The sequence below is a fragment of the Danio rerio genome, chromosome 3 (genome assembly GCF_052040795.2).
Source record: "Danio rerio strain M-AB ecotype USA chromosome 3, GRCz13ab, whole genome shotgun sequence".
NCBI classification, from domain to species: domain Eukaryota; kingdom Metazoa; phylum Chordata; class Actinopteri; order Cypriniformes; family Danionidae; genus Danio; species Danio rerio.
In genome coordinates, this window is record NC_141023.1 from 1,843,700 (window position 1) to 1,960,000 (window position 116,301).

The 116,301-nt window shown below is 36.0% G+C and overlaps 7 protein-coding genes and 1 long non-coding RNA gene across 9 annotated transcripts; 3 read left to right on the forward strand and 5 right to left on the reverse strand.

The window, feature by feature from the left end:
• Positions 1 to 11,253: 11,253 nt before the first annotated feature.
• LOC147845376 (GTPase IMAP family member 5-like) lies at positions 11,254 to 18,260 on the forward strand. 2 transcript variants are annotated; one of them, XM_087243831.1, is made up of 3 exons: positions 11,254 to 11,331; positions 11,768 to 11,819; positions 17,032 to 18,260. In XM_087243831.1, exon 3 carries the CDS (start codon positions 17,041 to 17,043, stop codon positions 17,941 to 17,943), a length of 903 nt encoding a protein of 300 aa, XP_087099957.1. In that variant the 5' UTR covers positions 11,254 to 11,331; positions 11,768 to 11,819; positions 17,032 to 17,040; the 3' UTR covers positions 17,944 to 18,260. The 2 variants fall into 2 exon arrangements, with proteins under 2 accessions (XP_087099957.1, XP_087099958.1); XM_087243832.1 differs by lacking the exon at positions 11,254 to 11,331 and having other exon boundaries at positions 11,681 to 11,819.
• Positions 18,261 to 23,051: 4,791 nt separating this feature from the next.
• LOC147845377 (uncharacterized) lies at positions 23,052 to 34,214 on the forward strand. Its single transcript, XM_087243709.1, has 3 exons — positions 23,052 to 23,128; positions 31,303 to 31,352; positions 32,885 to 34,214. Exons 2-3 carry the CDS (start codon positions 31,341 to 31,343, stop codon positions 34,076 to 34,078), a joined length of 1,206 nt encoding a protein of 401 aa, XP_087099835.1. The 5' UTR covers positions 23,052 to 23,128; positions 31,303 to 31,340; the 3' UTR covers positions 34,079 to 34,214.
• Positions 34,215 to 37,068: 2,854 nt separating this feature from the next.
• LOC147845378 (GTPase IMAP family member 8-like) lies at positions 37,069 to 59,869 on the reverse strand. Its single transcript, XM_087243605.1, has 3 exons — positions 59,775 to 59,869; positions 48,108 to 48,699; positions 37,069 to 38,407 (listed from the first exon to the last, which is right to left on the reverse strand). The coding sequence occupies exons 2-3, from the start codon at positions 48,685 to 48,687 to the stop codon at positions 37,314 to 37,316; spliced, it is 1,674 nt and encodes a 557-aa protein (XP_087099731.1). The 5' UTR covers positions 48,688 to 48,699; positions 59,775 to 59,869; the 3' UTR covers positions 37,069 to 37,313.
• Positions 59,870 to 62,042: 2,173 nt separating this feature from the next.
• On the reverse strand, positions 62,043 to 63,665 carry LOC147845379 (uncharacterized). Its single transcript, XR_015480306.1, has 3 exons — positions 63,528 to 63,665; positions 62,919 to 63,014; positions 62,043 to 62,183 (listed from the first exon to the last, which is right to left on the reverse strand). It is a non-coding gene; the product is annotated as an uncharacterized LOC147845379 (long non-coding RNA).
• A 4,677-nt stretch (positions 63,666 to 68,342) lies between these two features.
• On the forward strand, positions 68,343 to 69,426 carry zgc:165583 (the record flags this gene model as incomplete). The annotated part of the gene is given in 1 exon segment (NM_001098774.2): positions 68,343 to 69,426. A coding segment is annotated over 1 exon segment (984 nt). The 3' UTR covers positions 69,329 to 69,426.
• A 2,968-nt stretch (positions 69,427 to 72,394) lies between these two features.
• On the reverse strand, positions 72,395 to 80,552 carry LOC147845380 (GTPase IMAP family member 8). Its single transcript, XM_087243708.1, has 3 exons — positions 80,421 to 80,552; positions 77,167 to 77,789; positions 72,395 to 74,239 (listed from the first exon to the last, which is right to left on the reverse strand). The coding sequence occupies exons 2-3, from the start codon at positions 77,765 to 77,767 to the stop codon at positions 73,395 to 73,397; spliced, it is 1,446 nt and encodes a 481-aa protein (XP_087099834.1). The 5' UTR covers positions 77,768 to 77,789; positions 80,421 to 80,552; the 3' UTR covers positions 72,395 to 73,394.
• A 1,273-nt stretch (positions 80,553 to 81,825) lies between these two features.
• On the reverse strand, positions 81,826 to 85,631 carry LOC147845381 (GTPase IMAP family member 7). The gene is made up of 3 exons (XM_087243793.1): positions 84,991 to 85,631; positions 83,425 to 83,484; positions 81,826 to 83,251 (listed from the first exon to the last, which is right to left on the reverse strand). The coding sequence occupies exons 1-3, from the start codon at positions 85,025 to 85,027 to the stop codon at positions 82,347 to 82,349; spliced, it is 1,002 nt and encodes a 333-aa protein (XP_087099919.1). The 5' UTR covers positions 85,028 to 85,631; the 3' UTR covers positions 81,826 to 82,346.
• Positions 85,632 to 96,834: 11,203 nt separating this feature from the next.
• On the reverse strand, positions 96,835 to 102,362 carry LOC147845382 (GTPase IMAP family member 8). The gene is made up of 3 exons (XM_087243623.1): positions 101,719 to 102,362; positions 101,021 to 101,506; positions 96,835 to 97,806 (listed from the first exon to the last, which is right to left on the reverse strand). The coding sequence occupies exons 1-3, from the start codon at positions 101,900 to 101,902 to the stop codon at positions 96,944 to 96,946; spliced, it is 1,533 nt and encodes a 510-aa protein (XP_087099749.1). The 5' UTR covers positions 101,903 to 102,362; the 3' UTR covers positions 96,835 to 96,943.
• Positions 102,363 to 116,301: the final 13,939 nt, after the last annotated feature.

Sequence of the window (116,301 nt, forward strand, 5' to 3'; positions counted from 1 at the left end):
GACGACGTTGGCCAGGGGGTTTGCGCCACCAATCGCTGGTAGGTGTAGCGTTTAAAAGTCGAGCCCAAACTACTATGGCGATCTCTTTCTCTATCTTTTCCCTTCTCTCGCTACTTCTTGCTCTTATAGGAGTTCTGGCAAGTTGGCGAACTGAGCACATGCTCTTATCGTGACTCTACTCATCGTTAGTCCCAAATCTTTGCATGGCTTGTCCTTCTTGATATTTTTTTAATACGAAAGGTTTGAAAGGTGCATAGATACATAGTAGTCTAAAATTTAAGAGATTTTCTGTTTAAAAATGCCAAAGTTGAAAACGAGTGTAGCAAACGACGCTGGTCTTGGGGTACACCCATTAACATACGCAACCACTGCAAGTGAAGAGATGAAAACTATGTCGGTGAGTGTAAGAAGACCATTAGAATCTACACCAACCAAAATTACGGTGCCACAGAAGAAAATAAAAGGGGATACTCAGTCTGAGGTCTCCAACGGCGCCATTATCGACGCAGTTAATAATCTAAGAGATGATGGAATGTTTTAGGTCTCAGATAAAACAGAATTCGATCATGATCGCCGAACTGTCCAAAGGGATTGAGTTTAACGCAAAGGAGATCAAAGACGGGAAAGCTCCAGTGTCCAGTGCACTTGCAAAAGAGATATCCAAAATGATGAGAGAATACGTGGAGATGAAGGAGCGTGTATAGGAGCTGGAACATTATAAATGACGTTGGAATCTCAAACTTCGTGGCCTAAAGGAGGAAATGGAAAAAAACAAGGGATGTTGTGCTCGAGATCATGACAAAGATCATTGCACAATGGTCCAGAAAAAATTGGAGAGTATAGTGGACTCAGTACATCGTTTAGGAAAGAAAGAGATGGGGCGAAACCGACAGGTGATTATCCAGTTCACCATGAGGCATTACATGGATGAATTCTGGCGTTTTACCAAGAATTCTACAGTGTGCAAGGATTTGAATATTTTGGCCGCAGACAGGGATGCAAGAGCATTACTTTGGCCCCAGATTACCAAATACCTGGTCACCAAATACCTCCCATAGCTAAAGAAGTACATTTTAAAATTTTAATGATATTTATCCATCATCAGAGTTTCTTAGACGTAGATTTAATTTTGATTACAACAATTGTACATTCTGTGAGGTTGACATTAAATCGACTGCACATTTATTTTTTTGAATGTTTATATAGCAGAACCTTTTGGTCCGATTCATTCGAGTGGTTAAAGATTTCTCTCAAGTTGTCCTTCCAATTTTCAAAAAATAATATTTTCTTTGGTTTATTATGGAAAGATATATATTATTTATATTTATTATTATTATTATTATTAATATAATATATTATTATTATTACATATTATTTATATTTATAACAATATATATATATATATATATATATATATATATATATATATATATATATATATATTGTTAATCTTTAAAGTTGATACAATCAAAATGTAAAAAAATTAATTAATAGAAGACCCGATGTAAATGTTTTTTACCTTCTTTTTTTTTTTTTTTGTGTCTTTTCTTTAGTTTAAGTATCTTTTTTCTTTTTGATTTACTATGTTATTGACTTTATTATTTGTGCTCTGTTCTATAAATTTAGATAATAGTTGTTATTTGTTTGAATTTTGCCTTATTGTAATTGTGTTATGATGCAAAAAAAAAAAAAAGAAAAGAAAAACTTCTCGCTCTTATTCTTTCTGTGGGTCTCTATGAGGACAGTCTCTCTTGCGAGGGCTAGTCTGAGAGAATGTGTTTTGCTTGTTTAATGCTCTTGTCTAAAGTTTGAGATTTGATAATGCAATGTGTTTGCTTGTGAACTTTTCCAGTTAACTGACATGTGAGTAAGTCGCGCGATATACATATACAACACTGAGATGCATATTTTGTATTAGTCCACTAGGTTCAGGAGAATGTGCTGTTTTCTGTATGTTTTGTTTTTAGTTAGAGCAGTTTAGTTAAGACATTTGGTACGTTGAAGATGTTTCTTTTCATATTTAGTTTAGTTTGTTGAAAACATTTACTGAGCTTTGTTATATTTATTTATTTGATTTAAGCACATTCAACTACTTCCTCTCCCCCAGGTAATTCATCATTTAATCATTGTAAATATTTTTCTTTTACTGTATAATATTTTCACTGGTTTCACTAGAAGTATGGGCAATAAATAATTGTATATTGTATGTCATGTCATCTACTCCTAGTTTAATATTAACATCCAAAAGGACGTACCAGGTACGATTTCTCAGGTCAGAGATCATCAAGCTTGAACTTTGCACCGCAGCAACTTGCGAAACTTTACACATAACCCTGCGTTTCTGGTCTGACACATTCGGGTGCTTTTGAATTGAAGTCTACGGGAGGAAAAGCCCAGTGTGACCGCAGCTTAATCAATGTATCTCAGTTTTACAACAAGAACGTGCACAAGCAGTTATCTAGATTATTTAAACAGAACTCAGATTATTTGGATCAAATGATCTTCAACTTGCTGTTACAGAATCAATTTAAGCGTAGACGATGAGTTCGGCTCAGTGAAGTCAGGCTTTTGACTTTAATCCCCGCTTTTCTAAATGCAGACAGTATTTATTCAATTTTACTGAACTGAAATATGAACTAATACAGCCCTTTTAGTTTTAGCCCTTTGTAATGTCTATATGTCTGCAGCTCCCAAGTACACCACATGAGGGCACTCTTGCAAAATGAAATAACAGCTGCAACAAAATGTAAATCATATCATTTTTACACATATAATAGATAAATAATATAGAAATCTTAATTTTAGACTTTTGAAGGAATCAAACAACCCACAGCTAATATTTTCAGGCGCTCTGTTTAATGCTCTATACTTGTTATTTAGACTAAATTGAGCAAATGGCATAATAAAAAAAGAACAAATTCATACAATTAAACAGAAAGCTTGGTTAAACTAGCCTATATATTTCCTTTTATTGGATGGATGGGTGGATGGATGGATGGATGGATAGATGGATGGATAGATGGATGGATAGATAGATGACAGACAGACAGACAGACAGACTGACAGATAGATGATAGATAGACAGACAGACGGATAGATAGATAGATAGATAGATAGATAGATAGATAGATAGATAGATAGATAGATAGATAGATAGATAGATAGATAGATAGATAGATAGATAGATAGATAGATGACAGACAGACAGACAGATAGATAGACAGAGAGACAGACAGACAGATGACAGATAGATGATAGATAGACAGACAGACAGACGGACGGACGGATAGATAGATAGATAGATAGATAGATAGATAGATAGATAGATAGATAGATAGATAGATAGATAGATAGATAGATAGATAGATAGATAGATAGATAGATGATAGATAGATGACAGACAGACAGATGACAGATAGATGATAGATAGACAGACAGACGGACGGATAGATAGATAGATAGATAGATAGATAGATAGATAGATAGATAGATAGATAGATAGATAGATAGATAGATAGATAGATAGATAGATAGACAGAGAGACAGACAGACAGATGACAGACAGACGGACGGACAGACAGACAGACAGACAGATAGATAATTTTTTTTTAAACAGTGGCGGGAACGGGCATCCATAATATGGCTCAACGCAATTCTTTTATTAAAATCTTCTCAAGTGATTTAATGACATTTGATGTTAGGGCTAGTCATTATTATATTGTGGATATACATGTAATTACAACATTAATTGGATTACAACATGGTAATTTTATTTATTTATTTTTTATTTTTTTTGTAGCATAATCCTAATCATTCACACCTGCCAGCCCGCCAAATTTAAGAAATATTTTGTTAATTTGTCATGACAGCTAACAACATTAGGAAAAAATTGATTTAAATAAACATTTGCATGGTGTAGTGTTCTTTGTGATTCTGCTTGGTGTTTCTTTGGTGCTATTACAATCACCACATCAGACCCTCACAGGGGCGGACTGGCCATCTGGCGGACCGGGCACTTTCCCGCTGGGCCGACGTACTTTTTGGGCAGTCCTGATCATCGTCTTATGATCTGATCGGCCCATAAAAGGCTTAGCAGCCTATCGTTTCTTTCTGCCTTATTAATTGACGCTGCTGTGATCTGTGACTCTCTGAAAGTAGATGCTTTTTTCCCGGACAGACAGACCAGGCCGGCCCATGTGACACTCTGCAGCCCATTGGCTCTTTTTGGTATTGACATTGGGCTGGCCCAATCACAAACTCCTATTTTGGGCTTGTGTGAGCGTGCATCGTCTGTGTGTATGTCAAAATAGTCGAGAGTCAGAGAGAAGAAACGCAAGGGAGGCGCAGAGAAATCGCGGGAAATACACCGGAGTTTCATTTAGCGATTCTGAAAAGTTTTCTGTTCATTCTAGTACACGGCTAAAAGCGCAAATCACGTGACCACACACATGCACACTCTCTGCCAAGAGCTGCAGTCAGTGGTTCAGCGGGTGAGCATAAACCCCAGGTGAGAGTATAGTGCATGTCAGACAGTTCATCTGCTGGATCTCATCTCACTATATTTGTTAAACGTGATATTAAATTCATCTTGTTGTCTCTATCTAACAACTCTTATGTCTTTTGAATCACTTGTTCTCAGTTAACCGTTTTGGCTGAGTGCAAAGATAAGCTAATATATTCATTTATGTAAAGATCTGATTCTGCACATTGACTGATTGCTTACCTTTATTGTTTAAATGTAATGTACGTTATACTGTTATAATGAAAGGAGGCAGTTATATTTAAGCCCTGTTTTGTTATAAATATGCAGAGTGAAGATGACGCTCATATAAATATGCAGCTACACGAGGCTGTTTGGTGTCTGTTAATCATAATATCAAAATGAAACAAATTTGACTTATATTATGTCTTCATTGTTTAGATGGTGAAACAGCAAGCAGGATGAGGTGAAAGAGGTTAAAATGTAATACTGTTCCCTTTGGAGATTTAGCCATGCATTAGCAGGCAGTTTTTGTGATGTTTATTATTGAATATAGGCTGAGTGAATAGTGTATTGAATAAGCTAAATTGGCTGTAGTGTATGAGTGTGTGTGAATGAGTGTGTATGGGTGATTTCCAATATTGGGTTGTGGCTGGAAAGGCATCTGCTGCATAAAACATGCTGGAATAGTTGGCAGTTCATTCCACTGCGGCAACCCCTGATAAATAAGGGACTTATGCGAAGAAAAATAAATGAATGAACAGTGTATTTTTTAGAACTCAACAAAAATCTTTATGGACAGTATACAGAAATTAAATTGAGATTAAAGTTTGTATTTATTTATTTATTTCATATATATGGCTTTTGTGTTTTATAGAATATGAGTTGATAAAAATATTGGACGTGCATAGATAGATAGCATTTTGATTGAATTTAGTGAGCCGCTCTGGCCCAAAATGCCAGGGCCGATTTTTTGCCCCAGTCCAGCCCTGGAACCTCAGCTTCTTTATCAAATTATAGTAAATCACAATTTAAATCGCGATTTTGATCAGATAAATCTAAATAAGATTTTTTCTCCCAATAGTGCAGCCCTACTTCGCAGCTTGTTGCATTATATCCTCTATATTTAACAGAACAACGAATAATACCAAATTAATCTAACAAACGTGGAAATATAAACAGAAACACAGACAAAAGAGAAATCTTAAAGCTATTTGAGTAAATAAACATTACTTTATGTAGTTCGTTAAAATCGAAAGTGAAACAGTATCAAAAGTCCAAATAAAATAGAGGAATAGTGTGCTTAATTACACAAATTATAGACTCCTAAATGACTATTAAATGCAGATGTTACCTTCAGCCGCTGGTGTGGCGCCCGGGGAGGCCATGATTGAGATTATTTACTGCAAATCCGCGCCGCTCCGGAAAAGAATGGTTAACCTCGATACTGCCTCCACCGCAATAAGGAAACAGGTAACAAATTAGGTAATAAATACCACATGTACAGAGGGTTTTCACTGCTCATGTTTCAGAGTAATACGATACGATAATCAACAGGCTATGTACTGTAGGAACTGTTGTGTTTCTCAAATAAACACGCTGCTCAGCCTAAATACGCCCATGTTTTGCCAGTTGCCACCCGTAACCACTTAATTCACAGTGCGATTCTTCTTCTTCTTGAGTTTTTATTGGCGTTAGACAAACTACAAAATAGTGTATTTCCGCCTCCAACTGGTTGGGAGTGCGGAACGTTATGATTCAACCTGAAATTTAATGAAAACCCTGAAATTAAAAAGCTAAGTAATGACGTACACTGCAATACAACCACTGCTCCTATGAAATAAGATGTCGACTGGATGGATTTAGTGGATCTCCAATCTGTGAAACTTTCAGGCTGATTTTATAATGGTGTGAGGTAATCTGAATTTTGTTTTCCAAACATCTGACTCTTTTTATTATCTGTGTGTACTGAGATATTTGCATATTTAAAGTATGACATGTAAATAACAATTACTTTTCAACAAAGCTCCAGATTTTGTGCCAAACATGAACTAATTCGCCCTATTTTGACTGCTATGCATGCCATCACAAATTGTGAAACTAACCATTCAGAAAAGGTTTTAAGACCAAGTGGAATCCTTCATTGGTTGCCACTTTAGCTTACATTAATCAGTTTTGACCAATGCAAACAATTAATTTTCTTCATGAGTCCAATATTAACTGTGCAAGAAAACACACAATCTAATGTAAGTGACATCATCTTTCATTACTGACCTACTGTATGATAGCACATTTTACAGGTGACACCAATAAAAAGCTGTGAGTCGCCAAAAAGTTGCCCATATTAAAATTAATGTTAATACTAATAGATATTGTTGTTATCCATGAATTTTACACTGTTAAAAAAATCTTATGTGCTACTTACTTTTAAAAAAGTGGTAACACTAGACTTGCTTATTTGAGCAAAAACCACTGGAATCATACATGTGAAAACTACTTTTTTTATGATAGGTAATGTTTTTAATAATATTAGTGGAATGTGCTTTTTGATTTAAGCAAATACAACACAATCTACTCATATTTATTCATCAAAATTACTCATTCATAAAATGTCAAATATATAATTTAGAATGAAATACATACACAATGCATTTTTTACATGTTCCACTGATAACAAAATTATACGTAAAATATGTTTAACAAATCGATTTAACATTAACAGCAGTTTTAAGTTCTGAACAGGTGCTTCATCCATGTCATGGAAAAAATGTTCAGGCATTTTTATTCTGTGCATACACAAACTTTATTTTGTAGAATATAGAAATAGTCATATTTTAGACAAAATCTGACAGAATTTGTGTATTGCATAGCATATAGAACCAGTGCATTTATAAAAGCTGTATCTGATAATATTAGCAACAAATCAAATCAATCAGTGCACTGAACATTCACCAAGAGGTTGCAGCAATTGTGTCAGAACCTTAATATAAGTTTGTTTTTGTTGAAAAAGATTTTCTTACCTGGGGGCTGTTCCAGAAAGCAGGTTATGTGACATACACGGGTAAGTTTGAGAGTAAGTAGGTGGAGTAAGTCCAAAATCGGAGGTAACTTCTGGGTATGTTAAGTAGCCATAGCAACTCCGGAGCAGGTTATGTTCAGAGAGTAAGTTGCTATGTTCCAGAGTTTGTCTGTTTCAGAGAGTTTACTGAGTATTGCGTGCTCTTTTGATGAGAATATTTATGGATGTGGACACACAGATACCTAACAAATAGATACATAACCAAATTTATAATGTTAATGTATTTAACAAACCTTTTTGAAATCAAACGTGACAAACCGCGGGTCTGCGCTTACCATAAAAAACATTCAGTGCAGCTCTTTGTATTCGGGTCAGGGCATTTTAGGCAACTGTACAATGTGGCACAGTGGCAGTATTACCACCTGTACAGTACGCCTGGCACTGAACTGTTTTTTACACTTTTGTACAGTTACTTGGTCATAAATCACTGCATATCTATGCACAGATGATTCAGAGCACGGCAATAGTGTAGTGGACAGTGCGTCAATAATGATCAATGGAGCTCACAGCGGAGCGAGTTTGAATCTAGTAGGAAAATTTATCTATAATTTAGGATGTAGGACATCCTTCATATATATACATTCGTGCACATACACCTACATTTTTTAATATAATATTTTTTTCAGGGTTTCCAAATGCTTGTGTGCATTAATTGCAGCCGGTTTTAAAGCTCTATCAGTCACTAAAGGACACTGATAATATAAAATCTGTCCGTAGTATAAATGTGCAGGTACAACTTAATTTTCTATCCTTAATCTTTTGGTGTTTTAACTATTAAACTCATTACTGCTTCCACTTACCAGCTCATATGTGATGACCCCACCTCATTACTATATGTTGAGGCTAAATGGCTGATTTTCAGGATGTAATGATTCAAGTGTATAACACAAATATAGTAGAAAAAAAAACGAAAACAAAAAACAAAAAAACAAAGCAAATGTTGCTTAACACAATGTTTATTTTTATTATATTTGTATTATAAAATAGAATCATTACTGGGCACTACATTGTTACTTGCTGGAGGACAAAAGATACCCTTTTCTGCCTTATACGATGACACGTACCTGCAGCCTGACCCAGAGGAAATCTCAGTGACCCAAGCAGACAAAACAGATAGAAGCAGGCCCGGCACCAGAATCTCAGAACTGAGGGGGCATTTTAAATCCATAGGGGGGCACTAGACCTGGTGGCTGATTTTGGTCTCTCTTGTTCCTTTCATTTAGGCTATTTATTCACATTTATTATTACTTTACTTTGTTACTGACCTAAAGCAGTAATATACGTTTTAATAGTAATAATAACAGTTTCGCTATTACTGATTTTATTAATGATGGTAATGCAACGATACCGCTTATTAATGCAGACAGATCATGGCTTTAGTGCCAAACGAGTGCTTTAAATGTTATTCCCCTTATTTATTTCCGTTTTATTTCAAATAACCGGCCTATGAATGTTAAAAGTTTTAGGTAAAGACGTCAAATTATGCCCACACATGCAAGCTGACCCAAGATCAGACTTTTCGACTTTTCGTATAACAGGTAAATAAATATAGTGAAATCAGCTTAACCGAGTCGCTTCACGTAGCCTATTACCCAACCAACATCAGTGTTAGGGAAAAGCTAAATTTTACAATTTAATGTCATTGAAAACAATTACTTAGTTACATTTTAAGGCATTAGTGTAGCCAGAAAAATACCTAAAAAAGATACCAAAATTCACAGTTATTACCGTGAAAATTTGTTTGGCACGGATAACACGCAACTCAGGCTATAGGCCTATAACTTTTTTCATCATTTTAAATGTAAAAATAAAGATTCATCTGCTATCATAACTGTGTCTTTTTCGTGATATTGTCTGGTTGTCATTTGTAAACCATCATAAACCATGGTTACTAGGCCTATCTGTCATTTTCTATCTCTATCTGGCCATGAGCTACAAGTCAAAACAAACTCGATATGCTGACTGTATTTTAGCTCTTAAAATAGGTTTACAATATTTTTTATGTTGTTTAATTTTGCAAGAACAAATAGCAGTATAGCCTAAATTACATATTTTTAAAAGATTATTCAGCCTACTTGCAGCATGTAGGAGATTTCTCGGTTGATCCACGGTAAATCCACTTAAGCCCTATTCCATTTATAACACTGTAAACTTGACTTCGCAGGCCGATCATCTTTAAACGCAAAATAAGGCATTTATTATGTGTTATACCTTGACTGCTGCTGCATAATGGGATGTTTCTCTACACAACTATAAAAGTGCGCTTTTTAGCGTGTCAAAATGAAAGCAAACATTCAAAGGGTTCTGCGTTTTGTCAATTTTAGCTTAATTGGAATCATATTAATAACAATATTAATAAATTAAAATATTATTTATAGTGTAGCCTACTGTGGGAAAACACTGCCAACTGTTTTTATTAAAACATTTGATTAGGCTACATCTTCCCGAATAACAAATTTTAGCAGAGACGCAACTGCCAATCATTTTCACATTAATTTAACAGCAAATATCTTCTGCGTTTCTTCCTTTTAGCACTCAAGAGAGTTGTGTTTAAAGAATTAGTTAACCATAACATGTAATGAATTAAGCTGCTCGTATCATGTCACCCACTTTTCTCCCTTGTGAGTTGAGTGCGCCTCCATCGCCTGTGCGCGTTTTATTTACGGGCGCACCTGACCTGACGCGGGGACCGGATCTCTGGACTGTAGGACTAGCTTTAATCTCACAATTTTTATAATTTATGTGCTATGTCAAATATTTTTTAATATTTAAATGTGTGTTCTAAAGGTTGCAACGACAGGAGTGTTAGTAATTAATGACAGAAAGAATTTTCAGTTTTGAGTGAACAATCCTTAATGTAAACTGGGGGGGCACAAATTATTTCTGGAGGGGCAATGCCCCCCTTCCCCCCCGCCCCGAAAATATATATATATATATATATAAGATTTTGTGATCCAAGAGTAATATTCAAATATGGAAAAGTGCAGAAAATTCTTACACTGCTTGCTACTTGAGGCAGAAGGAACTTCGTCTATATGCAAAATAAAAAGCATAAAAAGAACCTAAAGCTACCTGACAACAATCACTTAACAGTGACAGATTGTGTGCTTTAAGTCAAAAACTCAACCACTGATGAGCCTTTAGTAAAGGACAGAGCAGCTCCTCTAACTGGTGGCCCACAGCAGTTAGACAGGCCACTTTCTATTAGCTGCAAGACAGAAAGAACATTCTAGAGTGTTAAATAAAGAGCTCCAGTAATTAAATTTTACCTTTTATAATAATGTTTCTTTGTTTAATGACTTTGGACAGAGTTCTAGCTCCAGAAAGATTACAATTTCTATAAGCCTCATTAGTCAATACACATATTGTGTTTTTATAATTAAAAACTGTGTGTGTGTGTGTGTGTGTAAGCGAGGGTGTGAAAAATATAGGAAGTCGATGTCATCACTTCGATATGTACATAATCAGTGTTCTAAATATTTGTATAAATCGAGAACTAAAAGCGTGCCAAACGTTTAGACGAAAAGAAAGAAAAAATAAAGAAAGAAAGAAAGAAAGAAAGAAAGAAAGAAAGAAAGAAAGAAAGAAAGAAAGAAAGATTTTTTATCACCGTCTATCAATGGGCGTCGCTGATTCGCTGGTGTTGTTGATGTCGTCACTGCGCCCTTTTCTGAAGACAGCGTCACGTGATCCAGAAACGAAAGTGAACAAACAATCCGACATTTTACTGAATACGGAGGACATTTTACTCCGAGTGTTTTTGTGTTTCTAGGTAAGTTTATCTTTTATTGTAAAAAAAGAATGATCAAATCAGCTAGAAGAAGACAGGAAAAAACAATTATTTCGATGTGCGCAATAAAGTTTAGACGTTTGGGCAAAACCTTTTAAAACTTCACAAGGTTGCTCTTTTGGTTAACGTTGCGTGCTGATGGAGTCGTGTGATTCAATGCATCAAATACTACATGCAAAAGGAAATTTGTTTTCGGCAGCATTTGTGTTTTCCATTGTGTTTCAGTTTTTTTGAAGAACCAACAAAATTTGCTAATGACACATTTTTTTAATAGTGTTTTGCTTATTACCATCATGTACAGATACACATATCAAGATGCAGATTTGGTATAATTCAAGCACAGCTTATGATTTACCTTTTCCCTGATGGACCAAGTTTATCAGCGCTCACCCACCATCTAAACACATCTGTTTTGTAGTCTGCAGGAGGTGAAAGTGCTGATCAACGGAAACATATCTTCAGAACCTCTGGTGAGCAGCTCTTTTCATTTGATTGAAAATTGGGTCAAGTTACTTCCAAATAAGTTACATTATAACTGTCTCTGAAATAATGAATTATTTTTTTACATTTCTTTCACTAAAATATGTTAAATATGTAAGATAATATTTAATTAATAATTCTTTATTACATGATTCAATGTTATTTGTACAAGGAGTCTGACAGCAGCCAGTGCTCCACACAGGGATCTGATCACATGACAGTTTCTGTTTTAAACATTAAAATTATATATATATAAAAGATCAAACTTTTTCTTCTTAATAATAAATGCAAACTTTATTCAGTTTTAGGACACCAGAAAGCAGACAGAGTGTTATGTTGTCATGGCATCCATATACAGTGCACATTATGGGATATGCACTACTGAAAGAGTAGGAAATATGTGAACATAAGATTATTTGTATTGTACATTATTAGACTTTAGCGTTAGTTGTCAATTATTTGTACATTTTGGTATGACAGTTTCTTTAAGTATTGGATTTATAGTAAGTTTAGACAACAGATTACAGACTCCATGTGTGTGGCGAGGTTAAATGTCCAATAACGAGCTCAAACATATTTTAAAACATATCACATGAACAAATTTAATTATAATAAACAAAGGATTGGAGATAATTTACTTAGCAGCATTCCTAACTTTTACTAATTATTATAATTTTTTTCAGAAGCAAAACACGGTCAATTACACAGCGCACAGACATGACTAAATCTATAATACTAATTTCAACCATGTAGCTTATCTCATTTATCTCATGATGTCAACAAAGTTGTTTTCTAGTGATCACATCGTACCTTTTTCTTTGCATTTATTTATTTATTTATTTAACTGTTATTATTAATAATATTATAATTATTGTTATAATTAGGGTATTTATACATGTCCAATGTATGACTGGGCCTCTAAAAACATATAGATGTACACTCCGGCCTTTAAAATAGAATCTTCCACATGTAACTGTATTGAGTATGATAAGGGGCAGCATGAGTGTTAAGCCTAGAGCAGCAGTGAGTTCGAATTCATGCAACACCAAGGGTGTTCAAAACAGTCATATTAGTATGAGCACAAATGCGATCAATTGAAAATTAATCATGAGTCATGCTCACAAAAAAACAACTTTTGATATGTTGAGATCATGAGAAAACAAGGAATAAATAATATAATACTGCATCACCTCTAAGGGCTTTCATAAATTAGTAATAATATTACAACAAATATTATTAGTAATGAGATATATTACTGCTTAACTAGGGAAGCTCAAAATAATCGATTAACTGTTAAACAAACATGTGCGTTTGTAACCGATTAATGGTATCAATTAAACGATTAAAAATATTATTTTATATATTTTTAGTTTGGCTCCATAAGGGGCCGATTAAATGCACTTTTTTTGCGTTAAGAGGGGCATCTTTAGAATGGTTTACTTAAAGCTGCAATTGCTTTGCACACGGCTCAACCCAGAGCAGCAGTTTGTGTTGTCAAGACAACTACAGAAAGCTTTTAAAGAGCATGGTTTCCGCTACATTCATTCTTCCATGGTGAAGCGCCACACCTAAATCCATCCCTCCACAGCTAAATTACAGCTTTTCATTTAAAACATTCAGTAGTGCTGTGTTATTTGTTAAACCCTTTGAGGTGAAGTGCTGACTGACTGGCGCGTGATGTGTGAAGACAGCAAACACGATGTAGCTTTCAGTTAAGATGAACACAGTTTCCATAATTATACTTTATTTATAGATAAAGGTCTGTAATTCTGCATACAGTGACTTTGTCTTGCTGGAGTTTGCCGCTCTGTAGGTCTAATTGGAGACATTCTTAAATATTCCTAGCAAATCTAATAAATGTTGGAGACATACTCACTACATAAACGCGCTAAATCACACTTCAGCAGCGTTTATTTGAGAGCGCACAAGCAGTGGAAATCGGCGCAAGCAAAGAGTATTGCACGTAAATGCGATTTGACTTGTAAAACTGCGCTCACGACATTTCTGTCATGAATCTGGTTTGTTGATTTGCAACCTTTTCCCCTCTGTGTTCTCCTGCCAGCTGTCAGCACTTGCAATCAGCGCGAGCGCTGATCAGCAGTCACCTGTTCACGCTTTGTCATTATTAACACTCCTATATCTACCTCCCTATTTTCTCTCTCTGTTGTCAGATTATTGTTACTCTGTGCGTTTGTTCTCCGTGTTGTTTGTTCATCATTTGTCTCGTCTCGTGAAGTCACCTCGTAAATCACCCTCTCGTGTTCCTCGTTGTATGTTAAGATTGCCGCAGCTTGTTGCTCACCTGTTGGCTTTGCTCTGACCATCAACACCCGGAGGTCAGGAGTTCCCGCATCGCAGTGGTGGACACGGACCGATCGGCTCTCCCTCTCTCTCTCTCGCTCCCGGCCGTGGGTGGCCCCTTTTGAGTTTTGTTTTTAAAGATCCTGTTCTTTTTATTTCCTCTGAATTAATGACTGACTGCCTTTGTTGAATTTAACTATTAAAAGACTGAGTTGAACTGCACAAACCTCTCTTTGATTCTGTTCCATGACAATTTCTCCATTTGTCATTGAAATAACGCCATAGGTAGTTAGATTTGTGTAAATCAGGGGTTTCAAACTCGCGGCCCGCGGGCCATTTGCGGCCCTCAGTGCAATATTTTGTGGCCCGCGCCGACCGCTGTACACTGACAGAATCAGCGGAGAGAGAGCGCTCCCCGCTCCGCTGATTCTATCCGTACACAGCGGTCACTGGCATTCCCCGCTTGCCGTGTAAACAAAGGGGCGGGGATGCCGGTGATGTCACCACGCACCCCGCCCCTTTGTTAGACGCTGTGACGGGCGGGAACTCGCGCCGGCCAGAACCAAGGTAAGCTGTGCCCGCCCCTGCCTGCCACTTAGCTACCTATCTGCAGCCTGCCACCTACCTAGCTACAGCCTGCATCTTATATATATATATTATAGGTAGATACAGACTGGTACAGACTGATGTGACTGGAGTGGGGTGGGGGTGTTTTATTTATACATATATACGCCTTTTTTTAGGTGAGGGCAGGCACGTGCACACATAGGGCTCAACCTGTGCAGAGCACATGCCCTTTTTAGTCTTGGATAGAAAGTGCCCTTCCAAAATGATCAAAAGTGCCCCCGCGACGCGGCACACCGTCGGTCCCGCCCTTCAGTAGTCGCGCGACAACACCGCTCTTGAGTAGTCGCGCGACAACACAGCTGATCAGTACGCGCGCGACAACACAGCTGATCAGTACGCGCGCGACAACACAGCTGATCAGTACGCGCGCGACAACACAGCTGATCAGTACGCGCGCGACAACACAGCTGATCAGTACGCGCGCGACAACACAGCTGATCAGTACGCGCGCGACAACACAGCTGATCAGTACGCGCGCGACAACACAGCTGATCAGTACGCGCGCGACAACACAGCTGATCAGTACGCGCACGATAACACCGCTCTTCAGTACGCCCGCGTCCACTCTGCAGTGGGTGAGGGAATGGAAGTTTTGAGTGAGTTCCCCCAAGCCATACTGAGGGTCTCAACTGCTTCCGCTCTAAAGCCAAATGTGGTTCAGATTTGTGAGAAGAAGCGCTGTCAAGTCTCTGGCAGCAAGAAGTAGGCAAAAGATGCCATGTTCAGAAGAACTGTTCATAATGTTCACTCAATGTTTTATTAATGTTCAGGACACTTCATGTTCAGAAGAAATAATTAAAACTGTTAATAATGACATTTGAGGACTTTTTTTTTGTAAAATCCCTTATGCGGCCCAGCCTCACCCAGACTTTGCCTCCTGCAGCCCCCAGGTAAATTGAGTTTGAGACCCCTGGTGTAAAAGGTCCACCGCCACAGCTGGAAAAAATCCTCGAGGAAACACTGAAGATGTACGGGGACTAGTGCGTGCTGTTTGAAGTTATCCAGAGCTGTATGACTTTACAAATCTTGAATATCACAATATTATTAAATATTACAATTATAACAACATTGACAGCAACTCTCTTGCACAATCAATACCCAGTCGTTTCATAGTTGTATAAAAAAAGCACCGCGCTTCTTTTTTCCTTGTCAACATAAAAGGCAGTGTGGTGCGCCTCACATTTTGGAATGTAAAAGCATGTTTGCTGTGATCGGCTCCTTGTTCAACTGCAGCACATTTGTTAACTCGCGGCCGCAGGACAGTAACGAGTAAGCACACGAACCTACAGAAATATTTACCAAAGAAGCAAAATGGAAAAAGAATATTGCTGTTTGAAACAGACGAGTTGATGCAGCGCTGATGCTGATCGCCTCCTGAATTTGCGTCATAAACACAACAAATAGGCTTTAGCTTTCATTTTACAGCTTAATTATTGCAATAGCAATAATAGCTCAAAATAGAGCCCATATTGTTTCTCAAAATAGCAACGCACCAGCAGTGCACCTCAGAACGCCTTCCTTTTCGGACCAGAATGCCTATGGGCGCACATATGAGTGCAAAGAGAGTAGCGCAACGCCTCAAAATGACTCTTGTGCCAAGCTGAAACTAGCAAACAAGTATTTCGCCGCGTCTTGCCCCACATTGCGCTGGGTTTATGATAGGGCCCATAATCTTTAAAATGATGATTTCTATTAAATATGTAAAATGGTTTTGTAATATAATAATAACAGCAGGGCATTAAATAAATGCAGATATTTCATGGAGCGAGCGATTTGAAGAAGTCTGCTATTTTTATTTGACAGAAGACAAAAACATATGATTGAAAAAACAGCCTTTGCTGGTTCTTGAAAATGACCAGTCTATTAATTAAATTAAATTAATTATTTAATTGCAAAATATTTTAGAGCAGGCCTATTTATTTTATTCATTTTCTTTAGTTTATTCTGGTTTTCTATGCCGTTCAAAACACTGCAGGTGCGTGAAGATGCTCTTTTGTCATGTTCTGTTAATATTATGTTTGCATGTTAAATTAAATTAGTATTTTAAAATGCAATATTTATGTGTCAGACACAAAAAACACACGTCAGTTTTACTTTTTAATTATTAATAATTTAATATTAATCTCACCATTAACGTTAATATCCGATTAACCGAAATGAGCATCCCTATGTGTAACAGTGAAAAATAATTTACTACTCTAATCAAATTACTTTTATAATGCTTTACTACCAACGCACTGGTTATTTTAACAGCTGTTTTTTATTCCTTTTTAGTGAAAGCAGATGTTGAGGGTAATGAAAATGAAGAATGAGGATAATTCTAACAATCCTAATATCGTGTTGATTGGTAAGACTGGAAGTGGGAAAAGCGCAACAGTAAACACCATCCTCGATGATCCAGGGTTGTGTGAGTCAAAAATAAGCTCTTCTCCAGTGACCAGAGTCAGTCAAACACACACTGGATCTGTGAATAACCGCAGAGTGACGCTCACCGATACTCCAGGCATCTCTGCTGACTCACGGTCTGAGCTGAAGACAGCTCTTCAGTTATGTGCAGGAGGAGCTCACGTCATTCTCTTCATTCTGTCTTTAAGCACCTTCACTGAACAGGAGATGAAGATCGTGAGTCTGTTTGAGCAGATCTTTGGTGCAGAAGCTCTCAGATTCACTCTGGTGCTCTTCACTCATGCAGACCGTATAAACAACAGCCAGTTAAGAGCTCTGATCAGGAGAAACCGTCAGTTGTCTGACTTCATTAATCAATGTCGAGGAGGAGTCTGTGGAATAAATAATAAAGATCCGGCAAACAGACGACAGCAGGTGACTGAACTGATGGAGAAAGTAGAGAGACTGGTGTCTGAGAACAGGAACTCCTGCTACACACTGAAGATGATGGAGGAGGAGGAGAAGAGGAGAGAAGCGGAGGAGAGACGAGAAGAGAAGAGGAGAAGAGAAGAGAAGGAGCAGAAAGAGAGACAACATCAGATTACATTAGAGAGAGTCAAACAAGAGACGGAGATACGAGTCAGGAGAGAATGTGAAGATGAAAGAGCCAGAATACTGGAGGAAGAGAACGCTAGGAAGAGGAGGAAACAGCTGATCTTTTTACAGAAATATAAATTTTTGTTAGTGTTGGTTGTCTTGATTTGTTTTGGGGTGATGGTAATGATCTTAATGATTTTTTAAATACTGTAACAAACAAAATTATCATCATTATACAATTACACATTTAGTATGATTCACAATCACAGTTTCTACTTGTATGTATTTATATGTATCATTTACATTTTAAAGTGCATAAAAGAATTACATTGAAACATAAATATGCAGCTAACATGATTCAATGTGATGACTGAGCCTGTTTCTGTGTGGACAACATGGTCAGATTCCTGACACGACTAGCCGTAAATCATCTTCCACTGACAATAAGTGTGAGCCATAGCATACTTGCTTTTGATGTATGTATAAACAGAAAAATGCTGCTTCACAGATTCAAGTTCGCAGAGCCCTGACGATGCAGTTGAGTCGAACATTAAGTATGTTTACATAGGCAACAACAATAGTTTAATATGATTAAGACAACACTCTGATTAAGAGTCACCATGTAAACATTCATTTTTGATTATTTTAATATGAGTAAAGTCATAAATGAACTGAATAGAGATGGACTTAAGACATGTGGAGTATGCAGATATTAGTGGCATTATTGATGTAAACACTGTCATGTAGGACTTCTCGCTAGATTTTTTTTGCGACAAAATCCACAAACGCTGCTGTCAGTAAAGGACCGCAGAGACACACATCATGAAATGCAGAAGTTTTTTCTTTCCATTGGGTGTGCGGCATCAAATTCCATTAATACAACATTCTTCCACCAGTACTTACTCCTTATTTGTGTCTAATACTACAGTTTGTCACGGGTACATGAATGAAATGTTAATGAATTAATGTGAAACTGACGAACTGCAGTTAAAGTCGAAATTTTTAAAATGAAACACTCAAAATTACATTAAACTTTGCAGGAAACTTGGATAACCTGGTGACGAAACATTCAAAAAGCACTTCACGTAAACATAACTTAATTAAATTATTGTCTATTAAGGCAAATTACCAGATTACTGATGTCCATTTGAGCGTAGTCAGTAGTGTCTTCAAAGTAAGGGCCTGCTCACACTATGCCATCCGTACCGTGCCCAGGCCCGTTTCCTGGATCGTTTGAGAAGTGTGAGTGCGCTGAATCGGGCTCAAGCACGGTTCACTTGGCCGGCCCTGGCCCAGTTGGAAGAAGTGTGCCTGGGCGTGGATCACTTGGGCTACGGCGCGGTACACTTGTGTGTGAGTGCAAAACACGCCAAAGCCCGAAACTGAAAGCGAGACGTGACTTTTAAGGGACTGTTTCATATGGATTTATTAATAATTCTTACTGTTCAGTGAACGCAAACTGCCGTAGTTTATTAAAGATGCAAACTCCTCACTGCACGTCAGCTGCACCTTCAGCAGACCTCCTCATTCCTGCAGCACGAGAGCTTCATGATTGTTTATGAGCGCCAAAAGTGGCGGATCTGTTCAGTGAAATATCTGACTGCGTGTCCCCGCATCCCTAAGGACTGTTTAGTGAAATATTTGACTGTATGTCACTGCATGTCAAACGACTGAAAGGATATAACTAGAGAAACCTCCACTGTGCTGAGCGAGAGCGCTTACTGAACAGCGCAGCAGCGATGACGTAAGCGTGCCGAGGCCCGATTGTAAAGTGCGTGCGGGCCATCGAGGGAGATGGGAGGGGGGACAAGCGTGCTTTGGCCCAGTTCGAGGCAACTGTACCTAGTATAAGTACGGCCTTAGGGAGAGATCCAGAAAGGCATCCTGCTGATTTGATTAAGAAGGGCACTTTTTTTTCGTCAGACTCTCACAGGCAAAGCACCCGGTCCATTTTATTTGTATATATTTTACTGGAACACATTAACTCTACAGGTGCCTGATAGTTACCTTCACATTGCACCTTCACATTTATCAAATATATTTTTATACATATTTAATATTCTTAATGATTGCATCTATCTCTCTCTAAGTCAGATTCAGCTCAGAAAAGGACATATTTTCCCAACTTATAAGGTGTGAATAATTTGACTTTATAAAAAATTGGTCCGCACAGTATAAATGACGTGGACTTGCTGTTCTTAAGGAGCGCTTGGCTCATAGCACAACTCCTCAATTGTGTCGGTCGGCCTGTTCATCTGTGTTTGTATAGTTTGATTGCTGTGTTATAGTTTTCTCTCGATTAAGTGATTTATCAGATAAACGTGTACAGCTCAGTTTATTATCTAGTGAGAAGTTGAATTATATGAGATCTTGTTTTGCTAATGGCTAACAGTATGTACTTTACGAGAACTAGGAATTTAAGCATCTTTAGTATATCTATTTGTTAGTCAAAGGAGGCGTTGCCACATGTGTAATTATGTTTTGGAGTAGTTATGAAGTTTAGTTAAGCGACGTGCTGAAGATTACGGTTTTGTTTCTGCATTTTTCTTTGATCAGTTAGTTTTGTGGATTGGGGTTTAGTTATATTGTTTTGTTATATTTATTTCTGTGTTTTAGCAACACTCCTGTTTTCTTTATTTAATTTGATTATTTAAATAGCATTTCCTAAATTCATTATTTGACTTTCTTTGTTTAATAAATATTTTTTGTTTTGCTTAACCAGCGGTTGTGTCTTCTCCTTGTTCATCCAGCATCATTAGAGACTCCCTGATTGTTACGTTTCATCCATTTAATATCTTAGTTACTTTAAACACGTAACTATGTTATCAGATTTTTCTTATTTCTTATTTGTCGGCTTAGTCCCTTAATTATTCTGTGGTCGCCACAGTGGAATGAACCGACAACTTATCCAGCACATTTTTTTTACGCAGTGGATGACCTTCCAGCTGCATATATTATATTATATTATATTATATTATATTATATTATATTATATTATATTATATTATATTATATTATATCATGATGTTATATTATATTATATTTATTATATTATATGATGTTATATTATAAATTATTATTATTATATTATGTGATGTTATATTATATTATATTATATTTTATTATATTATATTATATTACATTATATTATATTTATTATATTGTATTATAGTATATTATATGATGTTATATTATATTATATTACATTATATTATATTATATTATATTATATGATGTTATATTATAAATTATTATTATTATTATATTATATTATGTTATATTATATTATATTATATTACATTATATTATATTATATTTTATTATGTTAAATATATTATATTTATTATATTATATTATATTATATTATATTATATTATATTATATTATATTATATTATATTATATGATGTTATATTATATTATATTATATTTTATTATATTATATTGTATTATATGATGTTATATTATAAATTATTATTATTATATTATATTATATTATATGATGTTATATTATATTATATTATATTACATTATATTATATTTATTATATTATATTATAATATATTATATTATATTATATTATAATATATTATATTATATTTATTATACTATATGAATTTATATTATATTATATTATATTACATTATATAATATTTATTATATTATATTATAATATATTATATTATATTATAATATATTATATTATATTTATTATATTATATGAATTTATATTATATTATATTATATTATATTATATTATATTACATTATATTATATGATGTTATATTATATTATATTATATTATATTATATTACATTATATTATATTTATTATATTATATTATATTATATTATAATATATTATATTATATTATATTATATTATATTATATTATACTATAATATATTATATTATATTTATTATATTATATGAATTTATATTATATTATATTATATTACATTATATTATATTTATTATATTATATTATAATATATTATATTATATGATATTATAATATATTATATTATATTTATTATATTATATGAATTTATATTATATTATATTATATTATATTATATTATATTATATTATATTATATTACATTATATTATATGATGTTATATTATATTATATTATATTATATTATATTATATTACATTATATTATATTATAATTTATTATGTTAAATATATTATATTACATTATATTATATGATGTTATATTATATTATATTATATTATATTTTATTATATTATGTTTATTCATTCATTCATTTTGGCTTAGTTCCTTTATTAATCCGGGGTGGCCACAGTGGAATGAACCGCCACCCATCTCTTGGAAACATCTATACACACTCATTCACATTTATACCCAATTCACATGCCTATCCAATTCACCTGCACAGCATGTGTTTAACCTGTGGGGGGAAATCGAAGCATGCAGAGGAAACCGCTGCGAATGCAGGGAGAACATGCATACTCCACACAGAAATATCTACTGACCCAGCCAAGGCTTGAACCAGCGACCTTCTTGCTGTGAGGCGACAGCACTACCTTCTGTGCCACTGCCACTGATGTTATATTATATGATGTAATATTATATTATATTACATTATCTACAATATTAGTTAATCAAAAAAAGCAGAAAAAATTCAAACAAGGTGCAAAAAAAAAAAAAAAAAAAAAAAAAAAAAAAAAATATATATATATATATATATATATATATACACACACACACACACACACACACACACACATATATATATATATATATATATATATATATTTTTTCTTTTAGACCTAAAATTAGTTTTTAGAAAATGGATGAGAACCACAACTTTAAATAGCTTATATAAGAAACAATACAATTTTGGAGAATATTTATTTATTATTATTGTCACTCCACAGTACAATTCAGTTAGTGGCATAATGCACTAAGATTTAGCTGTCCCACGGTAATGACACAGTTATTTATACAGTTATAAGTCATAAAAGTGTAAACAATTAAAGTTGTAACAACTGTGTAATTAAAGATAATGCTGAGCATGATATTTTGCATGCAAAATGCAAAACCCATGAGAAGGAAAAATAATAATAAAAGCTAAAGTCCAGGAGGCAAGAAACAGTTGGAATTTAAGGGGGATTTTGGGTATAAAAGTGGAATGGAGAAAATAAGGAATAATAAACTCTAGGAATAATATCTTAATGAAACTAAATTAACAGAATGTTTAAAACTACATGACGTTACTGACTCTTGTACAGTAGGTGGCGGTAAGCACCTCAAAGTTGTTTGCAATCCGTCATTAACCAAGAGAAGAAGACGGCAGAAAGCGAAACCTTTTTTTTGCTGTACACGGGGGACATTTTACTCCGAGCGTGTTTGAGTTTCCAGGTAAGTTGAACGTTTATTTTTAGTTTAACAAGGTGATAAATCTTGACGTGGATAAAAAGGATTTGGTTTGAGCAAAACTAAACTTCTTAAATGTGATAGCCGCTAGCTGCTAGGGTTATCTGGTAGTTGTTGGGTTACGTGTCGATGTATTGACCTTAAGCAATCGGCCTTTGTCTTTTCTTTTTTTAAATGGACTCAACAAACATACAAATTACACAAAAAAAGAAAATGATTATAACAACGACAATGACAGATCTGGTTAAACAATATTATACTAACACATAAAAAGGAAAGAAAAGATTTTTAAAAAATAAAAAAAAATAAACAGATACAAAAATAACACAAATACAGCAAGAGGAAAGAAGGACTTGAGTATCTGTGATATTTCCAAAATATTTATCATAATAATCCAAAAGTCTGTCACTTTTCTTGTTATTAACTAGTCCAAGGGATTTAATAAAACATCAATTTCTATTAAAACATGTGGAAAAGAAGGCTGCAAATTGGAGAATTTTTGTTTGTGAATAAAATATTTTCCAAGCAAAGTAAAAAGTTAATAATGTAATTCTCTGAAATATCAGTTTTACCTTTATAGTAACAGATAATATCTTGTAGTTGAAAGGGTCTGGAGAAAACAATGTATACCTATATGAAGATAAGCTATTCCAAAAGCTTCTTGTGTTATTACCCTGAAAAAAACATGTGAATCAGCGTTTCGTCTTCAGTTTTACAAAATATGCATGAACTTTCAACCTCCAAATACTTCGCCAAAGTACAATTCACTGGATATATTTTATGAAGAATTTTAAAATGAAGCTCTTTTATTTTTGGGGGTTGAGGCAGTTGCTCAGTAGGTAGTGATGTCGCATCACAGCAAGAAGGTCGCTGGTTTGAGCCCCGGTTGGGTAAGTTGGCGTTTCTGTGTGGAGTTTGCATGTTCTTCCTGCGATCATGTGCGTGCTCCGGTTTCCCCCACAGTCCAAACACATTTGGTATAGGTGAATTGGGTGGGCTAAATAGTATTGTATGAGTGTATGGAGGTTTCCCAGAGATGGGTTGCAGCTGGAAGGGCATCCGCTGCGTAAAAACTTGCTGGATAAGTTGGTGATTCATTCTGCTGTGGCGACCCCGGATTAATAAAGGGACTAAGATGAAAAAAAATGACTGAATGTTTTATTGGGATTGCAGTACTTATGAGGTAATAGCAATCGGTGTTTCTCAGTCACGTTCGATTTTTGTGTGATGTCACACATGCACCATTTTTGGGGTATCGCTTCCAGAGACAACTTGAGAGAAACAAATAACATAAGAGATATATATGCCTCAGAAAATGTCAAGCTGGAGAAGCACAATAAAATCTAGAGTACACTGCACCACTGCAACTAAACAAAGATGCTAGGAATCAGACTGCCAACCCCTCATTTCCGATAATAATAATAATGACATGACATACTGTATACCATCTATGTCTTAATTTACATTGTTTTAGTTTGAACACCATTAAACGACAGTAAGTATTTCTAAATATGTATTGCAGCTTTTCGTTTCATAGTTACATCTAATATTTACATTTACAAACTATTGGACTGATGTTTGTATCTAAAGAATTACAAATATGAACAATAAATGTAATGAAAGCAACAGAACAAAAAAATGCAAATGCTATTATAATTTTAATTAGTCAAATACATTATAGAGTACACAGAGAACAAGAAAAAACATAAAAAAAACAATAAATCCAACTTTTTAATTGTTTAATACAAAATAAGATATTATGAAGAAAGCTGGAAACCTGTAACCATTGACTTACATAATGTTTAGCTTTAAGCAAAAGCACTTGACTGAGTTTTTTTAAAGAATTATTTAATTCAGTAAATACTTACCCTGTGTTTGGTTTTGAAATATCAGTTTTGTTTTTGAAAAGAACATAAACAATAAATGAGTTAACAACAAATCTTATGTCATTCTCCATTTACTTACATTAAAATATATTTATACATATTGTATTTTTATTCAGGCATTGAGGAAGAAGTCATTTCTGGAGCAATACATCATATTGTTTGCATAAGACTATTTAAGTAGGAATAAACATCAGCAAAACACACTCATACACATAGTGGAAAAAGAAACAAATTTACAAACATGTAGAGGAATTTGCAAAGACTGTATCAAATTAGCAAAGAATGCATTTATACACCAGTATTTTTCAAGTTCACACAACAGGTGTCAGTTCTCCTCCAACAGGCAGTTTACTTCTACACATCTGTCCATGCACAATTCACATTAATTAGTCTCTCAACTACTTCCTTAAGCAGGTCGCACACCAGAAGCGCAACACAGCGCGCACATGACAGTTTAAAGTATCACACACCAGACGCGCACATTCGAATGATATTTAACATGAAACTAATCAGATGGCGCTCTGTGGCGCGGCTGAAAAATGAACTGCGTCCTGAGCTGTGGACGGGCGCCGCCGATTTGCGGCGCCGGTGTGTGTATCCTGATAGAAACCTATGTTTAGAATTCTAAAATGCATGGCGCGGCGCTTCTGGTGTGCGACCTGCTTTAGTGTTGTGCCTCTCCTTCAACCTCACGTGTCTCCGCTGCATGTTGTTCGTCCACATCTTCAGCTGACTGCAGAGTTGGTTGTCTTTCCCTCCTCTTAGTTTATCTTGCAGAGTGTATAGTGTCTGTCTGTATAGTTTCTGTGTGGCCCAGATGTAGAGATGGTCCTCAGTCTGGGTCAGTCTCCATCTCATGTGCAGTTTGGCTGGCAATGACAAAATTAAAAACATACAGTGCATCTGGATAGTATTGACAGCACTTCTCTTTTTTTCCACATTTGATTGTTACAGCCTTAATCGAAAATGGTTTAAAATGATTGATTTCCTCAACATTCTACACACAATCTCCCATAATGACAATGTGAACAAGAGCTTTTGAAATTGTTGCAAAGTTCTTAAAGTAAAAAAAAAGCTTAAAGATCACATGTGCATCAGTATTCACAGCCTTTGTGAAGCTCTAAACTGTGCTCAGGTACATTCTGTTTCCATCATTCTGGAGATGTTTCAGCAGCTTCATTGTTCACATGTGGTCAATTCAGCTGATTGGACATGATTTGAAAAGGCCACACCTGTCTATATAAGGGCCCAGGGTTGACAGTGCATGTCAAAGCACAAACCAAGCATGAAGACAAAGGATTTGTCTGTAGACCTTGGAGACAGGATTGTCTAGAGGCACAAGGCTGGGGAAGGTTACAGAAACATTTCTGCTGCTCTGAAAGTTCCAATGAGCACAGCGGCCTCCATCATCCGTAAGGGGAAGATGTTTAACCACCAGGACTCTTCCTAGAGCTGGCCAGCCATCTAAGCTGAGTGATCAAGGGTGGAGGGCCTTAGTCAGGGAGGTGATCAATAACCCGATGGTCACTCTGTCTGAGCTCCAGCTTTTTTCTGTGGTGAGAGGAGAAGCTTACAGAAGGACAACCATCTGTGCAGCAATCCACCAATCAGGCCTGTATGGTAGAGCGGCCAGACGAAAAGACACTCCCCGCTGGAGTTTGCCAAAAGGCATCTGAAGGACTCTCAGAGCATCAGAAACTAAACTTTCTGCTCTGATGAGACTCAAACTGAACTCTTTTGGAGTGAACGCCAGGCGTTACGTGTGGAGAACAGCAGGCGGCGCTCATCAGCAGGCTAACAGCATCCCTACAGTGAAGCATGGTGGTGTTGGCATCATGCTGTGGGGATGTGTTTCAGCAGCAGGAACTGGAAGACTAGTCAGGATAGAGGGAAAGATGAATGCAGCGATGTACAGAGACATCCTGAATGAAGACCTGCACAAGAGTGCTCTCCACCTCAGACTGGGGCGACGCTTCATCTTCCAGCAGGACAATGACCCAAACCACACTGCCAAAATATCAATGGAGCGGCTTCACAACAACTCTGTGAATGTCCTTGAGTGGCCCAGCCAGAGTCCAGACCTAAATCCTGTTGAACATCTCTGGAAAGATCAGAAAATGGCTGTACACCGTTGCTCCCCATCCAACCTGATAGAGCTTGTGGCGTCATATTCAAAAAGACTTGAGGCTGTAATTGCTGCCGAAGGTGAATCAAAAAAGTATTGAGCAAAGGCTGTGAATGTACTGATGTACATGTGACTTTTCATCTTTTTTTATTTTTATTAGGGCACCTATGGTGAAAAATCTACTTTTCCAGCTGTTTGGATAGACATGTGTGTAGGTATAGTGTATAGACCAGGGATGGGCAAACTTGATCCTTGAGGGCCGGTGTCTCTGCAGAGTTTTGTTACAACACCAGTCAAACACACCTGAACATGCTAATCAGTGTCTTTAAGATCACTAGAAATCTATAAGCAGGTGTGTTTGATTAGGGTTGGAGCTAAACTGTGCAGGACACCTGCCCTCCAGGACCGAGTTTGCCCAGCCCTGATATAGACCGTCATATTGGGCTGATATAAACACACACACCATTTTTTTCAATTTAACAACATAAAAAGGTGGACCAATTGGAGCGGTTTTCACAGGGACCGCAACTTGAAGTAGAGTACCATCCCCCCGCCCACCAACATTGACAGGATTGACAGGCGCATCCCCATATCCTCAGTTTGTTATTTCACGTCTGCCATTTTCAGCATGTGAGTCAAAGCGATGTCATTAAAGGAACACCCTTACTCTATTTTAGATGTAAGGCTCATTGGGCTCAACACAAGTTCAATATTCTCCACATTATCGCTCTAATCTGAATTATTGTTTGTACCCTTTGGGTAGTTTTGCAAACATGTGTATTTTTCATTGCATTTACAGAAGCTCCCTGTGATCTTAACTAGGTGCAGCTGTAAAGTGTGACCGGGTTGCCTCATTTGCGTATCTCTCTATTGGAAATAAAATAACGAACTTGCCTGCAGGTCGCACACCAGAAGCGCCCCTCGGCAATGTGCAGCGCCATGCATTTTAGAATTGTAAACATTGGTTTCTATCAGGGTACACACAACGGCGATTATTTTCATGTGAAGCAACACACCCCTAAAACAGCAAGCTGTGTACACACCCCCAACATGACACTTTTAACACATTATAATAAAAACCTCTGAACTGTGTGTATAACTGGACCTAAACTGGCACACTCAGAACAACCATAATAATATTAAATCTTAAAAAACAGGTAAACTATGTGCCCTTTATATCTGCAACAATTTCAAAAACTCTTTCATCATATTGTTATTATGGAGGATTGTTTGTGGAATGTTGAGAAAATCTATCAATTTAAATCATTTTGGAATAAGACTAACATAATTAATTTTGAAAAAGTGAAGCGCTTTCAATACTTTAAGGATAAACTGTATATGCAGGACAAATATTACAAATAGAAAAAGTAAAAATATTGTACAATAATGCTACATGTTTATGAGAATATGAGACTTGAGCATAAGATACCTGAATAGAATTTTTTTTTTACGTGTAAAGTCTAAAGTATTAATTAACTCCCAGAAAGCATTATTTGCTATCTACTAAATCAAAAGTTTAGAGATGAAGGTCTCTCCTCTTAGATAGCCCTTTACATTCTAAGTATACATGAATTAATGCCAATGTGTTAGTCGGAGCTCTAAGAACATCGTATAGTGTGCCACACTGCTCTGTCTTGTTTTAGTCCGTTACTAACCTGTACAGAGGCTTGTGGTGTTATGGACTTTAACATACTCTACTAGAGATAATAACACAAACTCTGTTTGAATAATTCAAAACATGATTTATTTGTCAGGTAAATGTATTATGCCAATTCATTCAGTCAATTCATAAACGATCAATACAACACATCAAATTCTCAAAGACAAATCCAAGATTAAAAGATGCAGACCTGACTTCAAAATATAACATGGAGCATTAGGCCTCCATGCTATGGGCTGATCTGGGTACAGAATTGCCCCGAACATTTAGAAACTTTCCCTTAAGTAGTCAAACCTAGAATCTTGAGGAAAGGTGTGTGTGAATAACAAAAGACATTTGCATTTATTGGAAGAGTTTATGCCTATTGGGGACAAATGGTCATTTAAATAGATCCCCCTAGGTAAAGGGGCAGTGGTTCAAAAGAGACCTGAAGTTATATATTTATTGCTTTGGTTATGTCTGTTTCTGAGGGAATGAGACCATTGTACCGGTCACACTGAGACATTTCAAAATATATTAAAAATGATAGATAAAGTCACTTGGATTGATATAGACTTTGAAATGACCATTCTGTGTGAGTACAGTATGTAGAGAGTGTGAGTGAACAGGGAGTTGTGGGGATGCTTCAAATGTAAATGAAGGAGAGGAGAAAAGCTGGCTTGCCCGCATTCCCACCTGGTGGGGTGGATCCAATTGTTTCTGTGTTTCCAGCTCATATTTGAATTGTCAAAGACATCAAAATGTTTGTGGTATCTCAAGTCTTTCGGAGGATAATCTAAAACATTTATTGGCATTTAAGGGCATGTTCATGTCAATGTGCTTAGAAAAAAAGAACTATATATACATAATACTTTATATATATATATATATATATATAAAGGTTAGTGTAGCATGCACATTAATTGTAGGCAGGACAGGTGTATTTGCCAGCTGTGGGGGGTCTGTCCACCTTCCACAATCAGTACATTCAGTCTAATCTAATTCAACCAAATGTCCTGATTCAGATGTATGCAGATGATACAGTTATTTATACACATGGTAAAAACACAAGTCAAGTAGCAGATAAACCTACACAAGCTATGGCTCATGTCTCAGAATGGTTAAATCAGTCTTGTTTAAAACTGAATGTAAGCAAAACTGTTGCAATGTACTTTTCTAAAACAAACATAGTAAGTAATTAAACAGATGTCTACGTGGATGGGGACAAAATACAAATTGTATCTGATTTTAAATATCTTGGGGTCCAAATTGACTCCAAATTAATTTTTAAATCACAAATTAAAAAGGTATGTAAGCATGTTAAATTCAATATAACTAATTTCCGGTTCATAAAGTCACATTTATCATTGCAGGCAGCTAAAATATTCATGCATTCAATTATTTTTTTCACATATAACCTACTGTCTAACAACCTGGTCACAGGCAAACAAAACAACACTAAAACCTGTAGAGTCACTTTACAAACAGACAATGAAAATACTGGATAAAAAGCCTCTATGACTGGGGTGTCCAAACTCAGTCCTGGAGATTTGGTGTCCTGCAGATTTTAGCTCCAACTTGCCTCAACACACCTGCAGGGATGTTTCTAGAAAGCCTAGTAAGAGCTTGATAAGCCAGCCCAGGTGTGTCTGATTGGGGTTAGAACTAAACTTTGCAGGACACCAGCCCTTCAGGACCGAGTTTGGACATGCCTGATCTAAGACATCATCATTGTAGCATTTTACAAAAACATAAACTGTTAAGCTGGGAAAATGTCATTAAGTACTCAAACATTTGCCTGTTGTATAAAATCATTCATGGTCTGTCATCCCCACCTCTTAGTCAGTTTGTAAACATCAGGAACAGCACACACAGAGCAACACGAGGGGCAGCCCGAGGAGACTGTATTGTCCCACTCCGGAAAAGTACCTTAGGTCAGGGTGCCTTTTCAGTTACAGCTGCACAGTAGTGGAATTCTGTCCCTGGCAGCATCAGAGATATAACCTCATTTAATATATTCAAAAAACATTTAAAAACCTGGATTATAGAGAATCAGACGTGTCATCATTCCTTTTAGAATGAACCTAGCATGTTTTCATTTGTGCCCACCATCTTAATGATCTATTGTTTAAATGTGTTTCAACTAGCTTTATCTTTATTACAAATTGTTGGTGATTTAGTTTAACCAGTTAAACTCTGCGTGCCTGGTCCTGGGGACAAAATTAAGTCATTGGGAGAATAACTATAGATTTAAGAGGTCTGTCAACACTTATATGCATGCGCACATCTTAAGTTAACATAAACCACAGTTGATCCATAGCACTGAAATAAAAGTAAAATTTATGTAATATTTAGCATCTATATTCAATAGTCATGCATGGATTTTCATATCTGATTTTTTAACACATCAAGACTTTATAACTAAAGCACAGCCGATCACTTACATTTTTAATGATTGGCCAGGTTTTTATGTTTGTAGGTAAATGCCTTTGTCCTTGGTGGTTTGCAGGTGGTGAAAGTGTTGACCAAGGAAAGCAGATCTTCATTATGGACCATCTGGTGAGCAACTCTGTTCATTTCTTTGAAAAGCATACATTTATATAGGGCTGGGCAATAAAGTTGGTAGCGGTATTTATTGACCAAACACCATTGTCAATATGAAGAGAATGGTATGTAGTTTTGGTATGAAGCACTATCCGCTTGTTAAGTGTGACGTCTCGCGGAGCGGCTTCCGGGTCCAAGCGCTCTATTCAACTGAATGGGAAGACTCATGAAATGGTAATAATAAACATTTACAAAGCGATTTAATGCTTTAGAAAATCATGATCGCAATATATATGTCCATGCCTAATATCCGATGGCCAGAAAGTGATTCATTTTATAAATTGTTAACATTTTGGTATTTGTTATGCAGCAAACTCAGAGATTGTTCTGTAAACAATTACTTTATATAAAATTAACTTTAATGTGTGATAGGAATAAAACGTGATCAGAAACGAATGATTTCTCCACTCAAATGAATGGCGGCTTGGACTCGGAAACAGTATTACATACATCACAAACACGTCACCACTTAACAAGCGGATAGTTTTATTAAAGGGCACCTATGGTGAAAAATCTACTTTTTAAGCTGTTTGGACAGACATGTGTGTAAGTATTATGTATATACTGTCATATCGGGCTGATATAAACACACACAGTTCTTTTTTTTTTCAAATTTAACAACATATAAACGGTGGACCAATTGGAGCGGTTTTCAGACCGACCGCAACTTTACGTAGGAGTGCGGTCCCCCCACCCACCAAAATTGATTGACAGCTGCGCGCATCAACATGTCTCTGTAGTAATGTATAAAATCATATCGACAAGACAGGACGAGCGCAAAGCAAGCGGGAATAAATGGTCTGTTCAGTTTGCTAGAATCATCAGTTATCATCAGACGTGATCAAGAGTGAGTTTTAGAAGTTTAACATGTTTTAAAACGTGTGCACGTGTGTATTCACTTCAGATTCACTTCATCAGCACAGCTGCGTGTCTCTCTCACTGTCTCTCTGTGTGTTTGTGTCTGCGCTATGTATGTATGTGTGTGTCTGTTTATGACTGTTTACGCTATGTATGTGTGTGTGTGTGTGTGTGTGTTTGTGCTATTTGTGTGTGTGTGTGTCAGTGTGTGTGGCAGCCGAGAATGGGGATTGAGGCATGCTGCTGACAGGCACGTGGAAACGGTGGGCGGGGATTACTCGCCTTAGAGGCCCAGTGCAAAAATACAGCAACAACTTTTTCCCAGCTATAATACAGACATTTCAAACAGCTATAACAAATACTCTGATGGGTGTTTTGAGCTGAAACTTTATAGACACATTCTGGGGACACAAAATGTTTTTTTTTATTTGCCTTAATAATGCTAGTAAATTAAAATAAAGTGGTTAAATGAAAAAAACCCTAATATTCACAATTATATTGTTAAAAAAGTACTCACTAATTATGGATAATGAATTATATAAAACATGACATCATGAGCTTTTTTTGTAATATTGCTCAGCCCTAAATGTATAGTTGTTTTAATTGACAGCTGATTTTGTGCATTTTAGAGAATGCAGGTGCAAGATGCTCCTAATATCGTGTTGATTGGTAAGACTGGAAGTGGGAAAAGCGCAACAGTAAACACCATCCTCGATGATCCAGGGTTGTGTGAGTCAAAAATAAGCTCTTCTCCAGTGACCAGAGTCAGTCAAACACACACTGGATCTGTGAATAACCGCAGAGTGACGCTCACCGATACTCCAGGCATCTCTGCTGACTCACGGTCTGAGCTGAAGACAGCTCTTCAGTTATGTGCAGGAGGAGCTCACGTCATTCTCTTCATTCTGTCTTTAAGCACCTTCACTGAGCAGGAGATGAAGATCGTGAGTCTGTTTGAGCAGATCTTTGGTGCAGAAGCTTTCAGATTCACTCTGGTGCTCTTCACTCATGCAGACCGTATAAACAACAGCCAGTTAAGAGCTCTGATCAGGAGAAACCGTCAGTTGTCTGACTTCATTAATCAATGTCGAGGAGGAGTCTGTGGAATAAATAATAAAGATCCGGCAAACAGACGACAGCAGGTGACTGAACTGATGGAGAAAGTAGAGAGACTGGTGTCTGAGAACAGGAACTCCTGCTACACACTGAAGATGATGGAGGAGGAGGAGAAGAGGAGAGAAGCGGAGGAGAGACGAGAAGAGAAGAGGAGAAGAGAAGAGAAGGAGCAGAAAGAGAGACAACATCAAATTACATTAGAGAGAGTCAGACAAGAGACGGAGATACGAGTCAGGAGAGAATGTGAAGATGACAGAGCCAGAATACTGGAGGAGGAGGAGAACGCTAGGAAGAGGAGGAAAGAGCTGATCCATCATCAAATGAAAAGCTGCTTCTCTGTAGTGATGCTTTGTGCTTTAACAGCAGGAGGAGTTTCAGTGTGGAAGAAAGACCTCTCGTATACACAGGCATTATTCAGGGGACTCATGACTGGAGGATCAGCAGCAGGTGTAGGAGTTTTCACAGGACTTTTCGGAAGATTAATAATGACGAATCAGTTTCTGAGGGGTCGCTGTTCTCCTCGTGAGCGTCCCGCTGAAATTAGACAGTTTTTTCTGAAGACAGCAGGTGTTGGGTTTGGTGGTGTACTTGCTGGAGCTGTGATGCATCAGCTTGTAAAACAAAATCTGCTTCCTATTTCTGTGCTTTCTGGAGCTGCTGGAGCGTATACAGTATTGAGATATTGCAACCCAGACTGGAGCTCTTGATCAGTTGTGTGATTAACAGTTTTTGTTAGCCATATTGGGGAATTTTTTTTATTTTTTATTTTTTGCCAAGTGATGTTTAGAAGTGTGTGTTTGTGTGTGTGTGTGTGTGTGTGTGTGTGTGTGTGTGTATATATATATATATATATATATATATATATATATATATATATATATATATATATTATTTACATACCATAATAATAAATACATTGCAAAATGTTTATGCTGTCAAACAGCACCTGGGAAATATTTGAAGATTTTCACAGGAGGGTGAATCATTTCTTCTTCAACTGTATATATTTCACTGGTGTATTGCCCAAACTGTTCTCTTTTGAGAGTGTATAATGTGACTTATCTATTACATCCACTACTGTTGAATGGCAAAATAAAGTAAGTCAGGTATGAGTGAAGGTTTTTCTTTCTTCTGACTATCACAATGCTTTGCTCGTTCACAAACTGAAAACAGTTTTGGACAAGAAAAAAAAATAAAAGTAAAGATATAAGACATAATCTTGTGCTTTAACTGTGCTGACAAAATATCTTTAGTCCTCCTATGATGAGAGATCTATTTAACCCAAATTTGAGATAAAACTTTTTGTTGTAAAGACTACGTTAGCAGAAAGGACTCTTGCTTTGTGTCTTTACACTCAAAAAAATCTCAGAATCTGCAAACTAATTCTCTAATGGTCAAATGCAGTGGTTTTCAGCCATCTTCATGAAGCCCTCCCTGGAGTGCACATTTTGCATCTCTTCATTTTGAATTTGCTCTTCAGTGTTTGGACTCTCAGTAATGAATTTAAACCACGCTAAACTGAACTGAACTTAAACACTAAAACCTGAACTACCCTGATCCAGTTTCTTGACCGTTTATGTGAAGCTGCTTTGACACAATCTACATTGTAAAAGCGCTATACAAATAAAGCTGAATTGAATTGAATTGAATCTCTCCAATCAAACACAACCATTTCAGGTCATGAGGTCTGTTTTTCATATGTGCATTACTCAATTAGCTGGATTTGATTGTTGATTACTGATTTGGCATGAGGTCTGGTAGCTCAAACCTGCTCGGGAGCAGCAGCAGCTTATTTCATATAAACAGGATTAGATCGGGTTTTTTCAAGGAAAGGTGATACTGAAAGTATGAACCGAATGCTAATATTGTATTACAAAATCACTGCATAAAATTGGAGAAATAGGAATGTAGTACAAATATTTTTTTACGTCTGAATTTAACAGTAAATAAATAAATTTAAAGGGCGAGGCAGTGGTGCAGTAGGTAGCGCTGTCGCCTCACAGCAAGAAGGTCGCTGGGTCGAACCTCGGCTCAGTTGGCGTTTCTATGTGGAGTTTGCATGTTCTCCCTGCCTTCGCGTGGGTTTTCTCCGGGTGCTCTGGTTTCCCCCACAGTCCAAACACATGCGGTACAGGTGAACTGGGTAGGCTAAATTGTCCGTAGTGTATTAGTGTGTGTGTGGATGTTTCCCAGACATGGGTTGCGGCATGAAGGGCATCCACTGCGTAAAAACTTGTTGGATAAGTTGGCGGTTCACTCCGCTGTGGCGACCCCGGATTAATATGAAAAACAAGAAAATGAATGAATGAATGAAATCAATTTAAAACATGTAATATACTGTGGACTAACAAACAATGGCACAAAAACTGTTATAGCAGTGGTACCTCCAAGGGGTTCAAAAAGGAGATTATTTACTATTCTTAGTGAATACTATGTAAGTTTTAGGTATGAACTTAAAGTGCAGTCATATGTACTAATAATATACTAATATATTAATAGTTTTAAGATACCAATTAGGACCTTTTTAAAAAAAAAAACAAAAAAAAAAAAACAAATGTGTACTTTGAAAAGGTATTGCTCTAGTATTCTGGTTCTGAATAAAAGACATGGACAATATTCTCGTATTTCTTCTTCTTTTAAATATCAAAATGCTTCTTTTAATGCAAAATTAATTTAAATAATCAGCTATGCTTGACACCACAGGATTAAAAAACCTGAATACTGATGCAAATGAAAAGTTATTGCGTATCATATTTAACAAACCTTTCATTTACTACAAATTTCATGCAACTGCACTAGATTGCAGAAGACAACAGAATATAATCACAATGGACCAGTTTTGAGAGTAAATTGAGTGTTTATTTGTTATATGCAAATGTTTGGTACATTGAGAGAAAAGTGTTTTCCTGCAAGTCTGCTTAATAATACAAACACACACAGACTGTAAAATATCATCTGAATTAATATTGAACACAGTTTGCATACATATTAAAGATGGATCAATTAGATAGTAGATATTGAATATAGATTTTAGTAGGATTTTTTTTTTCAAAGGGAATTTTTAAATTAAGAATTTCACATGCAATTTGTTTATAAAAGCTCAACAATTAATCTAAATACCAAACAATCAAAATGACCCTGATCCACTCAGCACAAAAAGAATAAGAAAAGTCATTCTATAAACTGTGAACAAAACAAATCAAGATAAATGCTGTTAACCAATGCACAGATTACAATCTGCCAGCCAGGGCTGAATATACAGAACATTAACTTTACCCAATTTATCATTAACATGACCCAGTCTATCACATATTCAGTTGTTACAAAACAAACTGAATATCCATATTTCCATAAATAGTATACAATTTTTCAGTTGTTTTATACATATTACTATCCTTTAATGTTAAAGATTATGCTTTATTCGTAAAGAAAGAGACGAGTTTAATTCAGACATTGAAAATACAATAACTAGCAAACATTCATTGAGTTGAGTTCATTCCAGGTAGGGCTGCATGGTATTGTAAAAATCTGATAATGCAATAATTTATTTTTCTGTGATTAAATTTTTTTATACTTCGCTTTTGTCTCATTTCTAGTCCAACTAAAAAAAAGAGAACAATTAAGATTTTTTTTCCCCTTAAAACAAGCAAAATTATCTGCCAGTGGAGTAAAATAATCTTGTGTTTGCTTTGAAATGTATTTGGACTAGAAACAAGACAAAAGTTCTCATTAAGAAAAACTTGTTGAATGTATTCCATATAACTAGAGTAAATAAAAATTAAAATAAACCAATATATTTTAATTTACATATAATAATTTAACTAATTTTAAACAGTAAGCATCCAAACAATGTACATTATAATTCCTTTAATCATTATAGTCTCTGTAGTATAGTATCTAGTTTAGATTCAAAACTTCATGAAACAGAACTGTGATTTCTGATTAACCTGCTGAATTTAATGAAGGATCTGCTGGATTTCCATCAACACTTGTATCAGCAGGTCCTTTATTATCCGCGCCATCAGCAACCTCCCCACTAAAATATGAACTCACAGCGGCGTTAATAACACCAACACCTGCACCAACACCTGCACCAACAACTGCACCAACACCTGCACCAACACCAACACCTGCACCAACACCTGCACCAACACCTGCACCAATTAAAACACAAACTATAAAAAAATGCTTTTTATACTTGGAAAGAAATGCCCCAAAACTGTTTGTTTTGTTTTGTTGTTCTGCTTGAGTTTTATACTCTGCTCTGACTTTCTCATCTGCTTCCTTCTCCACACTCTCAATCTCCTCTTGTCTTTGTTTCTCCTTTTGTTGTTTTCTCTCCTCTTCTTCCTCTTGTCTGAATCTCTGAGCGTCTTCATACATCTGGTTAGTGTAGTGTCCTCCTCCATTCTGCTGTATCATTGAGTCAATCTTCTGCAGTAGATCCTCCACCTGCTCTCTGTTATTCACATCTCTGTTGTTGAACACATGATATCTGCCTCCACACTGCTGGACTACAGATCTTAATCTACTGTTCTCCTCTATCAGCTTCTCTACAGACTCTCCATCCAGCAGATCTCCATGAGTGAAGAGAATGATGGAGTATTTCAACACTTCTTTACCAAACATCAGCTCAATCTGCTGAGGAATCTGCTGCTCATGTTCAGTGAATCTCATGTTCACAGGAAACACAATGAGGAAAGCGTGAGGTCCAGGACTGGAGAAATACACACTTCTGGCCATCGCCATCATTAACTCTTCAGGTTTCATCTGTGTGTCAAAGAATCCAGGAGTGTCGACTACAGACACAGATCTGCCTGAAACTGTGGCCTGAGCTGCTGAACAGTCACGGGTTACTGAATTCATACTCATCACAGATCTGAACTCTTTCTGTCCCAGGATTGTGTTTCCAGCTGCACTTTTACCAACGCCAGATTTACCCACAAGAACAATCCGTCTGGATGGGACACTGGACACTGGAGTTAGTCTTGGCTTTGGTTTTTTCACAACATTCTTTCTTTGCATTGCTCCATTTGCTGTAAAAGAAAAGCAAGATGTAATTGTGATGAGTGAAAAACTTTTTCAACAGTCTTTTATCTTTAACACAGAAACAATAGGGGCTCTACAGTCACTTGAAGATTTCCCTCCTTTTGGCTGTTACAGTTTGTAATTTTGTTTGGTAAATGTTAACACAAATTTTACAATGTGAAAAAATGCACTTCCTCCACTAGTAATTTCTAATAATAGTTTTAATGGTAACTGTGCTAATTTAAAAGTTTTTAAACAACAGATAAGAAAACTATATTTGTAACTCACATCTTTCTTGCAAGATGCCATTTAGAGAGATGATTTGTTGTCAGGACATGACTTTAGATTACATCACAGTCAAATTAATTTACAAAATTACTACAGATTTTGCAAGCAAACTGCATTGTTGTAAAGTTTGTTTTATTGATATTGTTCATATTATTATTTGTCACAGAGGAGAGAGAGAAAGAGAGAGAGAGAGGACCGATGAATATTACTAACTGATTATGTTGTTTTCCACTGTGAGCGTTTTATATATTAATTCATGTAACATTTGAGGCTCATAGACAACATTTTCTTTTAAAAAGTGCAAATTATTCTAAAACAGCAAGAATTAACAATGAATTTTAAAGGTAGTTTACCTAAAACTGACAATTCTGTCATCATTTACTCATTCTCTGCTGTGTACAGAAGGAAGAAAAGTTTGGAACAAGTAAAAGATATTCTGAAGAATGTTAGAAAGCCGGTGTTACGGTTTAACTGGTGACCGTGTTAACTGATGTCCCTTTCCAGATGTAAGCTATTCACGTTTGAAGATTTGTCACTTTTTCACAGCAATAAATCATGCCTATACCAAATAAAGATTCTTATTACTTTGGTCAGTGTAAACATTACTGATTTTAATATCTGTGTAGCAGAACAGTATAAAACAAAATTAATCTAAAAATAAATATAATTTACATGTCATCAACGGAATCGAACTCGTGTAGTCAAAAGACTGAGTACTGTGGTATTTTTCAGTTTAAATAAAACTTTGACATGTTTTTCATGCATAAGAAGTCTTTAATGATTGACCCATAGGGTGTTGGTTACTATGAAATCGTCTGAAGGGTTAACAGCCATATTGTGAGCACGGTATAGACCAGTATTGCAGACTGCTGAGACAAGCACATCCTGTTATTGAATATAGGTGCGAGTTCTAAGAACGACAGGATGTATGAGCCATGTGTGTGCTAAGAGGAGACATTTGCCTTAAAAGGTTAACTCTTAAGAGAAGATGCACGGAAGACAACTGTGGTATAAAAGGATGTGTCTCTGAAGGACAGTTCAGAGAACTGTACCTCTCCTGCGCAGATTGTATGATTGCTTTTGGTTTGTTTCCTGCTTGAGCAAATAAAACTTATAATTTCTGACAGATTGACTCCGAACCCATTTTTGAACATGCACTGGACCCTTTGAAGTCCAACAATTTTGGTGACCCACGACGTGATGGGAAAAGGAGGAATTTTGCTGAACAGAGGGATGAACTGAATTCAACACAAAGGCGCGCCTAAAAAATAAGGTAAGCAGAAACCTTTTAAATAAATTCTGCGATTGAATACTGCAAATTAAGTGTTGAATTCAGCATAATCCTGATGTAAGTAAAATACAGAGAAACCAAAAGTAATATTTTACATTTTTTTAAATTTTTTGAAGAGTTATTGTGAGACGTCTGAGAAAGGATATCAGGGTAAATTGTTAGAATTTAAAGGAAAGGCCTTGTCCCTGCAGGGTAATTTTAGGGTGAATTACTAGAATTCAAATAAAATCCTTGTCCCTACAAGGTATAAGGGCGAATTTTCGCGCAAGAGAATTCGAAGGAAATCCTCTTCCCTTAGGAGGTAAAAAATTAAAAGTGACCCTACTCTTGACGAAGGTAGAAAGCTTTTAATACCAGGGACAAAGACAGAAAGTCATGTCTTTGTAAGGAAGTCCCCCTCCCTGGGGAGGCATTTTTGAGAGTCACTCTTGTTCTGACGAGAACCAGATACTTTCAAAATAAAAATTGAGAAGAGAAAATAATTTCCTGAGAAAGACTGATTGCAGTATCAGGAATAGATAGAGTAGGGAACATAAAATATATATATATTAAAAAAAAAAAAAAAAGAGAAAAGACGTAGGGACAGCTTAGGTAGCCCCGGGCGTGGGTGACGCCGTATACTGAGGGTCAGAGTAGGGAAAAGAGCTCAAAACATCTAACGCGCGAATACAGGAAAGACGTTGTGGAAGAAGAATACGAGAGGGAGTGTTAAAGGAAAAAATAAATGAGAGAAAAAGTTAATATTACAATTTGAGGAACATAAAGAAAATATGAGATATACTGTATATATATGAAATACTATAGAAAATATGAAATATACTGTAGAACAGGGACTAGAAGAAAAGGTTCTAGAGAACCAGGATTAGGACAGTGTAGGGAAAAGCACTGACCTGACGAGGTCATGTGTTGGTATGAATGAGATAAATGGTAAAGAAGTGTGAGGATGAGTGACACCACACCCTGAAAACAATGTTAATGTGAAGGTTAAAAGTATATGTGTAGTTGTGTCTTGAACAGGAACTAGCTGAGTCTCTCGGGTCCAAGAGAGGGAGGCAACCAGGAAGGAGACCACTGCAGAAGGAGGTGACACACTAACACATACACATATAGGAAAAGACCAAAAGAAATTTTCCATTAATCACAAAGCAAGCTTTGCAATTGGTCGACAAAACTGGGGATTTATTCACAGAAAGATACAGGGTTGACAAAGTAAAAGCAGACAGACTTTGACAGACACGAAAAAAGGAAGTTAACTGCAGCCATGCCTTTTCATGAGGAAAAAACAGTTAGGCTGAATATAGTAAAAGAAAATATAAAAAATAAATATATATATTTGATCAAATACTGATAAATGTTCACATAATAATTAGAGATTTAGTATAAGTTACTAATTAAACGGATCTATTATATTGCAGGATAAAAAGACAAGTGAAATAAAAAATAATGGGAGATATACTTAATATAGTTATAATAGTTTAAACAGACCTTGAAGCTATATGAATAAATAAATAAAATAAATAATTATAATAATAAATAATAAAGAGAAATTAAAATACAACATAAAGACCAGCTACTAAAGAAACACTAGAAGAGATACATTGGAAGAAAGATGAAGAACTGAAATAAAAGATAGCAAATCAGCTGTTAAACAGCAAAGGGATAAAATTGAGGAGTCTTCGGTCGATGGAGAGGAAAATTAGAAAAGAAAATTTGATTGGTTGAAAATGGTTAACTGAAGTGTTACTGGCCAAATATGTAAGGAAGATAATAATAATAAAAAAAAGGAAAAATTAAAAGCTAAGAAAAAAAGACTCCTAATTATGGTTTAATAGAAAGAAATGTCAAAAAGATTATAGTTTAAAATATGTCTAAAATATATATATAAAAAAAGAGAGATATTAAACAGATGAGATAGAAACTAGAAAAAGCAATAACTCTTTAAGGAAGTAACCATTTGAGGAACTAAGACTTGATATTAGAGGATGAAATTGTGTTTAGGTGCAAAATAATAATAATAATAATAATTAAAGAAGATTATAATAATAATAATAAAAGTTTGTTGTTATTCTAAGATTACTAATGGAGAATTGAGACAATTTTAATAGGTAGCTAATACAAATGAATGTCAATCAGACACTCCTTTTGGCAAAGTAGCAACTGCGTGGGGCACAGTAATAAGGTGAAAATTTTCTGCACCACCTGGTGCTATTCATAACATAAAGTCCACCCCTAAGGCAGATGAAACATCAGCAGCATATGTATTGAGATGTAAACTGGAGTGAGAAGCCCAGACTGGGACACATATTCATGCTAACCAATTTATGAAGGAGTGGTTGAGGATACTTCAAGCTGTGTTAAATGACTAAAAAAAAAACAAAAAAACCTGACATACCAGGAAGTGCTTCGGCCACCTGGGAGAGACACTTGCTCCATCACATCAATAGAGCTAAAGATAAAGCTGATGAGAGTCAGTCTGAGATTGAGGAACTGAAAAACCAGTTAGTGAAATTACAAGTGAACAAAGCCAGACAAGAAGTCAATGATCAAATGAGAAATATAAAGGCAAACAATTGGTGCAGTTGCCTGACCCTGAACAATCTTACATGGCACCTGTGTACAAACAGCCATCAAACCAAACACTTAAACGCCAACCTCAATTTAGAAGACAGAATAGGGGAGGCATTAGGGTCAAGGGGGTCCCGGGGGCTTACAGAGGGTGTGGATTTGGAGAGGGTTGTTTCAGGTGTGGCCGCCTATGTCAGCTACATCGCAACTGCCAGGCTAGTCAATGCTACACGTGCAATCAGCTAGGACGCATTTCGACAAGATATCCCAACGGACAAAATCCGTATGCTGAGAAAGGGGGTGTGCAAGGAGGCAAAGGCTTTGTGGCACCACTTGCAGGGCAAGCTCCAAACCCTGGAGGACAGAACCCAGGGCAGAGTGGAACACAATATCCACTCTGGGGAAGATGGGACTATTTCTGAGGAGGCCCACAGGGAGACCCAAGCGAGGCTAAGGTGGAGCAACTGTTATCTATGAAGGGTCAACAAAGACTGTCTGGACTTTTTTGGTCAACACGGGTGCGACTTATTCAACATTGATTAACCCTGTCAATCAGGACTTGATTTCACAAAAAAAAAAAACTGTGGAAGTAATGGGTTTCACTGAGGAATGTGAAAGACTGTCTTTAACTGAGCTAATACCGGTGTCTGTTGATGGACAACTACTGAAACATCACTTTCTGTTGTCAGACAGAGCCCACACGAACTTATGGGGCAGAGACTTGCTGATAAAGCTTGATGCATCATTCTATGGTGTGCTGATGGTGTTATGGTGAGATTTCCTACAGGGACGACTAAGAACTGTTCACTGGGTACACCTCACCTGCGAGGACAATGGTTGCTGTCATCGATGCGAGAGCCTGTAGGAGCTGACATTTACTGGGGCAAACTGTAGCCAGAAACCTTGCCGGGAGACGGCCTTCTCTCACTTTATGCTCAATGGAGACCTTGGGTAACTCTTATTGCACCATACATGCCTCCCACCAACCCACCTCACATGACTTTAATCTGTGACCAAAACTAAACTGAAAGAAAAAAATTTATAAGAGTGTGGTAGGCAGATTAACTAAACATATATGGGTCACAAGGTGGCCTGGAAGAGAAAGAACGGATAATGAGGTGACGGCACCAATGCTAAACAGTTTACCAAGCCAATTATGGTCTACAGGACCAGCAGATGTGGGTTTTTGCTCCTCACTCTCAGACATAAATTAAAGTTTAATAATGGAGTTAAAAAATGAAAGGCCGATATGGCAGCTACAGTATCCTCACAAACCCCAAGCTAAAGCCGGCATTGCAGACACATTTAAAGAATTGTTGACTATAGTTTTGTTAGAGCCTTCGACCTCACACCTAAACACTCCAATTTTACCTGTAGAAAAACAAAATACAGGAAAATACAGAATGGCTCATGATTTAAGTTAATGCGGTAGTGAAAACCGCCACAATGCCAGTTCTAAATTAATATACTGCATTACCAGCTTTACACCAAGAGAATAAGTGATTTTAATGTCTAGACTTAGCCAATGAATTTTTCTGTTTAACACTGGCACCAAATTTGAAGGATGTGTTTTCATTTACCTTTAGGGGGCAGCAATACAGGTACACAAGAGTACCACAAGAATTAATATTGTCTCCAGGGTTGTTAAATCACGCCATGCGAGGCCCGCTGAGTGATTGCCACTTGACTGAGGGAGTGTTACTCTATATGATGTTGATATTTTACTAGCTGAAAAATAGTGGACACCTGATTGATTGGAAGTAAGCAGGTGTTATGACACTTATAGGGAACCAGATTTAAAGAAAGTAAATTAAAATTATAGTTGAGTAGATGACACGCCACAATATTGGGACGAGTGGTGTCTGGGATAGGTGGAGTGATTAAGTGTTTAATGAATAACAATCTAGAAACAAATAGATGTTGTGGGAAAATTAGATTAGATAATGATAAACACTGGAAAAAGGAATATTTTAAATCAGTGGAGTGGGCACTGGGCCTGAAACATGATTTTAGAAATGGTGTAAAAAATAATAATTACAGGGAAATGTCAAGAGAATTAATAGAAATTTTAAAACAAAACTGGCAAAAATCTGTGCACAGACCAAAAGGAAATAAAATAAAAATCATATTAAGGGATATTAGTTTATTATGGAAAAAAAATGGAATTAATGACTTTTAAATTGTTTAAAGGACTGCAGTTTCGGGGACCTGGTGAAGCTTTGATGTGCAGTGGATCACTTATGTAGAGATTATATTATGACAAATTAACAACTTTATTCACAATTTTTTCTAAACAGGTTGCTGAAGGTGTGAGGCTGTCTGGACTAACTTGACAGTCAACGTAGGGGTGTAAAAGCGACCTGGAAGGGGGAGATTAATGAACAGATGACTAATTGGGGACAATTGACTAATTGGAGTGTGTAAGCATGTATTGGTGTAGGAGATGAATATGCTGCAACACCAATGCATGAGGCCAACTGTATATTAGATACAGGCCAACACAAAAAGGGGAAACAAATACAATGTTAAATTTTAAAATAGAAAGAAAAAAAAAAAGACTGACTTACTAACACAAGACAATCTGACAGAAAGTGTGTGAGTGACAATTGTAAGGAAAACAACATCAAAAGCATCTTGATGCCAAAAATTGTAAAGAAAGAATAAAAAAAAAAGGGAAATGAATGGGACAGGGTGTCAATAAATTGGACAGTGTTCTTCCAGATACTCCTGTTTCCCCCACAAATCCAAAAATTTGGTATGCTAAATTTGGCGTAGTGTATGTGTATGATTGAGTGTGTATGGATGTTTCCCACTGATAGGTTGCAGCTGGAAGGGCATCCGCTGTGTAAAAATATGTTGGATAAGTTGGCGATTAATTCCACTGGGGCAACCCCAGATTAATAAAGGGACTAAGCCTTAAAGAAAATGAATGAATGAATAAGACAAATTAGATTGAAGGAAATCTAGAAAAAAAATAAAATAATGACGGGTCTATAACCAGGGCCCTAGAAGGATTAAAATACTCTCAAAAGGGATGGCAGAACACTTTGGTATAGATAACCCCTTTGATGAATGGATGACCCGTGTGTTTGGAAAATATAAAACTATGATAACTTCAGTTTTCATCTCAATTGCTACCTTTGTAGCTATAATGGTGACATGTGGATATTGTTGTGTCCCATGCATCAGGTCATTGTGTAATAGGGTGATAGTAACAGCAATTGAAAAGAAAGATGGGCCACCACCCCCTTACACAATGCCATTATTAATATCTGCTGAGGGGGAGGAAGAGGAGGAAAGCCGTGTGTAAATGTCTCTCTACTAACTGTTTTTTCCGCAGATGCTGATTCATCATATATTTTGTGTTATAAGAAATGTTAAGTAGATATTTTGAGTCTAAAAGGAATCTATCGAAAAGTTTAGCTTAGATATATTTTTTGTTGTTTTGTTTTGTTTTTTGTTTTGTGTGATTGACTCAGCTGACTTGTTGTGGTCGCCCACATGTCAATTAGGGGACCGACTGGGTGTCTTTCCCCACGGTTTTCGGCCCAGTCCTGTCTGAGCACACTGGTTTAAAAGGCATTTATAGGGATTTTTATTTCTGAATTTTATGAGTGTACAATGTAGACTAGGGTGAAATGTTGATCTACAATAGCAGTCTGATATGATGCCTCAGATGAACATGTGGTGGCTGCCCATACGTCGACCAAGGTTCATCAGGACATATTGGGCTGAAAAGATTTTTTTTTTTCCCTTTATTTTTATTTTAACAAATAGATTTAGTTATAGTAGTTTGAAGATTTATTGGATATAATAAAGTGTGGCCTCTTTCAGAGGCCAAGAGAGGGATTTGTGGTATTTTTCAGTTTAAATAAAACTTTGACATGTTTTTCATGCATAAGAAGTCTTTAATGATTGACCCATAGGGTGTTGGTTACTATGAAATCGTCTGAAGGGTTAACAGCCATATTGTGAGCACGGTATAGACCAGTATTGCAGACTGCTGAGACAAGCACATCCTGTTATTGAATATAGGTGCGAGTTCTAAGAACGACAGGATGTATGAGCCATGTGTGTGCTAAGAAGAGACATTTGCCTTAAAAGGTTAACTCTTAAGAGAAGATGCACGGAAGACAACTGTGGTATAAAAGGATGTGTCTCTGAAGGACAGTTCAGAGAACTGTACCTCTCCTGCGCAGATTGTATGATTGCTTTTGGTTTGTTTCCTGCTTGAGCAAATAAAACTTATAATTTCTGACAGATTGACTCCGAACCCATTTTTGAACATGCACTGGACCCTTTGAAGTCCAACAGTACACGCATCAATCACCTTATCTAACTGAGCTACTCAGGACTACAATATGATAAGGTCTGTTTTAATATCTTTATAAGTCAAACATGTTGTGGTTGTGGACTTGTGTTGACTTGTCTTTATAGACTTATGTTAACTTGTTTCTTTGTACTCGCATTAATATGTTTCTACAAACTCTTGCGCTGATATTTTCTCAGAATAGCTCTGAATGACAAAACAGTGTTTCATTAGTTGGTCAAACCATGTTTTTTCATAGTTGTAGACTTGTGTGTACTGTGCCTTTGGACTGTTTGTATTGTATTTTTTTATTACAGATTTCCAACTTTCTTTGAAATATCTTATTTAGTGTTCAACAGAAGAGAGAAACTCATAAAAATTTGGAAACATTTGAGGAAGCGTAAATAGTGAGTAAATTGTAATTTTTAGGCAAAGTATTAAATCACAGATGCCTAAAAATGGTTTCCACAAGTTTTCTTGATCAGACCTGACATCTGTATTCATTCACTCCTTGGTCATTCTACACATATGTCCATTTTCTCTTCTTAGCCTTTACAGAAAAAAATACACTGAAAAACTCTTTAGGTTTACTTTTTTCTTTTCTTTTTTAAATAAAACAATGTGTTATTTGAACGATTAAATCCTTTTGAGTCATCAGTGTGTCAATAACTGTTGTTTAATTACTAGTATAAATGTACTAATGTAAGAAGTATGTTGCTTTATTTTGAGCTAAAAAACTGAAAATGCCAATTAGTTTTTGAAATGCAGAATCAGTTATTATCATTCATTCATTCATTCATTCATTTAACATTCATTCATTTTCTTTTTGTCTTAGTCCCTTTATTAATCTGGGGTCGCCACAGTGGAATGAACCACTAACTTTTCCAGCATATGTTTCATGCAGTGGATGCCTTTCCAGCTGCAACCCATCACTGGGAAACACCCATACACACATACTATTGACAATTTACATGCAACATGCAAACTCCACACAGAAATGGCTATGGACCAAGCCAAGGCTCGTGCTACCCACTGCGCCACCATGTCACCCACCAGTTATTATTATTAGCGTGCTTTTTTAAACACTTTTTTCTTTTGAATCTTTACATTCTGTTTCTTCCATGGCAAATGGATTTTTCATTCAATCAACAACTAAGGTTCTAAAGCATAAAAGTCATATCAAACGCAAAGAACCTACAGCATGAAAGGTGATGAAAGTTTTTTATATTATATTTAGTAAATTAAATATACTCACCCACTTTCTTTAGACATGTCTTGAGGATTTTTATAAGCAGGTCATTAACTTGTCCAGTACATCCCTTCTTCTTGTTGTTGAACAGATGGTATCGTTGGTCATATTTCTGAACGAGTGTCTTCAGTTCTTCAGTCTCACTGATGAATTGTTTTAAGGTTTTCTTTTCTTCCTCCAGTTCATCTCCTCTGGTGAAGAGAATCCAGGTTTTCTCCAAGCGGTTTTGTCCCAGTATTTTCTCAATCTTCTCCACAGTTCTTCTCTCTTCTGCTGTAAATCTGTCAACTTTGATCACAAGAATAAAAGCACAAAGTTCTGGATCACATTTCTGAAAAACACTCTGATATTTCTGCTGTATCTCTTGCTCTTCCAGCTCAGTGTTGTATAATCCTGGTGTATCATAAACAGTGACTGGAAACCCGCAGACCATTCCAGATTTCTTCTGCACATCTTTTGTGACAGAAGATCCACTCTTCTCTGATTTGAAAGCTCGTCGTCCAAGTATTGTGTTTCCAGTTGCACTTTTTCCCACTCCAGTTTTCCCCAGCAGCACCAAACTCAGACCTTTATTCACTTCCTCCATATTTAAGATGTTCTGCAAGACAAAAACATTTACATTAGTACCTGCCAAACAGATGTTTACATTACTGAAGAACTAAACAGAAAAAGATTCACAAATATGAGAAACAAAACTAATCCGTTTACATACATAAATGTTTAGTTTATATAGTATAGTATATATATACAACTAGTAGTACAGTTTGTGTGGGCCACATATGAAAAAAAGGTTTGAAAAGGGACATCAATCAGTTAATAATAATATTGATAATAACAATACATTTACTAAAGTATTTTTTCGTCTTGGTTTTTGGTTAACCTTAGTTAACCCTTGGTAAGGGAAAACACTGCCCATCCCTGATAGCAGACAATACAAGAAACACGATTTAATGTGTTCCTCTTGATTATTAATATAGTTTTTTTTTTTCCAAAATAAACATTTTCCATTTCTGGTTCTTGTAACACATTCCAAAACAAGATGTGACAGGAGCAGTTTAAGGCAGTAATCAGGTAAACTGGTGAAATAATTATGTGATGTGAAGCAGGGGATATCAACAGGTGATTGTAACTATGATTTGGTACAAAAGCAGCATTCAAGAAAAGTCTAGTCCTTTAGGAGCAAATATTATTATTGTAACCTTTATTTTACCAGGACAAACACATTGAGATTAAAAAATCTCTTTTACAAGAGCGTCCTGGCCAAGATAGGCAGTATACAGTTCACATGGCTTTAACAAACAAACAAACAGAAATCCATCTAAACACACATACAATGACAGTTAAAGACTATGTAAAACATCTACAGGCCACTGATTCAGACTCCAAATCATTTCATATCTTTTCAAAAGCATTTAGTGAAACCAGCTCTTTAAACTGCAAATTTGTTTGGAAGTTATTCAATGCAGAAGTGATGCACATTTAAAAGCCTTTTCCCCATTTCAGTACGCTCCACTGGTACTGTAAATCCTCTTTTAAATACTAGTTTGTTTGGTTTGCTACAGGTTGCATGTCAAGATAACAGTTTCACTCCAGAGAATGATCCAGATCTTCATTTATTTATTTGCATCAACTTGAGTGTGTGGTTTAAGCGATGCACACACACAGATGCACAATCCATCTACTAATTTAGGACTTTTTACACCTGTTTTTCAACTTTACGCTCATTGCAACCACTTCTAGATATCGTTCTTCCCGCTACACCAGGGGCAGAGATGTATAAAGTACTAGAGACCGAGACTTAAGTAAAAGTACAAGTGCTTTATCAAAAAGTGACTTGAGTGGAAGTAGAAGTGCTCTTTAAGCACCGTACTGAAGTGGAAGTACTAAAGTATTCAACATTTTTTGTACTTAAGTATTGCAAACAGTTTATTTCAAAATGTACTACTCAAGTACTGAAAGTAAAAGTACAAGTATTGTGTAATGTAGTTATTAAAGCAAGCAGTCAAAAGACATCATATTGTTTTGTTTATTTTAAATATCTTTTTTGGGGGCACATGATTAAGCAGAATGAAAAGAAACATGGCTTACCATACTGTTTTTCTCTCGCGCTTGAACCACAAATCTGACAGATTATAACAGCTTTTCAAAGTTGTGTGTCACAAAAACACTCCGTAATCTACTCAAAACACTATTGAAACCCATTTTCGGATCGCAAATTACCAGTTGTAAATGCTGTGAACGGAAGTTCTAAACATTCTACTGGAAGACGCCGGTCACTATGGCGCCCTCCATGCAGCAGCCAAGAAAAAGGTCTATAATTGTAGCGAGTAGGGGTGTGAGACTACACTGGTCTCACAGTGTGGTTCGGATACGATTATCACACCATCGATTCGTTTCAATTCGATATCTCGGTGCATTGACTATGCTTTCCATACATAATTATATTTTTTTCTTCACAACACAATTTTTTTTAAATTAAAATCTACATATAAATTAATATTTATATATTATTTGTAATGCAATTTTGCTCTTTAATACAGCAGTAAGATATATGAACTGTACCCTTAATTTGACCTGCTCAAAGAAAACTCTCTTTCTGAATGTTTTAAACAAAACTCAAATACATACACAGAAGACAACATAAGCATTTACTGCCAATAAACTAATGTAAATATTCTCCCGCTTGCTTTTTGAGTGCTGACAGGCGAGATCTTACACCCCTATGATTGATTATTCTTCACCTGCTCAACAGTAAGGGCTGCGATCGGCTTTAGAAATGAAAGCGCTGTTCACCAATGGCGGGAAGTACAGCCGCGGTTACAGTCTGTATGTGTATAATACGCGGTTATAACAGGTAATCAGGACTTGACATTAACTTTTCTGATCCCCAGCCACTGTGGCTAGTAGATTTCCAACATTACTAGCCACTCGCCATTTTCACTAGCCACACTTTTCTCGTTGGGTAAATATATTTTGCTTAAATATGACTTTGACATGCTAAGATGACTTGATTTAGATGTTGTGTTAATTCCAAATGTCTACTTATTCATTTAATTTCTTGTGTGTATTGGCTTGCTCATTGTGCATGAGCAAATGGGTTGTGTTGCAATGCAATCAGTTTTTATTTCACGACTTTTCAGGGCTCAAAATTAAGAATTTACCGAATTCATCTCTGACCGCAACAAATAAGTATGTTTAGCCACAATTTTTTATGTGTAAAATCAAGGAAAATAAAGCTGTATAGGTGCACTTTTTAATTCAACAAAACTTTCCTTTAAAAACAACATTACATTTAAAAAAAAAATTATTGTCATGAATCTAAAATATGCACGGTAATCTGTTCTGGCCAAAGGTCCCAGATCAGCAGTTAACTACACACAAACGGGGAGTAATCTACCATTAAAACAATGTTGTTGTAAAAAACTGATAATTAAACCATATTAACAATAATAACTGTAAGCAAATGAAAGCAGGTGAAACATAGCCTACCGTGTACATGGTTAATGTTAGGCCTGTTAATAATCTGTTCAAAGAATAATTCAGATGAAAGCAGTGACCGCTGCTGGTTAGAAAAGAAAATGTGTATTTTTTTTATTTTTTATCTTGAGCTCTTGAAAACAGCAGGACTGTGGGTGCACGATCATCGCTCTTTGTGCAGTCTATTTCAAAAGGAACCAATTGAACACGTTGCACTACTTCTAGGCATGGTTGCTTTGCGCAAGTAAATGGGAAAGCGCACGTGCTTTTTAAGTCGCGCGCATCACATCAGCTGTAAAAAAATTAATAAAAATAAATAAATAAAAAAGCTACTATGAAAGAAAGTCAATAGTTACAGGTATTCAACTTTCTTTAAAATATCTTGTATTCAACAGAATAAACTCAAAGGCTATTATTTCTGCTTTACATGGACTCAATATTATTCTTGTAGCTTAAAAATATTCTGATTGAACAACGGAAAGCATGTGGTCTGTTTTGAGGATGTTTTAGACATTTCTCTGGACTTTAAACAAGTTGGGACCATTGCTGTCTATAGAGAATGAGAGAGCTCTCAGATTTCACCTGAAGTATCTAAATTTGAACTTCTAAGACAAATCAATGTTTGGTACAACATTAATAATTAAGCGTTTTCATTTCTGGTTAAACAAACCCTTTAAGTTTACATGAACTGAAAAAGTCCATTCAATCTATAAGTGACACTCAGCAGGTTCTGCAGAACTTTTACACCAGCATCTGTAGGTCTGTCCCCAGCAACAGCATCCGTAGCCCAAATGATAAAGATCTCCACTGCTGTATGTGCATTTTGAGATTCAGCCACTGCACTTTCAGTCCTGGAGAGAAAGGAAGAAAAAAAAATACTCAGATGTGTTCCAAACTCAGTCCTGTGACCCTGTGAGTTTTACAAATACGTTTATGAAAGGAAGATGGGTCGACACACTCACCACATATTCTTTCACAAGTCTTCATTGAGGTAGATGCACAGACTGTAAATGAGGTACAAGATTTCAGGACACAATCATGCTTGATGGTTACGAATTAAAACTAAAAGTAAAAAAAAAACTCCTATCAGCATAAAAAATAATTAGCCCAGGTTTACAGCTTGAAGCTTATTACTTATTTACACATTAAATTCAATTATTCATTCACTTTTTAAAAACTTTTTAGTATAAATGTGTTATATTCAATGTTTCAACAGCAGTTATATGGATAATGCATGTTTAATATTCATTCTGTGTTTTATGTGATTTAAAAGCTTCATCCAGCTTATTAATGCACATGGGCAATCTGCATATGGACAGGGAAACCAGCAAATGTAATCATGGTGTAAATGTATTAGTCTAAAGTGTATAAGCAACTCATACCTGCTAGACTGCTCATTTTACAAAGACACACTCAAATATCTGTGGAGAAAAACAATAAGTTACAAATATTAGAGGAGCATTTTAATAAGAACAATAATAATAATAATAATAATAATAATAATAATAATAATAACTAGAATTATACATTTCCTAAAGGAAATGTGAATGGGGTTTGCGTGGTAAATCGATGGGGTAAAATGCATCACCGTACTGGCCAAAAAGCAACAACATGCTAATCAAGGTTTTAGCAACATGCTAATATGATTAGCATGTAGCTAGCATGATACTTATAGTGTTAGCATCATGCTAGCTACATGCTAATCGAGTTGCAAGCATCATGCTAACATGATTAGCATGTAGCTAGCATGATGCTAATCGTGTTAACATCATGCTAGCGACATGCTAATCGTGTTGCTAGCATGATGCTAACATGATTAGCATGTAGCTAGCATGATGCTAATCGTGTTAGCATCATGCTAGCAACATGCTAATCGACTTGCTAACATCATGCTAACATAATTAGCATGTAGCTAGCATGATGCTAATCGTGTTAACATCATGCTAGCGACATGCTAATCGTGTTGCTAGCATGATGCTAACATGATTAGCATGTAGCTAGCATGATGCTAATCTTGTTAACATCATGCTAATAGAGTTGCTAGCATCATGCTAGCAACAGTGCTAGGGTGCCCTGAGTGGTTGCTAGGTGGTTGTTAAGGTGTTGCTAGGGTATTCTGAGTGGTTGCTAAGGTGTTGCTAGGTGGTTGCTAGGGTGTTCTGAGTGGTTGCTAGGTGGTTGCTATGGTGTTGCTAGGCAGTTGCTAGGGTGTTCTAAGTGGTTGCTAGGTGGTTGCTAAGGTGTTGCTAGGCGGTTGCTAGGGTGTTCTGAGTGGTTGCTAAGGTGTTGCTTGGTGGTTGCTAGGGTGTCCTGAGTGGTCGCTAGGCCCTTACTAAGGTGTTACTAGGCGGTTGCTAGGTGGTTGCTAGGCGGTTGCTAGGGTAATTTGGGTGGTTGCTAGGCAGTTGCTAGGGTACCCTGGGTGGTTACTAGGCAAGCCTCACATACATGCCTGATGAAATATTTATACTTAGTGAGCATTTCTAGCAAGTTACAGTACATGGCTAGTCAATATTAGCATGTAGCTAGTCACTGCTAGCATGTGTAGCATATAGGAAGTTCCGTTTGCTAGCATGAGTCAAACGAGCCAATCCCCAAGTCTCTACGATGTTCTGATGCCGAGATATAGCTGTTGATGAATGGTTGCTAGGGTACTCTGTTTTGTTGCTATGGGCGAGGTTACAGAGTGAACTTGAATGTGGTTGGCTGTCCAAGTCAACTGAGCCAACCCCCAAGTCAATAGGACACTGCCAAGCAAAGATATACATGTAGGCCAGTTATAATGGCAGTCTATGGGATCAATTTGGGGGCGTGGCTTGTGAGCTTCATTATCATATTGAGATGCTCATTGGTTGTCTGAGTCAGATGAGCCATCCCCCAAGCCAATAGGACACTGCTAAGCAAAGATATGCATGTAGGCCAGTTATAATGGCAGTCTATGGGACCAGTTTGGGGGCGTGGCTTGTGAGCTTCATTATCATACTGAGATGCTCATTGGTTGTCTGAGTCAAATGAGCCCACCCCCGTGTCTCTATGACACTCCTATGTAATGTTATAGATGTGTGACCTTTATAATGGAAGTCAATGGGATCTGCAATGGGACATCCCACCCCATGTTAAGTCAATGGGGCACTTATTAGGGGTCTTTAAGTGGTTTGGGGGGGCGTGGCTTGTGAGGTTCAAAATCATATTGAGATGCTGATTGGTTGCCTCAGTCAAGTAAGCCAACCCCCAAGTCTGTATGACACTGCTATGTAATGTGATTGACATGTGAGTCAAGAAATGAATAGGAGTCAATGGGCCATGTAAAGTCAATGGGGACCCCTTTGGGACGTCCTAGCACCCGAGGGGTACAACTTATACCCCCTTTTGGGGTATGTTCTCATACAGGCTGCAACCCCCTACAGATGTTGCGAATCCCATATTTCTACGAATTTCACACTTGGCGCTATAACGCTTTAAAGGTCGTCCCATTTCGCGGGGGCGTTAGTGCTCTTCTAGAAAAATGAATGGGAGTCAATGGGGCCAATGTAAGTCAATGGGAGCACTTTGGGACGTCCTAGAGCCCTAGGGGTACAACTTATACCCCCTTGCGGGGTATGTTCTCACTTAGGCTGCAACCCCCTACAGATGCTGTGAATCCCATATTTCTGTGATTTTCACACTTGGCGCTATAATCTGTCAAAGTTGGGCGTAATGTTGAGTCAATGCGTTTTGGGGGGTGGTTTTGGGGCCCCTGCGGGGCCCCAAAACCACCCACCCCTTATAAAAGTCATAGCACACCATTCCCGATAAGGCCGCACGATTTGAGCCCACTTTCAAGGGTCTGGGACGAAAGCTGCGGGACTAGTTACGCGCCGAAAAAGTGTACGGAAGAAGAAGAAGAAGAAGAAGACAGAATAATAAACCAGGCACAATAGTAAGAATGGACTTTGCCTATGGCAAACCCCATTAATAAACCACAATAGTAAGAATGGACGTTGCCTATGGCAAACCCCATTAATAACTATCAGCTTACTTTATACTGGATTTTACTGTGACGAGTCAAAATACAGTTATTCATATTACTAAAAAATTACATTCTCCATAACAGTAAAATTTATTTGTCACATATATATCAATTAAAAAACAGAAATTAACTTGAATTGATTCTCTAAAAACAGAATTAACTTGGTGTTTGTGTCTAAAAGTCTCTTGTTATGAAATCACAAGCAAACGGGATTTAAAAGCTAAAACTGCAGTAGTTTCATTCCATGACTGACTTTTTAATTGACTTCATGGGGCAATTTAATTCAGACGACTCGTAATGTACACAATAAATGCACTTAATCAGCGATATTTGCTTAATAAGTGTTTAATTTTGTGTGTTTAAAAGATTATAACACTCCCTCACACCGTTTTTATGTTTGTCTAAGATGTTTGGAATAAAGGGTGCCTGTGCATTGATATTAGCGTAATACTATATTAAAACATGCACATATAATAAAAAAAAAACATTGCCAAATAACATGAGCAGATTACACTTACCTTGCAGGCCACTCACGCTCGCAATCCTTAGTGCTACAAATTTCAAACCACAACAGCTTCTTCCTCCTGATTTGTTGGTCCATTTCAGCTGAGCTGATTCGAAAAATGTGCAATTCCGCCATCTATCGTGTGAAGAATGGAACTGTGTCGATTTTTCTTAACTGATTAGATTTGGCTTGTTTTACCCAAGCGGCAACCTCCCAATACGAAAGTAACTAAAACTGCAATTCATCTGAAGTTCCGCTAGTCCTGGCCGCTCCTGGCTCCATAATAGAGCAAATTTCAATTGAGCCCACTGTTAGAATGGCCAACTTTACAGCAGAAAAAAAGGTGTTTACAGCCTGCTACAAAAAAGATTTTGGTTAATACAGCTAATATTACCCTTCATGACAACTGTGAGGGGGGTGAATTTTTTTTTATAACTCATCCGTTTCCTGTATATTAAGTTATATTAAGTTTGCATAATTAAGGGCGTGGCCACTTGAGTGACAGCTAGATCTCGCTGGTCGCCATCACGTCACCTCAGCTGACTCTGGCTAATTAGCCACTAATTTTGGCATATTCATCGTATTTCTGTGTTGTTTTTATGAGGCACCGAGTGCGCCGCGACACGTTACACCAGACACCCTCAGTTATGAGGCAGAAACATGAAGTGTCTCGAATCTTCTCGCCACGCATTCCAGAACTCCAAACACAGGCCTCCACCAGGGAAAACACAACGGTGCTGCGACCGCCAAGCCGCCGACCCGAAGCTCTGCCGCGTGCACCCTGACAGAAAACCACGCCCAGAACTCCGAAATGCACTGTTCTGCGCCACAAAAAGGTACAAGCAATAATTCAGATTAGAGCGATCATGTGGTGAATGCTGATCTTGTGTTGAGCCCAATAAGCCTTACATTTAAAAATAGAGCAAGGGTGTTCCTTTAGTGATATCGCTTTGACTCACACGCTGAAAATGGCGGACGTGCAACAAGAAACTGAGGATATGATGAGGCGGGCCTGTCAGTCAATATTGGTGGGCGGGGGGACCGCACACCTACATAAAGTTGCGGTCGATCTGAAAACCGCTCCAATTGGTCCACCGTTTTTGTTGTTAAATTTGAAAAAAAAAGGACTGTTTGTGTTTGTCACCCCAATATGACGGTCTATACACTATACTTACACACATGTCTGATTTTTTTTGCCATAGATGCCCTTTAACACTTACTGATAATGTGTGTGTGATGCATGCGGTGCGCGGCCAAATACTGCAGGATCAAATGGGCTAACTATTGAGTTTTATGCATGCTTTTTGGATCTGATCAAGTCACCTTTATTTAGAACGTATAATGAATGTATTAGTAAAGAACTAATGGTAATATAACTTTAATACCTAGGTAAATATCTTCTATCCCTTGATAACTGGAGACCAATCACTTTACCAAGTCTAAATTACAAAATGTAATCGTTAGCTCTCGCAAAAAGATTGAAATCAGGATTAGCGGCAATTATAAAACTCAAACTGGATTTGCTTAAAAGACATATAAGTTGTAATATGCGGCTAATTTTGGAAGTCAGATTATGCACCACATTAAATCTGATGCCATTATATTATTTTTCGATTTCTACAAAGCATTTGACACTATCAAACACATTTTTTTATTTTCTGCCCTAGAATTGTTTGGGTTTGGAGAGAAATTCATAAAAATGGTAAAAATGATATATAAGGATATCAACAGTTCAGTTCTTTAAAAATTTAACACTTCTAACAGATTTTCTATAAATAATGGAGTTATAGGCAAGGCTGTGGAACCTCAGACTTTTTGTTTTTACTAGTGGAATTACTTTCTTTGAAGATTAGAAATGATCCTGATATCAACAATTGACAATCCTTGACAATATTTGATCGTCAGATTAGAATCTCTCAACTCGTGGACGATATAACCCTGTTTTTAGAAAACACAAATCAGGTTACTAGAATCCTTAAAATCATTAATACCTTTTCAGTGGCCTTTAAACTAAGATTAAATGTTCCTAAATGTGAAATTCTTTGTTTATATGATAATCATACAATGGCAGTAAATGATATTCCTATTAAAGAAAATATTAAATATCTTGGTATTCATATTTCTAAAAGCAGTTCTTCACGACAAGAGCTAAATTTCCTTCCTAAAATTAAAAAAGCAAAACAAATATTTAGCAATTGGCTTCAGAGAGAATTAACCTGCCTTGGCAGAGTTCTTTTATTAAAAGCTGAAGGGTTCTCTCATATTATTTATCCTTCTTTTTCTTTATTTGTTCATGACAATACATGCAAACAAATGTATAGTTTACTGTTTAATTTGTTTGTTTGTTTTTTATTTAGTTTTTTTTTTTGAAAAAACAAACACTAGCATCTGAAGAAACCAACAGGTTTGAAGAAACACGTTCTCTGTTGTAAGAAAGCTGATTTTGGTTTTGACATGATTTATTTTTTTTACATCAAAGTAAATTGTATTAAAAACTGTGTTAATTCTCCAGATTCGATTTGGTACTTTATCCCACATAATATTTATAAAAAAATTGGAGGTTTCAAATTTTTGTTAACTTGTAGTTTTTCTCCACCCAAACTCCCTATAAAACTCTCTTAATTTCATAAAGAGGCTCTTTTGGCATGGAAATTTTGTTCTGTTCACAATTTTTCCCTGCACAAAGTAAAACTATGGAACAACGAAAGCATCTTAGTAAAGAATAAATAGATTTTTTTAATGAGAACTGACATGAAAAACATAATTATCTTTGTGATTTACTTAATCCACAAGGGAACTTCTATTCATATGGTGATATTATTATGGTTAAATAAAATTTCCCTGTTGTTCATAAAGAATTTTATACTGTGATTAAAGCCATACGTAGTGGCCTTGCTCATTTAATGAACTTGTCATTTCCAGTAATTGTTAAAAAAGAACCAAAGTTTTTAGTTGAAGACAAATGCATTTACGACCTAAAATGTAGTAATAAAAATATAAGAAATGTTTTCAGTCAAAGAAAAGAATCACTCTTAGGGGAAAATTTCTTTGGAATTATTTAATTGATAAAATTAATTGAAAAAAAAAAAAGCTTGGCTCTTGCCTTAAAAATTGTGTGTTTCCAACAAAGTAAAATAATTACATTTAAAAGTGTTACACAATATCTACCCCAGATTTATCCATCTACTTCTCATCAAAATGTACTGTAAGTTTAACATTAATTTTTCTATGTGTGATATAATTTGTTACTTGTTCTCATGACAAACATAACAGAATTTATAGGCAATTTAGTGTAAAAAAGTGTAAATAGCCTGCCTTTTTTTATTGGGTAAATGTTATATTCACAAATGTAAGTTTTTTTTTTATCATTGCTTAAGTTGCAGAATTTTCTTTGTGACTTAAATTGTTTAATTACTACTTTACAAAATGTTTACAAGTGTTGAAACTGTGAAATTTTATAAGAACTTTGTAAATATTATTTAATTTGATAATTTGCCCCTGTACTCAGTTTTTTATATTCTTATTTTATTATTATTTTACTTGTTTACTACTGTACTTGATGTCATGCATTGTTATGATTAATGTTTGTATTGTTAAAATACAATATATTTTTTAAAAAGTTAAAGCCTTCTAAAACACAATATCATTACATCTGAGATCATGTATGTGTCTTTAAACTTACCTCACATCAAATTAACTTTTAACAGGTTCTGGATTTGTCCTCGAGGCTCGAACGTCAGTTTGCACTAAACACAATACAGTACTTTTGTTTTTGTTCTTTCTTTGAATGATTGCCGAAGGGCGGAGCAATAGAACAAAATGGGGTGGAAAGCTGAGAGAAAGCATCAGGAATACAGCGCACAAAAATAGTTTAAGACTGCCATAATAGTGGACATAGTGTTCGACTGTAATTATGTGATTTAACTTTACATTAAAGCCCAAGTTTACACTAATAAAAATCATCAAGGCTCCACTGCAAGTGTTTGCTTTTAACATACAAGCATCAGAATATAATGTAAAATAAGGTAAACTGGCCTGTATTTATGCTAGATGCTAAGTTCTGGATATAAAGTAATCAAAATATTAAACAAAATTGGGCGTCACTTTATATTTTTTTAATACATTACAATGCATGACTTATACACATGTTGTACAATGTAATAAATGTTCATAACAGCGAGTGACAATATATTATATGATACTTACCTATTTGTGGTCATAGCATTTAGAAATATGGTGCATAATGACAATGTATTTAACATCTAAGTTGCATAATCCCTTAAAGATCTGATACTGTATTGTATCATTATATTGACAACAATAACAATACTTAAGTGTTTGTGGTTTTACTTATTTTGCTCACTTTTTACTACATATAAATTAATTATTGTAAAGTAAGCATTTAAGCATCTTTATTATGTGGTCATAATATTTATAGGTGTTTTAAAAATACTGAGCTTTGTTCCTTTACTTAAAGATAACAGAAAGAGGTTATAAGGAACTAACTTTAAGGTAAAGTTCAGAGTTGTATGAAAAAGTACAAAGGTTGATAGAGTACAATACTGTGCGGATCATAAATGACCAATCTGGTTTTATAATGCATCAAACTCTTAAATAGTCATTTACAAGGAAATGTTGACTAATCATAAATAAAAGCAAACATTTCCCACAATGCATTATAAATACACTGTAAAAAAAAAAGTTGAGTAAACTTAAAATAATTAGGCAACCTATCACACATAGCTTTTTGAGTTAACTCAACAAACAGGGTTTGAAGACCAGTGAACTCAAAATATTTTGTTGAATTCTTTAGTTCTCTGAACAAAAAGTATCATGTTCACCCAACAAGATATTTTTGTTTGCTGAACAAAAAATATCATGTTCACCCAACAAGATATTTTTGTTTGCTGAACAAAAAATATCATGTTCATTCAACAAGACATTTTGTTTGCTGAACAAAAAATATCATGTTAACCCAACAAGACATTTTTGTTTGCTGAACCAAAAATATCATGTTCAACCAACAGGATATTTTTGTTTGCTGAACAAAAAATGTCATGTTCACCCAACAAGATATTTTTGTTTGCTGAACAAATATTATCATGTTTACTCAACAAGATCTTTTGTTTGCTGAACAAAAATTTTCACGTTTATTCAACAAGATCTTTTGTTTACTGAACAAAAATGATTATGTTTACCCAACAAGATTTTTTTAGTTTACTGAACAAAATAAAACAAACTGATTCATTATGCATTTACTATTAATTTTTAGGATTCAAATTAAATACACAAGAATAGTCAATTCACTTTTTTTTATTTTTAACTGTGTTCAAATCACAATCCAAAACATTTGCATACAAAATCAGCATTTGACATTAGCCGTGTTCAGCATTGGGCTAGTTTGTACACAACTAGTACTGAATGTTTCCAGATTTGAAAAGATTGTACACTGCCTCAACATAAAATAACTGGCAACCTTACTAAAACCAAGCTGGTCATGGGTCAGGAAGTGGTCATGGGTCAGTTGCCGTTACTGTGTGGAGTTTGAATGTTCTCCCTGCGTTCACGTGGGTTTCCTTTGGGTTCTCCGGTTTCCCCCACAGTCCAAAGACGTGTGGCACAGGTGAATTGGGTAGGCTAAAATTGTCCGTAGTGTATGTGTGAATGAGTGTGTATGGATGTTTTCCAGAGATGGGTTGCAGCCGGAAGGGCATACGCTGCGTAAAACAAGTTCATTGCGCTGTGGCGACCCCAGATTAATAAAGGGACTAAGCCGAAAAGAAAATGAATGAATGAATGAACTGAACTCTCGCAGATCATGTGCCACCAACCTCCATAAAACATGCTGAATCACTTAAAAAGTATATTTGAGTTCTTTTGGGTGTTCCATATTCAGTCTATACAAGAGGCTGAAAAAGTAAGCGAAGGCTGCAAGCAGATGTGTGATATCCTGAAGTACTATGGCCTCCTCCAAGATTTTAGCGAGGTTCATCACATATTGCAGGGATGCAGAAGTGCCATTATCATCTTCCACCACAGTGAAGATTCCAATCCTTTAATCTCTGGTGCTGTGGTCTTCAGGGTCCGTGTCCTTATAGGAGATTAAGTAATGGGAAAATTAATTGATGTGTAATATTAATTACTACTTATTAATGTTATTACTATTATGCAAAGAAAATAAAAACATGTAATACTTTCGTACATACAAACAGTAACACTTTGAATAGTCTATAATATATAATAATTGAACAATATATTGACAACTTTTTAATATTTAGCAATTTTTTAAACTTTTATTTTACATAAAATTGCAAAGATTTACTTTTATTTGATACAGTTTCAATTGTGAAAGTTGTTTATTGTCCTGTTTAGAATATAACTGAGCCTTTAATTGTCATTCATAAGGGATTGATAAAGCATAAATAGTCCTCACTTTAGATTAGGTCACAACTGGATGAAGTTAAGCTCATAAAGCATATACTAACATACAAAGTAACTATTATTACATACCTTAATATTAGGATATTTAAATGTTAATTTGAATAGTTTATTAATCGTGTACTTAAGCATTCTGAATGATCTTAAAAACACCAAGTATTCTTAAATAACTGGTTTGTAAACAATGCAATACTTAAATTAGTAATACAAATGAATCATTAAAGTTAAAAAAATACAATCATTGAGCACTTCATGTAGAGTTATGCTTAACAGAAAATAAATTAACTATTCGCTAATACTAAATAAATTATTTATAGCGTGCAGCTATTATAAGTGTTACCAAGCAGACTAATAAATGTAGAATAGGGTATGAAAATGGGTAACTTACCAGACATATCTTGAGAAAGCAAGCAGAATTTTTACGAAGAAAAATTGGCAATCCCTCAAGAGCTGCTCTTTCTCGATCGGTGACAATATCAGTGACCTAAAGGAAAGTCAATTACAAAGGGTGTTTTACAATCTTATTGTTTTGTAAGTAAAAATGTACTTAGTACATTTAAATGAGCATAGTATTTTATTCATGCTGTTGAAAAAACACATGGCTTTATTTTTAAAAAAGAATTTTGTGGTTTCCATACAATGGAATTTGATAATGGTTGTGTTGGCAAATTTAGAAAAATGTTTAGTTTCATGTGACAATTACTTTGAGTTAAAAACTACAGCTATTATTTTCTATTTTCCTCTTTAAATGTATTCATTTGAAATGGTCACTCAAAACAAGTGAAACATCTGTTATTTATCTTACTTCCATCTCACAATCAAAACACAACTTGACACAATTAAAATTAATGCAAAAGGGCTGGACAATTAAATTGTTGCAATTACGTTTTATTAGACTGTATTACCTGAGCATGAAATTCTTGACAGGACAAAATATGTTGCACATGTTAAAAACATCAGACGGGTGTATAAGTAAAAAAAAAATCTTAATGAGTACCTGCTCATCCATCTTGTTTAAAGTTGTATCCATCTCTGGACCCATTGAATCCCTTATTTTTCTGTAGAGTTTCAGGAGAGGTGCTGTATATTTATCAAGTCACTCGATTAACTGTCTCAGGAGATTTACATTACAGATCTGAGAAAACTCTTTGCAGATCTACAATATACAAAAAAAAAAACATACATATTAATATTTACACATAATATATATATATATATATATATATATATATATATATATATATATATATATATATATATATATATATATTTGTAAATGTAAATATTTAAATGTTCAAATGCTGAATACAGATGTATTTTGAATTACCTATAATAATAATGTTGTTTGCTATTTTTAGCATTATCATTACTACCTTGAATGAAACCAAAGCAATTGCAATATAGTGACTTACCTCTTCCTTAAAGTCCAGGTTATCTCTCTCTAATTTCTTCCTGGCTAAATCTCAACAACTTCTTTTGGACAAAGAGAAAAGGTTTCTTGCATCTGCTGGTGAATGACCGTCAAATTTCACTGATGATAGCAAGTCTCACCTCCTCAAGGAAATCTTGCATTGAATTATGTCATTGTCAATATTTCAGTCCTTTTGAGCAAAAAGAAAGAAAAATATATATTTAGCCCTTTATATTTTTTATGTAAATAAAAGCTAGCTGACTGTTAAAGCAAGTTGGTCTGAATATGATAGACATTTAGTCGAGCTAACTAATATACAAGCAAATCAAGCAATGAATTACATGAAAATCACACGATTTTCACACAAATTACACAGTTAAACACATCACCGTTTGTTCCACTGGCTCTGGTTCGAAGGGAAAAAAGGTTATGATGTTCGCAATGCTGACAGCAATCTAAATAAACAGGACATAATGTTATATTCGTTTTAGCAAGGAAATTTGACTTGGATACCTGATCTGGTATGTTATATGATACTCATTGTATTAATCGTGAGTTATTAAAGCAAATGACTCGATTGAAATCGCTATTTGTTTCAAATACATTCACTCTAAACTTTTATTGATGTAAATAGCCAAAACCAAGTGCACGAAACAAGTAACTCACGGCTAAATTATAACAAATAGTTCCGTATTAGGATACACGCGCACATCAAAGCCAACATATCAAATAATATAACGTTGGATGACAACAAAAAAGACATACATACCTATGATTTAGTGATGTGATGTTGTGCGCCGAGGCTTCGACGCATGTATCAAAAAAACGATACATCTCGCAGTGAAGCAGTGTACCGGAGCTTGATTCGTTTTGCCATCATCACGTGATCAGTGACGTCCGAAGCTTCATTTTCGCCTTTACCCACGTGACTGCTTCGAATTTTGATTCGAAGGTTTAAACACCCTCATAGTAAAGTGATAGCTAGAGAATTGGCGTCTATTACATACATTTGTTTCAAAGCACTGCACCAGTCTCAAACACCAGTAATTAAACTAAACTACAATAGTATTTTTTAAAAAGGTTTTGAACAATACTAAAGTGTATTAGCGTATTTTTTTAATGACTATCTTTAAAGAAAACCATATTCACCAAAGCATCTGGTGAATTCAATCCTGAAGCATCGTTCATATAGCGTCCTCCTAGAGCACTCGCCTCCCATTCAGGAATCGCTGGTTCGTTCCCTGCTTGGAGCGGGACTAATTGTATTATGATAAACTTTTGAATACCTTTTTGAATACCAATCGATTATGAAAACGATTGACACGTAGCTCCGCAGAAAGAAAGATGGTTTGTTTTGTCGCGCGCACGAGACAGGTACCCCCTGCAGTGAGCTATGGAAGTAAATTGCGCATGCGCCAGAAGCTTATAAGGCGCATGCGCCAACAAGAAGGGCACGCATCAACGCAAAACTAAGAGTTTTGTATTATTTCAACGAAATATTTTAAGTTTTTCACATTGAAGCACCATATACTAACTATTATTTGTCAGCATTTCAAATGAAAATATTTAAATTCAGTTCACTTATTAATCTTTGTTCAGAGGACTTTTTGAAAGTTGGCGTTTTTACTGTGTGTGGAATTTGGTACTCAAATCTAACCACTTGGTTGTGTAATTTATACATGGATATAAATCATACAATTTAATATTACAACATTATTCCAGAAGCTTACTTGTTTGTGTTCATAAAATGAGGCTTTTGGTTCACTTTAACAATTATTATAACGACAGTAAAAACATGGTCAACTGTTTGGTAGAGCAGCAGTGTTTTTTGCAGAGTTAAAGTAATTTAAAGAATGACTGTTTTAAATATTAGTTTACACACAGTATTGTTGGTTTACAAAGAAAATCAAACAAACATAATACTGTTGCACTACACGTGATTTTGGTTTTACATAATGTTAATGAGAATCTGAAATATTTTATGGCACACTTCAAAAAATAATGGTGATTTAGTGTTAAAACATAATTTGTTTTAAGTAAAAGTTTTTTTTTTTAAATAAATTGCTCATTGTGGAGGATAGTAGCATATGTGTGCAAGTCCATTATGAACTAAGGATAGCTGATGCTGTGCTGCATCTTCTTTTGTTTAAAGGTAACTATGTAGTCACTACTGCAGTGAAAATCTGTTTGCTAATTGTACACACATGAAAACATAAGTGCACTGAATGACTTTATGTTTTTGTGAACCAAACTAGGTTTTTGTGAAGTGAGCATTGTATCAGTTAATGAAATACGGTTATTTCATGTACATTTTAAACAGTCCTATAAAACTTACGTATTTTTACAGAAAATTCCTGGCAACCACTGCCGGTATTTTTCAGTAAATGTAACAAATTTTTTTTAACAGCGTGAATAAATTAAAGCTAAATTTTAAATGTTGTGTTGATTGAACTAAACAGCATTACATTACCTTTATGTAACTAACTTAAGTTCATTCAAATAAATATATTTTTTTATGATAACCTAACTCGGTTACGTGGAACCTGTTGACATAAAAAAGTTAATTAAAGCCAAAATATAATTTCTTTTTGAGGGTACACTTGGTATTTTCAGATTTTTCATAGTATATGTATTAACTCTGGTACTATGAATGAATGAATGAATGAATGAATTTATTTATTTAACAGGGAAAATGCACAAAGATTACATTAACCTCAAAGAGGACAGATGCATTGTGCCAGGTTGTAGTAGGATTGCTAATTTCCACCTGCAGTCCCTGGACAGGTTAAAATTAAAACAATAAAATACAATTAATTAAAAAGTTAGTTTAAAACATTCAAGCATAATCACATTTAAACTCAAAAACATCTCACGCAGTGTGTACAAAATTGATTTGACAAAAACCACCTCCTAGTCAGGCCTGAAAACATCTTGTAGTTTGTACATGTGATTATTTCTGTTGGGAGAGAATTCCATTGATTTGAGGCTTTATAAATAAAAGAGGATTGACCAAAAGAGGTCTTGCTCTAGGGACAATACATTCCCCTCTTACTATAGAATGCTTCACTTGCGATGTTTTCTCTGATTTGGAATTTAATTATTATTTTTTTAATGATGGAGCAGAAAGATGAATAATTTTAAAAACAAAAAATATATTGAAATATTTAATAATATTATCAAAACTTAAGATACTATTTTTTAAGATGTTGCAGTGATGGTACAACCGAGGGTTTTTATCATGAATTTTAAATGCTCTCTTGTATAATGATTCCAACGGTGTTAAAGAGGATTTACATGTCTAAGACCAGCTCGTTATACAGTACAACAAATATGAAACAATCATAGTATTTAAATACATACCAGAGGCCTCACGCGTCAGAGAATCTCTGATACGTTTAAAATTTCTTAGATTGAATCTCAGTATGGTAGCAAGTTTTTTTAATATGAGTTTTAAAATTAAGGTTTGAGTCCAACATGATGCCTAAATATTTGAATTCAGTGACATTTTTAATACATTTATAAAATAATTCTAAAACATTTCCAACTTTGCACATATTTGAGAAACACATGGATGCTGTCTTTTCAACATTTAAGCTAAGATTTTAATTTTGTAACCATTTAACAACATTTTGCATTTCATTTGTTAATTTCTGTTGGATTTTTCCATAAGTGTAAAGCACAGCATCATCAGCATACATTAATAAATCAGCATCAGAGCATATAGCTGGTAAATCATTTATATAAATACTAAAAAGTAAAGATCCTAAAATAGATCACTGAGGCACTTTAATTGGTTTAAAGGTAGACTTAAAATTAAATTTTATATATATATATATATATATATATATATATATATATATATATATATATATATATATATATATATATATATATATAAATAATACTATTACCATAAACCGACATATCGACCATTTGGTAGATGCTGATATTTAAGAAATTATGGGATGTGTTAATGTATTGATTGAGTTAACTAGTGACATTAGGAGATAAAAAATGCAATCCAAAACTTTTTTATTCTTGGTGGGGCAATTAAAGGGTTAAGAAGGGCAATGCGCTTCAGAGCGAGTGAAACGAAAGTGAAAGTATATTTACAGAAGCCATTTTAAAAAAGTATCTGTCAACCATTTTACAAAGCCATTCTGCATTTCACTCCGTGCTGTGAACACACACCCGAGCACATTTCAATCTATCAATATCTATCTATACCAAGACTTAACCGACGGTAAGAAAGACGATTTCAAGACTACACATTAGGCTAGTCATAGTTTTAGTCACTTAATCTTTTTAGCTAAACGATAGCTCTTTACAGCTATAGACACTTTAGGAAAATTTAGAAGTTCATTATATCAACAACTTTACTAATAATCCTCTGTTTTTCAGAGATGCAAACATTCGACAGTCTTCATCTTCAGCTGATCGGTAAAACCGGTTCAGGAGTGAGTGCCTCTGCAAACACTATCCTGGGGGAAAACAGGTTTAAATCCGAGCGGAGTTTGACCTCCATCACCGACAGATGCCAGAAACACACGGCTAAAGTGTGGAACAGAACAGTGACAGTGACTGACTCTGTTAACTTCTTCAACTCAAATGACATTGATCTGCGCGTGGAGTTAGAGAGAGAACTGCGCACGCGCGCTGAGGGAATACACGCGATCCTGCTGGTGCTCCGTTTACACACATTCACTGCACAAGACGCAAAGCTCCTGTCATTATATAAGCAGATGTTCGGCGAGAGTGCAATGAAACACACAATAGTGCTGTTCACACACGGAGATGAGCTTCAGCATACATCTCTCTCTCAGCTGATCAGAGAAAACTCAGAGCTGTCCAAACTAATTGAGGAGTGTGGGGGGAGATTTCACCTGCTGAACAACAAAGATATGAACAATAAAGATCAGGTCACCAAACTCCTGATGAAGATTGAACGAATGCTGTCTGAAAATGAGAACAGATGCTACACTTTACAGATGTTTATGCAGGCTCAGGCGATCAGAATACAGCATCTGTGTGCAGTCAGTGTTGTCATTGTGTTGGCATTGGGTTATGTGAATATGAGGAATGAAGATTATTGGGGGTTTAATTCATTTCTTCATGGTTGTTTTGGGGGGGTCTTATCAGCATTGGTAGGGTATGCTTCAGGACACATTTGTGCAAATATGTGGAAAAATGAGATCAGGAAGTGTGGGAAATGTACCAAAAGACACCTAAGAAATGTTGAACTGCTGTCAGTAGCATGGGGTTGTGGTGCTGGAGGAATCAGTGTGTTTTTGACAGGTCCAGTGTGTTTATTTACTGCATTATTGAGAGGGACACAGGGGAGTCTTATGGCTTATATCACAATGATGAAGCACTGCAGATTGATATGATGCATTCCTCACTATCCTATTATCACTTCTTTCTTTTTACGTGTCATTAACATTGTTAGTGTGCAAAATCTCAATAAAATTGATCTAATTGGATCTAATGTATTGATGTTCAAGTGAATTATTACAATATAAAAAAAATGTTTTCAGAGATTTATAAAAAAAAAAGTGTGCACATATTCAGCCGACAAACTTCCACACAGAAATTTAAAGGTGAAAATGCCTCTAAAATGCAGTATTTACGTAATTATGGAGTAAATACTGAACCTGTCTAACACTGTGTCCTGCTCTCCTCTATAGAATATCCAAGTAACACTTTATGGTTTTGGTCAAATAATGAACAAAGTAATAGGGTTAGACAAACCATATATATATATATATATATATATATATATATATATATATATATATATATATATATATATATATATATATATATATATTTACCAACAACACACAATCCTCTCCTGCAAATGAGCACTGGTTGTAAGATCGGCAAACATTTGGTTTCTGTGCAGTATTGCCAAAAGTGCCAGGAATAAAAATGTTACTATTTACCCCACCTGCTGAAACAAACAGAGGGTTAGTTATAACACACAGATTTCACGTAGTTAATTTAAATTCTGTTTACTTTAAATAGTAGCTATATTTCCTCAGTGCTTAGCTCAATTAATTTTTTTATTCTACGTAGTACAGCATCTTTATTTATTTATCTATTGTATAAACACATTTGAATCTATTTGCATTATTATGCATTATTTTACAATCCATTTATTTGCATTAGCAATAATTTTTTTTTTTTTTTTGTCTATTGAAAATATTTTTTTATTAAAAAAACATTTTATTAAAAAAATTCCCAGGGTTACTACACTCGTTTCTTTTTTGTTTCTGGATAGTCTCTTTAGTCTAGAAATAGCTTAGTCAAATAGTCAAAAAATAGCTTAAAGGGGCTAATAATTTTGTCCCAAAAAATGGTGTTTAAAAATTTAATCTGCTTTTATTCTAACCGAAATAAAACAAATAAGACTTTCTCCAGAAGAAAAATATTATCAGACATACTGTGAACATTTCATTGCTCTTTTAAAAATCATTTGGGAAATATTTAAAAAAGAAAATAAAAATCAAAAGGGGGCTAATAATTCTGACTTTAACTGTATATATATATATATATATATATATATATATATATATATATATATATATATACATATATATATATATTTCTTTATTTATTTTTTTGACTATAATAAAGAATACTTTATTAAAATGCTTTCTCCTGTGTTTCTCATGCAAGTTTCATTTAACTTTTTCTGTAATTGGCAGAGGATGTCTGCTGAAACTGTGATAAAACCTCGGAAAATGCCATGGTTAACCCTGAGCAAATACCTTAAAACTCTGTTACATTTTACCCCACGTCACTTTGTACCCTATGTCCTCTAGAGCGGTGGACTGAGGGGGTCCTTATCCTCATATTGGATATTTCATTATGATCTAATGAAAGTCTGATGGAGACTCAACAAATTTAATAAAAATGATACTTAAATGCAAAAAGATGGGAATAACTGCAAAGAAGTCCACTTTTTTGAAGAAAAGAAACACCACTTGCCTTGCCTGACCAGTATTATAATTTCTGAATTGATCACGATCAAATCCTCACAGAAGTACTGGGATAGTTCAGAAAACTCTTTGGTGATTTTAAGTTTACCATACACATTAAAGCAACGTGACTTTCCAAGTTAAGGTTGTAGTAATTGTAGCACTGTTAATCCAATAGGTGGTGACAACTAATCATCAAAAATGTGTTTGTCACTGATAATCATTTTTGAAAAATGTATCAATGACACATGACGTTTTTAAAAGTTATAGAATGACTAGCTGAAAATAACATAAATTTAACTATTTGTTTTTTTGTTGACTATACTATCATGTTAAATTTACACATTTCTACAAGACCAACAATTATTAAACAAATATAAAACAGCTAAATTAATTATAAAATATACAAATTTTAGTGATTAAAGGTTGATAAAACCCTGAGTTTGTAGTATTTTTAATAATTAAACTCACTGAATACATAAATTATTGTAACTTGATTCAGGAAAAATAAACATTAAAAAATGTATAATAAATTATGAATAATTTTTTAGAATTAAATTAAAAAATAATTTCCTTAGAAATTTACATGGTTTACATGGTTGAGACAGGATATTTTACCTTCCATGTTTAAAATATTCTAAAATAAAAAAATGTCCCTGAGCCTGTCTGACCATTGATATTCTATGTAGAGGTGGACTGGGGGGATCCTTATCCTCATATTAGATATTTTATTACAATTTTATTATTTTTATTATGGAGAAACAACTTTGAAATTTAATAAAATTGTCTCTAACATGAGTCTGTGTTGTGAAATGTTAAAAACATCTTGATTGTTGTTTAATATCTGATGGTGTTGACAATAAGTAAAGAAAAAATGAAAAGAATGTTTCAACCCCTTAACTGTTGGCCTTTTTAATCATAGACATGAACATGACATGTTCAACAATTGAATGCCAGTGCTTTGGTGCACACATTTAAGCTTGGTCTCATAAGTCTCAACTCTGGGAGTTGTAAATGAATAAATGACTGTTGTTCAGTAATATCAAAGACCAGATTTGGAAACTAGGACTTTTCAGCTTCTGAAACAAGCACATCAGAGTGAGAACTGAGTGGTATAATGCTGATCAGCAGGTATTTTGTGGATACAGTAAGTTTATTAACTCCATTAGGGGGAACACTGAGCTTGAGTTTGCGCAATAAAACATTGTACAAACATTGCATATCTTTGAAAATCATTAAATATAGAATAATTATTCATCAAATAGGAGAATATTATATATACAAATAAATTATTAACTGTGATCACAGCATGGAGAGAAATGCAGAATGGCCTTGTAAACTGGGTCACGGAAGCTTCATTAAAATGTCTTCTGTAAACAAGATTGGACAGGCTTGTAGGGCTTCTCAGCCAGTCAATTTCAGAACATTCCAGTATGTATTATTGCTGCATATTAAATAAACTGCAAACAGAGTGGTTATCCAGTTATCATTATTATTTATTTTTTAACATACATATTCAAGGTGCTCAACAGTGTGACATAAATGCAAATATTTCAGAAGTCGAACAATGAATACATTTAATATAATAAAAACATGAACACAAAACATACCACAATGCAAAAGTGTTTTTCAACACTGAGATGAGTAACGTGCGGCCCAGGACCAAGTAGTTTAGCTATAAATGCTTTAAAACATGCAGCACCACACTCAAAAAAATTATATGTCAGCTTTAATTAACTTTATGTCAACAGGTTCCACGTAACCAAGTTAAGTTACCTTAAAGAAAGAATATTTATTTGAGTGAACTTAAGTTAGTTACATAAAGGTAAGGTAATGTTGTTTAGTTCAATCAACACAACATTTATAATTTAGCTTTAATTTATTGACACTGCTAAAAAAATCCGTTAAATTTACTGAAAAATACCGGCAGTGGTTGCCAGGAATTTTCTGTAAAAATCCGTAAGTTTTATAGGACTGTTTAAATTTACAGAAAATAACCATATTATTAATAAAATAATAACCATATTATACTGATACAATGCTCACTTCACAAAAACCTGGTTTAGCCCCCAAAAATGTAAAGTTATTCAGTGCACTAATGTGTACATGCTGAACAATGTATCTACATTGTAAAAGCGCTATACAAATAAAGCTGATTGTACAATTAGCAAACAGATTTTCACTCTATTTGTAACTACACAGTTACTTTTAAACAAAAGAAGATGCAGCACAACATCAGCAATCCTTAGTTTATATTAGACCTGCACACATATGCTACAATCCTCCACAATACTGTTGTCCTCTGTAATCACTGAACAACATCTGCAGAATTGTCATTAGAAAACCTTAAGGGGACATGCTGTCAGTGAGTTCAGCTGGAAAAAAAAAAATTAAATAAAATGAAACAAGGTACTGTAACTAATACCAGCTGGCAAAAACCATTCAATTTTAACATGATAAAAATATGGTAAACTTATATCACAGAGGTTTGTAGTGTCACACCAAACCCCTTTGCCAATGAGACTGCTATTGGTAACCCACATATTCCAGAATGAAGTAGTCCCAGCAGGACAATGGGTACAAACATTAATGCTACAATTAGCAGAAATAAACCTATGGCAATGAAAACTCCTTTGTACTTAATAAAAAAGACCTTGATTTTGAGTCTCAAGCCATCTGAAAACATCTTATTGGAGTAGCAGCTTCCTTCATTCTCATCTATTATTCTGTCAATCTTCTGCAGCAGATCGTTCACCTGCTTTCTGTTTCTTGGATCTTTATTATTCATGATGTGGTACACTCCTCCACACCGCTGAACAATCTTGCTGAGTGTTTCATTCTGTGTAATGAGATCTTCCACACTCTTTCCCTCTAACTGATCTCCATGGGTGAACACAGGGATTGTGTACTTTAACATACCTTTTCCGTACAGCTTTTCAATGTTATTAACAAGAGATTCATCTGCTTTTGTGAATCTCTCTGAAAGAGAAACCACATACAGGAATGCGTGCGGGCCTGGACTGCACAGATGGATACTCCTCCCAATTTCTTTTGATATTATACCTGGTTTTACACTTAGATCAAAAAATCCAGGTGTGTCAATAACTGACACGTCTCTCCCTGCAACAACTGACGACAACTTTTCAGACTGTTTTGTTACAGAGTTGAAGTTTTGCTCAGATTTAAAGGCATTTCTCCCCAGGATGGTGTTCCCCGTGGCACTTTTCCCAACACCCGTCTTCCCCAGCAGAATCAGCCTTCTCTCTCTGTTGTTTTCAGCAATTATTTGTCTTTCCAGAAATGCTTCTGTTTCGTTTCCTGATGGAATATGAGAAAAAGAAAAGAAATAAACTAATATAATCATGCTAATACAACATTTGTGAAATAGGTGTATTAACTCTACATTTTAGCATACTATAAATTAGGTTGTTTTTTGTATGTATGTTCATTCATTAATAAATTCATTCATTCATAAAAAAAAAAAATATATATATATATATATATATATATAAATATGTATATATATATATATATATATATATATATATATATATATATATATATATATATATATATATATATATATATATATATGTATGTATTAGGGCTTGCATAGATTTGCTCTGAAGCAATCGACTACTCGAGCTGCATTTATCCTTAAATGACATCAAAAAGACAAACGTATCCAACAAACCCAAGGTTAAATCCAAGATTAAAGCTTCCAACTACAACTGATGATTAAATTCAAGAATATTTACATTACCAACATTAACACCATAGGGAATTCACTTGAATGGTAGTTACATGGTCTCCGCCACATTAATTCTTCCGTGTTGGGGCGCCACACCGAAAAACATTACAGCTTCCTATTCAGAACATTCAGTCGTGTTTTTTTAATAGCTGGTTATAATCGCACCAAAACGTATTAAAAGGTAGGTGAATTATAACAGCGCAAACTTTACTGTGTGTGCGTCATTTGTTTAACCCTTAAAGGTTACGTGCTGACTGACTGACAGGTGCCTGATGCTTGAGGCCAGCAAACACGACGTAGCTTTCAGTTAGATTAACAGTTTCCATAAGTATACTTTATAGGTAAAGATCTATTGCCCTGCATATTATGATTTTATCTTAATAATTTTGTGCGCAAGCAAAGAGATTGAAATAACGCTATAGGTGTTTGGTAGATCTGAATAAAAAAAGCCTGCCGCCACAGCTGGAAAAATTCTATAGGAAACACAGAGTAATGTAATGAATATCAGTTTCCTCTACTATCCAAGCTAGCGAAATCATTTGCTATCTCTGCCACCAGCACATGAAGTGAAAGAACTTTTCTTTGGCCGGCAACACTGTAACAAGACAAAGAGCAACTCGCATCACTCTCACGTGGATGCGCTAGTATTTCTAATGTAAACCAACGATCCATGAGCTTGACCAAAGACTGACTAAAGGATGAGAGGAGGGATGACTTGTGTTCTGTATAAAGTCGGATGAAGTAAGATTCTATTCTGTCGAAAACAGGGTAGATATAAAATGATTAAACTGCAAGACGGGCTTTTCATTCATAGTTGCGTTGCTGTTTTTTTCTCTATGACTTTTAAATATGAAATACATTTTCTCATACAATATATCTACATGTTAAAATATCATGCAGTCACTTGTTATTTTACTGTCTCCATATATTTTATTTAATATTTAACATATATATTTTTTATTTATTTAAATAATTTATTTATAAATATTTTATTTATTATTTATTTTCTGTTTGGCTGTATAGACTATTGTCGCTTGTTTAACTATTTATTTTCTGAACCAAAATAATTTTCATTCTTGTTATCACTGCTGGAAACTAAATATTAGAGTTATTTTTTTAAAATCAGACTACTTGTTGTATAACAGACTATTACTTGCGCGCACATGATCGTTTGCATAATCTTCATGCCGGTTGAAGTATATTTATTTGTTAATTTTGTTATTTTAGTAACTGTTGAAACGTAGCAGAAATTAAATGATTGAATGAGATTTAGCCTAGCTCAGAATAATTTTATGAATCTTTTGATTAGTTTTATGAATACTGCGTTATGAATATTTATAGTTTTCAGGACGCATTTTAGGTTTTGGGTGTGGCTACTTTTACTTTCTATAGCCCACATTAAATGTATAATTAAAATGCAATAATTAGCAGAGCTTTTTTTCTTCTTTTTTTTCGTTTGTATTATAAATATTTAATTTAAGTATTTTCAATTTAAAATTTTTATTTATGCATTATTTATTAATTTAGGCTATTTATTTTTTTTTGCGGGTCAGCTGTATTGTTGACGAGAACTATTTTTATTTTTTACTAAGTTTCACTTAGTTCTCATTACGGCTGAAAAATAAAGTTACTTTAATAACTTAAAGTATTATACAATGAACATGAGTTTGTTTCACATATACAGCAAGCTTATGATGCAGATGTTAAAAAACAATGTTGCGTGCAGATTTTAATTTTTATATTACTCTGTAACAGTAACAAAAAAGAAATATAATGCTTTGACAATTTATGTTAGCGCTATGAAATCAATCCATTCAGCTATGAATTAATAAAACATATTGAAAATGATTTCTTTGTGTCTAGCCCGAACCACGGGTAGTGGAGTAACTCGAGTATTGTTTTGAAAAGAAATCGATTAGCAGAAACCAGTAGTCGTGCAAGTACATATATATATATATATATATATGAGCAATATCACAAGAGTAGTACTGCGATATGGCTGTATATCCGCACTGGTGGGAGGCATGTGTTATATACAGCCATATGGCACTGCTACTCGTGTGATATTGCATTTATACAACAGTTTGATGGCATAATTGTGTATATAAAAACAAAATCAAACAACGAGAGTTTCATAAACCCTTTCAAACATCATCAAATCATAAGCTTAGTTAAACAGTTAAACAGAGTTAAACAGCTGTTAAAACAGTTAGAAGCATCTTTTAAACTTTAGACCTGTAGTGTCTGCTTTTTGCTGGCTGTATGTGGGCGGAGTAATACACAAAGGGTAAAAAGGCTGTTGGAGTTCTGATATTGCAGAATATCGCACGGCTATCAGCCAATCAGATTTGAGAACCAGACAGAACTGTTGTATAATATATATATATATATATATATATATATATATATATATATATATATATATATATATATATATATATATACACATATATATGAGTACATGCATGCATACATACATACCAAGCATACTTACGTCTCTCTGGCTTTATGAGTTTAATCTTCTCTATTAAATTATGAACTTGTTCTGGAGATTGTGTGATGTTGTTGAAGATAAAGTATCTGTAGTCAAATCTCTCAACAACCTCTTTGAGGTCTTCAGCTTCTTCAATAAATTCTTCAATGGTGAGATCTTCTCTCTCCAGCTCATCTCCTCTGGTGAAAATAATCCAGGTGTTTTTTTTGAGAAAGTCTGGCAAGAACTCTTCAATCGACTCTACAGTGTTTTTCTCTTCTGCAGTGAATCTGTCTGACTTGATCACCAGTAAATACACAAGTGGATCCTGCGTATTAAACTCTGGAAGCCCAATAAATTGTCTAAGGATCTCTTCAGGACTCATTTTTAGTGTTTCTGGGTCAAATAATCCAGGAGTATCATAGACTGTAAGATTCACTCCATCTCTGGTAATACTTTTACTCTGAACTTCTTGTGTCACAGACTTAAAACTTTTCTTTGAAAGGAAAGCTTTTGTTCCCAAGATGCTGTTAGCTGTTGCACTTTTACCAACTCCTGTTCTTCCCAGTAGGACAACATGATAATGCAGCACAGACGGTGACGTTTCAGCAGTTCCCTCCATAGCTAGACAATGATCATCAGAGCTGTGCAGAGGTGCAGTTAACACAATCAGTGCTTTGATCATTTGTTACTTGATTGATTTGTTACTCTAAACAATAATCAACCTACTGTAAATTACACACAAACTGTAAAAAATTATTAATCAATAAGTCATGACATGTTTTTATTTTAATATTAACTTACTATAGAGGGAATAATTTTTCAAATTTGCATCACACTAAAGTGGCTTCAAAATATTTTATATAAATTTACTTAAAATGTGCAACTTAAATTAAGCTAAAGTGACTAAATTATAAGGTTTATTCAATTCAAATGATTTTTTTTATTGGTGGCACGTTATACTGCACAGTACAAAATACAGGGTGCCTTGAATTTTTATGGTATACGCCTTATTGTAACATCATGTTCTAATGCTTATTTACATACTTTCCTTTTTCTAAAGAGAAGAGAAAAAAAATATGAAGATGATATATTTTGCCATCTCACCCCTAACTAGTATCATTGACAGTTTTAATTTACAATAATCTTCTATGTTAGGCTGCTTTGACTCAATCTACATAGTAAAAGCGCTATAAAAATAAAGATGAATTGAGTTTAATTGAATCATAAATCTCTAGTTGAGCCTTTGCGTCTGGCCTGGCTGTTTTTTCCCCAAACCAAGGCTGCGATATCTGTGACCCTAGAGGCAAACTGCTGTACATTGTGCCCATTAAACCAATGACGGCAAATTCTATGTAAAACTCGTGTTTAGAATAGCTGTTTATTGGTATTCAGATCATGAATGCTTTCTTGCTCGCCCAGAATATGTGTTGTTTACATGTGCGTCAAATATACAGTATGTGTGAGAGCATTACACTCTATCAAAATGGTATATAGCAATTTATGCATTATATATTAATCACGTACATATTAATACATATTATTATTATTATAATATTGATCACGTGTTGGCTACATGTACAGAAAATGTACTTCATAGCTTCATATTGTAAATTATATTCATATTTTCTACAATAAGTAATAAGTAAATAAATATTTTGGAGTAAATACAGCAGGGTCACCAAATATGATAAAGGCTATTTTTAAAGTCAAAGTATTCTCCACATCTTTATATAGCCCTATAAATATATGAATAGTCTTGCCATATTTGGTGACCCTGCTTTTTTAAAAAGACGTTGCTACAATACAAAGCTGAGGAGATTAAACACTTCCAGAGTGAATTTGGACAACTAAACAGTGGTTTTAGGGAATTAAAAGAGAGTACAAGAATTTGGTAAACATAAAAAAACTGTGATATTTAGTGACATTGCTGTATTTACGGCAAAATATTTGTCTACTTATTAATTATTGTAAATTATACTTTTTACACTATGAAGCTCATATAAATATATAAATATAAATATATAATTATAATAATAATATTCAATGATTCATTTTCATGTCAGCTTAGTCCCTTTGTTAATCTGAGGTCGCCACAGCGGAATGGACCGCCAACTTATCCAGCATGTTTTTCGCAGCGTATGCCCTTCTAGCTGCAACCCATCTCTGAGAAACATCCACACACACACATACACTATAGACAATTTAGCCTACCCAATTCACCTGTACTGCATGTCTTTGGACTGTGGGGGAAACCAGAGCACCCGGAGAAAACCCACGTGAAAGCAGGGAGATCATGCAAACTTCACACAGATACGCCAACTGAGCTGAGGTTCAAACCAGCGACGTTCTTGCTGTGAGGCGACAGCACTACCAACTGTGCCACTGCTTCGCTGGGCTAATAATATTGACCTTAAAATAGTGTTTGGCAAATTACAAACTGCTTTTATTCTAGCCGAAATAAAACAAGACTCTCTAGAAGAAAAAAATATTATCAGACATACTGTGAAAATGAGTCTTTTCATAGTACTGAAAATGTCCTTGCTCTGTTAAAGATTATTTAGGAAAAAGAAAAAAAAACAGGGGGGGGCTAATAATTCTGACTTCAACTGTATATATATATATATATATATATATATATATATATATATATATATATATATATATATATATATATATATATAATATTTACATATGCATAAATTGCTATATACCATTTTGATAGCGTGTAATGCTCTCACACATACTGTATATTTGACGCACATGTAAACAACACATATTCTGGGCGAGCAAGAAAGCATTCATGATCTGAATACCAATAAACAGCTATTCTAAACACGAGTTTTACATAGAATTTGCCCTTATTGGTTTAATGCGCACAATGTACAGCAGTTTGTGTAATCACGCAGCAGACGGATAACCTCACCCGTCACAGATTTCGGTGGTCAGATGTGATGCGCTAGACTAGATGCCATCGCAGTGTCATAACCTTAAATGTACAACAAAAATCGACGCCATTAACGAGAAATATAAGGTCTTATTTACTAGCGTTCAATAATGTGGGTTTTATAGCGCATCTAGGCTAATAATGTGCAGTAAGTAAACATTTGAATAGCGAGTGTTTTTAAAATTCACACCAAATCCAGTCCAGACATTTATCCGAGATCCGAGAACAAAAGATTATATATTATATAAAAAGAGTAGTCATGGCCATTTTCCACATGAAAGATTAGATTAGGCTACAGTAATTTTAGAAAGGACGAACATATACTCACCATAAAGAATATCATGTGTAGGAAAGACATTTAAAAACAAATATATAAAACAAAAATCAACTCAGAGCAATTCCGCGGTTACTTTCGCTTCCGCATTTAATGTGCCATAACGCCTGTTCACCTGTTTAAGGCGGTCCTAATCTGCCCTAACACGTAGCCTAGAGCATATTTAGTTGTGGGAGAATGCATCTAAAACCATCTTTAATTGATGAAACAAATAAAAAATGCGAGACACAAATAAATATATAGCCTACCAAACTATAAAAAACCCCCAAAACAAATAAACTGATGGGAAAGTGGCGTTTAGTCTAATTTTATATCGGGATACAGTTTAAATTAAGCCTATAAACTGGATGCCAATAAAATATTGCCCAGTGTTATAATGCTAACTATGTATTATATTACCTTATATTACCTTTAGTGTGCCATAATGTTACCTTAATATGTATTAAAATGTTTGAAAATCCCAAATATCCCACAATAATCAGAATATTTGAAAAAAAAATGTGTCAACACCCATTACAGCATTACATTGCAACACAATTTATCAGTGATTTAAATTCCGAATTTTAAACAAATACTAAGACACACAATTATAGCTATTATCGTGATAGTGGGTGTGTGGACGAATACCAGCACACAAAACAATAGAATAATAATGTTATGAACATTAATGTTTTGAAAGGTTGAGAACTCCAAATCCATCAGTAGATGCTGCTGAATTAACCCAAAGTGATGATTACACCTTTTTCAGCAGATAGTCCAGTCAAATAAAATACTTATGCTACTGCTATTATACAATACTTCTGAACAGTTTGTTAAGGATTGCTTAGAGATTCATAATTTTTAGCCTAGAATTGGAAACATTTCAATAAATGTATTCTAAATGTATTCTTAACTTTAACATATGCTGGAATAGTTGACGGTTCTTTCCGCTGTGGCGGCCCCAGAATAATAAAGGGACTAAGCAGAAAACAAAATGAATGTAACATGAAACCATACACTGCAAAAAATGCTTTTCTAACTTAGATTTTTTTGTCTTGTTTCTAGTCCAAATATCTACAAATTCTTAAGTCAAGAAGCATTTATTTTTAGACAAGCAAAACCTATTGTCTTGTTTTAAAAAATAATATGCCAAAATGAAGTGAGTTTTTCCTCAAATTAAGCAAAATAATCTGCCAATGGGATAAACAAATGGGGTTACCAAAATAATCTTATCACAAATCGAAAAACAAGATTATTTTGTTTATGCCATTGGCAGATTATTTTGCTTAATTTGAGGAAAAACTCACTTCATTTTGGCATATTATTTCTTAAAACAAGACAATATGTTTTGCTGTCTAGAAAATGCTTCTTGCTTTAAGAATTTGTCGATATTTGGACTAGAAACAAGACAAAACATCTAAGTAAGAAAAGCATTTTTTTGCAGTGTGAGAAAGATGTATCAATAAATGAGAATTTTTGAAAAAAATTTCCAGTTACAAATTCGGAAATTAATGACAATTGTAAACAAATGTAAACTTTCACAATCCATATGGTAATGCTTTTTTTTTTTTAGATCTTTTAATATTATTTATTTTGAACTTATATCATTGCACCCATATCCCAACAAAGAACACTTTCCCTTACTGTTTATAGTATTTATACAAGTTCTATTAGGAAATATCTTTGATCTTAAAGATTAAGGATAACCTTAAGGATTAAACAATCACTAAATTACCAACCATTTAGTGCACACTCTTACAAAAAGAAAAAAAAGAAGAAAATAGACACATTTCTTCTGTTAAATTGTGTTCCTGGCACCACCATAAGCACATTTGGGGTTTTCTATTGTGGACAAAAGATCAAACGGGGAGTTACAATGGCAAAACATGGTGAGTAATTAATGATGCAATTTTCTAAACTTTAGCAAATATCACATTTATCTTAAATACGAAACATTGCACAAATTCTTCTGGAAATGTTTTCATTCACTTGAGTCTCTTCCACCTCCTGTCTCACATTCCTGCATTTCTGCTTATAAAAGCGCTTAAACTCTTTAAACTGCCTGTCCTTCTTTTTCACTAGCTCATTTAACTCTTTAATTTTCTGCTCTTTTTCTTGCCCGGACTCTTTCATCTGTCTGATCGTCTCCTCCAGTTTTGTCTTCTCTTCATGAAATCCGTCTGTTAACTCTAATATCTTCTGATCATACAGCTTTCTGAACTCTTCTTCTTTGTCCTTCAGCATTTTCTCCACATGCTGAAACATGTCACTGGTGTAATATCTATCCTCATTCTTGAGCAGCATCTCATCAACCTTATCCAGAAACTCTAAAACCTGTGTGCGATCGTCAACTTTAGTGTTGTCGAACACATGATATCGTCCTCCACATGACTCTATAAGGTCTTTTAAATCACGTCCTGCTTCTTTAAGTGTTTTTTCAATCCCCTCAGTCAGTTCATCTCCGTGTGTGAAGAGGATGATGGTGTGTTTTTCTGCTGCTTCTCCAAACACAGCTCTGATTTTCTTCACTGCATCTTTCTCTTCTTTTGTGAATGGTCCAGGCTGGATGACCAGGATGATGGCGTGAGGTCCAGGAGCTGTCATATTCACACATTTACTCATCTCCCTTATGGTTTCGGCTTCTGATAGTGTGGTGTCAAAGATGCCCGGACAATCCACCAGCACCAGCTGACGCTCGTCCACTTCTCCAGTCTCCTTCCAGCACTCTTTGGTCACAGATGAAGCACTTTTAGCGGCTCTAAAGGCTTTTCTGCCCAGCATTGTGTTTCCAGAAGAGCTTTTACCTGCTCCTGTCCTCCCCACTAGAACCATTCGTCTTAAAGACACTGAAGGATAAAGAGTAATAAAGAAATATATATATATATATAAAAGTAAATAAATCAAAATGCAATAGTTAACTGATTAAAAGCATAATACAATTCTTCATGAAGGTTTACCAAAAATTAAATTCAGATTGAGTCAAACAGACAAAAATAACACCCTGTGTTGACATACTTACTATTAGGAGGCTCAAATTCATAACTGTCCCTTCTTTTTCTTGTCTGACCATCGTCAGGATCTTTAAAAAATGCAAAAATGTGTTGAAATGATTAATAAGAATACCAAAATTTAACATATCAATAGCGTATAGATTTTAATGACTCAACCAGTGACAAATTAAATGCCACAATATTATAAATGTACAAACGTGCCCCATTTGAAATAAATACCATAGTCATTTTTACTAACCACTAGTGTTTTTTTTTTTTTTAAACTAGGCATGGGCTGGTATATATTTCTGATGGCATGATAACCTTGGATAAAAATATCACGGTTTCAGTGTCATGGTATTGTGATTACTGCTCTAAGATATGTCCTATTTTAATATCTGGGTAAAAAAAAAAAAAAAAAAAAAACTTCCACCCATTGAACAAAAAACATTTTATTTTAGGAAACATAATTTTGTGAAGCAGTAAACATGTCGGGCTTGAAAAATGTAAATAAATCATTGACTTTTGGTCTCTTCATTAGTTTTAAAATTACAGATTTCTTTACAACACATTTAAAAAAAACAAATAGGCTACAAATACCTTGGGAATGGTATAACAGAAAATTATTGCGGTTTTAAAAAGCTGACTTTGAAATTTGGATGAGAAACACAGGAGAAAACATTTTTGAAGCATAAAAGTATTTTTATTATTCTCTCTCTCTCTCTCTCTATATATAGACATTTTTCGTGAAGTACTGAGGAAATATACTATTTAAAGTAAACAGAAGTTATTTAACTACGCGAAATCTGCCTTTTTATGCATTTGTTACAACTAACCCTCTGTCTGTTACAGCTTGCCCCGCAGGTTGAGTTAATAGTAATGTTTATACTCCTGGCACTGTTGGCAATACTGCACATAAACCACAGGTCCGGCGATCATACAACCAGTGGTCATTTTTAGAAGAGGCTTGTGTGTTGTTGGTAAAAAATATGGTTTGTCTAACCCTATTACTTTGTTCATTATTTGACCAAAACCAAAAAGTGTTGCTTTGTGCCCCGCTCTCCCCTACTTCCCGAACTCTCATGGTACGTGCGCCACCCTTACGGCGGCAGGCGCTGATTAATATAGATACAGCAACCAGGACTTTATAACAGCAGGTTGACTACGTGTGCACCTACTGTCCATCGGTCACCTCTATACACAACTTTCCTGATTTTGAATGCAATATATTAATATGCACTTTTTGTAAAGCTGCTTTGAAATGATACTCAGAAAAATGCTAATCAAATGAACTTGCATGAAACTGTATAAATATAAAACTTCCACAACTCATTAAAGTTCGTAAATAACATGGTTCAAAAACACTACAATAAATTACTATGATGGTGGTGTTTTTTCGTGTGTGTCCTTTTTTCAAAATACATACGCGCGTATACACAGATAACATTTTAAAACTGACTACATTTTGTAATCAACAGAATCACGAAACTAAATATAAAACAATCAAAACGAAAGTACAAGAAACGAGAAAACTGCGAGGTAGTAACATATCAAGTTTAAGCCAAATATCTGTAGTACATTTATATTGTTGTTACCTTTTGGATCTGCTGTTTCTGTTTTAGAAGACGACATAATTCAGGTTTGGTGTAGATTACAGGAACATCCACGCAGGTAATGGCGGATCTCCTCGATGTAGGCGGATGAATGTTTAATGTTGACGTGATGAGGCCCTCTGCTGGAGGAACAACTGCAACTTCAGGCTACACATAAAATAATGTACATAAAGGGCTCAGATGCAACAAAACACTGTTGAAGCCCATCATATCAGGGGGAAATGGTTTAAAAAGTCGAAATTATGATAATCTTAAGCTGTAATTATTCATCTTTAAATAATCGTAATAGTAATCAACTGTAGATGATTAGTAGGCCTACACCCTCTACTAGTTCAGCTGAATCTGACATGGCTTCAATAGGGTGAATATTTTAAAGACTAAAAATGGAAAAGGAATCAAAATGTATGTAAAATAACCAGACAATCAAAAGTAAGTTCCTTGACAAGTGTCTTTTTATTTTTTATTAATGCTTAAAGAACAACATTTGGAACAATACCAAAAGAAATGGGAAATAAAAAATAAATAAATAAATAAAAAATGTCAAGAGTGCACATAACAAAACATATATGAGGTAATGTGTAAGTATACCGGGCCTTGTGAAATTAAATGATTTTAAAGGTTTCAAGTAAAAAAGAGTTTTGATGGCTTTTTATTAGTGCTTTGCTTTATGTTGTTTGTATAATGTTTTTATCCAATTACTATAGCAGGATAAAGTGTTTTTTCTTGTGTTTTCTTGCGGTTTTCGTTGGTGTTTCTGATGACTTCACAGCGCCCCCTCCTGGAAAATAGTGGAAGCGCTTGCTTCAAAAGTGAAAGTGAAAGCAAAGCTGCAGAAGATGCGCCATTGAGAGTCTCTGTTGTGATTAAAGGGATTTAATGTAAAATTCAATTTGAGTAATTATTGAGTAATTAAAAGTCATTATTAATTTGTAATTAATCACTATTTTGTAAGCAAATTACAGTATATACCTGGGTCATGGTTTGACTTTTACAAAATGTGAAAAGTTTACTTCCTGTAGTCGTTACCCAGTTTATTTATGATAAGCACAGACGTACACTGACTTAATCTAATCATAAATGGTGCAAATGGCCACAAGAGGTCCCTATAGTTAGGTATTTTGAATAGTGTCTGGATGCAGCCTTTATGATACAAGCTGATATTGCATCACTCAGCGATGCAATAGGCTCGTTTGAGGTGCGCCTCGCCTTGGCTGCATTGTAAACGAGAGCAGGCGTGTGCAGTAAGAGGACTCAAAAGGGCTCAAAAATTACACCAGAAGTCGGACACCTGCTGAATCTCGCTGTTTAGCAACCTGGAAACGTCACCAGTGGCGGAGATCTCGTTCGCGTTTTTTATCGCAGACGAATGACCTCATGAAAAAATACTATGGTGATTTATAGTAAATATTATTGCATTTTAAACATGCTTTTTCAGTATTGGGTTGTGTTTATAGTTGTTGTGATACCAGAGCAACTATACAATTTAAATAGGCTATTTTATAACATGGTTCAAAAGCACTACAGTATACATTACTATAGTATTTTTAATATGGGAGTGGATGCAATAGAAATATCACTGTTTTTACAAAAAAAATGGTTCAGAATTACAGAAGATGAACAGCTCATTAACTAAAAGGGTGTATTAAAAATATAATTCTGTATATTCAACACACGTTAAAAGAATAACAAAATAAACAGCTTATACAGCAAGAAAACTTTCAAGAAACCTAATTTGGCTACATTATAAATGAAGTAGCCATAGCAAGATGCTTTTGAGTGACGGGTCATGACAAATGTTTGTTTGACAAATAAATTCTTAGGGGGTTAATTATATTGACATGCTTATTAGGTCTATATAAACTGATATTACTCCAGCCAGACTAAAATAAATAGCCCCAGACTTTTCCAGAATAAAAACTATTAGACTGTAGGAAAAACTGTGGAAATGTTCTTGGTCTATTAAACATGACTTTTGAGTTCATATACATATACATATGTGTGTGTGTCTTGTTTACTACACCCTTTTCACTTCTCATCTGAAACCACACAAAGATGAGGCATAATGACAAAACAGTCTGATTACCTTTGTATGTCTGAATATATGTATATATTGGATTGACTTTAATGGAATAATGCTGCATAAAAATTACTATACAAAATTCACACAAACATACAAAAAGTGAAAATGACAACAAACACGACTTTAAACTGAGAGAGAAATACACACACAAATCCTAATGATTTATTAGTAACATTTAGTTATATTGGATAGGTCACGTTATGTTTTACAAAGATGTGTTTTGTTTTTGTTTGTGTGTAAATCTAAATAAATAACCATATGTAATTCTCTTTATGACTTTTTTTAATTATCAACGAAAATACAAAAAAAAAAGGTATTCAACAAATCCAGGTATAAACCTTAGTAAAACAAGATAATAAAGTGTAATGTGTCAGTCTCATCCAATCAGCATTCAGCTGTGTCGTCAGCCAGTCGTTTCCCATCATGCTTTTGGTAACGCAGTCTTTTGAGAGCAACTGTGGCCGACTGCTCTGTCCGAGGTACCCGTCTCGCGATCGCGAGAGTTTTTTGGCGCACGTCAGCGTGACATCAGAGCGAGGCGAAGGCAAGGCGGACACATTTCTAACCGGCATGCATCTTGCGGTGATCACCGGTGATCGATTCTGCGCAGATTTGGCCAAATCAAACGAGCCTATTGTCAGACAGAATGCACTCAATGGAGTGAGTGATGTCACTGTGAGTAGGATTAGGGGTGGGGTTTGGTGAGCATATTAAAAGCATTGGATACAGCTCAGACTGCACTGCACCAGGTCTGCATCCAGACCCCTCTTGGTATTTAAAGGTATTTTAATTCTCAGTCAGTAAATTTAGGTTAATGGCTTTCATAATGATGTAAATGGTCTATTTCTGCAAACTGTTGTGTTTGAAATTGTTAACCGAGCGAATTGTTGTTGATATGTTGCTTTTCACAGCTCATTTACTGTGCACTGCATACAAATACATGATAATGCCCTGTTAATGTTTAATAATTTATAGTAAATTTGCTTTGTGTTGTATTTTTTTACTTCTAGTTTTCACTGTGTTTATGCTGGTTTCAGAATAAAACACATTATACTCATCAGAGACTCTCTGCCTCATTTAAATGAAACCAAGGACTGCTACTAATGGCTTCTGCAAAAGCTGTTTTTCTCCATATAAGATGCTGGCATTTGTGGATTATTGTTAGCTAGTTGAGTAAAATACTGTACATTATTATTATTATTGATTAATGACTCATATCTGTTTAACTATTGGATCATTGTAAATTAGTTCTATATCTGTTTTCCTTCCATGAAATAGGTTAAAAACATACAAAAGAAACAAAGTAAGGAGTAAAGTATAGGAATACACTAATAAATGCAAAGAGCTGAAAAAACAGCAGGAGTGAGAGACTAAATGTGTTTGATTCAGCTTTCTATCGCATTCTGTGTATGTTTATTTTTTATTTTGTTACAAACAGTTTCTTTTCTTTAAGTTTATAAGATATGCTGTAGATACTCAGAGAGTTTTTTTTAAACATTTACAGATATATCCATTCATTTTCTTGTCTTCTTATTCCCTTTATTAATCTGGGGTCACCACAGCGGAATGAACCACCAACTTATCCAGCACGTTTTTACGCAGCGGACGCCCTTCCAGCTGCAACTGTAATAGTGGTAATACAGATTCATTAAGATGAATGACATGATATTAAGAGTTTGCATGATTGATGCTTTGGTGCCCCTAGTGGTTAAGAAAATGCAGGCGTTTTTCTTTAAGATGTCCTTGCGCAGCTACCTTAGTTCAGCAGACGATTGCTGATGCTGCTACTGGTAAGCGTGCTCTGAACATAGGAGTGAAAATATTATGATTAAAGTGTGTAACATGATTATTTTTGGATATAAAAGAGTGATTAAGTTGTAAACAAATTAATAATGCTTCTGATCGATTTAAACAATGAATATGTATTTAGAAATGCAACATTATTGAGCTTTGTGTTTCTCATAGTAAAAACCGCATGTTGATATCATAGCATTGTATTAGAGAAGGACGCAAGACCACACTTAAAGTGACAGTGTTGTTTATTCTACATCTTTTGTTTGTTTCAGTTTTGCCTGCAGTATATTGCCATTACATGTGATGTTATGTAATTTGATTTGTTTCTCAGAATAAAAAGACACTGAGAATCAATTTTGGAGGGTTTATTACTTTAAGTGGGTGACGATTGCAGCACAACACAACGCAGAGGTCAACAATCGTTACACAACCCATCTCTGGGAAACATCCACACACACACACACATTCACACACACTTGACTCATACACTACGGACAATTTAGCCTACCCAATTCACCTGTACCGCATGTCTTTGGACTGTGGGGGAAACTGGAGCACCCGGAGGAAACCCACGCGAATGCAGAGAGAACATGCAAACTCCACACAGAAACACCAACTGAGCCGAGGTTCGAATCAGCGACCTTCTTGCTGTAAGGCGACAGCACTACCTACTGCGCCACTGCGTCGCCTACAGATAAGTCTCACAAGGATTAAATTTTTTATTAATTTTATTGTATGACGATATGATCTACAGAATACTTTTCTCACCAGGATAATCTTGTCTGCCAGCAGGTCATCAATATAGTTGGTATGAATTTAAATCATTGTCTTTAAAGTTATAGCCCAGAATCTGCTTCTTATGTCAGAATTAAAGAGGAGGAATTAATTTTAGCAGATGAGGTTTGGCTAAAGCTCAGATAAAGTTTTCAATGAAATCCCAGGAGATATTATGAAATAAACTATTTTAGCTATTTTATACCTCTTATCTGAAACAAAAAGTGTAATATTTACTATCAGATATAGTGCTATGGTGCAGATGTTTATTGATGGTAAACAAAGTGCAAGATAGATCCCAGAAAATGATTTTTTACTTAGTTACTAACTTAGAGTTTCCAACTTGTTTCTAGTCTAAATTTAGACACAAATAGACTAAGAGTGCATCTGCTAAATGGCAATGCAAATAAATACACATTCATAAATGAATGAGGATTTCTAGGGCAAGAAAACATTTTGTTTTCAGAAATAGTAAATATATATAAAAAATCCTTAAAACAGGCAAATAATTAGCCAGTGGGTTAAGAAAAGAAAAGTATTATATATATATATATATATATATATATATATATATATATATATATATATATATATATATATATATATATATATATATATATTATTTTTTTTCATTTTCTTTCTTTAATATGTAATTGCTCTACTGGCTGTTTATTTAGTTAGTTTAAGGACAACCCACTTAATCTTGACTTATTTCTGAAAACTGCTCAGTCTGATCTCTGAACATACACTGATCTGTTTCTGTGTTGAATTTGTTTTCAATAACCCCAGTCTATACAAATGTTTCATCAACATCATTTATAATACATTTGACTAAATTATTGCCAAACTAATATAAACGCCAGAAGGATTGCGACTCCTTGCTTTAGATTTAAACACCATTTTTTTTTCCTTGAATCTCTCAACACAATTGGTTTCTGTGTGAAACAGATTTATAATGTGTGCAACAAATGTACAGTATCTGTCACGTCTAGTTGCGTTGTGTTAAATGAGTGAAAAGGTGGAGAATCTAAATGCAGCTGAATGATATTTATTGCACGTCAAATGGAAAACATAATTGGAAAACATTGATTAAAACAAGCAAGCAAACGCAAAGAACACACTGCTGACATGTGAAAAGTAACTAAAAAACAACTGACAATGAAGGCTAAAAGAAAAGGGCATATAGGGAATGAGAAAGCCAAGGAAACTAACAAGGGTTAGCAAAGAAACTAGATAAAACCTACAGTGATGAGGAATGGCATGAATAAACATAAGGGCATAACAGAAATAAACAATAGGACAGTACAGGGACTGTAACAGTATGCAGCAGGGTAGAATGACATTTTACTTAAAAAAAAAGAAACCAACACACAACAGGTTTACATTAAACTATCGAGACAATAATAGATTAGTGAGATGTTATGTTGAATGATAAATCTAAAGTGTCTCCTATTTTCCTATTCTCCTAATCTAAATCTCCTTATCAACAATTAAAAAAATGTACATGGATGATCTAGTTTTTGGAGGACAAATATAACAGAAGAAAAATAGATCTGAAGAAGTGTTGAGTAGAAACCGAGTCAGCAGAAGAAGAAGAATGACAAATTAAAAACCTTTGAAAATGACTGTTAGCAACAGGAAACAGTCGACAATTGTAGCCTGAGTAAAAGGAGAAATAAAACAAATCAATGAGATTGATAAGCCACCAAAAGAGGGAGATGAACTCAGTAATAATGAAGCTAATGAGATGTAGAATAAGAATATAGCTTTAGACCTTTAGTATTTAATGTGGTTGAAGTGTTGAAATGTTACTTGCTGTTTGACACAAAAGGGGAGGTGAAAGCTTGATTATGGTTGTGTGAAAAAACAGGATGTTTTGTCTATGCAACTGTATTTTTATGTTTTTGTAAACCGCTACCATTTTTTAATGGTTTTATTTTTCTGAACTTGTTTGTTATTAGAATGTTTCATTTAATTTATTTAAGTACAATTTTAAGAGATGGCCTTTCAATACTCTACATTTGGAACACTAGTTTTTGGCCATTGTTGTTGAGGTTGTTTTCTGTTGTTCATTTAGATTCTGTCTATAATTTTAATTTGTATTTTATTGCTATAAGCCTTGTAGGATAAACTATAAATTAAGAGAGAACCCAGTCCAGGAGACTCGAAAAAGCAGAATTGATTTATTGAGACATGTTGGTTAATCTGCAGTCATATAGATTGTTGTTTGTTGTTCTTTTGTTCTCTCCAAACTGGACTATTGCAACTCTCTACTAGCCGGGCTCCCAGCTAACTCTTTCAAACCTCTTCAGCTGCTCCAGAACGCAGCAGCACGAGTGGTCTTTAATGAACCTAAAAGAGCACGTCACTCCGCTGCTCATCCGTTTGCACTGGCTGAGTTGCTGCTCGCATCAAATTCAAAGCTCTGATGTTTGTTTACAAAGCGACTTCTGGCTTTGCTCCTTCTTATTTGCTCTCACTTCCGCAGATGTATGTGCCCTCCAGAAACTTGCGTTCTGTGAATGAACGTCGCCTCGTGGTTCCATCCCAAAGAGGGAAGAAATCACTTTCCCGAACTCTCGCATTCAATCTGCCCAGTTGGTGGAATGAACTCCCTAACTGCATCAGAACGGCAGAGTCACTCGCTGTCTTCAAGAAACAACTAAAAACTCAACTATTTAGTCTCCACTTCACTTCCTAATCAGCAATTGCCATTCTGACTCCTCCACTAACTACAAAAAAAAAAAAAAAATACTAATGCTTTCCTTCTTAGACTTTACACATCTGAAACTTGCCTACAGCACTTATTCATTGTTGCTCTTATAGTTGTGTAAATTGCTTCCTTGTCCTCATTTATAAGTCGCTTTGGATAAAAGCGTCAGCTAAATGACTAAATGTAAATGTAAATACAGTGTCTTCAAGAGGTCCACAAGTCTGCAAGAGCCTACTGGAGGCTCTTACAGGTCCACAGTCTGCGAGTTTAATCACAAGTGTGAACGCAAGTCTAAAATGAGTCTGTAATATGTTTTTAGGAGGAGGTGAGTGGCTAGGTGGAAATGGCTAAACAAAACATGTAAATTAAGTATTGGAGTCAGCAAGATAAACAACATTTCCCCTCCCCTTATCTCATTAACATAAAAAAGTAGCATGTGTAGCTCCGCCGGGCCAACCAAAAAGACCATGGCCTCTACCATCTGTCGCTAGAGCACCTTTTGAGGTAAGAGGAGTGTGGTTTGTTCAGAGATCGATCAGGGATTTATTAGCTCATTTCAATGAACCAGATCTTGAAGATTTGAATAATTGATTCAACTCAACTGAGTCAGACTGAATCAGATAAAAAGATTCACACTTTATCTACTATTTGTCCAGCAAAAAGATGACATTGTATCTTACCAATCTTGTTTATATTTAATTTCTATAGCCAACAATAATAGCATAACATAACACAGTATTAGGTCAACTAGCAAGGTAACAAGATCTACAGCTCAAGCTGAGGCATTGACTTAGAAGCACATAAACAACAACACAGTTCTTACAAAATGAGAGCAAAGATGTATTGAGCTACACAACGATACATGAAACTAACTACGTAATAAACAAATGCACACACATTCACACATACACACAGAGGCAGCTGAGAGGATGTACAATGAGTTACCAAACCGTCCCAAATTAATTCTAAAACTTCTTACTAGATCTTAGAATAACACCTGAGAAACCACAAAAGCAGAGGTTTGGCTTATCTTGAACTGCTTACGATCAATATGCACCAGATCAGCAAGGGACAACATTAGTTTGTTACTTGCGTCCTTTGCTGAAGTTGAGTTTCCCTCACCGGGCTGACCTTGGGGAAGCACAGTGCTCCTGATTGGTTGGTGGCTTCAGTGACGTCCTTGGATTCCCTCGCTCATGAAAGGAGGTTGTCCTGTGTTACCGAGGTGACGGACCGCTGAGAGTCGGTTTGCGGAAGTTTGTGTGGTTTCGGCGGTTCCGAAACTTAAAAGGTTTGCATGAAAAGTTTGTGAGTGTTTTTAAGTGGCCTGGTTTGGTCCATCCCAATGGCAGTGTCTTAATATAAGCGTTTGCCATGAAGGGCGGAGACATGCCCCATACCATCAAAGTAAGGGTCAATCATTAACAGACTGCATGTTGATTTAGAATACTGGGTATCAGATTTGCACAATCCATATGCACTACGCTTCGGCTTATTTCCCTAGCTAAAAAGACCTCCTGCGCATAGCTACAGTTCCTAAGCTACGATCGGTGTGTGGCGGTTTACAGGTGTGGCTTAGCGAAGGGTCAATTCTCAGCCTGATCTCACGAGGAAACATAACTTTTATGTTTTGTCAGTTTAGTGGCTAATTCTTACAAATTTGTAATTTAAAAAAAAAAGAGGCGTGACACCAAACCCCACCCCTAAACCCAATCATCATTGGAAGATGAGCAAGTCACTAAATTTTATGATTGAGATTGTACAATTTCATCCAAATTATCCACTAAATCAAAAAGTTAAGAATTGCCGTGGAAAACACTGAAATTCTCACCACTAATCTGATTTCACCACAGACAATTCAATACTACCAGTTTTTTAGTTTTGCATTTCTCAGCTACAAAAAAAAAACACTCACAAGTTGCATTTTGCAGGAATTGATGTTCTTGAAAAACCAAAAAACACACAAGACCCCTAAACAGAAGAACACACACACGCGCACACACACACTCAAAAACAAAGTGCAGATATACAGCCATACCTCACTGCTACGAGTGTGATATTGCGTTACAGCTCGACGGCACAATCGTGTTTATAAAAAAGAAAATCAAACATGGTGAGTCCACAACCCTTTTGTATTAAAAACTACTTTTTTTCCGCCATTCATTCACATCTCCAGCTGATGTCAGAACAGCAGAAACCTCTACTAATTCACCAACATCACTTTAGAGCTAGTGTTTGAATGACTCTTTATATCGTAATGTCTAAAGTGATGATAAAACTGCTGATTTTGCTCACACTTTAAGATTATAAGGCTGAACGTGACATGAAATGCCATCCGTCTACAGAGATATCTCCCTCTAAAGTCTATTACAGTCTACAGTTTTTCTCTGTTGCAATCAGTATATTGTGTTTACCCAGAGACTTTTAGGATTGACAAAAAGGAGACAAACTGTTTTGCTCTTCCTATTGGCCTTTATGTATTTTTCCCAATTGCTGTTGACTACTTACAGATATGTTGCAAAATAAAATGTTACATTATTGAAATAAAAGAATGATACAGTGGAAGAGCGAACATCATACACTTCTCAGAGCTGGCTGAGCTCCCATACATACGTGCTTACATCTCAAAGGTAAAACAACCACAGTAGAAGCCCTCTTAAAGGCGACAAGACATTTATATACAATGCATATCAAACATTAAGCGACCGTTACAATATTACAATAATTAACCCTGAAAAAATCAGCGCAATCACTTTCAGACTGCTGTTGTGTTCGCGAGAAGGAAAAATGCTAAACAGATGCGGTCATTTCTTCTTTCTTTCTGCCAACACATCACACATTCAGATGTGTAATGCTGTGTTCACACCAGACGCAAAACGCGCAAATAAATCGTGCTATTCGCGCATAAATAGCCGTGTGAACATTTGAGTTTACTCGCTTCATACACGCGTCAAACCCCGCTTCATTCGCGTGTCAAATTCACATCAGAACAGGTTTTGCGTGATGGGCAGGGCTTCTGTCTGCCCCGTGACTCTAGCTTCATAGCTAATTGGCTAACATGGATTTTATGAAGAAAATAACAGTGTTTATTTGCTCTATGAAGACTGACGTCTGAGTCCACTAGATCCTTTCAGAGGTGCATCCAGCTCTGTGAGCTCATAAACTCCTCCAGAAACTGAAGCTGGATGACGGAGGCTTTCAGTGGTGCTTCTGACTGAGCCAAGCCCAGTTTGATGAACTGTTGTCGGTGAAGGCTGGAGGATTTCCCTCGGAACACCGACAACAGGTTCTACGTCACAATCACGCCCCCACAAGAGCAAGCTTCTGATTGGTTAACGCGACGCGAATGTACGCTGAAGTTCAGATTTTTCAAAATCGAGAGATTCGCGCGAAACACACGTTTAGCGCGTCTAACGCGCAAAACGCTCAATTTGCCCGTGCCATTCGTGCAATTTGCGTCATTCGCGACGTGCCATTCGCGTGTATCGTGCCGCAGGATGTCTATTTGTGCGTTTGCATTGACTTAACATGTAAATCACTCGCGATTGACGCACGTTCCGCGTCTGGTGTGAACGCAGCATTAGTCCCCTATCTCACACTCAATGCACTACATTTACTATGGTAACATTATAAATACAGCAATACAACATACAAAAGAGAAAGATTGACTTGGAATATCACTTACCAGTTTAATGATTTGATCAGCTGTGGTTACGTTGTTTTGTCTTCTAAGGGCTCATAATCAAATCTCTTTTAAAGTGTATTTTATAGTCTTTATTATTATGCGGTTCTGTTGCCATCTTGTGGATCAAAACATCAACCGTTTTTGGTCTACTAAGTATGACAGGCTAATGGTAGCCGATGAGCTCTCTCAGAAATTGTAAATATTTTAAAATAAGCACTTTTCTTATAAATAAACTGCATAGTTGCAATCTAAACAACTATATACTCACCTAAAAAGCTTCAAATGTACAATATGTTGTCTAACAGCAGTGATATTTGTCAAACTGTTGACCGTCCTCTTAAGAGTAATACACAAAGGGTAAAGAGGATGTATGGGTGCTGATATTACCTAAATATCTCTCAGCTATCAGCCAATCAGATTCGAGAACCATAAAAAACTGTTGTGTATATATATATATATATATATATATATATATATATATATATATATATATATATATATATATATGAATATATATATACGAACACATATGTAAATGAGTAAAATTCAATGTTAATGAACATGATTGATAGAAATTAATTAGCAGACATTTTTCTATGAATAGTGTAAAACACTCTAGAATGACCTGTAGAAACACTCTCAATTAATTGCCTCCTCAATTGTAAGTCACTTTGACAAAAAGAGTCTGATAAACGAGTAAATGTACATGTCAGTGAATAATGATTGAACAAAAGCTTGGGGTGATTATATTAGCTATTGTAATTTATCCCTCATATTTTATCTCTGAATTCTCTCTTTTCATCTTCTTTGTCGACCTTCTTGCTACATTTTTCTATACTCAAGCTCCTGTTCCTGATAGAATCTTTTCTTTTTATTGTTGTTTTCTTTACTACCTTCTCTGGTCGACAGCATTCCTAGCAGAATGTATTGCTGTAATAGCAGCTCCTATAACAGCAACTAAAGCGACTTTAGCAGGTCCACCACCAATAACACCAAGCCCAATAGAAAATGCTGCTGTAGCAAAATAACCCCAGTTATTGCTGAAAAATGCAATAAATCCCCCACCATCTCCACCATCTCCATTTCTCCTTTCTGCATTCTCTATTTGTCTTAATCTCTGAATTTCTTCATACATCTGATTGCTGTAGTGTCCTCCTCCATTCTGTTGTATCATTGACTCAATCTTCTGCAGTAGATCCTCCACCTGCTCTCTGTTATTCACATCTCTGTTGTTGAACACATGATATCTGCCTCCACACTGCTGGACTACAGATCTTAATCTACTGTTCTGCTTTATCAGCTCCTCTACAGACTCTCCATCCAGCAGATCTCCATGAGTGAAGAGAATGATGGAGTAATTCAACACATCCTGACCAAATATCCTCTCAATCATCTGAGGAGTCTGCTGCTCTTGTTCATTGAATCTCATGTTCACAGGAAACACAATGAGGAAAGCGTGAGGTCCAGGACTGGAGAAATCTACACCTCTGGCAATCTCCTCTATGAACTCTTCCCGATTCATCTGAGTGTCAAATAATGCAGGAGTGTCGATTACAGACACAAATCTGCTTTGATATCTGGTGTGAGCAACTGAACATTGACGGGTTACTGGTCTCATTCTTAATTCAGCTCTGAACTCTTTTCGTCTCAGGATTGTGTTTCCAGCTGCACTTTTACCAACACCAGATTGACCCAGAAGAACAATCCGTCTGAATGTACGAGGGATATCAGGAATCCATCCACTTGATAGAGCTTCAAAGATTAAGAAAAAACAACAACAAATAAGTAGAAATTCAAATGCATATGATTTGTCATGCAGAGTAAAAACAATCACCAAATAGCTGTAAAAAAAAATAAAATTAAAATTATATATATATATATATATATATATATATATATATATATATATATATATATATATATATATATATATATATATTTTTTTTTTTTTTTTTTGATGAATCAACCTTCATAAATACATCTGAATAAGTACTTAAGGTGTCTTATAAGTTAAATATAGATCCTGCTATGGTTGTGTATAGTTCAAATAGCCATTCATGATCAGTATTACACCATGTCTTAACAACATGACATGACAAGATTCCAACAACAAGCAGTTTGTCTGTCCACACCACATGTGACATGACAGAAATTTAAATGCAGCCATTAAGAAACACAGAATAGTGCACTCACTGCACTCCTAATTACATGAGTTTTATAATCCAATTAATACATATTAAATCTCTTTAACATTATTAAAAGTAAATGCTGCATGACTGATGTTGTTGGCTTGCACTAAGTCACAGTTCACAGACTATAGCCTATGTTTATTTTACTCTCAAGGTCTGAGATGAAATATCTGCTGCTGCTTTTAGCATGGCTGTAAATGTCACTTATAAAGACATTTCACATGGATAAAAGCAAAGAAACAGCAGCTGAGGCGATCATTGCCAGTAGTTTAAGCTGTTGTTCAGATGTAACGTTGCCGAAATAGAAATTTCAAGAGTTCCCACTTAGATATGCTTGGCACTTATAGCAGGTTTGGCATGCTGTCCCGGGAGAGAACCCTGAGCTCGGAGATATTTGAGCCCAGGGCTCCCGCCCGGTCTAGAGGCATATCAGGAGAACCGAGATCAGGTAGGTCTCGATCGCTCCCCCTTTAGAAGGGGAGAAAAAGGAGGAGATGGGGTGGAAGGGGGGATTCTTCCAAAATGAAGATAGTGCAATGAGGAGAAAGTGATCCATTTATACTAAGCTAGGATCATTCTGATTGGATTATTACTGATTACGGATGAGTGGCCAGCGGTGCACAATCATATCACGTGCTCCTCTCGAAATTAGTTTATGAAACTTCACTTAAGAACAAAATGCACAAAGCTTCTATTTTAGTTTCTGAGTTATTACATCTTCATTAAAATCTTGTTTCTGTGAAACTCTACAGTGATACATGAATATATGATTGAAATTAATAAAAAAAATTAATAATAAACATTTAAGCCTATGAGTGCTTTGCTTTGAAATTAATCTAGTTCAATCAGTTAACTATGCTAAATAATTGGAGAAATGTTTAACACTGGCCTATTTAAGCCCAATATTAATCACATTTATTATAATTTACTGATTGAAGTTCATTTATTCATTTTCTTTTCGGCTTAGTCCCCTTATTAATCTGGGGAAAGAACCGCCAACTTATCCAGCTTATGTTTTACACAGCAGATGCCCTTCCAGTTGCAACCCATCATTGGGAAACACCCATACAAGCAATCACACTCATAGACTACAGACAATTTAGCCTACCCAATTCACCTGTACCGCATGTGTTTGGACTGTTGAGGAAACCGGAGCACCCGGAGGAAACCCATGCGAACGCGGGGAGAACATACAAACTCCACACAGAAACACCAACTGACCCAGTCGAGGCTTGAACCAGCGACCTTCTTGCTGTGAGGCTACAGCACTACCTATACTGCGTCAGCCAGACTGAAGTTATGCTACACTAATTATACTGGTTCCCACAGCTGAAACCAGAGTTGAGATATTTGTCAGGTTTATTACTCAAACTACTCCTGTGTTACCGTTCAACTTCATCAGTTCATCTGTGGTGTATTTGTGTCCTTGTTTTTGTGTGCACAAATGCATATCTTGTAACTTTTTGCTGTGACAGTCTAATAAGCGAATCAAACACAAAGGCTGTCATTCACCCATAATTATTGAGTTTGATTTTTCTCATCTCTTGCAGCAGCTGGGGGCCCACGGGTGAAGGAACCTTTTTGGTGGTGGTGCTGCTGTGCCAGTGTGTGCTCTGGGACACTTTTGATGCATCAGGGTGTGTGACTGGAGTTTGCTGTGGTGTGATGAGTGTATGGTGAATAACTTTCCCCGGTGATCACTTATCACACCACAGCACACTCCAGTCACACACCCTGATGCATCAAAAGTGTCCCAGAGCACACACCGGCACAGCAGCAGATCTGAGAGTACGACATTATGTGTTTAATATAAGTGTGGACTGAATATTAACCACTTTCAGTGCCTTTCATGAGTAAGCCACCTAGAGGTGGCATCCATTTTGGTGCTTTTGAGTCTTTTAAAAATAATTATTGTGAACTTTTGTATTTTTGTATATCCTCATGTCTCCTGCCTGCTCCTTAAACAGTAAAAAAGACAAATCCGAGTGGCCTTTTGATATTTAAATTCCTGGGTTTGTATCCCAGGTGGCGTAGTCGGTTGTTTCATCAAATTAAGCAGCTTGGAGGTAATTTCCGGTTGCCCACCCATCTCCATCTAAGAAAAAGGCGTATAACAGTCTACAGAAGGTTAACTTAACAACTTAGCTTTGATCCTCTGCCCTCCTTCACAGCCCATGCTCCAACACATAATCTTGGAAATAAACATTACAGAGCCGATCCTCCCTAAAAGCAACCCATACCGCCAAACCATTAGGGAACGTCTCTTGCTCTTGAATGTGAATCTGTTCTGTGCTTTCGTTTTGTTTAGGCATCAAAACACTTTGAAATAAATATAAGAATGACGGGATTCCCTTCCTTATCTTTACAGGCACTGTTGCCCCTCCTTTACAGTCCTCAAAACAGTCGGTTCATGTAGCGGTGTGTAACTCTCAGACGCGCTATATAGTGCTGTTTCCCAAATGGATGTACACGCACTTTGGAAGTGGAGCAAAAGTGGACACTCTGGTACCCCTTTTTTTATCTCAATGTTGACAGGTATGCTGTAGAGCAGGGGTCAATAATCTTGGTCCTGGAGGGCCGGATACCCTGCAGTGTTTGAACTTGCCTCAGCACACCTCCCTGGGTGTTTCAAGTATACCTAAGACCTTGATTAGCTGGTTCAGGTGTGTTTGATTAGGGTTGGAGCTAAAATCTGCAGGACAGCGGGCCTCCAGGAACAAGTTTTGTGATCCCTGCTGTAGAGTATGTAACAATAGGCTAGGTAGAAATAGACTTACTATCAACTTTCTGAAGTATTTGAGAGCGCTGTGTGTGTAGTAGTTGAAGGCGTCCTCCTCCACACCTTGCAGATAACTGCTGAATAAGCTTATTTTCTTTTACAGACTGATAACTACTGTCTTTGTCGTCAGTAGTCAGAATCGTTGTGTGCTTCATTGCCTGCTCACCAAAGTACATCAGCACTATAGATGATTGATCTTTATGAAAGTGCGTGAATTCATTGTGCTGCAGCACCAAAATGATCACATGAAAATTATATTTAGACAGCTCAACTGCTTTCTGCTTTACTGCTTCTTGTGTAAGATTTGATCTGAGCAGGTCAGTGCTGATGACTGTTATATTTCTGTCCTCCACTCTTTCACTGTGCTCCTCCACCTCAGGTATTGGTGTTATCTTTCCAAACACATCATTGTTTAAGATTAGGTTTCCCACTCTGCTGTTTTCTGACATACTCGTGCCCAGCAGGCCAATCCTCTGATCACTCACTGAAACACATTAAAAACAAACACAGCATGTTGCCAAACAGATTTGAAATCTGTGTATAAAATGGTGTATATTACTGAATCAATGTATTTTAAAAGCAAATACCCATATTACATGTAGCTAAAGGTATCCATGAAGTAAGCTCATAATATTATAGAGTAGCACTTCAATATAACTAACTAATAAAGTTATTACGCAAATCATTTTGACTTACTGTTGGGACGATTATGAGAAGGACTTTGACTTCTATTGATTTCTAAACAAACACACAAAACAAGTAACAGTAAGTAAGTATACATCATGTTCCCTATAGGCCGGAGGAGGAAAATGAGACTAAGGACAAGACACGTATTACAAAGTGGTTTAAAGGTGCAGTAGGTGATTGTCTTCAGAAACATGTGCTGTTGTGCTGGTTGAAAGTCTCTTCACAGTCCAATAGTAATGATGACAGTAAATGATCTAAATGTGTTTATATGTATTTTTATATTCTGGGTAAAGCATAAAACTAAAAAATGTTCATCCAATTAAATAGAGTCGGACCGTCATCTCCCTTAATTCCGATAGGCAGGTCAGACTGTCAGTCAGCAAATGTAGATTCCGACTTCTGCGCATGTGTTCACGCAGATCCGCCATTAGCGCATGCCCGTCTGCATCACAAACGCATGCGCTCCGAGAGAGCTGCCGAGTCGGAGTCAGAGGCGTTGAAGGACAGCCGAGCTCGGGCCAATTACTGTAAAGCCAGGCGCGGGTATAATTCGCCCTTAAAGCGGCCGCGCGGTCACGAGACGGACCGGGAGAAATCAAATGCTGAATTGAAACTTTCAAAAACCTGAATCAGTATTGGAGTTACTTTAGCACGCTGGAGGAAGGACGACACCATGGCTGAAGTATTACTGTTAGACAGGTCATGTTCTGTTTTGAAACTATTTTATGTTAAATTGTGTTGTTATGAATGACTTATATGCACAGACGTGTTGTTCAGCCACTGAAATCTCCCGGTTAAAGATTGATGTGATTATTTTCAGTTTCATAAGGTCCTTTGACAGCATCTATAATGTAGATTTATATTTAGTTTAACAACAAAACATCAGTAAATAGCGCTATTCTGCCTAACCTGCTTTACTGAGCTGAAGTTGCTTTTATATTCACATTGGGTCATTTTTGAGCAATGACAGCCTTCCTATACTGTTTACCATACTCTGAATATTTGCTCTGAAATAGTATGTAAGTGTGGCAAAGTAATACATGTAATTCCTGCACGGCGCTGGCACTAGCTAACTGGCGAATGACATGAACTAGTGGGTTGTGTGTCGGCTGTTGTGACGCGGTGCGCGTGCTCGCGATTTCAGGGGGTGTGGCTTTGAATCACAGCCCCTCCCCCCCGTCCAAAGATAATATGCTAAGCGGTTAGCATTTTGGCAGATCACCTACTGCACCTTTAACATCTGCAACTTCTTGGATATTGATTCTTCTTCTTACTACTACTACTATGACTACTACTACCACTAAGAATAATAATAACAACATAGACAGGGCTTTTAACATGGGTATAAGACAGTATTATTCTGAACTATATTATCACTGATTACAGTTTGACTTCAATTCTCTCATATCTGCAATGATATTTTTTAATGAAAATATTTGATTTGACCTCATCATCATGGAGATCAGAGGCTGCTATAGTTGGGCTCTTGAACCTTTACTCTTCTGTCTTAATGTTTCTCTGACTGTTATACCTGAGTTTCTAAAACTCATTAACTATAGCAAGAAAGGCGACGAGAAACTATATTGAGTATGTTTAATTGATACAGATATAATTTCTAGTATTTTATAAGTTAAGCCATATAAAGTAGTTTTATTTGATATTGTTTGGGATATGTTACAGCTTCCCATGGAGGTTCAACAAACAATTATCAAGAATTTAATACGAAATTACAAATTAATTAGTTTCATGCACAACACCTTGAACTCTTCAGCTGCACAATAAGACACACAGACATCAGAAAACCTCAACCATGGTTGCTATAAAAAATCTGCTTAATTCACTCATGCTGCAATGAATGCTGGGTGCCAGCATAGTACAAAACTCCCAGCATGCATTGCAGCATGAATATATAATGCAGCTTAAAGTTCTTACATTCTCTTTCTTTTCCATATTTTGTTGTTGTTCCTTGTGGTGTAATATTTCAGTAGAGTGTTTTGTTTTGTTCTGGGTTGATTATTATGTGATTTAGATTTTTTGTTTGTCACCATTATTGAGATTCAAAGACTTGTGGATGTCTGTGTGTTTTTGAGCTCTGCTATAAGTCAAACGTTCTCATAGTAAATAGTGTTTTTAGACCTGTTAATCATTTATTGGCTGCTGAAGGTCATGTGGTTTCATTTACATATGTCATTCATTACTCACTTATTACTATCAAGATATTCAGTGAGTGCACAAGCAGGTGAGAGTGGTTTTGATATCTTAATTAATCTCCTCAGACTTATAACATATTATATTTTGGCTTTTCATGCTATACACGTAATGTGATTATCACAATTTATTATAGCAGCCAAAATAAAAACTAGTGTCAGAACAAATAGTCCAACTAAAGCAGACTCTGTCCTCCATCATGGTGACTTCAAATAAACAACAGAAATCCTTTAATTAGACACTTAATTATCTGATTGACTTCATCAGTGTCTGAGTGTTCAACCCTCTGTAGTGAGGATACTAGTAAGGATTTTGCTCTGGTATTTGAGGGGTTAAATGGGTTCGATGACAAATACAGACTGTGGAATGTATTTTTATTTATTTTATTTTATTTATTTGACATGGACATCACAATTACACTGGACAACCAAATGCATTTGTTTAAGTGTTTTAGCAAACTTGCTAATTCTCAACACCTGTCCACAGGAGGCTTAAAATTGACAAAATAGAAATATAATAAAACATACATAACATTACAATTCTTTACATACAATTACTGCAGGCAACTGCACTGAAAAATTCACATATATATATATATGTATATATATATATATATATATATATATATATATATATATATATATATATATATATATATATATATATATATACATATATATATATATATATATATATATATATATATGAATTTTTATATATATATACAGTTGAAGTCAGAATTATTAGCCCCCCTGTTTATTTCCCCAATTTCTGTTAATCAGAGAGCAGATTTTCTCAACACATTTATGATTACAATAGTGTTAATAACTCATCTCTAATAACTGATTTATTTTATCTTTGTCATGATGACAGTAAATAATATTAGACTAGATATTCTTCAAGACACTTCTATACAGCTTAAAGTGACATTTAAAGGCTTCACTAGGGTAATTAGGGTAACTAGGCAGGTTAGGGTAATTAGGCAAGTTATTGTATAATGATGGTTTGTTCTGTAGACTATTGAACAAAAATAAAGCTTAAAGGGGCTAATAATATTGACCTTAAAATGGTGTTTAAAACAATAAAAAAAACTGCTTTTATTCAAGCTGAAATAAAAGTAATAAGACTTTTTCCAGAAGAAAAAATATTATCAGACATACTGTGAAAATTTCCTGAATCTGTTCAACATCATTTGGGAAATATTTAAATAAGAACAAAATAATTCTGACTTCAACTGTATATATATATATAGCTCCATATACCTGGAATTGCTTTAAGCCCCCAAATCACTAATTTCGCCCTTGCATGTGACCATCAATAGGATTGCAGCATCTCATTTTTCTACTATTTCACTCACTGTCTTCTGAGTTAATTTTTTTATGAGATAACTTGGCAGGACTGGTCTCCACAAGTATGTTTTATGTGTTCTTGGTGTTGCGAAACAGCCTTTATGAAGATTACCTACATTACTAAACATTTTTTCATAGCTGTTGTCTGCCACATGTGACCACTCTTTACTTGTTTCTTGAATGACCTGTTCTGCCTGTTTAGACTGGTTATTGTGTTGTTAACTTTTTGCCTGTTCACCTCTGGCTGTCTCAATGGAGTGAATAATTAATTTGATCATTTGTAACTATTGTTTAACTGCTCACTTTAGATAAGTAGAACTGTGTAGGATAAAAAATGAATTTAACATAAACATTATTGAACCTAATTTGGTAAAATCTAATTACTGATTGGTTCTCCACGTGTTGGCGTGGGTTTCCTCCGGGTGCACCGGTTTCCCCCACACAGTCCAAACACCTGCACTATAGGGGAATTGATGAACTGATGTATGTGTATGAATGCAAGTGTGTATGGGTGTTGGATTGGGGCTGGAAGGGCATCCGCTGCGTAAAAGATATGCTGTATAAATGCAGATAATGCTGTAAAAAGTGAAACTTAACATTTTGATATATATTTATCTATGAATGCTCGTATATAGACCTTTTTCTTGGAACACAAAATTACCCATTATGCTTTGCGTGTATGCGTAAGGAGAATGTGAAGAACTTCCGGTCGGCAGCTGATGCGTGTAAACAGTCACATTTGGACAGCTTTGAAACGATAGTTTTAATCTATTTTACCTGCTTTTATACTCTATGAACTAATACTGTTGTCAGCATCTCCTGGACTGATCATTTAAAGAAATGCGATCTAATAGGATGGAAAACAGCTGCTGTGAGGCGTTTTCCCCTCGTCGTCAGAGGGTATCTTTAGCAGTTTAAATGAAGCCTCGTCATCGCTAAAGTCAACATTTTCTCTTTATTTCAAATATATAACCAGCCCAAACACATGTAGTTCACCAAAATGTTGGACACACACACGTAGCCTGTACTCTGCCACTGACACACTGATTTAATAACTGTGACAAAGTGAAAATATAGGCTAGTGTCATTTCCAAATGACAGAAAAACACAAACCGTGGTGAAAACAACACACGAAATAAAACACAAACGACTCGCGATTAGAATGAACAGCAAATCAGCAGCAGAGGAGCAATAACAGACTTTTATTGCTAATTTTTTAAAATTGTACGACTTTCATACCTGTTAAGTTTCATGCCAGTACTCTGGTTTGCTCTCTCTCTGTGTGTGTGTGTGTGTGTGTGTGTGTTTGTGTGTGTGTGTGTGTGTGTTAAGGGCCGCTGAGCTAACAGCTGACAGGCCGGTTAACGCACACACACACTGTATTTCTGACGGCAGACACGTGAACTAGGAGAACGTTTTTCTCGTATTTCTGACGCGCTTGAACCACGTGACAGATTATAACGGCTTTAACAGACACATTTCTAAGTTGTGTGTCACAAAAACTCTCTGTTATCCATTAAAAACGTCATTGAAACCCATTTTCGGAGCGCAAATTACCAGTTATCTGTGTCTGTGTCAGCAAGTGCAGATTTGAACAACTGCACAGCCGTTTGTACGCAGCTCCGCCGACCATTACGCATTCACGAGAGAGCATGCGCACGCGATATGTGAAACCTGCTGAATCAAAACTTTTTAAAAACCCGAATCAATATTGGAGTAACTTATACATGCTGGAGAAAGGATGAAACCATGGCTGAAGGATTTTTCTTACAGGTAACGTTCTGTTTTAAAACTGTTTTAGCTTCACGCAAAGCTGATGTAATGTTTGATGTTGTTATTACAAACGGGTTATATCTTCACAGAAGTGTTGTTCAGCCACTAAAATCTTCTGATGAAAGATTGATAAGACTATTTTCAGTTTCATAAGGTCCTTTTACAGCATCGATAATGTAGATTTGAATTAGTTTAACATCAAAACACAAGTACTGTAAATAGCGCTATTCCACCTAGTCTCTCTCCCTATATTGTTTACCATGCAACTCTAATATTCACTTTGAAATAGCATGTTAGTTTGGCTTGCACGCCGCCGGACAAGCACTAGTCGCTTTTAACACGAGAGAGAGTTCTTTTGCTGTGCTCCTGTTACAGGAGGCGTGGCTATAGACGGCACAGGAGGTACTGTAATTTAGAGATTTATGCTAAGCTGTTAGCATTGTGGAAGATCACCTACTGCACCTTTAACTATGAGCTTACAGGATAAGTAGACTCTAGACAAAATAATTTATTAATTTTAGATTACACAGAACATATACCGTATGCTTAACACCACATAGAGCAGATGTATGATCATTTATTAAGCAAATATCACTTCTCACATTTGGGAGACCATGATTTCAGTCATCATACAGTAGACATCTTCATCATCATCTAAACAGTCTCTCGCTTGTGTTGTGCTAATTTTTTGTCTTATTGGATATTAATATTGTGTTGATATTTTGTCTTATTTATTGAGCATCTGTGTGTTGAGGTCGGCCTGATGTGATTTTCATATGCATGATTGAATTGATTCACAGGACTGACTATTCTACTTAGCAAATCACAGCAGACAAGATATAATAAACAAATAAAATAAGAACAGCATGTTGACAGAAAATAGCAGATAGAAATGACAAATACATCACTACTCTGTGTTCCACTCTGTTTATTTCTGTAAAGTTATTTGTTGTCATGCCCTGTCTCTTTAGCTACCTAGTTTGTTGCTAAGCTTTTTTCACCTGCTTCCAATATTATTATTTGATTGAATGGGCGTTATCAGTGGATATCAGCTGATAGATATGGGCCAGTAGGGGCCTTCTGTGCATACTAGTAGGCTCAGAAGGCTGTTATCATCTATCCACACGGTTAATCAGCTATAGTAATAAAGACTCCAGATTCAGATGTCTTTGGTTGGGCTAGGGGTTGGGGCTGGGGTAAATATTAGTAAAATACAATTAATGGGAAATCTAATAATTAATAAAAATATTTCTCATTAACATCCGGCTGCAGCAGTATATGTGATCTATAGCTGATTAACCATGTGGATGGATAATAACAGCCTTCTAGGCATACCAGTAGCCGTAGAAGGGCCCCTACTGGCCCATATATATGTAAATCAGCAGATAATGTCCATTTAATCAAGTGATAACATTTGAAGTAGCTGGTTAATTATTGTCTTCACCCCTCGTCTTGTTATTCTGTTTAGCTTGACTGTTTCCCTGACCTATATAAACCTGTACCAGTTTGTGTTTCCCCTTTGTTGTCTGCTGTTTTGTTGCTCCTATGATGCCCGTGTGTTTCCTAGTTTCGTTTGTTTAGTTTTGTTATAGTCTTTTAATAAATGTATGTTAAAAGCTGCATTTGGAGCCACATAATGGACCATAACATACTCAATAGAAGTAAACTTAGGTAAAATTATTTCTCATGGGTTTTTCAGCTTTCTTTGTTTATTTTTTGCTATTCTGTGTGTGCTTTTAGGAGCGATCATGGCTGAAAAAAATGCATGGGTTACTGAAGTTTATTCTGCCATTCTTTCAAGTCTTTCACATTTTCTAGTAATACTATGAAGGTAAAATTGTAAAGTGGCAATCATTGATTGGGAAATGCTATTTGCAGTTTGATTAAGGTAAATAGGATCATTACAGAGACGTAGTGGGTAAACAATGCAAGTGTGGCATGCAGTGAGAAAGACAACCAGGAAACAGTCCAAGATAAAAATACAGAATGACAAACAACAATGAAAAGCAGTGGAATGGAAACTCAGTATGATGGCCGATCAAGCAAATCAAGACTTAAAGAGAAACAAGAGTTTCAAGAGGCTATTTATAGTGAAATGTAATGAAAACACGAAAAACTTTGGAAACTTTAAATGTATTCACAATCACTATTAGCCTCATATCAATGCAAAGAGAAGCTACATATGCATAACACAGCCAAGAGTGAGACCTGCTGTTTTTCCTGAATTCTTAAATAAATAAATAATCATTATACTACAAGACATGAAATTACTGAAATGGAAAAGCTGTAAACTCACGTCTCAGAGGTTGATGTCTGTCTCTTCTTCGGCCTCTTCCTTCTGAACTTTCCTGATCTTCATCTGTTTAAAAAATAATCATACAGGAATGTACAGGAAGGTCATTCATGTTAAATAAACAGCAATTATAAGCAATATCATTCCTTCATTTAATATTATTAGGACATTGAATCCACGAGCCTCATTAATACACTTATGTCAGGATTTTGCCCATGTTATTTTAGTTTTTTTCTTGTAATGTTTTTTCTTCACCACTAGATGTCCTCATTTCGTTCTTTGTCTTTATTTTGTATTTGTAATCACAGCTATTGATTTCACATGTTCCTTGTTTAGCTGTTTGTATTTAAGTAGCCTCAGTTTAGTAGTTCTTTGCTCGGTTATTGTGGATCCTAGCCTGTCATCCTCTGTGAGTTCCTCTATTTGAAAAATTACCTTTTGTCAAGCTTTTTGTGACTTATGTTTTTTGTAGTAACTTTGAGCAGTTACTGATCCTGAGTTTTTTGCCTCTTGAGTTTTTTGCATTTTTTTGAAATTGGAGAAGTCTCTGTTTTTTGTCTGCTCTATCTTTATCTTCTATTGAAGTGTTTTTTTTGCCACTAATAAATTCCTCTTAAGGAGAAAGTTCCTTTTTGTGACTTTGGTTCTTCAACGCCTGTGTGGCTCAGTGGGTTCAAGGCCAACATCTCGTGCAGGAGACCCGGGTTCTATCCCAGTCTCTGACAGAATAACCGAGCCAACATCATGAACCCCGAAAACCCCAGTTCCCAGGAGCTCCTTACCACAGTGGCTCAGCACGAGTCTACAGTTCAACGACATGAGAATGTCCTAGTTCAGCAAGAGGCTTTGATGGCCAAACATTCACAGGTACTCTCTGAACTTATGACTACTGTTCGTCAACTTTTTGACAGATTACCTACCTGTTCTAATCCGGCATCCACCGCCACCTCAGTACCCTTGTCAGAATCTCGAGTACCCTCTCCTATGATGGAACCTCGCCTACCGCCACCACAACATTTCTCAGGTGATCCCAATGCATGTGATGGTTTTCTAACCCAGTGCTCTCTTACCTTTGAATTGCAGCCATCATCCTTCCCATCAGATCGGGCACGAATCGCATATGTGATCACTCTGTTATCCGGTAAGGCTCTCTCCTGGGCTACCGCAGTTTGGAAGGCCAAAGCCCCCTTCTGTTCAAGTTACACTGCTTTTGAACAGGAGTTTAAGCGAGTCTTTGACCACCCTCTCAGTGGCCGACAAGCCTCTAAAAGACTCCTCATACTTCGGCAGGAGACTGGAAGTGTGGCAGAATATGCCATACAATTTCGTACAGTGGCAGCAGGGAGCGGCTGGAACGAGGAAGCTCTCATGGTCTGTTTTCGAAATGGGTTATCCGAGATTATTCAAGATGACTTGGCTACTAGGGAACCTGCCCAAAATCTCGAGATTCTACTTTATCAAGCCATTCGACTAGACAACCGACTGAGGGAGAGACGTCTAGAGCGCTCCACGGCTTCCACTGAGATGCTCACTTCAATTCCATCATCCACATTACTGGCCCATCAAGATTATTCTGAACCAATGCAGTTAGGCCGGACTCGCCTTTCTTCTACTGAGAGAGACCGCCGCATGAGGGAGCGGCGCTGCCTTTACTGTGGCTTATCAGGTCATTTTCGCTCCACCTGCCCTCAGCTCTCGGGAAACGCTCCATCCCGTACAGGCAAGGAAGGACTGTAACGGGAGTTACATACAGTTCATCACCTTCCAAAAGTGGTTTGTTCCTTCCTGTCACTCTCACTTGGGCAGACCAACATTCCCAACTCCAAGCCTTCATTGATTCTGGTGCCGCGGGAAATTTCATGGACATCACTCTAGCCAAGAACCTCAATATTCCCAATGATCCCCTTCCAGAACCACTGTCAGTCACAGCTTTGGATGGCAGACCATTAGGTCCGGGTGAGGTAACTCATCTTACTTCTGACCTGTCCCTTTCCATTCACCAGCATCATGAGAAGCTCTGTTTCCACCTCATACAATCACCTGAATTCCCAGTTATCCTTGGACACCCCTGGCTGCTTCAACACAACCCGCACATTGATTGGGTTACTGGAACCATCCTGGCTTGGAGTCCCACCTGCCAAGCCACTTGTTTGAGTCAGAAACCCCTGAAACCAATTTTCGAGTCTCGAGAGCCCTTAGATCTGTCTCAAGTTCCAGCCCAGTACCACCACCTTAAAACTGTCTTCAGCAAAAAGAGAGCTACCTCCTTACCGCCTCATCGTCCCTATGATTGTGCCATTGAGCTGCTTCCGGATTCCTGCCCCCCTAGAGGCAGTATTTTTTCCTTGTCCCTTCCTGAGCGCACTGCCATGGATGACTATATTGAGGAATCCCTCGCAGCAGGTATAATCCGGCCTTCCACCTCTCCAGCAGGCGCTGGTTTTTTCTTTGTTGGAAAGAAGGACGGCGGTCTTAGGCCATGCATAGATTACAGGGGGCTAAATAAAATTACCATCCGCAACCGTTATCCCCTGCCATTGATGTCTACTGCTTTTGAGATCTTACAAGAAGCCTCAATTTTCACTAAGCTTGATCTGCGCAATGCTTACCACCTAGTGCGCATCAAACGAGGAGATGAGTGGAAGACTGCTTTCAACACACCTACTGGCCACTACGAATACCTAGTGATGCCCTTCGGTCTCACCAATGCCCCCGCTGTTTTTCAAGCCCTCATTAATGATGTTCTCCGAGACATGTTGAACAAGTTTGTATTCGTCTACTTGGATGACATCCTCATCTTCTCGAGCTCACTCCAAGAACACGTACATCATGTCCGCAAAGTCCTCCATCGACTTCTCGAAAACCACCTGTATGTTAAACCAGAGAAATGCCAGTTCCACGTATCCCAAGTCAAATTCCTTGGTTTTGTCATCCAACCAGGGCAGATCCAAATGGATCCACAAAAGGTTCAAGCTATGGCGGACTGGCCTTCCCCTTCATCAGTCAAGGAAGTGCAGCGTTTCCTGGGCTTTGCTAATTTTTATAGAAAATTCATCCTAAATTTTAGCACTGTGGTCGCCCCATTATCTGCCCTCACCAAAGAGAAAGTTGCTGGGTTCCGGTGGGGGCCTGAAGCTGAGAAGGCGTTCAATGAACTCAAGAAGCGCTTTACATCGGCACCTATCCTCCTTATCCCAAACCCTGACAAACCTTTCACGGTTGAAGTTGATGCTTCCGAAGTGGGCATTGGAGCGGTGTTATCCCAGAGAGGTGAGGATAACAAACTTCACCCTTGTGCTTTTCTCTCCCATCGTCTCACCTCAACCGAGAGAAACTATCACGTGGGTGACAGGGAACTACTGGCAGTGAAGCTAGCACTTGAGGAATGGAGACACTGGCTGGAGGGATCCAAACACCAATTCCAAGTACTGACAGACCACAAAAATCTTGAGTATGTGCAGCAGGCTAAGCGACTCAATCCCCGCCAAGCCCGATGGTCTCTGTTCTTCAACCGGTTTCATTTCACCCTCACCTACCGTCCGGGTTCCAAAAATCTGAAACCAGATGCATTGTCCCGAGTATATGTAAAATCCCCTCAAGAAGACCGCAATAAACCTATCATCCCCAGTTCAAAGATTATTGCCCCCATCAGGTGGAGTCTGGAGGGTATTGTTAGGAAAGCCCAAATCAAAGACCCTGACCCAGGCGGAGGTCCTGCTGGCTGTCTGTACGTCCCCAAAGCTGCTCGATCCAAGGTTCTCCAGTGGGGACATTCTTCCCAGCTCACGTGTCATCCAGGGTCTGCTCGCACTCTTGAGTTTTTGCAGAGACGGTTTTGGTGGCCCACCATCAAGAAAGATGTGACCTTGTACGTCAATGCATGTCATACTTGCAACCAGAGTAAAAGTTCCCACTGTTCACCCCAAGGTTTCCTGCATCCACTTTCCATACCTCACAGACCCTGGTCGCACATTTCTATGGATTTCGTCACGGGGCTCCCTCCATCCCAAGGGAATACCACTATTTTGGTAATTGTGGACCGATTTTCCAAAGCTGCACGATTCATTCCCTTGCCCAAACTTCCCACTGCCAAAGAGACAGCCGAGCTTACCATAAATCACGTGTTCCGAGTCTTTGGCATTCCCCAAGACATTGTCTCAGACCGAGGACCTCAATTTTCCTCCCGATTCTGGCAAGCTTTTTGCCAGTCCATAGGGGCTACGGCCAGCCTATCCTCAGGTTTTCACCCAGAGTCCAATGGTCAAACCGAAAGACTCAATCAAGACCTTGAGACCACCCTGAGATGCATGGCAGCCAATAATCCCACCACCTGGTCCCGTTTCATTATATGGGCAGAATATGCACATAATACTCTCTGTTCTTCAGCTACTGGTATGTCCCCTTTCGAATGCCAATTTGGCTATTCTCCTCCACTATTCCCGGAGCAGGAGGTAGAAGTGACCGTCCCCTCAGCCCTCCAGTTTGTCAGACGCTGCCGTCAAACGTGGAGGAAGGCACGTCTTAAGCTTCTCCGCGTATCCCAACAATACCAGCAACAGGCTAATCGTAGACGCAGACCAACCCCCACTATGCGCCAGGGCCAAAGAGTCTGGCTCTCAACTAGAAATATTCCCCTACGAGTGGATTCTAGAAAACTCTCCCAGAAGTTCATAGGACCCTTCAAGATAGCAAGGAAAGTAAACCCGGTCACTTACAAGTTATATCTACCAAAATCATTAAAAATAAACCCTACCTTTCATGTATCGCTACTAAAACCAGTCTCATCCTCTCCTTTTTCTGTGACAGGTAAACCTCCCCCTCCTCGATTATTTGGAGGCCAACCAGTCTACACAGTCCACCGGATACTGGATGTTCGTCAAGTGCGTCGGACCAAGCAGTATCTTGTGGACTGGGAAGGCTATGGCCCTGAGGAGCGTTCCTGGGTTCCTGCCAAGGACATTTTGGATCCTAAGTTGATTCGAGACTTTCACACTCTCAAGCTCAAGTCTCTCGGCAAGAACGTCAGGAGCCGTTCCTAGGGGGGGGGGTCCTGTCAGGATTTTGCCCATGTTATTTTAGTTTTTTTCTTGTAATGTTTTTTCTTCACCACTAGATGTCCTCATTTCGTTCTTTGTCTTTATTTTGTATTTGTAATCACAGCTATTGATTTCACATGTTCCTTGTTTAGCTGTTTGTATTTAAGTAGCCTCAGTTTAGTAGTTCTTTGCTCGGTTATTGTGGATCCTAGCCTGTCATCCTCTGTGAGTTCCTCTATTTGAAAAATTACCTTTTGTCAAGCTTTTTGTGACTTATGTTTTTTGTAGTAACTTTGAGCAGTTACTGATCCTGAGTTTTTTGCCTCTTGAGTTTTTTGCATTTTTTTGAAATTGGAGAAGTCTCTGTTTTTTGTCTGCTCTATCTTTATCTTCTATTGAAGTGTTTTTTTTGCCACTAATAAATTCCTCTTAAGGAGAAAGTTCCTTTTTGTGACTTTGGTTCTTCAACGCCTGTGTGGCTCAGTGGGTTCAAGGCCAACATCTCGTGCAGGAGACCCGGGTTCTATCCCAGTCTCTGACAACTTAATTAGCAAAATTATGAACATAAATGTGAAGACTGTCCAGATGATGAGCTGTTGTCTGCCATTTTCACAGAACAGTTAACAAAACATTAAGAAATAAACTATTTAAGCCGAGGGATTTTACTTTGCTGCATGTTTGTAAACGAAAGTGCGCATATACTCTACAGCTAAAACTGGTTAGACTTGAAATTGAACTCCCTGTGTCATGTGATCCTATCTGGCAGAGGGTGGACAGATTTCAAGAGTACAATGATTGTTATGTGAATCTTCAATGAGTATATTTGAACAGTGATGTGAAAGGATTTGGGAATGATGTTGAGTGTTAACTCAGAAGCTGCTCATTGCTTTTATAGAATTCAGTTCTATTTACTTTACCTGAACAATTTATGTTAAATTAATGCCATTGTGGCTATTTCTCATTGTAAGATGATTGCATCATGTTAAACAGACTAGAAATTGTCCCTCTTTGTCTTAACTTGAAGTTTTCATTTAAAAGTATGCTTCATTCAAGTAGCTCACACTCAAAAAAAAAAAAAAGATCTTTGCTGTTCTATTCAAACTACGTATTTAAAATGAGCTTAAAAAACACAATTTTTTTAGTTTTTTAGGGGCCATCTTAATTGTTTTATGTTCAATCTACTTAAATTTGTAAAAACTAACAACTAAAAACTAACTTAATTCCTTCATGTTTTCCCAACACAAATCGATTGTGTAGAAACAGGCCTAATTTATGCTGGAAAAAAAACAGATCTGGAACCTCTAAAATCTGATCTGGCACCTCATTTTATCAATTCCCCTTCCTCACATGCAACCCCGCCCTACCTTGTACCAGGACCTCGAAATGTACAAATTAAGCACTGTGTGCAGCCCAGCATTTATTATAGTGCAGTCAAACTGTTACGCTCAAACATGTTTGTTGCTGCTTGTTTAATCTACTGGTTTAACATGAGCTGAAACAACACAAGTTTCCTCACTTAGTTTTAGGGTTTAAACACAATACAAATAAGTTAAAATAACAAATAAATAAATAAAATAAAATAAAATTCTGTCCAGCCCCTATGCTTAGTCTATGTTAGCCTCACATTGTAAGATAGCACAGCATTATCCCTGAGAGTATCATCCATTATTGTTGTCCAATTATGTATTTACTTATTTATTATTTTTAATTTTTCTTACTTTTATTTTATAAAGTTTAGCAGTTTCTTTTCTATTATTATTATTTTTAGTAGTAGTAGTAGTAGTAGTAGTATAACTATTATTATTATTATTATTATTACATTACGTTTATTTTCTATTATTATTACGTCATCAAGATGGCGCCGAGCATGGCCGCAGTGTTTCGAGCTCCTATCAAACTTTGTTTTGTTTTGTGTGTTTTACTTGTATCTTTG

Coding starts and splice junctions, on each gene's coding strand:
- LOC147845382 (XM_087243623.1), bottom strand. CDS start 101,902: ATGTTTCTGAAGACAATCACCTACTGCACCTTTAAACCACTTTGTAAT. Junction 101,507..101,718: donor TTCTCATAATCGTCCCAACA/GTAAGTCAAAAT, acceptor AATGTGTTTCAG/TGAGTGATCAGAGGATTGGC. Junction 97,807..101,020: donor AATACTTCAGAAAGTTGATA/GTAAGTCTATTT, acceptor TAATCTTTGAAG/CTCTATCAAGTGGATGGATT.
- LOC147845380 (XM_087243708.1), bottom strand. CDS start 77,767: ATGGAGGGAACTGCTGAAACGTCACCGTCTGTGCTGCATTATCATGTT. Junction 74,240..77,166: donor ACTCATAAAGCCAGAGAGAC/GTAAGTATGCTT, acceptor ATATTCCATCAG/GAAACGAAACAGAAGCATTT.
- LOC147845378 (XM_087243605.1), bottom strand. CDS start 48,687: ATGGAGGAAGTGAATAAAGGTCTGAGTTTGGTGCTGCTGGGGAAAACT. Junction 38,408..48,107: donor GACATGTCTAAAGAAAGTGG/GTGAGTATATTT, acceptor TTTCTTTTACAG/CAAATGGAGCAATGCAAAGA.
- LOC147845381 (XM_087243793.1), bottom strand. CDS start 85,027: ATGTCGTCTTCTAAAACAGAAACAGCAGATCCAAAAG. Junction 83,485..84,990: donor AGAAACAGCAGATCCAAAAG/GTAACAACAATA, acceptor CATTTTTTAAAG/ATCCTGACGATGGTCAGACA. Junction 83,252..83,424: donor TGAATTTGAGCCTCCTAATA/GTAAGTATGTCA, acceptor TTTATCCTTCAG/TGTCTTTAAGACGAATGGTT.
- LOC147845376 (XM_087243831.1), top strand. CDS start 17,041: ATGTTGAGGGTAATGAAAATGAAGAATGAGGATAATTCTAACAATCCT.